A 144,179-nucleotide genomic window follows, 5' to 3' on the forward strand; every position below is an offset into this window, starting at 1 on the left:
CATAACTGTAAGTTTTAAGGGTCTGTCTCTCCATCTAGATTCTAAGTTCCTTGAGGGCCAGGATAGTGTCTACCAACTTTATTTTATTGTACTCTCCTAAGCACACAATAAGCACTCAATAAATTCCACTGATTGATTGCTGTTGTTATTTTGATGGATCCTTTCTGTGGAAATGAGTTTGCCCCATCTCTGCTTATAAACCTGTTTCTTATGAATTTCATGAATCCTTTACTGGAGGAAAGGAACCCTCCCTTGATTGACCTGTACACTTTTTTTGACCTTACACTTCACTGCATCTTTAAAACAGTTTACCCTGTTTTCCCAGTTTCTCGAGCACCTTTTAAGGTCACCATTCAGCAGCTGCCTGGATCTCTATCCCCTATCATTCCCTCTCCTCACATCCCATGGCAGAGTTATTTTGCTTTGAGCACTGCTTCAGTGATGATGAGATGATTACATTACATATCTAAATTGTTGGGAGTTTTGTTCTGCCACTGAGTATGTTTCATAGATGATACTGGTGAAACTGCTCAAGAAGTCTGGATGGAGCCAAACACATACCTTCAACCTGCCATCAAGCCTTATACTCCATTGCCACCATATTCTCTCTTATGATTTCATAAGAGCTGCCCAGACCTCTTATTCTGTTTTCTGTGTCTTTGTCCATCATCAGATAGAGTCCTAAAACTCCAATCCAGTGGCAGATGGTAACACGAAAAGGAAGCAACCAGACAATTCCTGCCCAAGACAGTCCCTCTGAACTTATCCCAAAGATGCCATGGTAAGTTCTCTGTGGGCATGAAATGTGTCTAGTAACTCTGTGGTATTGTACTTGCTAAAGTTCTTAGTGAGGTGCTCTGGGCACAGTTAGTCTTCAATGAATATCATTGATGGATTGATTGATGGATCACTCACCTTTTCAAAGAGGGCAGTATCACTAATCTCCTCAAAGATGGTTGTAGGATGGAAGTGATCTGTTAGCAAGGTGTAATTTGAGGTCGCAGAGCTCAGTTTCCTGGTGCTCATCCAAGGAACATATTTAATAATAATTAATAATTATGACACAAGTGTTTACTATGTGCCAAGCACTATTCTAAGCACTGGGGTAGATACAAGTTGATCAGGTTGGACACAGTCCCTGTCCCACATAGGGCTCACACTCTTAATCCCCATTTTACAGATGAGGTCACTGAGGCCCAGAGAAGTGAAGTAACTTGCCCAAGGTTACACAGCAGACATGTGGTAGAGCTGGGATTAGAACCCATCAAGTGCTTAGTACAGTGCTCAAGTGCTTAGTACAGTGCTCTGCGCTTAGTACAGTGCTGTGAACATACTAAGTGCTCAATAAATACGATTGAATGAATGAATGATCTTCTGACTTCCAGGCCTAGGCTCTAGCCACTACAACATGCGGTTGGTAGTGGTGGTGAAGGAACACATTTCTACCAAATGTTGCCACTTTGTGTAGTCAGGCCACGTTGTGTGTGAGCATGGTATGATGAGTTAGTACTATGGTGGAATGTGGTGAGATGGTTCTTTTGACCCTGTCCAAGGGTGGCATAGTGGCTGAAGCCAGCCCTGCTGCCTTGATAGCAGAATTTGTTGACAACATTAAGTTTTATTTAGCCCATGAACATCTTTGGTTGTATGTAGGGGTTTTTGGGTGAAGCCTGATACATGGTCTCTGTCTTCTTCAAACATTTTCAGTCTATAGTGTTCTGACAAATTTGCAACATCATTCATGGTTATTTGTATGTCTTCTTGACTCAAGAAGTTCAGTCATCTGCTTATAGCAGGTCCTGAACCACTGTTTCAAAGACTTCTGATGATGTTCATAGCCCTTTAAGATAAGAGAGTTTCCCTCTGGCTTGGACCTACAGCTCCCAAATCTTCTGTGGTATCTTAATGTCTGTCCCTCCCTCTAGACTGTAACTTCACTGTTGGCAGGGAACATGTCTACCAACTCTGTAATGTAGTTATATTGCATTTACCCAAGTGCTGAGTATAGTGCTCTGCACACAGTAAGGGCTCAATAGGATTGACTGATTGATTATCTTCAAATATGGCAGCACCAAATATGAACTGAACAGGATTAGACCATATCTCTGCCTCACCCCAATGGGGATGGGGAAAAGGTCAATCAAGACACCCTGGAATAGGTTAGAAATATCGGTGAATGTCTCTGGGGCCCCCTAACATACTCAACAATTTCCAGTGCCTGATGCATCGATGATGCCAAATGCTGTATAGAGGACAGAGCTCTTAGTGATGTTCTTTGTACATTTCCTGTAACTGTTATCTTGTAAGGACCATGTCCGCTGTGTGACATGTAAATTGGAAGCCAAATCTGGCTGAGTAGTTGACTTCCACTTAGAAGAACTCTGGTTAGAATCTTGATGCCGTTGTTAGCATAGAGATCCCCTGGTTGTTTCCACACCCAGTTTCTCCTTTCTCTTCTTAAATAAAGTAGTAATAATAGTAGTAGTGAGAATAATAATAATAGTAGAGGTAAGTAGTTATTAAACATTTATTGGTTTTCAAAGGCAGTACTAAGCACTGGGAAAGAAGATACTGGGGAAAATTAGACCCAATCATTACACCTCAAAGGGGTCCTAATCTAGGAATGAAGGAGAGAAGGGGCTGGTGATACACTTATTAGGAAAAATGAAAAAATAGAAACACTAAAACAACATAAGACAAAGTCAAGGATGAAACCCAAGTCTCAATGTTTTCCCATTTTTTTAAAAATAATCAATTAACGGTATTTATTGAGCACTTACTATAGCAGAGCACCGTGCTAAGCACTTGGGGGCATACAAAGGAGCAGAATTAGAAACCACGTTCATGCACCATAATGAGCTTTCAGTCTCAGTGACAATAGTATTCCTATGAAGTCTAATCTGACCCTATCTAATGTAGCCCCACTTTTGCCAGGACAAGAGAAATAGACCAGAAGAGAGGGCATTCAGCCAACTGTGAATTGGTCTCCTATCTGAAATTATCGCCATTTCTGGGCCTAGTATGTGGACGCAGATATTGAGACCCTGACTTCACCACAAACACTTGTAGACCTGACTTAATAATAATAATAATAATAATAATAATTATGGTATTTGTTAAGCACTTACTATGTGCCAAACAGTTCTACAAGCTGGGGTAGATACAAGAGTAGATAGAGAAGCAGCGTGGCTCCGTGGAAAGAGCACGGGCTTTGGAGTCAGAGTTCATGGGTTCGAATCCCAGCTCGGACACTTAGCTGTGTGACTTTGGGCAAGTCACTTAACTTCTCTGTGCCTCAGTTACCTCATCTGTAAAATGGGGATTAAGACTGTGAGCCCCACGTGGGACAACCTGATTCCCCTGTGTCTACCCCAGCGCTTAGAACAGTGCTTGGCACATAGTAAGCGCTTAACAAATACCAACATCATTATTATTATTATTACAAGGTAATCAGGTTGGACACAGTCCCTGTCCCACATGGGGCTCACAGTCTCAATCCCCATTTTACAGAAGAGGGAATTGAGGCCCAGAGAAGTGAAGTGACTTGCCCAAGGTCATACAGCAGACAGATTGCTGGGCATGGATTAGAACTCATGACCTCCTGACTCCCAGGCCTGTGCTCTATCCACTACAGCATGCTGCTTTAACTGAACCAGAAGTGCATCCCTACCTTCATATGCCAAGTTATCTCTCTTTTGGGGTTCCACCTCTTCTCACCTCCCCCAGACTCCCAGGGAAAGAATGAACCTTTAAGTTTGTCTCAGATCCCTTTCAACCCGAAGTACCCTTAGCTGAAGACCTTCACTTTTAGCAGCGATATGGCTAGGCTGATGCTCTTTAATCTGCGGGCTAATAGGTTCTTATCATAGAACTCTCCCCTTTATGGAGATGAGATCAAAACATCTAGCAATAGAAATACACAACAATTAAATTGATGATCATTTGAGAATGTGGTAGGGAACTTTAATTTTGCTATTTTGGAAGAGAGAATTGGTTCCAGCTACAAGCCTGGCCTTGGAATACTGATTCACCCTAAATTAAAAACAGCCATAGCTCAACTCCTACAAATAAGTCATTTTGGATTATTGGCTTGACATAATAGTGCCATCTTTGTTTAGAAGTAAAAACCAGTAAATAAAATGTTGACTAATGCTATTTAGTAGACGTCAAGATCCACGAACATCTCTGATCTAGTTGTTTTTGTTTTGAAAATGCATTTGAACACCCCAGAGCTTGACTCCACACAGACTCTGATCCCCCTCTAGACTGCAAGCTTATGGTAGGCAGGGAATGTGTCTGTTTTTTGTTGTACTGTTCTCTCCCGAGCACTAATTGCAGTGCTCTGCACATAATAAGCGGTCAAATATGATTGACTGAATGCATAAACGTTGCAGCATATCTAGACTCGATTACACTGTAAGCCAGTCAGTGGGCAGGGATCGTCTTTATCTGTTGCCGAATTGTACATTCCAAGCGCTTAGTACAGTGCTCTGCACATAGTAAGCGCTCAATAAATACTATTGAATGAATGAATGATCTTCAGTGGGCAGGGAAGGATCCCACCAACTTTACTGAACTGTATACTCTCCCAAGTGGTTAGTACAGTGCTCTGCACACCATCAGCTCCCAGTAAATGTCACTGATTGATGGGTTGATAGATCCACCATTCCTGTTGCCCATGTGGACAGGCTCAGCAAACTCTCCTTTGCCATTAATGGTCCCAGAAATCATAACTGCATGGAAATAGGTGGAAGAATATGGGGCAGTAGCACCACCTAGTGAATATTTTGGAAAGCGTGTTCTTCCTCCTGCCTGTGTGTACAACTCGTCCATCAGGAATGATTGGCCTTCCTCAACTGTAACAAGTGGCAAGCATTAGAAATTATTCCAGTCAGGACTTGACAGATACTTAGATTGCCCAACGCTTTCTGTATTGTGCTCTATTTCACATTCCTCCTCTATGGGTGTCCTTATTTTTCTTGCTTCAAGGACATGAATCAACCATTTTCTTCTGGTGTTCGCTTACCATCTTTGCATTAAGCAAGCAATCAGTCTTAGCTTTTGAGCATTTAATGAGAGGCAGCGTGACTCAGTGGGAAGAGCACGGGGTTGAGAGTCAGAGGTCGTGGGTTCTAATTCTGGCTCCACCACTTGTCAGCAGTATGACTTTGGGAAAGCAACTTAATTTCTCTGTGCCTCAGTTACCTTATCTGTAAAATGAGGATTAAGACTGTGACATGGGGACAACCAGATTACCTTGTAACTACTCCAGCACTTAGAACAGTGCTTGGCAAATAGTGAGTGCTTAACAAATACCAATATTATTATTAAGATTATTGTGTGCAGAGCACTAATAATAATGTTGGTATTTGTTAAGCGCTTACTATGTGCCGAGCACTGTTCTAAGCGCTGGGGTAGACAAAGGGGAATCAGGTTGTCCCACGTGGGGCTCACAGTCTTACAGTCTTAATCCCCATTTTACAGATGAGGGAACTGAGGCACAGAGAAGTTAAGTGACTTGCCCACAGTCACACAGCTGACAAGTGGCAGAGCTGGGATTTGAACTCATGAGCCCTGACTCCAAAGCCCGTGCTCTTTCCACTGAGCCACGCTGCTTCTCCACTATATTAAGCTCTTGGGAGTACAATACAATAGAGTTGATAGTCATATCCTCTGCCCACAAGGAGCTTCCAATCTAAAGCCGGGTTCTAATCCCGGCTCCGCCACTTTTCTGCTGTGTGACCTTGGGCAAGCCATTTAACATCTCTGTGTCTCAGTTCCCTCATCTGTAAAATGGGGATTAAGATTGTAAGCCCCACCTGATTACCTTGTATCTACCCCAGCGCTTAGAACAGTGTCTGGAACATAGTAAGCATTTAACAAATGCCATCATTATTATTAATTATTATTATAACCAACAGTCCAAAGAATCAGCAATCATTAATTCCCTGGGGAAGCAAATTGGGAAGCTGGGGAAGTAGCACAAAGTGTTTTCATTTGCATCTGAAAGTATTTCACTTACTCCCAAAGAAGTAACGTGTGCATTAAAGAATCTATTTCATTGTCATTTAAACAATCACAACTTCAATCCAACCAATGTTTTTAGTGTTCATATATTTTGCATTCAATCAAGTATAAAAAAGCAGTAATTATGTGGAACACAAGCCAGAAACATGACAGGATTGATGGTGAACTAGGATACTATTTAGCTTTCTCACTGATTTTTCAACACTCAACCTCCAGGAAACGTGTCTTTATGGAAAATAGAGGTAGTTCCCTTTCCTGAAGGTCTCAGGAAATCCTTTTTAACCCCAAGCATGAGAGCTCCTTTCTCCATTAGTAGCCCTCCCACAGGTGACAGGAGTGGATAAGTTAGGTAGAAAGGAGGAGAGTGAAGGATCCTTCTTGCTTTCCCATTGGATAAAGAGCACCTCATTCCCTGATCCTAACAGAAAACACCTGGGTGGAGACTGATCCTGAAGACATGCAGATTGGGTAGGAGGTTTTTATTCATTCAGTTATTTATTTTTATGGAATTTGTCAAGCGCTTACTGGTCTTGAAGACATGCAGATTGGGTAGGAGGTTTTTATTCATTCATTTATTTATTTTTATGGAATTTGTTGAGTGCTTTCTTTGTGTCAAACACTGTTCTACGTGTCCTGGTAGATACAAGTTAATATGGTCAGACAAAGTGTCTGTCCCACACAGGGCTCATAGTCTAAGGAGGAAATTGGCTATTTCTCACAAGATTTTGGGGCTCGGGACATGAGACAGACTTCTTGAGGGACGAGGAGGGAGAAAGAGGAAGAGGAAGAAGAGTTGGAAGAGAAAGAGGAGAAGGAGAAGAAAGAGGATAAAGATTTAGAACAGATGATTGCCTTTGTTTTCTTGGCTCTTTCTTTTTTCCTCTCCTCTCTTTTTCTTTCCAGCCTTTCCTAATTTACCCATCTTCTCAAATCTTAATCCCTTGATGATTTCAAATTCAACTCTTACCAAAAATTAGTAATAATAATGATAACACTATTGTATTAAAGTGCTTACTATTTGCCAAGTACTGTACCAAGAGCTGGGTAGATGCAAGACATTCAGGTCAAACAAAATTCCTCTCCCACCTGGGGCCCACAGACTTTGATTATATTTATATATGTGTCACAGTTCAATGCAGATGATTAATGCTCAGTCAAAAAGATTTATCAATTGTGCACTATAAGCAAAGGCCTTGGAAGAATATAGAGAATGTATAGTAACAATAATAATGGTTTTTGTTAAGTGCTGACTATGTGCCAAGCACTGTTCTAAGCACTGGAGTAGAAACGGGGTAATCAGGTTGAACATGGTCCCTCTCCCTCTACCACATTGGGTTTACAGTCTTAATCCCCATTTTACAAACGTGGTAACTGAGGCACAGAGAAGTTAAATGACTTGTCCAAGGTCATGCAGCACAACAACTGAGACAGGATTAGAACCCATGTCTTTGGATTCCCAAACCCATATTCTTGCCACATGATACTTACCTTCAAGAGTTTTACCATCAGTGAGAAGCAGTGTGGTCTAGTGGAAAGAGAATGGGCCTGGGAATCAAAACACTTGGATTTTTCCTGACTCTGTCACTTGCCTCGTGTATGACTTTTAAGAAATCACTTACCTTCTCAGTATTTCCAATTCCTCATCTGTAAAATAGGGATTCAATACTTATTCTCTTTTCTACTTAGACTTTAGGCCCCATATGGGCCAGGGACTCTGTCTGACCTGATTATCTCATATCCACCCCAGTGCTTAGTATCATACTTGGCATATTAAGCCAGTAACAGATACCACAATTATTTTATTATCACTAGAGAAAATCAATGCACTAGAATTAAATAAGATCCTCTATTTCAGACCTGTCTGAAACCAGGAACTTGGTTCTGTGGAGAATTCAGACTGTTTTAAGAGAGGGAAATTAATCTAATGTTCCCTGCTACTTGCTCTGATTCTAAAGGTGTCCCATTCAGTCTTCTCCCAAGGACCCAACATTCTGGGACCTTTGCTCCCCCTTTTTTTTTTTCACTGGCATAGACTAGCAAAGGTGGTGCCTGGAGATGGTATAATAATTCTGGTATTTATTAAGTGCTTACTGTGTGACAGGCAGTATATTAACCACTGAGATGGATACAAGCAAATAAGGTTGGATGCAGTCCCTGTCCCAAGTGGGGCTCACAGTCTCAATCCCCATTTTACAGATGAGGAAACTGAGGCACAGAGAAATGAAGTGACTTTCCCAAATTCACACAGCAGGTAAGAGGAGTGGGATTAGAACCCAAGACCTTCTAAACTCCCAGACCCGTGCTCTATCCAAGGATGAGGAGTCAGTACATCTGGGAATCATTAACGAAAATCAAATGCCAGCCAACCCCAAAGGAATCAGAGGATAACTGTTTCTCTCTTCTCTCATTCTTTCTCCCTTTCTCTCTTTTCCTTGTTCTTTCTCTCATTCTTTCTCCCTTTTTCTCCTTCTTTCTTTCTCTCTTTCCTTTTTCTTTTCTTGTAGAAACCATCTGGGAAAAGGCAAATTGGCTTCATTGCTGGATGGAGAACTTGTTCTATTTGAACTTTAAATCCCAGGGCAGTCAAAGCTCTTGTTTTGTACTGTACTAAGCACTTGGGAGAGTAAAGTTTAACAGAGTTGGTAACATTTAGAGAACAGAATGGTAATTTCAGGTAATATTACCTGCTGACAACGACTTTACAGTCTAGAAGAGGAGGCAGACATTAATATGACTAGTGTGGCCTAGTGGACAGAGCATGAGTGTGGGAATTGGAGAAACTTGGTTCTAATCCTAAGCTTGCCACATGTCCTCTGTGTGACCTTGGGCAAATCATTTAACTTGTCTGAATCTCAGTTCTCTATAAAATGGGATTAAATCCTACTCCCTCCTACTTAGCCTTTGAGCTCCATATAGGACAGGGACTGTGTCCATCCTGATTAACTTGTATCTACCCCAGTGCTTAGGACGGTGTCAGGCACATTATCATAGTAATGATAAATAAACTATGGATATGTACATAAGTGCTGTGGGGCTGAGGCAAGGGTGAAGAAAAGGTACAAATTCAAGTGCAAGGGTGACACAGAAGGGAGTAGGAGAAGAGGAAAGGAGAAGAATCCCTCATGGAGGAGATGGGCCTTCAATAAAGTGTAACAATGATTCAGTTCTCTCTGGCCAGGTTACATTGAGCTCCAAAACACGAACTCACGTTAAAACCTGCTATTCGGATCGCCTACTTTCCAAGTATGTGTGGGAAGAGAAATTCCAGCTCCTGAGGCTTATGACTTCAGTGTGGATCTGTGGGCACATTACTTTATGTGCGCTGTTAGTGTGACTCATCTGTTCTGTCTGGGAGAAAGAACGGCAGTGCTTCCCATTACCTGACAATGCTATGGGTTAGTTGTCATATGACAGGAACTGTTCTGCAATAAAAATAGAAGAATCAGCCTTAGGTCTTCTGGGGTAACAGAGCATGCTTGATGTCAGGGATTCAAGTTTGGCTATTTTCCTTTTGTCAGTTCATCAGTCCAGTAGTACTGGGGACAGTACACCACAACAGAGCCGGCAGAATCTTACAGTATAGTGGAGTATCTGGTTAGTTAAGATTAATCCCAGTTTTGCCTAATAATCATTAAGGTACCTGTGTCCTAAACGGACTGATTCTCCTAACGACAACAAGCTCTGGGGTCCAAAGAGCAGCCTCCCCCCTCTTTCTGTCCAACTGTGGAAGTGAAGCCTCTAGCAATTGTGTAGCATATCCTAGTAGGAAGAGCAAGAGTCTGGGAGTCAGAGAACCTGGGTTTTAATCCCAGTTCTATTGCTTGTTTGCTGTGTGACCTAGGGCAGCTCACTTTACTTCTCTGTGCCTCAATTTCCTCATCCAGAAAATGTTACTCCTGCCTACTTAGACTATGAGTCCCATGTGGGACAGAGACTGTGTCGAACCAATCTATCCCAGCACTTAGATTGTCAGTGCTTAAAAATGTATTACTATTATCATCTCTTAGAAGGGTGGGTAGGCTATGGCCAGAGTCTGCTTTGTCCGCTCCTCCAAGGACATGATTCTGGTCTTCCAAATCTATTTTACACTTCCAAGTGCTTAAAAAAGTACAATAAGCTCATTTTTTTAATTGATTGATAATGATCAATGACTGTGGCCTGAAGCAGTGAGGAGACTGAGAACTAACCCATCTATGCCCTGTTTTATGGTGGATTTTTCTATGTGCTCTTATTAGCAATTTGTTTTGGTAGTTGATTTATTCCTATTTCCTATGCATCTGTTCTCTCTGCCTTAAACTGTGTTTCTTTTGAGACAGAATCGTGTTTGAATTGCTTTTATTTTATATTGACCCCATAACTTAGTACAGTTATCACCACAATGTAACACTCAGTGAATACAATGACGATAATAGTGGTACAGAAATAGTTCCAATGGAATGCCGAGCAGTCTTTCAATCAATCAAATGTATTTATTGAGCACTTACTGTGTACAGAGGACTGTACTAAGTGCTTGGGGAAGAATAATATATAGATTATAATAATATAATATAAAGAATAATATCATAGGAAGACATGTTCTCTGCTTACAATGAGATTAGGGTATAGAGGGGCATACAGACATTTAGAAAAATAAATTATGGGCATGTATATAAGTGCTTTGGAGATGAGGGTGGAGTGAATAAGGCTGTAAATTCACATGCTGGGGTGATGCAGAAGAGACAGGGAGTAGAAGAAATGAGGGCATAATCGGGACAATCCTCTTGGAGGAGATATGCTTTTAATAAGGCTTTGAATGTGGAGAGAGTGATCATATGCCGGATATGAAGGGGAAGATTGTTCCAGGCCAGAGGCAGGATGTGGGCAAGAGGTCAGTGGAGAGATAGATGAGATTGAAGTAGAGAGAGTTGGTTGGCATTAGAGGAGCTAAGTGTGCAGGCTGGGTTGTAGTAGGAGAGTAGTGAAGTGAGGTAGGAGGTGAGGTACTATAGTAATGAGTTTCTGTATCAGTTGGAGATGGATGGGCAACACTGGAAGAATGGAGAAACATGGACAGAATGTTTTTGGAGAAAATAATCTGAGCGGCAGAGTGAATTATGGACTAGAGTGGGGAGAGGCAGGAGGCAGGGAGGTCAGGAAGGATTATTACCCTATTTATTTTGTTAATGAGATGTAGAACTCCTTGATTCTATTTAGTTAGATGACGTCTTGTTTTTTGTTCTGTCTGGTTTGCTGTCTCCCCCATTTAGACTGTGAGCCCGTCACTGGGCAGGGATTGTCTCTAGCTGTTGCTGAATTGTACATCCCAAGTGCTCTGCACATAGTAAGTGCTCAATAAACACTATTGAATGAATTAGTGAGACTGATACCTTAATCAAGGTGGGACAGGGTAACTCTTTCATTTACTGGAAGACTGATGACCTATCTTGACATCCTTCTCATCATCTATTCCCACTCATTCTAAAAGTACAGAGAAGTCTTAAAAGTATCCCATCTATCCACAACATCCTAATGGCTTAGTTTCATTTGAAGGCAGGCAGTTTCCTCCTTAAAAATGTCATTACTCAATCCTCTATGAGATAAATTGGGTGATCATCTGGCACCACCCAACAAAATAAAACCCACTCTGAATAATTCCTTAGCGTGTCACATATCATCAGTGGGTGGTCAGTGGGCAGCATGAGAGAAAATTTCTAATGTTGTCTGTCATCGATGTTCATCTTGTGCCAAAACAGTAATCCCCAGTTGTAGGGCAAATGAAAGGGAAGAGGGCCCACTACCCTGATATCCGGTTTCAGAAAACCCCATCCCAAGTTCTGTCCCCAAAACTTTCATGGGAGGAGCAAAGCAGACTCTGTTTTGGGGGAAACCATGTCATCGTGGTCTGAGTGAACTGAAGCAATACTGAACAGTCCACAAAGGCTTCCTCATCTCTTCTATCATAGGGAGCTACTGAAGATTGGGAAGACAATGTGAACCCCAAATTGGGCAAGGACCGTTTTGAATCTGAACATTTCTATCTACCCTAATGCTTAATGCAATGCTTAGCACATATTAAGACCCTCATAAGTACACTAATTATTACTGTGTGGGAAGATTGTGATGGTTTGATTTTTTTTTTTTTAAAAAAAGAACCCAATGTTTTCTCCTTCAGACTGTATAAGGATTCATTTAAGATGTGGTCTCCTCCCTCAGCCTCATGATTTCTTTTCTGAGAAGGGATTTTCTTTTGATTAATTTTTATTGTTGTTTGTTTTTTGGGTTTTCTTGGCTTTTGTTAAGTCTGATCATGTGTCAGGCACTGCACCAAGAGTCAGGGTAGATACAGGATGATCACGTAGGACCCAATCCCTGTCCCACATAGGGTTCACAGTCTTAATCCCTACTTTTTAGGTGAAGTAACAGAGATGAAGAAGAGAAGTTCAGTGATTTTCCCAAGGTCGCAAGCAGACAAGTGGTGGATCTGGGATTAGAACCCAGGACCTGTGACTCCCAGCCCCATGCTCTTTCCACTAGGTCACTCTGCTTCTCGTGAAAATAAAATAGGTTAAAGTGACTGGGGATTGAGATGGGAAAAATCTAACTTTGTGTCAGTTTAGACAGGAATTCGATTTATTTATTTTTCCTGAGGGGCCTTTGTGACCTTTTTCCAGTAAATTACCTAATGTATTTAGCAATCCATTGATTTTTGCTTTGCTTGAATTGATCCAAAAGGATACACCACGGACTGCCACAGTGCTTTCCTGTTGTCCCGAACTTTCTCGTGTAAGGGTGATTCAGTAAAATGCCAGTTGGAATTTATTCCTCAGGATAGTCTTTGTTTACAGATCTGAAAATGAAAACAAGCAAATTAGGCCAAACAAAAAAAACTCTGTGTCCTCATTTATCCTGGTGTCATCTTTAAATTGTACACTTTTGTGTCTTTTAGCAAAAGTTATTTTTCAGGGTCTTATGTGATGAACTTGACCTTACACAGTTCAGTTTTTGAGTACCAGCTCACGTTCAAGTAGCCACAAACTAAATATTTACATCTTATAGATTGTTTTCTGAGACAGTAGAGTCATGCACGGAGCAGAATTTGGGTCAGACCATCAACTCATATGCTTCAAGCTTACACTGTCCTCAGAACAACTGTACCAAAAAATGATTTCCAAACAAACAAAAAAAAGCTGATAGTTAAGGTCCTAGAAAACAAATACATTCTCATTATTTCTGAAGTAACATCACAAAGAGCTCTGTTGAAATTAGAAATCAAATCGCAATCCCCAATATCTGCAATGTATGGACGTTTCTCTTTATTGATTTCTAAGGGATTGCTAGGATTAAACATTTCTTTTCACATTTTTGTTCCTAGCTCTAGACTTTTCTATTTCCAATCCCTGCTCACACTTTTCACCAGCTTTGCATTCCCTCCCTTCCCAGATTTGATAGACCATTCCTCTTTCTACGTTCCTAACCTTCTTAAAATCTCACCTCCTCAAAAAAAAAAACTTTGCCAGTTTTTAATTTCACAGCTCCTCAAGCCACATAACCCCATCAAGAAACCCTATTACTTTTGATCCTCAACACTGTGGTCTCTAGGTCTAGTCAAATATACATTCAATTATTTATTTTGACTATGCTGTAAACATTTTTACATTTGTCTCCCTCATTCTCTCTCAGGATCACAACTGGAGAGTTTCCAGTATGTGGCTTAGTGGAAAGAGCTTGGGCTTGGAGTCAGAGGTCATGGGTTCTAATCCCGGCTCTGCCACTTGTCAGCTGTGTGCCTTAACTTCTCTGTGCCTTAGTTATCTCATATGTAAAATGGGGATTAAACTATGAGCCCTTCATGGGACAGCCTGATACCCTTGTATCTATCAGTGATTAGAACAGTGCTTGGCATGTATGTGCTTAACAAATATCACCATTGTCATTATTATTACTACCAGTCTTGGCTAAGAGAAGGAGAGTCAAGCAGAGGCATATCCATTCCATTCAAAGCTTAGGCAGTGGCAAGTGAGTGGAGGGTAATCTGCTTCAAGTCAAAACTCACCTGTGCTGGGCAGCAGCGGCATGGAGAGAGTCGAGGGTGGAGACTCAGGTTTACAGCGTGGAAGGAGGCACTGGTAAAACACTTCTGCATTTTTATCAAGAAAATTCTATGGATACACTACCAGAATAATTGCAGATGGAAGTGGGGCGTTCTGGGAGAGATATGTCCACAGAGTCGCTATGGGTCGGAGACAACTCGATAGTATAAGACAAGACAAGCTCCCCTATTAGAGTGTAAGCAGCATATAGGTAAGGTTTATGTCAACTCAGGTTTTCTGTCCCTAGTCTCTCTCTCTCTTTCTCCCCTCTCCATTTCCCAAATGAACCTGTCCTCGGGTGATGGGTGTGAGATAGATACAAGATAATCAGATTGAACACAGTGCATGTACCTCATGGAACTTACAGTCTTAATTGCCATTTTGCAGATGAGTTGACTGAGGCACAGAGAAGTCAAGTGACTTTCTCAAAGTCACACGGACAAGTGACAGAGCTGGGTTTAGAACCCAGGGAGTTTGAACCCAGGGAGTCCTTGACTCATAAAGGTCAGCAGAGGAGAGAAGGGGTGCTATGATATCTTCAGAGGAGTGTTGGGGGCAGTGACCGAAGAGGGGCTTAGCTCAAGAACACTTAGGACTTACCTCATCCCTGGCATAATGGGAAAACCTTGGAGATTTGGAAACTAGGACTTGTCTTGGGGACCTCAGAGGTAAATAGGCTGGAAAGTACCAGGGAATTCCAACAGAGCATCATCTCTCCCTACAATTTTTATTGTTTTCTATGGAGAAATCAGATTCATTTGACATTTGCTAACAGTCCCACTTTTCTGGGTCCTTTAATTAAACAAAGGCTATCTATGAATGTCCCACCGTCTACCCTAACGGACCTAGTCCTTATAACACTTTGAATGGCCCCAGGAGATCTAAAGCCTCAAGCTAGTAGAATGATTTGAGCTGTTGAAGTGCAATGACAGCAAGAAAGGGATAGAGCATTTCAGATGGAATCAAGTGGTTTTTGAAGATGACACCTTGGTAAATCCTGGGTGTGGCTTCCCAGAAGGTCCCACTGTGTTCCGTCCCTACTCCTAGCTTCCCCGGAAAGATAAGAGCAGTTTAAAGAAAGGAAAGGAAGAAATGGATTTAAGTGCAGGCTGTGATTCCTTTATTTCCACAAGAAACACATCACGCTGCTTAAGAATAGTAAAAATAATATCAACAAAAATAATAATAATTATGATTTGTTAAGTAATTACCTGTGCCAAGAACTGTGCTAAGTACTGGGATAAATAAAATCTAATCCAACCAAGATTAGTCCCTGTCCCATATTGGGACCATCCCTCTAGACTGTAAACTCACTGTGGGCAGGGAATGGGTCTACCAATTCTGTTTTCTTGTATTCTCCCAAACAGTTCAGTGCTTTGCACACAGTAAGTGCTCCATAAATATGATTGAGTTACTGATTGTCGGGGTCACAATCTAGGTGGGAGGCAAAATAGGTATTTAATTCCCATTCTGAAGATGAATAAACCAGAGAAGAGAGAAGTTAAGTGACTTTCCAAAGATATGCAAGTGGCAGAGCTGAGATTAGGACCCAGGCATCCTGATTACCAGGACTGTTCTCTTTCTGCTAGGTCAAACTACTCTTCAGATCCCTTTCTGCTGCCCTTCTCCAATGCTAATCCTGTTTCAAAAACCTGTTCTGATCATTCTTCCTTTGCCTCTGGGACCATTTTATATAGTCTCCTACAGTCCTGTTACTCAGAACATCTGTCCAGCTGTGAATATGTTTGGGACCGGTCTCTGAGCTTTTATCTTTCCCTTTGGAGGAGTGGGGGAGATGGTTTGAAAAAATAGTTCCATCCCCCAAGCTGCCTGTTTTAGAATTGACTGTTCAGTATGATCAAAATGAAGATTAATGCCGTAGTTATTTGGCATGAGGGAGAGATAAACAGTGAACTAGCTAAAGTAGGAAAAATCCGTTTATTCAGCTGTTACCCATTATATTTCTACCCAATCAGCTCATGGATGTCTTGAGTTTTGAATCGAGAGTTCAACTCGCTGCTAACAGAAAGCAGAATGTTTTCAGGCTGTAATTGTGATATACTTTTAGCATGTTTTAATGATGCATTGACCCAAATTGACTGAAACAGTTCTAGCATGTTGTTTATTGTTATGACAAGTGCCCTAACCACAGTATTGAAGTTAGAAATGATCTGAGGTTTTATTAACTTGCTGTAAATTTAGAAAATCACATTGTTTGTGTTCAGAATCCAGATATGCAGCAACAAAAGAAGGATAAAGAGAATAGCCAGAAGAAATATATTCATGGAAAAAACAGAGGGTTGATATTATTAAAACAGGCACTTCATAAATCTATACGTGACCATGGTGTTTCAATAGGAAGATGCGATGTAGCTGATAAAAATGTATAATGGGAAATAAACGTATCCAAGTAACAGAGAAAGTTCTGCAAATTCACCCAAAAAGCAATCGCCATGGGACTGGTGGTTTAAAAATAAGTCAAAATAGAAAGAAGTGGAGAGAAGACAAGTGAGGATACATAAGTTGTGGGAGGAGGAGAAAGAAAATAAAATGTCAGCAAATCGAATTAGAATTTCACTCGGGAAAGGGTGAAGGAAGGGTGAGGAAAGGAGAAGAGAGAGAATGGGAGAAAATGATCTGAGAGGACATCAGATCCATGTGTTGGTGAGTATGGTTCTTAGATGACAGTGATGAAGCTGTTCCAGGATCTGCATGTACCTTTTAAGTAGGACCAGGGCTCCCAACGATGCAATAGGTTGGACATCAAAATCAATCAATGCTATTTATTGAGAGCTATGTGCAGAACATTGTATCAATAATAATAATAGCATTTGTTAAGCGCTTACTATGTGCAAAGCACTGTTCTAAGTTCTGGAGAGGATACAAGGTGATCAGGTTGTCCCACGTGGGGCTTACAGTATTAAATCCCCATTTTACAGATGAGGTAACTGAGGTACAGAGAAGTTAAGTGACTTGCCCAAAGTTACACAGCTGACAAGTGGTGGTGTTGGGATTTGAACCCATGACCTCTGACTCCCAAGCCCATGCTCTTTCCACTGAGCCACGCTGCTTCTAGTAATTCAACAGAGTTAAGAGACATGTTCCCTGCTCATAACGATAACCTCATAGACCTGTAGAGCCTTAGAGACCTATATACTGAGTTATGAATAGATCTTAACAAGAGATCCAGGGAAACAACATGTCCTAGTAGAAAGAGCATGCATGGCTGTCAGAGAGCCTAACTTTCAACTTTCAATCTAAGCTTTGCCACTCTTCTGCTATATGACCTTGGGCATATCACTTAACCTCTCTGTGCCTCAGTTTCCTCATCTGTATAATGTGAATTGAGATTTCAAGACTTATGAGGGGCAGGGACTGTGTCCAACCTGATTATCTTATATAATAATGTTGGTATTTGTTAAGCGCTTACTATGTGCAGAGCACTGTTCTAAGCGCTGGGGTAGACACAGAGGAATCAGGTTGTCCCACGTGGGGCTCACAGTCTTAATCCCCATTTTACAGATGAGGGAACTGAGGCACAGAGAAGTTAAGTGACTTGCCCACAGTCACATAGCTGACAAGTGGCAGAGCTGGGATTCAAACTCATGACCTCCGACTCCAAAGCCCGTGCTCTTTCTACTGAGCCACGCCGCTTCTCTACCCCAGTGCTTAGAACAGTGCTTGGCACATAGTAAACATTTAACCAATACCAAAAAGAAGAGATCTGCACACAGAATCTCCTCGTGGAAATTACTAGAATGACTGATATAGGATTGAGCAGTTGCATAACAGCATTCAGATACTGTGCAGTAATTGTCCTCTCTCAGGATCACTTATTACTGTACATTTCCCTTTTTATTAGCAATCACATGCCATGAAGTAGTTCATGATATCATCTTGTCTTTCTAGACTAGTTTATTGTGAAACACATTTAGTAGCTCTTGAATTTCACTTCAGAAAATGTCTTCAGATAATAAAGTGTTCTCTCTTTTAAAAAAAATTAATTATAGTACTGTCAAATAACTCAGTGATGCATAATAACTAAAACCTACCACAGAAAAGCAATTAAGTTGTGGTGGGTCAAAACACGTTTGGAGTCTAAAATAGCTCTTTGAAAATATTCATCCTACAAAAAGAAAGATTGTGCGCAACAAATCATTAACAGCAAATTGTTTTATCATTATGGGGTTATTTAAATTCTCTCATTTAAATCTCTCTAGACTGTAAGCTCATTGTGAGCCAGAATGTGTCTACCAACTCCGTTTTCTTATACTCTCCCAAGTACTTAGTATATATGCAGAATAGAAAGTGCTCAAAAACTACCACTGATGGATTGATTTGCTATCCCAACAGGGCTGCTATGCTTTTTCCAGGAGTTTGGGCTGTCAGAGTTAATGTCGTTTTGAGAGAAACTTGTTGAGAGATGACATTGATACTTCAGTGATTTCAATTCTGGGAAAGGGTTGTTTTGTTACTGTTCTCACCCAGAGTTTATGAAGCCCATGTCACTCACTGGTAGAGTAGATTGAAGTGCGCAGTAGTACATGTTCTGATATGCAGAGGGCTGGCACTGCCTCTACCCTGGGAGAATATGGTAAACATGTCCAGTGAAAGTATTTTCCTTTTTCCAGAAAATCCATGGTATGAAAGGTTGATTGCTGGCTATTTGGCTCCTGGTTCAAATGAAGATCAAGTCCTTATTTGGTTCTAGTTGGACATTTTGTTGATCCCAATCGTGATCATGTTTCCTCCTGAGTATTGTAGAATTTTAAGTTTAATAAGGACAGTCTACTAATATTTACTTGGAGCAATATAAACAATTTCATGCTTAGGTGGCTGTATGAAACAATGCAACTTTTCTGTTCAACTTGGCCTTTTAAATGAACACAAACTACTTTAAAGTCAAAGCTTAATTTAAACAAATGTAATGAAGGTTTTGGTTGGTATGGGGATGATAAGAGTGTTTTTGATTTATGCATCCAACTACTCAGAATTTTTTCCAGGAAACAACATTCTTCAACGTTGCCGTTTGGGGAAATTACGTTAAGAGAGATTAACAACCCAAGCTACCTTCTCTTGATGCACAGGTTAACACACTCAGAAGTACCTTCTCCAATGAACTCAATTTCCTTACTCCCCTGTCCCTCTACTGGTCTCATATCACTAGCCCACAGCCTAGATCACCTCCACTTTACACTTCCTCTACTCCTGGATCTGAGCTATGGAGCACTTTTGGTGGAAATTCAGAAATCTCTCTGACCTTTTCCACCTTAAATTCATAATTTTCTGCTTCAAATCATCCCTCTTCTCTGCCCAATAACAATACTTCTTCTTTCTAATTCACTCTCATACACTCTACCCCCACCAGCTGTTTCAGTCCTTTAACTCCCTCCTCAAACTTCCTGTCCCCCTGCTCGTACCATCTTTTCTCCTTAATGACCTGGCCTCATACTTCATCAACAAAATTGAAACCATCAGGCATGATCTCCCTCAGATCTCCTCTGCTCCTCTTCGATTCCCCCCTCTTCCACCCTCTTTGACTCTCCCTATATTCTGTGCAGTAACTCAAGAAGATATAGCTCACCTCCCCACTAAATCTACTCCCTCCACCTGTGCTTTTGACCTCATCCCTTCATACTTTTTAAAGCCCTCTCCCCTTCCCTTCATCCCTCCTTGACTCTCATCTTCAATTATTCACTTTCCAACAGCTGCTTCCCCACAGCTTTCAAACATGGTTATGTATCCCATAACGCCCCCAAAAAACTCCCTTGACCCCATGGCTCTCTCAATTTATCACCCCATTTTCCTCCTACCATTTCTCTCCAAATTTCTTGAGAGAGTTGTTTACTCCTGATGTCTCAACTCCCTTTCCTCTAATTGTATCCTTGATCCCTTCCAATCTGATCTCCACCCTCTTCACTCCACAGAAACAGCCTTATCTAAGGTAATCAATGTCCCTTTTACCAAATTTGACATCCCCTCTTCTATCTTAAAACTTTTAGCTACCTTCAACACTGCAGATCAACTCCTTCTCCCTGAAACTTTATCTAATCTGGGCTTCACTGACACTGTCCTATCTTGGTTTTCCTATCTCTCTGACCACTCAGTTTCTTTTGCTGCAGGTCCCCTTCTATTCTCCATCTACACCCACTCCCTTGGAGAACCCATTCACTCCCATGGTTTCAACTACCATCTCTACCAACCCATTCACTACCATGATTTCCAAATCTCCATCTCGATCCCTAAAGTCCTTCCTTCCCTGCAATCTCAAATTTCCTCTGGCTTCAAGACATCTCTACCTGGATAACCTGCCAATACCTTAAACTAAACATGACTAAAAGTGAATCCAAACCCTGTTCTCCCTCCTCTTTCCCATCACTGTAAAGACTACCACCATCTTCCCTATCTCACAAGTCCGTAACTTTAACATTGTCCTTGACTCATCTCTCTCAGTCCACCCATGTATTCAATTTGTCATCAAATTATATTTGCTCAACACTCTCAACCCTGCTAAAATCCACTCTTTTCTCTCTATTCAAACTCCTACCATGCTGATCCAAGGACTTCTCCTACCCCACCTCAACTACTGAATTTGCCTCCTTGCTGACCTCCAAGCCTCCTGCCTCTCCCAACTCAAGTCCATACTTCTCCCTGTTGCATGGATCATTTTTCTAATAAAATTTTCAGCCCATGTCTCCCTATTCCTCAATAACCTCCTATCGTTGCCTATTCAACTCCACATAAACAGAAACTCCATACCACCGAATTTAAAGCCCCTCAGTCAGCTCCTAACCTACCTCCCTGATTTCCTACTACAGCTCAACCTACACTTTTTGCTCCTCTAATGCCAGCCTACTGACTGTACCCCAATCTCATTTATCTTGTTGGTGACCCATTTACCACATCTTTCTCCTTATCTGAAACCCCATCCTCCACTTCATAGGCCAAGACCTCTACTTTTCCCACCTTCAAAGCTTTATTGATAGCACATCTCCTCCAAAAGGCCTTCCCTGATTAAACCAATCAGTCAATCATTGTATTTATTAAATGTTTATTGTTTTCAAAGCACCGTACTAAGCACCTGGGGGAGTACAGTATAAGAGAGTTGATAGATACCTTCCCTGTCCACAGTGAGTTTAGAGTCCAGAGCGGGAGACAGCCCTCTCTTCCATGGCTTCCTCCCCTTCTGTGCCATCTGTGAACTTGGTATTATGATATATGATATTGATATTCACCCCACCCTCAACCCAAAGCATTTATGTGTAAAGCTTTAAATTATATATTATAAATTATTTATTTATATTAATGTGGTCTCCCCATCTTAACTGTAAGCTCATTATGGACAGGGAATGTAGCAGCTAATTCTGTTGTATTATAACTCTCCCAGGTGTTTAGTACAGTGCTCTGCACATATTAAGTGCTCAAAGAACACTATTGATTGGTTAAATTAATTTTGCTTTGGTCTCCCACTTGGGCCCTCTTCTTTCAAGATGGATGTCAATCAATCAGTGATGGCTCTTTAGCACTTGCTGAGTGCAGAGCGTTGTACTAAGTGCTTGTGAACAGACACTACAATGGAGCTAGTAAACATGTTTCCTGCCCACAAGGAACCTACAGTCTAGAGGGGGAGCAGCCATTAAAATTTCTAGACTTTGAGCCTGTTGTTGGGTAGGGATTTTCTCTATTTGTTGCCGAATTGTACTTTCCAAGAGCTTAGTACAGTACTCTGCACACAATAAGTGCTCAATAAATATGACTGAATGAATGAATTAAAATTCATTATGAATAGGTATATAAGTGGTATGGGGCTAAGGGTGATGTAGATATCAAGTTTTTAAAGGGCACAGATTCAAGTGCAATGGTGACCTGGAAAGAAGAGGGAGTTGGGGAAATGAAGGCATAGTTAGGGAAGGCCTCTTGGAGAAGATGGGATCTTAATATGGCTTTCAAGACTAGAGAGTAAGCTCTTTGTGATTAAGGACCATATTAGCTAATTCTGTTGTATTGTACTCTCTCAAGCGTTTTGTTCAATACTTCCCACATAGTAAGTATTCAGTAAATACCACTGATCAATTTAAAGGTGGGGAGTGTGATGGTCTGTTATATATGAAGGGGGAGGAAGTTCCAGGGCAGAGAGAGGATATGGTCACAGGGCCAACAGCGAGACAGACGAGGTAAGGTACAGAGGATATGTTGGTGTTAAAGGAGTGAAGTTTACAGGAAGGGTTGTAGTAAGAAGTCACCAAGTTGGAAGGGGAAAGGTGAATCTCTGCCTTAAACCTGATGGTAAGGAATTTCTGTTTGATGCAAAGATGGATGGTCAAACACTAGAGGTTCTTGAGAAGTGGGGTGATGTGGGCTGAATGTATTTTTAAAAAAATGATCTGGAGAGCAGAGGGAAGTATTGACTCAAGAGGGGAAAGATGGGAGGTCAGCAAGGAAGCTGAAGTCAAGGCAGAATGCAATAAATGTTTGGGTCACAGTAGTAGCATTTTGAATGAAGAGGAAATGGTGGATTTTTTAGCAATGTTGTGAAAGTATTAGGAACAATAATCATGGTATTTGTTAAGCGCTTACTATGTGCCAAGCACTGCTCTAAGCGCTGGGGTAGATACAAGGTAATTAGGTTGTCCCAAGTAGGGCTCACAGCCTTAATCCCTATTTTACAAATGAGGTAACTAGGCACAGAGAAGTTAAATGACTTGCCCAAAGTTACACAGCTGACGGTAGCAAAGCTGGGATTAGAATTTACGATCTCTGACTCCCAAGACTGTGCTCTTTCCAGTAACTCACGTTGCTTCTCATAGAAGCAATCAGAAGTAGAACCAACAAGACTTGGTGATGGATTGAATGAAACAGATGAGTTTAGGATAATGTTGAGTTTATGGGCTTGCAAGACAGGGAAGATAGTGGTGCAATCTGCAGGGATGGGAACGATATGGGGAGAACAGAATTTGGGTGAGAAGAAGAGTTTTGTTTTGGACATGTCAAGTTTGAGGTGTTGCCAGGAAGGTCATCCAAGTAGAGATGTTCTGAAAGCAGGAGGGAATGTGAGACTACAGAGAAAGAGAGAAATCTGGGCTGAAGATGTAGATTTGGGAATCATCCACATAGATATGGCAGTTGAAGCCATGGAAGTGCATGAGTTCCCCATGTGTGTAGATGGAGAATAGGAGACCCAGAACTGAGACTGTGGAGTGTGGGAGACAGAGGAGGAGCCTGTGAAAAAAATTCCAAAGGAATGGCTAGAAAGGTAGGAGGAGAAGCAGGAGAGGACATTGTCAGTGAAGTCAAGGTTAGGTAATATTTCTAGAAGAAGGGGGGAAGTCTATTGCATCCAAGGCAGCCAATAGGTTGAGGAGGATTAGGGTAGAGTAGAGACAATTGGTTTGGGCAAGAAGGCCAAGAACCTATAGAGAGCCATTTCTGTGGAGTGATGGGTCCAGAAATCAAACTGCAGGAGGTCAGAGGATTGTAGGAGAGGAAGTGGAGGTAGTAGGTGTAGATATCTCACTCAAGGCGTTTGGAGAGGAATTATAGGAGATAAATAACTGGAGGGAGCACAGGGAAGGTTTTTTTTTAGGATAGAGGACACACGAGCATGTTTGAAAGCATAGGAAAGGGCCATCAGAAAGTGAATGATTGAAAAAGAGAGAAGAAGGGGGGGAATAAGTTTTTTCATAACATTGGAAGGGAAAGGGTCAGCGGGGCAAGTGGAGGTGGAAGATCTCCTCTTGAGAACTGATGGAAAAGATGGGAAAGTTGAAGAGGGGACAGGTGGAGGAAGACACTAGAGAGGAACAAGGGAGATTTGAGGGAGGTTATGCCTTATGGTTTCTATTTTATCAATTAAGGAAATGGTAACAATATTAGAGTCAAGAGTTGGAGTGTGGCGAAAAGAAGTTTGAAGAGAAAATTTAAGTCTGAAACGGCTGGCATGAGCAATGGACTCAATAATGACGCAAAAGTATAGTTCTTGGGAGGAGGAGAGGACAAAGTTAAAGCATGTGAGGATGAAATTGAGAACAATGAGGTCAGCCTAGGTTCTGAAATCCACCAGTAGTGTTCCACAGCTTGTGCCGAAGAGGGGGAAGCACACTTTTGAGGTGATCCAAGGCTGTGGGCTGATGGTATGAAAATGACAGAGAGACAGGGGAGCAAGGCGTTCAGTGAGTTGAGTTCAGTGGAGAGGGTGGTGTTGCAGGTGTGCATTTGTGTATCAAGAAAAGGTAGGTTGAGTATGGAGACCCTATGGGTCATAATGACTTTGGAAAATTGGAAGGGGCCAAAAGATTGGAGGCCTCTGTGGGGAAACATTATTGGTAGGGAATGTCTGTTTACTGTTGCACTGTACTCTTCCCAAGACCTTATTACGGTGCTCTGCATATAGTAAGAGCTCAATAAATATGATTGAATGAATAAAACAGGACAGATGTATGGGGAAGGGATTGTGTGGGGAGAAAATATATGGTTGGGTTTTTTGCCAGAGTGAAATTTTGGAGTTGATGAGGTTGGAGATTGTACAGTGACTAGAGAGAGATGACCTGAAGCTTCCTGACATTTGATTAAATCAATTCTTCTCTTAAAAAGAGGTTGTGATTACCATCCTTTCATAGGCTACTTATAGTGTACAATGTCCAATGGTTTTAAAAATTGGAGTTTCTGTGGAACGCCTGATCAGATACCTCCTTCTGGTCTCTCTTCACAGTCATGGCTGAGGTAATATAACTGCAGGGTAATTATAAGTACATGATACACACTGACCACCTGTGAGGCTCCCACACAGGACATCCCCTCTAGAATTTGAGTTAATATAAGTAGAAGTCTAAGGAACACCCAGGGAGCTGGCTCATATTCTCCTTTTGAAATAAGTTCGGAATACATAGGATCCCATTCATATCCTTCAGTTACTACTGTGTGAAAAAGCAAGCCACAGAACTCAGGGATCTCCTTAACCCCACATTCCTACAGAAATACATGAAAAGAAAATGCTGCCCAGGAAATAAAAATAGCATTTTCTTCTAACGGCCTATTATCTGGGTGGTCCATACCTCCCTCTCTCCCACCCCCGCAGCCCTGGCCATAATAGGCAATAGGCCTTCCGCAGATGTTAACTACTCTGGGACCAGCTCGCTCTGACCCAGTCTGACTCATGCAGAAGCTAAACTTCCTTGCTAACCCTCCCCTGCCCCCGACTGCCATATGGACTCTGAACTTTCTGCAACACAGGGGACTGAAATAGCCAGAATCATTGAATTCCACTTCACTTTAATCCACAGTTTCATCCTCATCTACCACCGAACCTCATTCCAAGAGCAGCCAAGAGAATCTGCTTGAATTTTATTTTTCTCATTTTTCTCTTGCCCACCCTCTAACATGAGTGAGGAGGTCATTGTGGGGAGCCACAGGAGGGAGGAAGAACAAAGGGGATGGAAAATCTACCAGAGAAAACTGGCGATTAGGCCTCCTCGGGAAAATTGAAATCCATGCCAAACCATGGCAATACAGAGCTGAGATCTGTGGGAATGTCGTTAAAGTTGCATTATTCAGTAAAGGTAGAACAGCTGAAATATTAAAAAGGACACTTCTAGGCAGGCTTATTACTTTTACTCATACTAGTTTGTGAATAGTTGTAGTCATAGTAACAGCAACAACAGTCGTAATAGCAACAACAGCAGTATTACTGAGCACCCATTTGGTGCTGTGCACTATACTACGTGCTTCACAAGTACAGAATGATGAAGTTGACATGTTCCCTGCCCATAAGGAGGTTCCACTCTGAGAAAGACAAACTTAAAAACATTTACAACTACAGAATCAAAAATAAATTAACATATACACACACACATGCATGTGTATATATGTATATATATGTATATAGATGCACTATATCTACATTTCTGTATACATAAAGATGCTCAGGAGGATGCAAATAAGTTCACAGAGGATAGCGTTGGATACTATAACTCAGTCTTGTCTTATGCTGTCGAGTCATTTCCAACCCAGAGCAGTTCCATAGATGCATCTCTCCCAGAAGACCCCACCTCCACCTGCAATTGTTCTGGGAGTATATCTTTAGAGTTTTATTGGTAAAAATAAGGGAGTGGTTTACCATTGCCTTCAGTGCAAAAAACCTGAGTTTCCAACCTCGATTACCTTCCATGCCTCTGCTGCCCAGCACAAGTGGGTTTTTGACAGATTGCCTTCCACTCACTAGCCACTGCCCAAGATAGGAATGGAATGGGTAAGCCTCTGCTTGACTCTTCCTCCTGTAGCCAAGACTGGTAGAGTGCTGGAAACTCTCCAGGTGCAATCCTGGGATGGGAATATAACTCAGGGTACTGGGAAATTAATCAGGAAAAACTGGAAGATGTGGGATTTTAAGAGAGATTTGAACGTGGTCTGTGGGATATGAAGAGATAGGGAGACAGTAAAATAAATTACAGGTATGAATTAAGTGCTGTGGGGCTGAGGGTGGGATAATATCAAAGAATTAAAGGGTGCAGATCCAGTCAGTCAATCATATTTTTTTTGAGCTTTTAATGTGTGCAGAGCACTGTACTAACAATAGAGCAGGCACATTTCCTGCCTACAATGAGCTTACAGTCTAGAGGGGGAAACAGACATTAATATAAATGCTACAGATATGTACATAGTGTTCTGAGGCTCGGAGAAGGGATGAATAAAGGGAGCAAGTCAGGGTGACACAGAAGGGAGTTGAATAAAAGGAAAAGATGACATAGAAGATCTCTTGGAAGAGATGTGCCTTCAATAAGGCTTTGAAGGGAGAGAGTAATTGTTTGTCAGATATGAGGGAGGGTGTTCCAGAACAGAGGCAGGACAAGGGTGAGAGGTCAGCAGCGAGATAGACAAGATCAAAGTATAGTGAGAAGGTAGTGTTAGAGGAGCAAAGTTTGTGGACTGGGTTGTAATAGAATAGCAAGGTGAGGTAAAAGGGGGCAAGTTGATTAAGTGCCTTAAAGCCAATGGTGAGGAGTTTCTGTTTGAAGTGGAGATGGATGGGCAACCAGTGAAGGTTCTTGAGGACTGGAGAATCATAGCCTGAACGTTTTTGTTGAAAAATGATCCGGGCAGCAAAGTGAAATATGGACTAGAGTGGGGAGAGACAGAAACCAGGAAAGTCAGCAAGGAAGCTGATGCAGTAATCACAGCGAGAAAGGATATGTGCTTGTATTAAAATGGTAGCAGTTTAGATGGAGAGGAAAGGGTGGATTTTTAGTGGTTGTGAAGGTGGAACCGACAGGATTTAGTGATGAATACGTAGGTTGAATGAGAGAGAGGAATTAAGGATAATGCCAAAGTTATGGGCTTGTGAGACAGGATCGTTACTGGTACTGTCTATAGTGAGACAGTCAGGCAGAGGACATGGTTTGAGTGGGAAGATAAGAAGTTCTGTTTTGGACATGTTAAATTTGAGGTGACAGGAGGACATCCAAGTAGAGATCCTGAAGGCAGGAGGAAATGTGAGACTGCAGAGAAGGAGAGAGATCAGGGCTAGAGGTGTAGATTTGGGTATCATCCACATAGAGGTGGTAGTTGAAACCATGGGAACGAATGAGTTCTCCAAAGGAGTGGATGTAAATGAAGAACAGAAGGGGACCCAGAACTGAACCTTGTGGGACCCCACAGGAGGAGCCCATGAAAGAAATTTAGAATGATCATCCGGAGAGATAGGAGAAGCAGGAGAGGACCGTGTCAGTGAAGTTAAGGTAGATAAGGTTTCCAGGAGAAGGGGGTGGTTGAAAGTGTCGAAGGGAGCTGAGGAGTCAAGGATGATTAGGATGGAGTACAGGCCATTGGATTTGTCAAGAAGGAGATCATCCAAGTGTCTGTACTGGGGAAGCGAGTGAGCAGGGGGATGGAGGTGGGAATGAACACTGCAGTAGAGTTGGTAGATATGTTCTTTACCCACAAGGAACTCACATGTGTACTTAAATCCTGTGGGGCAGGGGTTGGGCAAATATCAAGTTCTAAATGTGAACTTATCCATGAACATTAACAACATATAAGGAAGTTTGAATAGGAGAATTAAAACCTATCCAGGAAAGGCCTCTTGGAATAGATGTGATTTTAGTACAGCATTAAAGTAGAGAGTGAATGCCATGTCAGAGAGAAGATGTGGGCAAGAGGTCAATGATAAGATCAAAGTACAATAAGTAGATTGGAGTAAGAGGAATGAATCATGCAGGTTGAGTTATAGAGGGAGATCAATGAGGTAAGGTTGGAGATGGCTAATTGATTGAATATCTTAAAGTCAGTGGTGAGAAGTTTCTGTCAGATGCAGAGGTGGATGGGCAGCCATTAGAGGTTTTTGAGGAAGGGGGGATACATAGGCAGAACGTTTTTTTCAGGAAAATGATCTAGACTGCAGCATGAAGTATGGGCTGAAAAAGGGAGAGACGAGAAGCAGGCAGGTAAGAAAAGAGATTGAAATAGTAATGAAGTGGGATAGGACCATGCTGATCAAGTTCTAATAATGTTAGTATTTGTTAAGCGCTTACTATGTGCCGAGCACTGTTCTAAGCGCTAGGGTAGACATAGGGGAATCAGGTTGTCCCACATGGGGCTCACAGTCTTAATCCCCATTTTACAGATGAGGTAACTGAGGCCCAGAGAAGTTAAGTGACTTGCCCACAGTCACACAGCTGACAAGTGGCCGAGCCGGGATTCGAACTCATGACCTCTGACTCCAAAGCCCGTGCTCTTTCCACTGAGCCACGCTGCTTCTCTAATGAATGCTTAATAAACACTATTAATTTATTGGCTGAATAAGCAAAATGTAATTAGTTGAATTCCCTGATTCCAAAATGGAAGAAATCCTCTCCCAGTGCTGAGCATTTGAATTCTAATTATAAAAAATAGTGATCAAAAATTTTGAGCAGCTGAAATGGAGTTAAGGAATCAGAGTCATAAAAACCTGAGAAAGCATTTTGCTGTTGCCTTTACAATCATTGTTGACATCATCATTGTGGTCATCATCATCTAATTCACAAAGCACACCACAGTGTAGCCAGCACTGTACTGGGAGCTGAGTAAATGCAACAAAAATTAGCAGGTTGAAGACCCACTCGAAAGGAGTGAACAATCTAAAGTGGAGAGGAAACGTCCATCCTTCAAAATAACATCATCATAACAAAAACAAATTCAGACTTCGGGATAGTTATATTAAATGTCCAAGAAACAGACTCCAACAAAAAAGTTTTGATTGAGGTAGGCAGCATTTTTTCGGTAAATAATGTATTTTGACATAGAAGTGAGTTTATGTGATACTTTTCTTCAAATACTGTCGTGTTGTTTATCAATAGGCATGAGCCCCATAGAGTTCTTTAGCCCAGTCACTAGCCATCCTTTTCATTTCATTACTTCATTTGGCCTTCTGGGAGATTGTGACTTCTTGTTGATAAGCTGTTCTAAGAGCTTAAAGATTTTACGGTCCGATTTTGATTTCTATGCCATTATTTTTGATTTAAAGACTTCATTTGAGTTCACTGCAAACCTGAGTGCCCATTTCACAGTGTTGCCCCCCAAATCATTGCTCAGCTGCAGTAATGGATGATTTCATTTCCTTTCTCTATAGATGGAGCAGTGAACTCTCCTTGGTTTACTGATGTTGAGAAAGTATGGCTGTCACTCCATGATAGAGACGCTCAATATTATTGAGTCTTGCCTGCCATATATTCAGGGAGCTGCTTTGAGATGGCCCAGCTTGTGCAATGTAAAAACTCCCATTGGATGGTCAAGTCTCATTTTCTATCATGCTACAGTCTTAAAATACTCTGACTGGAATTTTTATAGTCTTTAATGGAAATGTGGCAAGGCACGCTATTCATAACCTGTCAGGTAGGGCAAATCATATCCATCCCGCCGTGCAGACTCCAACTGCAAAACTTGCTTTTCTTTTTTCCCTTCCTGGATTTTTTATAAATGAATGTAGTGATTGAACTTCATTATTGACAGATACAAAACTAAGAGGAAATTCACTGATGAGGCAACCAGCATCATCCCAATAAAAAAACATGGTGAACTCCTCTTAGGACACCACCGTAATCTAATATAGCCTTGCATTGAGAACGAGAGCCTTTTGTAGTTTTGTTTGGAGGGTGTCAAAGTAAAGACCCACTAAACAACCAGTGTGGGCCATCCTTCCTTACCAAGGGGCAGATTATCTCTTTCTTAACATTTTTGCATGAAAGAGCATGGGGTGTCTCACTCAAGGAGTGCCAGGAATATGGTGGTCTTTTTTCTGGCTGATTTCTGAGGCCTGTGGTCCATTCTCACTGCTTATGCTGTGGAACTTTGTCAGAAATCAGGTCAGTCATTCTAGCCAACCTCACATTTGCAGTTTCTATTTCCACAGTCACCAAAAATTCCTCCTTCCTTATGATTAAAAATTATTTTTGGAAAAATATGAAACTTCTGTGAAAGAGTTCTACTTTAAAAATCCATGAAGGACCAGAGAAAGAGGAGTTTTACATGAGATAACTACTTGAAATATTGAATTCTCTGCTAGCCCAGCATGTTTAAAATGGCTGAGGAATACAGCTGGACCACTGTCAAGATAACAATGAGGTGAAACAGCAGAAACTTTGTGTTTTCACACCTCTGAACGTCGGTTATAGGAAAGCTTTCTACTATTCCTCTATCACTAAATGGTAAAAACAACTACCATCAAACAGTTAATAAGAATGTGAATAACCAGATGGCTTATATTACATATTAAACTTGTTGAAATAAGAAGTGAAACTATCTGCCAATAATTTCCATGGAAGTTTTCCACAGTCTCCTTAGATGACCTTGTTTAGTGCCTTGAATGTTTGAGGTTCAGAGAAATATAAATATTCAGTCCACAATGACTCACTCTCACTGGGTAACTTTTAGAATAATTAAAGTTAACCATCAATGAACATTTTGAGCACGGGGCTCCTAGAACTGTTCATGCTGGATAGACGAACCATTTTTCTTTATGACTCTAGTTGTTCAATATAGCATTCATTCAAACCACCCCCTAAAAAATTTTAAATGAGTTGAAGACCCTAATATTTTATTCAAATACAAAAGTGTTTGGAATTTGTCATTTTGGCAGATCAGAAAAAGTAGAAGCTCAACAGTTCCTACTATTTCCTCACCTTCTCATCTCTTATGTTGCTGTAGGCTCCATCTTATCGTGCTTCCCATGTTCTCCTTTATCATCACTTTCCACTTTCACTGTGCTCTCTCTTTATTTCCTTTATAAGCCCTTCTTCCCCTTTGTTATATCCACAAATATAAACACATTATAAGGAAGAGGTAAAAAGAAAGTTCTCAAAATAATGACTCAGAAATATGCATGCACATTGAATTGACTTGGAAATTTGCATTATGGTCAGTGTTACCTTTACCATTTGCTCCCTAGAAATGATTGTGTCTGTATTCCTACATTAATGTGCCTTTCTAGAAAGTAATTTGTCTGAGTTTGTGTGGGAATCTCTCTCATCCTATTACTTCATGCCCAAGTGTTCAGAACAGGGTCAAGCACACACTGAGTACTCAGTACTGAGAATCATTAGTTCAGTGTGGGCAGAGAATGTCTGTTTTTGCTATATTATACTCTCCCAAGTGCTTAGTACAGTACTCTGCATTCAGTGAGCACTAAGTAAATGAGATTGACTGATGATTAAGCACAGTGTGTTAAACACTAGGCTAGATACAGTGGTATGAATGGACATAGTCATTATTCCACTTGATGGTTCACATATTCCAGATAAGGAAACTGAGGCCCAATAAGTGCCTTGCTTCTGATCCCATAGTAATCAATCAATCAGTGATATTTATTGAACACATACTGTTTGCATACCACTGTACTAATCACTTGGGAGAATATAAGATAAAATAGTTGGTGATGTGATTCCTGCTTACAAGGAGCTTATATATAAACCATTAGCAGAGCTGGTCTCAAATGCACGACTCCTGGATGCCAGTACTGTGCTCTTTCCACTAGTCCAAAGAGCCTCAAACATTTGTGGCAGAAAAGGCCGGAGATACCCAAATGAAAATTCCTTCCAATCAATCAACTGTATTTATTGAGCCCTTACTGGGTGGTGAACACCCTACTACACTCTTGGGAGAATACAATATAACAGAGTTTATGGACATGTTCCCTGCCCACAATGAGCTTACAATCTAGTCTGCTTCTATAGTAGATTCCCTGATGGTGCTGAGCCAGGGAACAACGCTACCTAGAAGTAAATACTTAGGGTGAGGGTATGAACAATTAGTGTTGCAAAAGTTCCATTGCACTACTACTCGATTTCCTAAAAAGATCTAGGACTTAGCCCAAAAGGGCCAAAGTCTAATTTCATTTAATTACCTATTCCCTAGGGGAACTGGGCCTGGTCATGTTTTCACAAACTCTGCAGGAATGTTTTGTGGGGGAGGGAGGAGTATATCCATGTTGCCATGGTGATAAGGGTGTATGAAGTTAGTTTAGTTTCAAGGAATAGTTCACTAGTTATGAAAAAAAATGGATCTCCTATTCCTTAAAGCCTTAAAGTGACCTCTAGTTGAATGTACAATAGTGCACTCTTTGGCTCAAAAACAAATCACATGAAACATGCTTTGAATGTAAATCGAGCTCCACTTTTTTTGAAAATAGATTTCTTAGCAATTTTCTAAATGAAGTTTATGGGAGATTTACTACAACCAAATGAATCAGGTATGAGTATCTTCAAAAAATGTCCATCATGATGTCTTTCTGAACCCTTGGATTCAGTCATTGGTTTAAGATTTCTCCAGAATGTTGTCTGATCTCAAAGTCCAGTTGGTCAGTTACTAACCATAAGGGAGCGAGAGCAGCAAGGAGAGAAGAGAGAGATGTGCACCCACTGAGACGATCTCCTCAGACAGCCCATTCATCACAGTAGGAGACAGATGGAGTTGACTTAATTGTGTTCCATCTGTGCCTACCAACCATTTCCTTAACCAGGTTCAAGCTGCTGCTAACCTGCTGGGGCTGTTTTCTAAAGAACTGCTTGCAGAGAGACTTCTAGAGGTGGAAATACAAAAAAAAATTAAACAACCCAGAAAAATGAAAAACAACATGGTAGAGTGCATAGCACAGGCCTGTGAATCAGAGAATCAGAGACACCTGGGTTCTAATTCCAGATCCACCACTTGCCAGCTGTGTGGCCTTGGACAAGTCACTTAACTTATCTGTGCCTCAGTTTCCTTCTCTGTAAAATTGGGATTAAGTCTGTGAGCCCCAAGTAGAACACGAAATGTGTCCAACCTGATAATCCCAGTGCTTAGTACACTGACTGGCACACAGTACGCACTGAATAAATACCATTAAAAGAATCCAAGCTGGGGGGCTCTAGAGGTCCCTCAGGATTGGGAAATCTACCTAAATTCTGGCTCTTTTAATCAGGATCAACAATATCCATCAGGACCAGGCTACGCAAACCTATGCAAACAGGAAGCTGTTTAAACATGGCATGATAAGCTGTTTTTCTAAGGTTTCTTAGTAGCAGCGTGGCTCAATGGAAAAGGCCTAGGCTTTGGAGTCAGAGGTGGTGGGTTCTAATCCCAAATCCACTGCTTGCCAGCTGTGTGACTTTGGGTGAGTCACTTAACTTCTCTGTGCCTCAGGTGGGACATCCTGATCACCTTGTATCTCCCCCAGAGCTTAGAACAGTGCTTTGCACATAATAAGCACTTAACAAATACAGCCATTATTATTATTAGCAGCGTGAGTCAGTAAATTGACTCCAACACACCTGTTCTGTCATTCACTGCCTGACATATATGCCCCTGCCTTCAAGCTGCTAGCCCTCCCTAAAACCTCCATTTTCTGAGGGAAGAAACGTAAAAGAAAGCACCTCAGAAACATGCATTTGTCCTTCAGGGTGGGGTTCAAGACTAAATGTTTTAAAAGGTCAGTTTAACCCCAATATCTCTGAAATGAATGAAATTTGAAATCGTATTTACTGAGGGCTTACTGTGTGCAAAGCACTGTACTAAGCACTTGAGAGAGTATAGTATAACAACGAACGGACACATTCCCTGCCCACCATGAGTTTACAGTCTAGAAAAGTTAGTTTCATTTACAGGGAATCCCATGAAGTCTAAGGAGAGTGGGCTGTAGTTATTCATGGCCTCTGGTTCTCAGCTAGGCAGTGAGCCTGTCTAAACTAGTTTAAAGTGCTCTGCTCACATAAGTACTCAATAAATACTTCTGATTGACTGGAGAGTGATGATAAGAGCACTGTGTCAGTAGAAATTAATCTAATATGAGGCACTTTGCTGAATTTGCATACTTCTTGACCTGTAATATTAGGTAGTTGAGTCTTTCCTATTTGAGGCTACTTTATCATTTTCATTACCACTATCTGATGTTACCACCTCTATGCAGATGACTCCCAAATCTGCAGCTTCAACCACAACACCTCTTTTTCTTTGCAATCTCACATTTTCCTCTGCCTTTATTTCATCTCTACATAGATATTCATTCAATAGTATTTATTGAGCGCTTACTATGTGCAGAGCACTGTACTAAGCGCTTGGGATGAACAAGTCGGCAACAGAGACAGTCCCTGCCGTTTGACGGGCTTACAGTCTAATCGGGGGAGACGGACAGACAAGAACAATGGCAATAAACAGCGTCAAGGGGAAGAACATCTCGTAAAAACAATGGCAACTAAATAGAATCAAGGCAATGTACAATTCATTAACAAGATAAATAAATAGATATCCCACCATCAACTCAAACTCAGCATGTCCCAAACTGCACTTCTCATTTTCCTACCCCAGCCCTTTTTTCTCTCCATCTTTCTCATTTTTCTTAACACAGAGCTTTTTTAAATTTTTTTAAATTTTTTAAAAAAAAATTTTAAATTTTTTAATTTTTTTTAAATTTTTTAAATTTTTTTAAATTTTTCTTAATTATCCCTCTCCCGTGAACCCAGAGCTTTGGCATTATCCTGGACCCATTCCTCTCTTTCAGCCTGCACGTTCAATCAACCACCAAATCCTGCCTGTTCTATCCTCACAGCGTCTTCGGAATCCACCCCTTCCTCTCCATCCAAACTGTAAGCAAGCCACCAAGCATATGTAATATTCCATCTTGACTTCTGTGTCATTCTCCTCACTGATCCCCCTAGCATCTAGTCCACATTTCTCTCTGTTGCCCAGATTGTATTTCTAAGAAATCATTTTGTGCCTGACTCTCCACTCCTCAAAAGCCTCGAGTGGTTGCCCTTCCATCTTCACATCAAGCAGACAATACTACTAATAATAACAATAATGATGGTATTTGTTAAACGCTTACTATGTACCAAGCACTGTTCTAAGCATTGGAGTAGGTACAAGGTAATCAAGTTGTCCCACGTGGGGCTCACAGTCTTCATCTCCATTTTACAGATGAGGTAACTGAGGCACAGAGAAGTTAAGTGACTTGCCCAAAATCACACAATTGATAAGTGAAAGAGCCTGGATTATAATCCACAACCTCTCACTCCCAAGCCTGTGCTCTTTCCACCACTAGTACTAATTATAATAATAACAGTTATAATAATAATATTTGTTAAGCATTTACTATCTGCTAGGCACTGTACTAAATGCTCAGGTACGTTCAATACAATAAAATTAGATGTAGTCCTGTCCCATGCAGGACTCACAGTCTAAGTACAATGGAGAACAAGTATCAGATCCCCATTTTGCAGATGAAATCTGAAGCCCAGAGCAGTTAAGTGTCCTGCCCAAAATCACATAACAGGCAAGTGGCAGTGCTGGGACTAGAACCAGGTCCTCGGACTCCCAGGCTCATGATCTTTCCACTAGGTCAAACTCCTTACTATCAGCTTCAAGCTACTCAATCGACTCATTGCCCACTTCCTATTCTTCTTTCTCCCCCACTACAATCCAGCCTACACACCTCTAATACCAACCTATTCACAGTGCTGCACACTCCTCTCTCATACCATCAAACCCTTGTTAATAATAATTATGGTATTTGTTAAGCACTTACTATATGTCAAGCACTATTCTAAGTGCTGGGGTAGATACAAGCTAATCGGGTTGTCTTACATGGGACAACCCACAGTCCTAATCTTCATTTTAGAGATGAGCTGAGGCACAGGGAAGTTAAGTGGCTTGCCCATCAGACAAGTGGCCGAATCAGGATTAGAACCCACATTCTCTGACTTCAAAGACCATACTCTTGCAACTAAGCCATGTTGCCTTGCTCATGCCCTTCTTCCCATCTGGATCCCCCTCACTTCATGCTCGTCACTTTTCCCTTCTGCAAAGCCGTACTAAAATCATCTCTCTCCCAGGAAGCTTTGCCTGATTAAGTTCTCATTTCCCACTCTGTCTTCTCACTGTACTGCAATACCTATGCACTTGAGTCCATATTCACTAAGCATTTCAGTGGTCATTTCCTAATATTAAGTTGGTTCCCGTAACTTAATTTATGTGAATGTCTGTGTATCCCACTAGATTGTAAGATCTTTGAGGAAAAGGATTGTGTCTACCTACTCTCCCAAATCCCTAGTACAGTGCTCTCCAGACATTAAGAGCTCAATAAATATCATTGATGGATTGACTGATTTAAAATGAATGTTACATCTCTACTTTATCATGCTATCCAAGGATTTCCTTCCCAATCCTTCTTTCTGGGCCAGTTAAAAATATATGATTTCAAAAATATATTGTGATACTTTGCCCAAATTAAGCCTTGCTCTTAGCAATCACAGTCAAGTATCTGTTATGAACAATATGTGCTAATGCAGTTTGTGCTGTGATGGGACACTATACAGTCTAATTTAAAAAAAAAACTTCCCTGCTCTCTAGAAAGTTCTCTAGCAACATCTTCTGCTTCTCTTTAATCCCCTTTGTCCTGCCAGCCTGCCAGGCATTTATTTCAAGGCTAATTTATGTATCTAGCATAGGGAGATGGAAAAAAAAAGCTTTGTCTGGGAGGGGAAGCCATTGAATAAGAACAGTGGCTAAGAAGAGTGCTTAGAGTAGTGCTTGGCACATATTAAGAGCTTACCAAATACAGTAATGATAACGATAAGAGCCATAATAATAGCAATAATAATAATAGTAGCGTCATCAGTGGGCTCCTTTGCTTCATGTCACCACTATTCCCCACATCCGTGGATGACCACAAATTGATTCATATGCAACATGGTCTCAAATTCTTTGTTAAAGTCACTACTTGAAAATCTGCTAAACGTGCCTAGACCCATTGTTCACACATCCAATTTTAGCAGTGTCAATGTCACCAGTATATAGTTCGCATTATTCTTACTGGCCTTACTTAAAGAGGACTCATGTTTCCACTACCTCTGGGGCTCTCATAATCTTTCCTACATGCAAGTTCCAGTTCATTTCACTTTCCAAATAGACAGAATTGTCTTGGCCTCACCTCTGCCCCAAGGTGAATAATAATTTTCAGGAAAATTTCAGAACTCATCAGCTAGAGATCGTTAAAATCAATATGAGAAGGTAATTCCATTTCATGCACTGTCACTGGAAAGACTTCGCATTTTATTACTTGCTCACTGATACTTCCAAAGTCTCTTTTTAAAAAATAGAAGCTCTCCATATGCTCTGAAGGATGACTTGCCTGACTAATGCAGGAGAAGTATTTACCCAGCAGATTTATGGGGCTTTAATAGGATGGGCGGCACAGCATTTTCATATTCATCAAGAGTCTCCTCTGTGTTTCCTTTTCTGAGAAGAAGCATCAACACAGATTGTCATTTTGATGGTTCTGTAGGAGTAGTTAGACATTGGCATGTCTTTGAATAGAACTTCCTTTTTTTCCCCTTTCCTAGTTGTCTTTTTATGTTTTCCCCACATTAGCAATCAATCCATCAGTGGTATTTATTGAGCACTTACTGTGTGCAGAGCGCACCAAACATGACTGCACAACAAAGGACAGTCAGTGTGAGAGTGTGTATGCATGTGGTGTTCATAGCAGGATCATTCATTCATTCAATTAAATTTATTGAGCACTTAACCGTGTGCAGAGCACTGTACTAAGCCTTTGGAAAGTACAGTTTGGCAACAAATAGAGACAATCCTTACCCAACAATGGGCTCACAGTCTAGAATGGGGCAGACAGTTAACAGAACAAAACAAAACAAGTAGACAGGCATCAATAGCATCCATATAAATAAATAGAATTATAGATATATACATTAAGATCAAGGATCTTAGGATCGAGACTGAGTCTCATATTGGCCTTTTCCAGATAGGTCCCTATAGTTGAACTTCAGTGTCTAGTGTCACCTTTAAGTAGTAATAATCAGTTAATCACTCATATTTATTCATTCATTCAATCACATATGTGCAGAGGATTGTACTAAGCGCTTGGAAAGTACAATTCAGCAACTAAGAGGGACAATCTCTGTTCACAGTGGACTCACTGTGGGGAGGCAGATATCAAAATAAGTAAACAGGCATCAATAGCATCAATATAAATAGAACTATAGATATATACACATCAAAAAGTAAGCAGGCATTAATTATAAACAAATAGATTTATAGATATGTACATATGCAAAACGGAAAGAGAGCGAGTCCCGATGATGGGACAGGGAAGGAGAAATGGGGAGGGAAAGGAGCACTTTTGTATTGAGCACTATGTGCAATGCACTGTACTAAGTACTTTGAAGAGTACAATACAACAGAATTAGCAGACAAGTTCCCTGCCCATAATGATAAGGGAAATGACAATGTTTGTTAAGCGCTTACAATGCAACCAAGCACTGAACTAAGTGCTGGGGCTGTTACAAGATAACTTGATTGCACATGGGGCTCATAGTCTAAGTAGGAGGGGGAACACATTGAATCCCCATTTTTCAGAGGAGGGAACTGGGGCACAAAGAAGTTAAAGTGAATTTGCCCAAGGTCACCCAGCTGACAAGTGACAGAGCTGGGATTAGAACCCAGATCCTCTGACTTCCAGGCCCTTGCTCTTCCCATTAGGCCACTCTGATTCTAGTAGGAGGGATATCTATCTTTGTATGGCTGGCCATGCCACCACTGGAGGAAGCCAGGTCTGATCCTTTGCCCATCACAAAAATAAGGTGAGACATCATGTCTAGTCTTATTCATCTTCCTCAACACAGCCTTGTTCGAGAATGCAGTAGAGAAATTTATTCAATCATATTTATTGAGTACTTACTGTGTGCAGAGCACTGTACTAAGCAGTAGGCAATGTAGCCTCAGTCCCAAGCTCATATACGACGGTGCTCTGCACACTGTAAGTGCCCAATAAATACCATTGAGGATAATGATGACTAAGAGACTGGAGTTCTTAATGGCTCAATCATTACTATTTGACAAGTCACTTAACCTCCTTGCGCCTCAGTTTCTTTATGATAAGGATGATGACGATGATGATATTTGTTGAGTGCTTACTATGTGCCAAGCACTTTTCTAAGAGCTGGGGTAAATAGAAGGTAATCAGGTTGTTCCACATGAGGTTCACAGGCTTTATCCCCATTTTACAGATGAGGTAACTGAGGCACAAAGAAGTTAAGTAACTTGCCTAAGGTCACACAGCAGACAAGTGTCAGAGCCAGGATTAGAACCCACATCCTCTGACTCCCAAACCTGGGCTCTTGCCACTAAATGGGAATACAATATCTAAGCTCTCTTCAGCTCTTAGATAATAATAATTATCATTATTATTATGGCATTGTTAACAGCTTATTATGTACCAGATACAGTACTAAGCACTAGGGTGGATACAAGGAAATTGAGTTGTACACAGTCCCTGTCCCACATGGAGTAACTGAGGCACAGAGAAGTAAACTGACTTGCTCAAGATCACATAGCAGACAAATGGAGGATCCGGGGTTAGAACCCATGACCTTCTGACTCCCAGACCCCCTGCTGTGCCTGAGTTTAAAAGATCTAAGGGCAAACAAGGTGGACAAATGAATGTCACAAGGACACAATGAAACAAGGCGTATGATGATGTCACAGAGAAGTAGACAAGTGAGAGAAAAGCAGATAACTGGTTAGCCTGATGGGAAACAAGGGGAAACAGAACAACTGTTTGGGAGTAGAAGCTTTGGGAAAAATTGTGTTAGCCTGTCAATGGGCAGGGATTGTCTCTATCTGTTGCCGAATTGTACATTCCAAGTGCTTAGTACAGTAGTCTGCACATAATAAGCGCTCAATAAATACTATTAAATGAATGAATGAATGTGTTTAGCGATAGGGAGAAATGGAAATAGCACAGGGCTCTGTAGCTTTCATTCATTCATTCAATCATATTTATTGAGCACTTACTGGGTGCAAAACGCTGAACTAAGCACTTGTGAGTATGCAGTATAACATTAAACAGACACACTCCCTGCTCACAACGAGCTTACAGTCTAATAAGTGAAACAGTGCGGCAAGGGGCGATTTTTGCTCATGCACAGTGTGGGAGGGTTAATTAGCAAACACAAAGCTTAACAGCCCTGTCTGTATGCACTACTACTAGTTCAATGAGTTGATCTGTCTTTAACCCTGACTGACAGCAGATATAACTGGAACACATCATAAACCTCTACTAGTAATAGTCATAATAATAATTATATGTTTTGTTTAAAGCTTATTATGTGCCAAGCACTGTAATAAGTGAGGGGGTAGATACTACGTAGTGGGCAGGGAACGTCTCTGTTTATTATTATATTTTACTCTCCCAAACCCTTAGTAGAATGCTCTGTACACAGTAAGTGCTCAATAAATACAATTGATTGAGTAAATCGGACGCAGTCACTGTCCCACATGGGGTTCATCATCTAAGTTAAGAGAGAACGGGTGTTTAATCTTCATTTTACAGATGACAAGACTGAGAAACGGAGACATTAAGTGATTTGCCCAAGTTCACCCAGGAGACACGTGGTGAAACTAGGATTAGAATTGAAGTGACTTTACTCTCAGTCCTGTGCTCTCCACTAGGTCAAATTTTAAAATTTCTTCCCTCCAGGAGAGACTGTGCAATAAGGGAGAATTATCTCATGGGTGGACTCTTAATTTTCTCATTTCACCCATCCAAGAATACTCGTTAAATTTAGTGATGCAACTTATCCTTGGAGGGAATTGGTATGTGTTATAGATTCAGAATGATGAGACCAGAGAGAGACAGCTTCTGACTTTGTTACCCGTGACCTGCAAATTGGACTGGGGAAATCGGATCTGTCAGTCCAGAGAGGAAAGTACGAACTCCTCCATCCCTCCACTCAGCAGTGCCGTCACATTTTCCCGTCGGGGCTGTTGCCATTCTAACAAATGCTGCTAGCCAATGTTCAAGATACTCTGCTCCTAAAGAACTAGTCAAGGTTCAGGCTCATTTTCACTTCAAATGTATCAGACCCTCAACTAAGGGCTTCTGTTTAACAATCAGTTGGCACAATATGAAATAATTCAATAATTCAGCAATAGTGCTATTTAAGTGCTTACAAGAACTGTATTTAGCTCCAGAGTAGAAACAAGATAATTGAGTCAAATGCAGTCCCTGTCCCACATGGGGCTCACAGTTCAAGTAGGAAGAACAAGTACATTATATACATTTTACAATGAAGGAAACTGAGGCTGAGAAAAGTCAATTGCCCAAAGTCACACAGCAGGCAAGTCCTAGAGCTGGGATTAGAACCCACATCCTCTGACTCCTAGACCCATACCTTTTCCTCTAGGCCATGCTATTGCTCTATTAAAGCCCAGTAAGACTCAGTTGTGCAAAATTTGCATATTACTTTATTACGAGCCTGCATGATGAGGGGGCATCTTCACTGGAGAAGGAGCGTGGCTCAGTGGAAAGAGCACGGGCTTTGGAGTCAGGGCTCATGAGTTCGAATCCCAGCTCTGCCACTTGTCGGCTGTGTGACTGTGGGCAAGTCACTTAACTTCTCTGTGCCTCAGTTCCCTCATCTGTAAAATGGGGATTAAGACTGTGAGCCCCACGTGGGACAACCTGATTCCCCTATGTCTACCTCAGCGCTTAGAACAGTGCTCGGCACATAGTAAGCGCTTAACAAAATACCAACATTATTATTCACTGACAGAATCCCCTCCCTATTTTTATTGCTTCTCCCCATTCCTACTCACCTTTCTCCCGATCACAGAATCTCGATGTTTGCACTCTGAGAGTTTTCTTCTCCAGTCAGAGAACCTAACTGCCAAGATACGGAGCTTTCTTCAAATTAAATTTACAATTATGTACAGTCGAATTAGATGTGTGTTTGCTCTGTGAATCGAAACTTTATTTTTGGCAGCAGGAATAAGAGAAGTGACTGGTGGAAAGTAAAAATAAATTCTTCACTCCCTTGTTTTGTCCCAGCTCCTTCCTTCCTCCTTCCCATGGCAAAGATCCTTCTTCAGTCTCCTTCACCTTCTAAGGGAACACATGGATGGAGATGTATGACTTGATGCTATGATCTTGAGCAAGTCACTTAACTTCTCTGTACCTCTCAGCTTCTTCATCTGTAAAATGGAAATTCAATATCTGTTCTTCCCACATGAGCTCCATGTGAAACAAACACTGTGCCTGATTTGATTATGTTGAATATACTCCTGTGATCAGTACAGTGTTCAGTACCTATAAGCATTTAACAAATAGCATAATTATTATGTAAGTGGGTTTAGGTTTGAGTTTCAGGGACACTGTCTGGGCTCTCTTGCACTTGCCCATGACAAATGGGTAGTTTTTGCTTGAAAACCTGAGCCTCTTTCAGAGTCTTCCCCAAACTGAAGAAAGATAGAACGGTGGTGACTCCTTGCCCCAAGTCTTGAAATATTGGCATTTTTTTCAGCATAGAAAAAAACCCTAGACACAAGAAGGGAGTGTGGGAAGAAAGCCACCAAACCTGGAAATGGAACTGATGTGGTTCAGAGGAGACTGTAATAATAATAATAATAATGATATTTGTTAAGCACTTATTATGTGCCAAGCACTGTTCTAGGCTCTGGGGTGGATACAAGGTCATCAGGTTGTTCCACGTGGGGCTCACAGTCTTTATCTCCATTTTACAGATGAGGTAACTGAGTCCCAGTGAAATGACTTCCCCAAAGACCCAGTTGATGTGGAGGATCTGGGATTAGAACCCATGACTTCTAACTCTGAAGCCCAGGCTTTTTCCACTAAGCAAAGCTGTTTCCCTTGTACTGTACCCACTCAGTGCTGGAATGCTACTACAACTACTACTACTACTAATAATAATATTTGTAAAGTGTTTATTCGTGGCAAGCACTGAACTAGGTATGGAATAGATACAAGATACTATGTTATCACTGAAGTGTTTAATCTCATATCATAATTGGTTGACCTAGTTTCATCATGGCCCCAGATCTACTTGTTGAAACCCTTTGGAGAGTGTTCCACTGTCAAAGGTAGTTGTACAATGCAGTAGGAAGTGCAGGCAGGAATTTTAAAATTCCGCTTCTTCGGTGGCCTATTCCCAGCAAGCCTGGGGTATTCTGCCCCTGATGCAGAATCCCAGTAACACAAAGGAAGCATTGGCCACATTTCAGCTTCAAATGGATTTTTATAGTCGTGTTTTCATTCTTTAAAAAAAGAGCTTCTTTGGACATGCCGATAAGCCTAACCTTCAGTAATGCTGATGGGGAGAAGTAAGACTTGCCTCAGTCTCTGGGTGCCACTGACCCAGTGATTCTTGTGCTGCAAGTAAAAAGAAAGATCCAAGAACTCCTTCCTTTGCTGACAAGGGGAATGGGGTGGCCCATTTGTGAATAAAAGGTTAAAACTCAGAACTAGTAGGTGCTACCATGAGCAGAAGTAGCCAGATGTTTGAGAACCTTTATGGGTCCAGATTAATCCCAAGGGCCATAATTTGCTTATGTCCAAGCCCTAAAGCCTGTTGAAAAAAATAATAATAATGTTGGCATTTGTTAAGCGCTTACTAGGTGCCGAGCACTGTTCTAAGCACTGGGGGAGATACAGGGTAGCCAGGTTGTCCCACGTGGGGCTCACACACTTTTAATCCCCATTTTACAGATGAGGGAACTGAGGCACAGAGAAGTTAAATGACTTGCCCACAGTCACACAGCTGACAAGTGGCAGAGCCGGGAGTCGAACTCATCACCTCTGACTCCAAAGCCCAGGCTCTTTCCTCTGAGCCACGCTGAAAATGTGACCCCTTATGGCTTACTGAATACAGCACAGGCCTGAGAGTTAGAAGGACCTGTGTTCTAATTCTTGCTCCACCACTTGACAGGACTGTGACTGTGGGCAAGTCACTTCACTTCTCTGGGCCTCAGTTGCCTCATCTGTAAAAAGGGGGTTAAGGACAATGAGCACTATGTGGGACTGTAAATTCTAGATTGCAAGATCTTTGTGGGCAGAGAATGTTTCTGTTTATTGTTATATTGTACTCCTCAAGCACTTAGTACAGTGCTTTGCACACGGAGCTCAATAAATGCAACTGAATGAATGAATAAATGACAGGGACTTTGTCCAACCTGATTACCTTGTATCTAGCCCATCTTGTAGAACAGTGTTAAGCACATAGTAAGCCCTTTACAAATACTAAAATTATCATTATTATTATATCAATGCCATAGATGTAGTCTTTTAGCCTAAGCTTGGGAAAGAGTTCATATCATTTCCCAATTGCCTCATCTTCAGCAATGATGGAAACTATTCTTTGAAATGATTTCTATTTACTTGAGTCAGGGAGAAGTTTACATCAACAACTTAGACTGTAAGCTCTTCCAGAATGAAAGCTCATTATGGGCAGGAAATCTGTCTGCCTACTCTGTTGTGTTGAATTCTACCCAGCTCCTAGTACAGTATACTGCTGTTCACCTAGTATGTGCTCAATCAATACCACTGATTGATTGATTGATAGTCACAATACTGTGAGGTAGAAATTTGTGTTTGTTATTCAAAGCCTCCTTTAATCACCAACCTGGACAAGAAGCTGTCTTATTTCTGGAAGAAATGTAATCCTTCCTGCTTAAGCACTGAAAGAAGTAGACTGTAAGAATCACCTCTGCCCTAATTTTATTCATTTTAATATTCTGGATTGTCAATTTTGGTCCATGGAATGCTGTAGTGTTGAAACTGTAAATAACGGTATACTTTTTTCTTTTAGTTTAGTTTTGGATGTGACCATTGGCTGAGCAGATGTACCCTGTCATATGTACTGAAATACATTCTTGGTTAATAGAGGGATGAAATATTGAACTAGATGCTTGAAATTTGTCACTTGAGTCTCCAGTTCTGCTACTGACTTAACTGGTTATCTTGAAGATGGGGTGTCTCAGCATTCATTTTCAAAGTACAGGTGTTTCCTATAGGTAAACTTCACCATTAGTAACATTATCTTCTAATTTGAAAAATGACTACAGACAGAAATGTCATCTCTACCTAGTGTCCTAATTAAAATCTTAAGTACTCTCTCACTCCTTCTCATGCTCTGTCTCTCTCTGTCTCTCTCTCTAAATATATATAGATATATATATGGATTGATAGTTAAGACAGTCTTTAGTGAAATAATATTTCATAGAGCTTATAGCTATGAGTCATAGAGATGAGAAAAATGTTGCTATTCAATATTGTTGAATAGCAGCCTTGAGAAAAATACTCTAGGGAGGTGAATAAAGAAGCAGAACAGCTGAAGAGGCCTAGGGACAATCCTGGAGTATGGGCAGGAATGGCTTGATCAGATGGGGTGTGGTTAGAAGTTGAGATCATGGAGTAGAAATATTTAGGAGACCACACAGTGAGCAGTGGAAGGCATTTAAGGGGTAAACAACTCACTTTTCCCACTTGTTTTTAATCTCCCAGGAATGAGAGATGTGTATAATTTAGGATGGTTTGAAAGGGCGATGACCAAGGCAACAGATAAGTTCCTAGGATAAGCAAAGATAACCGGGGGCTTCATGGAGAATTTCCCATCAGAAGTCATGTATTCAATTCCTTTCCTATCAAGCAATGAAGAGTTAGCCCTGCCCCGACGCTGTATCGGCCTGCCTCCTCTCACCCTCCCTGGTCTCTGCTTGAGCCAAAGTTTTGTGGTATCTTTCCTCATTCAAGTGTATATGGAAGGGCTGGAGCAGAGTCCAGTCATGAGCAACCTTCCAAAGCACTATATTTTCTGTTACTGAGTTGATTGTCCACCAAGGACTTGTTTACATTTAGAGTCTGGATGCCACTGTGTGCTCTGTCTGGCTCCTGGGCTTACTGATGCCAAAGAACACTTCCATAAACTTCACACTACTGAAGAAATATTGGTTTTGTACTGCTCCTTTGTTTCTCTGCATATAAACAGCATGGCCTAGTGGATAGACCCCAGGCCTGGGAGTCCAAAGCAATTGAGTTCTAATCCCAGCTCCACCACTTGTCTGATTTGTGATCTTGGGCTAGTCACTTCACTCATCTGTTCCTCAATTACCTCATCTGTAAAATGGGGATTAAGACTAGGAGCCCTATGTGGGACAGGAACTGTGTCCAGCCAGATTTACTTGTATCCACCCTAACACTTAGTACAGCACCTGGCAAATAGTAAGTGCTTCACAAAGAGGTCTGGCCATCTATTTTGTAGACAGTGCTCAAAGCAGGGGCGGGTGGAATGCAAGGCCCAAAGCCAGGCAGGTCCCTAAAGCACAGAACGCAAACCCGAGTGTTCTATGAATGCACAATGGAGCTTTTCTCTTTTCAGTAAAGAAATGACTCTCAAGATAGTTTGGTGGCTTCTTTGAATTTTGTCATAATTGGTAAGTCATGAATTCCATTTGTGTGGGAAATTTGGAAAGAACAGCAAAAAATACCTGAATACCTGAGCCCCTCTGAAATGGGTGAGCACCTTTATGATGGGTGAGAAAAACAGCAACGGGTGAAGAACCCAGCAGTGGTTGATAGCTCGGCAATGTGAGAAAATCCCTGGGATGCAAAAGAAGCCCTGCAATGGGTGAGAGGCCCTGAGGTGCCAGGCTTGTTCAGCGACATTTGATCTTTCAGTCACCCATGTGCAAGATGAACGTCTAAGTGCCCTGGATCCATTTTCTTGACAAATCACCCGACCTTGCACCTGAAGGCAAGATAAGGATTTTCCTTTCCATTATCAGGAGACCGTGACCAATCCTTAGGCAAAATAGGAAGGGAACTATGGGGCAGAGTTTAAATTTTCCCTCCTGGAGGAGACTGGCTCTTGCCTTTGTTTAATGAGATGGGCTGAGGGAGGTGGGTTTCACACTGGTGGTTTCTGCTTCCATCTTTAAGTCTGGATATCGCCATTTATCCAGACCTCACTGTCACCTCAGACCCACTTTCATTTCAATCATTTCATTTCAATCATTCAAACAATCAATCATATTATTGAGCATTTACTGTGTGCAGAGCACTGTACTAAGTGCTTGAGAGAGTACTTGGATGAAGCCCTAAATATCTGTGGCTAAGATTAATTGGGTGATCTTCAGGCTGAGCAGGGAAATCCCAATATTCCTTAAAAGTTTCATTCCAACAGCAGCAACTCTCCCTCAAGTGTTTACTATGAAACCATTTGGATTTCAGATTTTTCCTTTCTCAGAAAGCAAGAACAGAATACCCAGCTGCAGAATAATATTGGCAAGCACAGGGCTGAATTTCCACTGAAAACCCCAAACATTGAATGTGTTGTGTTTTTTGAAGAAATCCCCTTTTGTGTGAGATATGTAATGCCCTTTTGTACCCAAATGGTTTTGCATAATAATAGTCCTCTTCAGCTACCCAATGTCACGTGAAAGAGTCACTGAACAAACTAGACAGTAACAACAAAAAAAAGAAAGAGGCTCGTTTTCCCCAAAATGGTTCTTTTTTGTTCAGCAGTTTTGTCTTTTTAAATGTAAATACTTGTAAGGGCTGAAAAAAAGATATCCAGTTATTAACATTTCAGGTATAATTGTTACTTTTCCTAAGCTGTACCTTCTTGACTGAACATTTCTTCTTAACAAGAAGTATTATTACCTTCTATTTATGTCTGCCCTCAAACACCACGAAATAAATGTCTCGGGGAGGAACTCTCCGATTATAAAGCCTTAATAATAAATGTGACTAAAATAAGGTGTGAAATAGCTTAGAGTGGCACTGCACACTGGACCTGTTGATGAAGGCTGATGAAGCTACAGACTATTTGTTTGAAAAGGGACTCTTTCCAAGGTCTTTTAATAGATTCGATTTTGCTGTTAATAAGAAACAACACATGTGCCGTTTGTCTTGGGGATGTGATATCAGGATCCCAGCGATAATAATGACCATCGACAATAATGGTAACTGCGATAGTTCAGCTGTGATGATGAGGGAGATGCATGACACTTTGGTTCTTGGTTCAAGCTGAAGGAAAATGTTTTTGATAGGAGACAGTCAGATCCTCAGGCTCTGGACCCAGAGAATGTGTGTAATCTTCTGGATTTGGGACCGAATCTCCCTAAAATCTTTGTAGGACTGTGGGAAGGCTGAAATGGTTGTTCCCATCTCCCACTGGGAATCCTATTTCCACAACGGAGACCATTGCTCACATTTTTGCAGCACAGCACACTGACCCAGCACCACCGATGTGGAGAGAAAGAAATGAGCTGGCTGCCAAACCTTCTAGTGGCCTTGGGCTAGGCTACTTTGGAAAGCTCACCCAGACAGGGCTGCTAGCTCATTTAGGTTTCCAACGGATATAAAGATTTTTACTGTGCTATCAATAAAGAATATGAGATCATTCTTGTCAAGATAAATCAACTCAGATTTCCAAACCCCCTTTCTTCCTTTGACCCGGCCTTAGATTTTTCAGTTCTGCCCATCTCCCTTACCCTCAGTGTTTCCCTTTTACCCTATGATTTTCCATTTATTTTCCCTTATAGCTTGTTCTTTAATTGCTCCCTAGCACTAATGCTGCTGCCACTGCCATTCATTCATTCAATCATATTTATTGAGTGTTTACTGTGTGCAAAGCACTATACTAAGCACTTGGAATGTACCATTAGACAATCCCTGCCCACACCAGGCTTACAGTCTAGGAAGGGGGAGACAGGTTGCCTATCAACTTCTGTATAAAAAAAAAAACTTGTCACTACTAGCTTCAGAGCTCTCCATCACCTGAGTTCATTCATTTAATCATATTTATTGAGTGCTTACTGTGTGCAGAGCACTGTACTAAGAGCTTTCTCCTTCTTACCTCACCTCCCTTCTCTCCTTCTACATTCCAGCCCACACACTCTGTTTCTCTGGTGCTAACCTTCTCACTGTGCCTCATCCTGCCTGTCCCGCTGTCGACCCCTGACCCATGTCCTACCTCTGGCCTGGAATATCCTCCCTCCTCAAGTCCACTAAACGATCACTCTTCCCTCCTTCAAAGCCCTACTCAAGGCTCACCTCCTCAAAGAGGCCTTCCCAGACTAAACCCCCCTTTTCCTCAACTCCCCCTTCCTTCTGTGTCACCTCGACTCTCTCCCTTTGCTTTTCCCCCCTCTCCCTGACCCCACTGCACTTATGTATATATGAATATATCTATAATTCTATTTATTTCTATTGATGCCTGTTTACTTGTTTTGACTGGCACCACCACCACCATCCTCAGATGAACACCACTGCTGTTACCTTCTCTGAGGTTAAGCTCCCACCATATGGGGCTACAAAGCCAGGAGTATAAGGCTGGACCAATGTTGTGTGGAGGAGGGTAGATGGCTATAGCAGTGGCAGGGTGGGAACTCTGATGCTGGAATATGACTTAAAAAAAAATTTGCAGTGGTTTACCCCTTACTGTGTGTCAGGCACTGTACTAAGCTTTGGGGTCGATGCGCATTAAGCAGGTTGGACACAGTCTCTGTCCCACACAGGGCTCCCCATTTTAATCCCCATTTTAGAGATGAAATAACTGGGGCCCAAAGAAGTGAAGTGATTTGCCCAAGGACAGACAGCAGACAAGTGGCGGAGCTGGGATAAGGACCCAGTTGCTTCTGACTTGCAGGGTTTACCCACAGGCCATGCTGCTTCTCCCTCTCAGGATTCCTCTGCCTCTGCCTCCTCTGCCTTCTCCTCCATCGTTAAGTAGCTGCTTCCTTTCTGACCATCACAAGACATGTGTCCCATTACCCTCTAGGAGTTTTCAGAACTGAATGCAGGCTCAATAGGCTGCAATGGTCACACACTTCAAATTTATCCTTTCCTGCCTTAACTCTGCCCTCTCCTCCGCCAGGCAAAGCTTCTTCTCCTCCCTCATCGACACCCACGCCCGTCACCCCCGCCGATTGTTCCGGACCTTTAACTCTCTCCTTAGGCCCCCTGTTCCTCCCCCTCCCCCATCTCTCACCCCTAATGATCTGGCCACCTATTTCCTCACGAAAATCAACACGATCAGGTCTGAGCTCCCCAAAGTCACCCCTCCGCCTCTCCCCTCCCCCCCAACAACCCCCTCCCCTACTTTCCCATCCTTCCCTGCAGTATCCTCAGAGGAGATCTCCTCCCTCCTCGCAAGTGCCACCCCCTCCACCTGCGCCTCGGACCCCATTCCCTCTCACCTTCTTAAAACCATCGCCCCTGCCCTCCTCCCTTCCTTAACTTCTATTTTTAACCACTCAATCTCCAAGGGCTCCTTCCCCTCTGCCTTCAAACACGCCCACGTCTCCCCCATCCTAAAAAAACCCGCTCTTGACCCCACTTCCCCCTCCAGTTATCGTCCTATCTCCCTACTACCCTTCCTTTCCAAAATCTTAGAACGAGTCGTCTACAATCGATGCCTAGAATTCCTTAACTCCCATTCTCTCCTAGACCCCCTCCAATCTGGCTTCCGTCCCCTCCACTCTACCGAGACTGCTCTCTCTAAGGTCACCCGTGACCTCCTTCTTGCCAAATCCAATGGCTCCTACTCCATTCTGATCCTCCTTGACCTCTCTGCTGCCTTTGACACTGTCGACCATCCCCTCCTCCTCCATACCTTATCTCACCTTGGCTTCACGGACTCTGTCCTCTCCTGGTTCTCCTCTTACCTCTCTGGCCGATCATTCTCGGTCTCCTACGCTGGAGCCTCCTCCCCCTCCCATCCTTTAACTGTTGGAGTTCCTCAAGGGTCAGTTCTTGGCCCTCTTCTGTTCTCCATTTACACTCACTCCCTCGGTGAACTCATCCGCTCTCACGGCTTTGACTACCATCTCTACGCAGATGACACGCAGATCTACATCTCCGCCCCTGTCCTCTCCCCCTCCCTTCGGGCTCGCATCTCCTCCTGCCTCCGGGACGTCTCCACCTGGATGTCGGCCCGCCACCTAAAACTCAACATGAGCAAGACTGAGCTCCTCATCTTCCCTCCCAAACCCGGTCCGCTCCCAGACTTCTCCGTCACCGTGGATGGCACGACCATCCTTCCCGTCCCGCAGGCCCGCAATCTCGGTGTCATCCTTGACTCGTCCCTCTCGTTCACCCCACACAACCTATCCGTTACCAAGACCTGCCGGTTTCACCTCTACAATATTGCCAAGATCCGCCCTTTCCTCTCCACCCAAACGGCTACCCTACTATTACGGGCTCTCGTTATATCCCAGCTAGACTACTGTGTCAGCCTTCTCTCTGACCTCCCTTCCTCCTCTCTCGCCCCGCTCCGGTCTATTCTTCACTCCGCTGCCCGGCTCATCTTCCTGCAGAAACGATCTGGGCATGTCACTCCCCTTCTTAAACAACTCCAGTGGTTGCCTATCGACCTCCGCTCCAAACAAAAACTCCTCACTCTAGGCTTCAAGGCTCTCCATCACCTTGCCCCTTCCTACCTCTCCTCCCTTCTCTCTTTCTACCGCCCACCCCGCACGCTCCGCTCCTCTGCCGCCCACCTCCTCGCCGTCCCTCGGTCTCGCCTATCCCGCCGTCGACCCCTGGGTCACGTCCTCCCGCGGTCCTGGAACGCCCTCCCTCCTCACATCCGCCAAACTGATTCTCTTTCCCTCTTCAAAACCTTACTTAAAAATCACCTCCTCCAAGAGGCCTTCCCAGACTGAGCTCCTCTTCCCCCTCTACTCCCTCTGCCATCCCCCCTTTACCTCTCCGCAGCTAAAGCCTCATTTTCCCCTTTTCCCTCTGCTCCTCCACCTCTCCCTTCCCATCCCCACAGCACTGTACCCGTCCGCTCAACTGTATATATTTTCGTTACCCTATTTATTTTGTTAATGAATTGTACATCGCCTTGATTCTGTTTAGTTGTCATTGTTTTTATGAGATGTTCTTCCCCTTGACGCTGTTTAGTGCCATTGTTCTTGTCTGTCCGTCTCCCCCGATTAGACTGTAAGCCCGTCAAACGGCAGGGACTGTCTCTATCTGTTGCCGACTTGTTCATCCCAAGCGCTTAGTACAGTGCTCTGCACGTAGTAAGCGCTCAATAAATACTATTGAATGAATGAATGAATGAATAATCCAAGATATGTGGCTTAGTGACTTTGTTTTACATTATTAATTTACACCATTGATTTTGCAATTTACCATTGTTTCATATTTCACTTGATCTTGTTCTATATATCTGTTTATCCTCATTTTGACTGTGAGCCCCATAGGGGACAAGGAGGGGGATTTATTTGAATAATGACCCCATTGCTTAGCAGGGTAATAATAATAATGCTGGTATTTGTTAAGCGCTTACTATGTGCAGAGCACTGTTCTAAGCGCTGGGGTAAACACAGGGGAATCAGGTTGTCCCATGTGGGGCTCACAGTCTTAATCCCCATTTTACAGATGAGGGAACTGAGGCACAGAGAAGTTAAGTGACTTGCCCACAGTCACACAGCTGACAAGTGGCAGAGCTGGGATTCGAACTCATGAGCCCTGACTGGAAAGCCCATGCTCTTTCCACTGCGCCACGCTGCTTTTCTGAGGGTACTTCTCACATAGTCAATTCTTAATAATAGCACTTCAATAGCAGCTCATTTTAGTGTAAAAAGAGCAGGCCTGGGAGTCAGAAGACACGGTTCCAACTTCAGCTCTGCCCCTTAACTTCTCTGGTCCTCAGTTTTCTCATCTGTAACCTCCTTCTTACTTAAGCTGTGAGCCCCATATGGGACAGGGTTTGTGTCCAATTTCATTCATTCATTCAATAGTATTTATTGAGCGCTTACTATGTGCAGAGCAGTGTACTAAGCGCTTGGAATGTACAAATCAGTAACAGATAGAGACAGTCCCTGCCTTTTGACGGGCTTACAGTCTAATCGGGGGAGACAGACAAAAACAATAGCAATAAATAAAATCAAGGGGATGAACATCTCATTAAAACAATAGCAAGTAAATAGAATCAAGATGATGTACATCTCATTAGCAAAATAATAGAGTAATGAAAATATACACATTTGAGCGGGCGAGTACAGTGCTGAGGGGAGGGGAAGGGAGAGGGGGAGGAGCAGAAGGAAAGGGGGAAAGAGAGGGCTTAGCTGAGGAGAAGTGAAGGGGGGTTGAGGGGGAGCAGAGGGAGCAGAGGGAAAAGGGGAGCTCAGTCTGATTTAATTATCTTGTATCTATTCCAGAATTCAGTACAGTGCTTGGCACATAGCAAGCACTTAGTCATAATCATAATAATGCTAATAATAATTGTGGTATTTATTTACCACTTACTATGTACCAAGCACTCTACTAAGTACTGAGGTAGATACAAGATAATCAAGTCCCACATAGGGTTTACTATGGTCTCTCCCACTTCAAAGCCTTACTGAAGGCATCACATATGTACTTATCTGTAATTCATTTATTTGTACTGATGTCTCTCTCCCCCCTCCAGACTGTAAGCTGATTGTGGGCAGGCAATGTGTCTGTTTATTAGTAAATCGGTTCCTCCCAAGTGCTTAGTACAGTGCTCTGCACACAGTAAATACAATTGAATTTATTGAGAATTGAGAAGCAATTGAGAAGCAGCATGGCTCAGTGGAAAGAGCCCGGGCTTTGGAGTCAGAGGTCATGGGTTCAAATCCCGGCTCCACCACTTGTCAGCTGTGTGACTTTGGGCAAGTCACTCAACTTCTCGGTGCCTCAGTTACCTCATCTGTAAAATGTGGATTAAGACTGTGAGCCCCACGTGGGACAACCTGATTCCCCTTTGTCTACCCCAGTGCTTAGAACAGTGCTTGGCACATAGTAAGCGCTTAACAAATACCAACATTATTAATTGAATGAATTGAATGAATGAATGGAGAAGAAATTAGAAGGGATGGATGCTTAAGGAGGATGATCTTTGCAGTAACATATAGTGTAGACTGGAGGAGGAATAGATGATAGACCTGGGAGACCAGAAATAAGATAAAGATAATCATCTAGCCACAGTGAGACCAGGTAATATTCATTTGCTGTGACATGGCAGGACCAAATCAGTGGGAGGTTGTGTAGGAAAAACTTTAGCAGGGAAACTGAGTCTTTTCTTACCCTTTAGATAAAGGTGATTTCCTCCTTTCCTCTAGCCCGTAAAGTCACTGTGGGCCAGGGACGTGTCTACCAACTCTGTTACACTGCACTCACCCATGCACTTAATACAGTGCTCTTGATAATAATGATTATAATTATGGTATTTGTTAAGCACCTACTATATGCCAAGCACTGTTCTAAGCACTGGGGTAGATATAAGGTTATCAGGTTGTCCCACTTGGGGCTCACAGTCTTCATCCCCATTTTACAGATGAGTTAATTGAGGCACAGAGAAATTAAGTGGCTTGTCCAAGGTCACACAGCAGACAAGTGGAGGAGCCAGGATTGGAACCCATGACCTCTGACTCCCAAGCCCGTACTCTTTCCACTAAGCCACGGCGAACACAGTAAATGCTCAATAAATACAATTGATTGACAGATTCCAACCTGGGTCAGGAAGAATTTACCCTGAAATGGGAAATAATTCTATTTTTCCACTGAAGCTTCCTGAACTGGCCAGTATAGAAGACAGGTTTTTCTACTGCATGGGCCATTTACATTTGCTGACCGTCTAGGTCCTGGGATTCTTCTAATGGACTTAGAAGATATAATGAACAGTTTTCAAGTTCAAGAAACCCTCTTTGGGTCAGCAAAGGAACAGTTAGATATCTACAAATGGGTTAGCCAGATTTAGTCCATCTGAAAATTTCTCCAAACATGAAAAATGATCTCTCACTAGAAAAGAGATGAAAGGAAAATCTGGGACCATATTTCCTTACAGTTCAAAGTTTCATGATTTAATAGTCTCTTGTGCTAACTGGATTTTACAAAGGGAGGGACGCAGCAAGCATTTCACTGACTGTTCAAGCAAATAAGGGAAAACTGTTATGATGAAACTCCAGACTTTATTGTGTTTTACACAGACATTTGAAACATATGTAACTTGTTATGCACAGAGCGGGCCAAAATTCATATCCCAAAATACATAGTGTGAAGACATAGCATTCATTACATTGAATGTACCCGATGGATGCAGTTCAACGCAGAGTGACATATTCCCTGGAGATGGTTATTTTTAGTCCAAGAGGCTAAAGAGCATAGTAGTTAAAGAGCATGAAGATACTTGGGTGCTTTGCCCTTCCTCTTCCCCTGCTTTTTCTCCAGGCCAATCCTTGAGGGATTAGTGGCTCCTTCCTAGGCAAAATTAAATCATCATACCACTTTATTTGAGTAATATAAGTCCTACTCCTCCCTTTCTGATGGGGATGAGAAGAGACTATCAGAAAAAAGGTTGAGATGAATGGGAGGGAGAATTTATGGATGTCAATCAATGAATGGTATTTATCGAGTGGTTCTTGTATGCAGAGCACTTGAACTAAGCACTTACGAGAGTGCCAAACTAAGACTTGGTAGACAAGATTTTTTTTCGTATCCTTATATTTATGGACATGCCCTAATATTCTGTTCCCTTCCCCCACCTGCAATTTATTTCAATGTCTGTCTCCCCCAGTAGATTGAGAGCTCATTGAGGACAGGGATAGTGTCTACCAACTTTATAGTACTGTACCCTCTAAAGTGCTTAATACAGTGCTCTGCACATAGTAAGCGGTCAAAAAATACAGTCGATTGATGGATAGAGCAAGTTCCTATTCTGGACCCGATGTTCTGCACTGGGCAGAGACATCACACTTAATCACTTAATCAATTATATTTATTGAGTGCTTACTGTGTGCAGGGCACTGTACTAAGTGCCTGGGAGCATAAAATATATCAAAGTTGGTAAACACATTCCCTGCCCAGAAGGAGCTTACAGTGTAGAGAGGAAGTCAGACATGCGTATGAAATAAATAAATTACAGAACTATACATAAGTGCTGTGGGGCTGAGGGGGGAATGAATGAAAGGAGTAAATCAGGGAAAAACAGAAGGGAGTGGGAGAAGAGGAAATGAGGGCTTAGTCAGGGAAGGCATCTTGGAGGAGATGTGCTTTCCATAGGGCTTTGCAGGTGGGGAGAGTAATTGTCTGATGGATATGAAGAAGGATGGCAGAGGCAGGAAGTGGGTGAGAGGTCAGCGCCGAGATAGATGAGAGCGAAGTACAGTGATTAGGTTGACATTAGAGGAGTGAAGTGTGCAGGCTGGGTTGTTTTAAGATAGTAGTGAGGTGAGATAATAATAATGTTGGTATTTATTAAGCGCTTACTATGTGCAGAGCACTGTTCTAAGTGCTGGGGTAGATATAGGGTAATCAGGTTGTCCCACATGAGGCTCACAGTCTTAATCCCCATTTGACAGATGAGGTAACTGAGGCACAGAGAAGTTAAGTGACTTGCCCACAGTCACACAGCTGCCAAGTGGCAGAGGCGGGATTCGAACCCATGACCTCTGACTCCCAAGCCCGTGCTCCTTCCATTGAGCCACGCTGCTTCTCTAGGAGATAGGAGGGGGTATGGTGATTGAGTGCTTAAAGCAGATGGTAAGGAATTTCTGTTTGATGTGGAGGTGGATGGGCAACCACTGGAAGTAATAATAATTATAATAATAATGTTGGTATTTGTTAAGTGCTTACTATGTGCAGAGCACTGTTCTAAGCGCTGGGGTAGACACAAGGGAATCAGGTTGTCCCACGTGGGGCTCACAGTCTTAATCCCCATTTTACAGATGAGGTAACTGAGGCACAGAGAAGTTTAGTGACTTGCCCAAAGTCACACAGCTGACAAGTGGCAGAGCTGGGATTCAAACCCATGATCTCTGACTCCAAAGCCCATGCTCTTTCCACTGAGCCAAGCTGCTTCTCAAGAAGGATTCACCCGAACAGGGACTTGAACCCTGCACCCTCAGATTAAAAGTCTGATGCTCTACCAACTGAGCAATCCAGGCAAGTACTTGAGTGGAGAAACATGGACTGAACGTCTCTGTAGAAAAATGATCCCAGCAGCAGAGTGGAGAATGGACTGGAGAGGGGACAGACAGGAGGCAGAGAAGTCAGCAAGGAGGCTGATAGATTAATCAAGTCAGGATAGGATTGTTGCTTGGATTGATGTGGCAGCAGTTTGGATGGAGAGGAAAGGGCAGATTTTAGCAATGTTGCAAAGATTGAACTGACAGGATTTGGTGATAGATTGAATATGTGGGTTGAATGAGAGAGAGGAGTCAAGGTTAAAGCAAAGAGAGCAGGCTTGTGAGACAAGGTGGATGGTGTTGCTATCTCTAGTGATGAGAAAATCAGGTGGAGGACAGGGTTTGGGTGGGAAGATAAGGAGTTCTGTTTTGGACGTGCTAAGTTCGGGATGTCGGCAGGACAACCAAGCGGTACTGAAGCGATACTCCTGAGTACCTCTTGGATGTCTCCTATCCAAGTCACCTGAAAGAGAGAAATAAAGGATGGCAATTGGTGAGATCCAGCTTTCCTCTGCAGCTGCCAAGGCCGTAGTCACCCAGCAACTCAAACAAAAATAATGATAATAATAACAGTAATTCATTCATTCAATTGTGCTTACTGTGTGCAGATCACTGTACTAAGCACATGGAAACTACAATACAACAATAGAGACAATCCCTGCCCACAACGGGCTTACAGTCTAAAGGTGTGCGGGGGAATTGTAGTATGTGTTAAGTTCTTACTTTGTGTCAAGGATTCTTCTAAGCACTGGGGTAGATAAAAGATAATGAGGTCCCATGTGGGGCTCACAGTCTAATTAGGGGGGAGAACAGGTATTGAATCTCGTTTCGCAGATAAGGGACCTGAGACACGGAGAAGTTAACTGACTTGCCCAAGGTCACATAGAAGGCAAGTGGAGAAGCAGAGTTGCCTAATGGATGGGCCTGGGAGTCAGAAGGACCTGGGTTCTAAATTAGGCTCCACTACTTGTCTGCTGTAAGACCTTGGACAAGTCGCTTCACTTACCTCAGTTACTTCATCTGCAAAATGGGATTAAGACTGCGAACCCCTTGTGGAACAGGAACTGTGCCCAACCTGATTAGCTTGGACCATAGTAAGCCCATAACAAATACTATTAAAATAAAAAAGTGGCAGATTTAGGATTAGAACCCGGATCCTATGACTCAAACAAGAGAAGGCAGAAGCAGGACTAATGTTAGGACCCATGTTAATATTGTTGGTATTTGTTAAGTGCTTACTATGTGCAGATCATTGTTCTAAGCGCTGGGGGAGATACAGGGTCATCAGGTTGTCCCACGTGAGGCTCACAGTTAATCCCCATTTTACAGATGAGGTAAATGAGGCACAGAGAAGTTAAGTGACTTGCCCACAGTCACACAGCTGACAAGTGGCAGAACCGGGAGTCGAACCCATGACCTCTGACTCCGAAGCCCAAGCTCTTTCCACTTTTATGTCATGGAGTTGAACATCCCCATTACCTCCCTCTGATATATCGACTGCACCAAATTGTACATGCTGAGGAGGCAGGGACCACATCTGTTCACGTCACAGGTTTTAAAGTATAGGCCTTGATAATAAGGAATCTAATCCCAGCTCTGACACTTGTCTGCTATGTGACCTTGTGCAAGTCACTTAACTTCTCTGTGCCTCATTTATTTCATCTGTAAAATGGAGATTAAGACTGTGAGCCCCACGCGGGATAACCTGATTACCTTGTCTCTACTCCAGCGCTTAGAACAGTGTTTGGCACATAGTAACCACTTAACAAATACCATCTTTATTATTATTAAAAAATAGCTTCCTTCCTAAATTGAAGGAGGCCTAAAGAAGGCATGATTTGGCCAAACTTCATTTAGGTTCAGAGCAGGGCTTCTGTCCTATAACCAGAGATCTCACATAAGAGTAGCAGCCCACAGGAATCCAGATTCCCACTGCTTTCAGCCCTCGCCCCAGCTCCACGAAGATTAGATGGATTGCAATCTCACCCTTTGGGTTTTTGGCTCTGAGTCCATAGGCCTGGAGTGGCTTAGGGGTTATGGACTAACCTGGACACTATGGATCAATGGTGACTACTCTTGGACAGAATTGGACCTTTCTTTAGGACCAGGTAGGACCTCAGGCAAGCTGGGACTCAGTGATGGTGGCAACAACAGGTTCCATTTATTCATTCGTTCATTCATTCAACCATGTTTATTGAGCGCTTACTGGGAGTCACATTCCCTGCCCATAATGAGATTACAGTCTAGAGGGGGATCCAGACATTAATATGAATAAATAAATTACAGATGGGTACATATCTGTACATATCCAAAGGGAATTTCCGGCTGTGAAGCTCAAGGGATTCAAAATCGAGCCAGGCCAAGCTCTGTCTGAATTGCCACGAGGAAGAGGGCGAGATGACAACTTCGCTGGAACCTTGTTTCCAGAAATCTCAGCAAAGCATTTAGGGCCCCTTGAGGACTAATTTATGTTTCAAATCATATATTATATATATTGTAGTGTGAAACAAATTTATGGTTTCCCAGGAAAGTCCTCAAGTTGTCTTCTGAGAAAGAGCATTAGTTTCAACTCAGATGCTATTTCCAATCCCCTAGGCTGTGAGCTCCTTGTGGGCAGGGATCATGCCTGCAAACTCTATTACAGTGTACTCTTGCAAGTGCTTAGAACAGTGCTTTGCACACAGGGCTCAATAAATACCAGAGATTGATATTTTGATAACTGAAAGCAAATGACCCCTAGTATGGATTTGCTTTAATAGCTATGTGAAACATTAGCTGTGTCTTTTTATTATGTTGTGTATTACTCACTAAAACTTAATTCTTGTGGTGGCTATGTCAATGTCAAACTGGTCACAGTTTTGTCTACATGTATTTTGTTGGCCCTTTCTATTGGCACTGTAACATATTTTCTGGCAAAGAGTGCACTTTAAAAGCAGCATGGTCTAGTGGAAAGAGCAAGGATCAGGGAGTCAGGATGATCTGAGTTCTAATTCCAACTCCACCACTTCCCTGCTGTGTGACCACAGGCAGGTCACTTAACTTCTCTGTGTCTCTGCTAATTCATCTGTAAAATGGAGAGTAAATCATTCCTTCTCCAGTTTAGACTGCAGGAGAGAGATTATGTCCAACTTGCTTATAATAATTATTGTATTTGTTGAGTGCAGGAGAGGGATTATGTCCAACTTGCTTATAATAACTATTGTATTCACTGAGTGCTTACTGTGTGCAAGGCACTGTACTAAGTGCTTGTGTGGATATAAGCAAATTGTGTTGGACACAGTCCCTGTCCCATTTGGGCTCACAGTCTTAATGCTTATCTTGTACCTACCCCAGCACTTGGAACAGTGTTTGATACAGAATAAGCCCTCAACAAACACCATTTAAAAAAATGATTTATGACTCTTAAGCTCCTGTTAAGCTATGAGAAACTCCAGGGCAAGGATCGAGCCAACTATCTGTATTGAACTTTCCTAAGAAAGTACAGTGTTCAGTCATGATCATCATCAGTTTATATATTGAGCACTTACTGTGTGCAGAGTGGAATGCTAAGTGATTGGGAGATGCATTCCCTACACTCAGTAAGTGTTATTGATTGATTTATGGTTTACTCCTGAAAAAATTAACTCTCAGGAGTATAATTAAGCCCGTCTCAGGATCGCACCTGGAGAGTTTCCAGTACTCTATCAGTCTCGGTACAGGAGGGAGAGTCAAGCAGAGGCCTACCCTTTCCATTCCTAGCTTGGGCAGTGGCTAGCAAATGGAAGGCAATCTGCTACAAGTCAAAACTCACCCATGCTGGGCAGCAGTGGCAGGGGAAAGTGAAGGGCAGAGACTCAGGTTTACTGCATAGAAGGAGGCAATGGTAAACCACTTCCAGATTTTCATCAAGGAAACTCTGTGGTTACACTATCAGAACAAATGCAGATGGAGAGCAGGGTGTTCTGGGAGAGATGTATCTATGATGTCGCTATGACTCGGCAGCATAAGAGAAGAGAAGTATAATAAAGTGCTTACTATGTGCTGAACACATGACAAGATACTTGGGAATGTATCATAAAAGTAAGAGGAATTGACCCTGCCACTGAAGAGCCTATAATCTATCACATTTGACTGGAAAAAATAAAGTATGTCCTTCAGTGAGAGCAAGAGGAAACATACAGATACAGTTGTAAAAGCAAAGGGTACACAGAGATGACCTATTACTAAATAAGTATTCCAAAAATCTCCAGTTCTATCTGTAGAAAAATCTATAGTCTCATTTTCCATAGAAAGGAATTGAAATTTTTATAGATGACATTACATCATAGTATCACAAGCCTCTTGGTTGAGAATGAGGAAATGTATCTGCTGAAAAGACTGACCACAATCTGAGTTTAGAGAAAAGATCAAGTGGAGAGAGCCAGCTTTTTGCTCCAAAGTGTTTTTTTGCCCAGTTTGGGCAAGAAAATGGAATCAACTATTCTTCACTGACTTATCATCCAACTGTACAGTGGAAACTAAACATCAGCCTCCTCTTCTTACAGAACAGATCTTCCTTCAAGTCTCAAGAGGAAAGTGATTTCACAATTTCCTTCAAACTCCTTAGTTGCAAAAATACTTCCAATAGCTGACAACATGTTACATTCGTGATCTAGTCATAAGAATACAGGACTGGAAGTAACTAAGCCCAGGTTGGCCTCAGAGTTCCTCCACTTGCTTGTTGTTTGACCTTGGGCAAGTCATTTAACTACAAACTGTGCCTCAGTTTCTTCATCTATCAAATGCAGATGAAACACCTCTTCTGCCTCCTTCTTAGACTGTGAGCCCCATATGGGAAAAGGACTTACTTTTCAAGAGAGCTTGGGCCTGGGAGTCAGTGACCTTGGGTTCTCATTACTGCTCCTCTACTTGCCTGCTGTGTGACCTTGGACTAATCACTTAGATTATCTGTGCCTCAGCATCCTCATCCGTACAATGGGGTTTCAAGTCAATACTCGATCTCCCTCTTATTTAGATGGGGAGCCATAATGTGGGACAGTGACTGAGTCCAACCTATTTAACTTGTATCTACCCCAGTGTTTAGAGCAAGGTGTGACACAAAGTAAGTGCTATGAATTACCATTATTACTATTATTAGTAGTAATATGATTATTATCACTATTATGAACCACAATGCTCTTCTATGGTGAAGTTCTCCAAAATGATTAGATAAGTTGCTGCAGTATCCCACTGTCTCATCCACCAAGTGATTTAAACTACATTACTTAGACTGTGATTCCTGTTTGGGACAGAGATTGTGTCTGATTAAGGGCAGGGAAAATGTCTATGAACTCTGTTATATTGTACTATTTCAAGTGCTTAGTACAGTGGTCTGCACACAGTTAGCAATCAATAAATATGATTGATTGATTCATTGAGTAGCTGCCAGCCTAAAAACAAAGGGATGGGCCGGGGTAAGAGGGAGGTGGGCCATTCCAGTGAGCCCAGCCTCCACACCTTCTAGAGTCACCTCTATGTCTGCCTCCACTGACATCACCCCTCTTTGAGCCTCCGAAGGCAACCTCCAGAATTTCCCCACTTGGGCGTGACCCCACCCAAGGAGCTGGAACAGAAATGGTTGTGTTTCTCCAATGTCTCCTCTCCATCAGAAGTAATGGCAGAGGTGACTCCTACCCCACCTCCTGAAATTCCAAGATGCAGGGTGAAGAGGCTTATGGGGACTGGGGTGAAAGACAGACACAACCACCCCCACACAAGACCCAGGCTGTGGCACTGTAAGACTTACATCGTGACACCCTGACCCCCCCCCCCCCGCCAAGATATAACTCAGAGGAAACACCTGGAGGGATGTTATAAAGCTCGTTTGGGTCTGTTTACATTTGCATTTGATGTCTGACAAACAGCAGTGAGAGAGAAAAGTTTTATGTGAGTGGCAGATGTTCCAATCAATCAGATCCTGTCTACAGGAACCAGTCAGAGGGACATGGCTCTTTAAAGAAGCAGCATGGAATAGTGGCTAGAGTATAGGCCTGGGAGCCAGAAAGTCATGGGTACTAATCCCAGCTCCACCACTTATCTTCTGTGTGACCTTGGGCAATCCCTACACTTCTTTATGCCTCAGTGACCTCATCTGTAAAATGGGGAATGAGACTGTGAGCCCCACCTGGGACAGGGACCTTGTCCAACCCAATTTGCTTAGTTTCTCCGCCCACCATCCGTGCTTAGTACAGTGCCTGGCACATAGTAAGTGCTTAACAAATATCATTATTATTATTATTAATAACAAATGCCACAATTATGACATGGTGCACAGTTCGCAGCATCTCCCATGAAGTGGGGCAGTTGGCATGATATCAGTTCAAAAAACTTGTGCTTTTGGAGTCCTACCCTGAGGGTAAGCCTATAAAGCCCACTGGCAGATATAGGGAATATACTGGCCTCATGTCTTTCAGAAGTGTGAGTACTTACCAGCTCTCTCTTTTCTCACAGCTCCATTATCTCTCTCTTTAATGGAGCAAGGCTTCCAGGCACTTAGTACACAAGTGCTTCTAGCCAATCTGTGCCTGTCCTGTTGCTTACTCCCCATGAGGGACTGAAGATGAGTCCAAGACAGTTGGCCATAAGCGGTATGGTGAGGAGCATACTCTAATGGGGGGGAAGAATGATTAGTAAATATTTACAAGTAAAATAATCAAAGTAGGTAATTGAATCTACAGTTTGATAACATGTATTCACAAGTACCCAGGATGTATATAAGTCAGTGCATACATGCTGGAGTTTGCTGGTGGCTTATTTAACTAGGAGGGGCCTGTAACCCTGATCAGAGGTGGTAGAATTTTACGTGGGCATTGAAGATCTTTTGGGTTTAGGGAAGGAGGGGGTTGTAGGTCATGGGACAGTGTGGGTGAGGCAGGTGAGAGCTAGGTACAATTAGAAGAAGCTCCTCTAGGAGAGAAGTGAAGATCAGGGGAATAGAGCAGATAATAATAATAATGTTGGTATTTGTTAAGCACTTACTATGTGCAGAGCACTGTTCTAAGCGCTGGGGTAGATACAGGGTAATCAAGTTGTCCTACGTGAGGCTCACAGTCTTAATCCCCATTTGACAGATGAGTTAACTGAAGCACAGAGAAGTTAAGTGACTTGCCCACAGTCACACAGCTGACAAGTGGCAGAGCTGACACTCGAACCCATGACCTCTGACTCCCAAGCCCGGGCTCTTTCCACTGAGATACATCCAATAGGATGAATTGGGTGAGGAAATTGAAGCCAAAGGTGAGGAGTTTGGGGAATTTTTGTTTGTTGAGTGAGAACATGGGAAAATAGTGGAGAGTTTTGAGATTGGAGAGATGTGAAGATGATCTGAGCACCAGTGCACTCTCTTGTTTAGTGGGAGAAGAGGCTAGAGACAGGGAAACCAATGAAAAGACAGATGTGAGAATCTAACTAGAAAGTAGTCCTAGGTGGAGAGGAGGGGGTGAGGATGGGGTGAACATGGGAGGTATTATGTAGGAAGACCTGGCTGGATTTGGCAAGTGCTTGACTAAGAGCATGGGCTTTGGAGTCAGAGGTCATGGGTTCAAACCCCGGCTCTACCACTTGTCCGCTGTGTGACTTTGGGCAAGTCACTTAACTTCTCGGTGCCTCAGTTACCTCATCTGTAAAATGGGGATTAAGGCTGTGAACCCCACGTGGGACAACCTGATTCCCTTGTGTCTACCCCAGCGCTTAGAACAGTGCTCGGCACATAGTAAGTACTTAACAAATACCAACATTATTATTATTATTAGTCAACCCAACAACTACTCATAGCTCTTTACCTAGTTTATTTTAATAGTGATCTCCCCCTTTATACTGAAGTGTACTCCCCCAAACTTAGTACAATCCTTTTTATAGAGTAAGCACTCAATAAATACCACTGAATGATTGATGTTCAGTCACTATTATAAAATATATTTTCAATCCACAGTTTGGGCAGACCAAGATTGCGGAACTAGAGAACTTTCTTCTGTTAATGTAGGTCTGGATAACACATGGTGCCGTGTCAAAAGAAAGCATTTTGCTTATGTTTCCACTGTCAGTAAAGGTGTATGTACTTAGCACAGATTTTCTGTAGCACGGGGTTCTTGAAAGCTATGTCCAACACCGACCAATTGCATTTATACCTATACTCAACCCTGGTTTACAGTTGTACTGTTTTATAGATCTGTGGTATATTTTGATCTCCATATGCATCTTATTTGCATTTATTCAACAATTTCATCTTTCCATATTTCTGCTACTACCCACTGTGTCCTCATTCTTCCTCCCGCTCCTATAATGAATCTGCTGACTTCCCTCATTTGATTATCTCCTGAGGATATGGAGCATGTCTTTCATTTTTGTTATACTCTCCCAAGTGCTTACTAAAGTGCTCTACATGTAGTAGGTACTCTGTTTATTGTGGGCAGGAAGAGAATGTGTATGTTTATTGTTGTATTGTAATGTTGGCATTTGTTAAGCACCTACTATGTGCAGAGCACTCTTTTAAGTGCTGGGGGAGATACAGAGTAATCAGGTTGTCCCACGTGAGGCTTACAGCCTTAATCCCCACTTTACAGATGAGGTAACTGAGGCACAGAGAAGTTAAGTGACTTGCCCAGAGTCACACAGCTGACAAGCGGTGGAGCCGGGATTCAAACCCATGATCTCTGATTCCCAAGCCCTTGCTCCTTCCACTGAGCCACGCTGCTTCTCTAACTCAAGTGCTTAGTACAGTGCTCTGCACACAGTAAGCATTCAATAAATGCCACCAATATATCCACACGTACACACATACAAACATTAAACTATTCTTGATTTCAAAGGTGGCGCTGTTGACCCTGAGCTCTTAGCCACGTGTATCATTGTGGTTGAAACTCTGTTCTACCTTGTGTGCAGGAACCACTAGCTCCCTGTTCCCTTAATGCATTTGTTGCTCTCAGGTCATGTGTCTCACTTTGAGTTGTCCTCTTTATCATCCACTCTCCCCATAGCCTGTGGGTTCTCAATAATAGGGGTGAAGAGTGGGTGCTCGATAATAGGGATAAAGAGCACATTACTTCTTGGAGAGCCAAGAGGGAGAGGGATGATAGTTCCGCTGAGAGTTTGAAGGTCAAATTATTATTTTTCTAGATTCATCATTACAATATCCAAGGATATCAGCATGGCATAGTAAGCCTGACTCTCAAACCTAATAATCGAAAGCCCATCCTTCTTTTTGTCTGAATATGGAAATAATGATAATAATGTTGGTATTTGTTAATGTGCAGAGCACTGTTCTAAGCGCTGGGGTAGCTACAGAGTAATCAGGTTGTCCCACGTGAGGCTCACAGTTAATCCCCATTTTAGAGATGAGGTAACTGATGCACAGAGAAGTTAAGTGACTTGCCCATAGTCACACAGCTGACAAGTGGCAGAGCCAGAATTCGAACCCATGACCTCTGACTCCCAAGCCCGGGCTCTTGTCACTGAGCCACGCTGCTTATCAATGGTAATGGAAGACCTCAGTGAATCCGCTAAGATAAATTTTAAATTTGTCAGGGCGGGACATGGTTATGTTCAACAAGCTGCATTGAAAGGAGTTTTATTCCAGCATTGGCTTTGCAGCACTGAGGATGCAGAGAAGCAGCTCAGCATAAGTGCTCAATAAATACCACTGTTGATTGATTTATTGACTGATTGAATCAATGTGGTCTAGTGGAAAGGTCACAGACCCTACTCTGCACACAAGGGTCAACCAGTACAATACTAGGATCACAACAGGTGCCCAGCACAGTGGTGTAAAAGAAGAAAGTGTTCAGTATAGTGCTCAACACAGAAAGCCCAACTCTGCTACTTGCCTGTGGTGTGACTTAACTTCTCTATACCCTAGTTTCCTCATCTGTAAAATGGGGAAATTAAGAGACTTGCCCAATGTCACACAGCAGAGAAGTGGCAGAGCCATGAGGTCCTTTTGACTCTCAGATTCATGCTCTAACCACTATGCCATGCTCCTTCTCTAGTTGACACAGAATAAATGTTTAACATAGCTAAAATTATTACAAGGAAGTTCAATCTGTACTACCCAACACCTTGTATTACCTTCCTCCACCTATTTCATTTTTTAATGCTAATTTAGCAATCACCTAAATATTATAGGTCAGCCCAAGGCCTGAGTCTTCAGTTTCCTTGTGTTCCTCACTGCTAATAGTACGTTAAGTTCTAGCATGCTTCTTACATGACTCTCCGCAGTCTTGCTTGTTTCCCTATGTAAGAACATTAGAAAACGTTTCCAAGGCTGGCAGTGAGGAATGCTGTGATATGGCATTGGTGACATGCCAATTGACAAGCTACCCAGGTTGAAGCTGGCTGGAAAAGGCCTTGCATTAAAACCTTAAGTGACAACAATATGTCAGGGCGTGTCATCACATGTTGGCCTTTTCAGCCACATCTGCATAGATGGGAAGATCTTAGTAGCACTATCTTTGAAAATGAAGGGCATATTCATGTTTTGGAGAGACGTAGGTAAAAGGTCATACCGATGTATAGAAGATATGTAGGTACATTGGCGATGTCTAGATAGAAGACAATTATTGTATGTTTCTACTAAGCATGTTATCAGCAGCATCATTTGCAGGAATAGCAGTCTCTATTGAATGCTTCTGTGTAAAGAACACTTGTACCAAGAACCTGTTGGGTACAAAACTCTGTCCTGGGGCACTTTCTGTGAAGCAGCGTGGCTTAGAGGAGAGAGCACAGGCTTGGGAGTCAGAGGTCGTAGGCTCTAATACTGAATGTATCACTTACCAGCTGTGTGACTTTTGGCAAGTCACTTAACTACTCTGTGTCTCAGTTACCTCATCTGTAAAATGGGGATTGAGAATGTGAGCTCCACATGGGACAACCTGTTTGCCTTGTATCCACCCCAGCATGAAGAACAATGCTTGGCACATAGTAAGTGCTTAACAAATACCATCATTACTATTATTATTATATTGAGCACCTACTTTGTTTAGAGCACTGTGCTGGGCACCTATTGTGATCAGAGTATTGTACTGGTTGCTGCTTGTGTGCAGATCTCTGTACTGAAATCTTGAGAGCCAACAATGAAATTAGAATATCAAGTGCTGCCTTCAAGAGGCTTAAAATCTGATGGGGAAGAGCATTATATGCATAAGCGATACCTACAGTGGGAATCAAGGGAAAGCATAGATTCAACTAATAAACACAAAGTAAGAAAAATGAATCAGTAAGTTAACTGATACATGAGATCAAAAAATAGATATGTGCATGCATGCTAAGGTGGCTGATAATATGACATGATCAGCGAAGCAAGAATTACTCTGGGAATGCCAAAAGTGCTTGAAGAGATTTGTCTTGGAATCTTAATAGACTTAATCAGAAAAAATGGAGCACAGTTTTCCAAGGGATGTAAATACTCTATGGAGAATCCACACCAAGTGAAAAATCTGCACAATTCCTAAAAAAAGCTGCAAGTTTTCCTTCATGGGTAAAAGTAGAATTGCCACATGAGTGATTTCCTTGGAGCCTGGATTAATAATTGTAATCCCTGTTCTCCCTCCTACTTAAACTGTGAGCCCCATGTGGGACAGGGACTGTGTCTGATCTGATTAACTTGTAGCTACACCAGCCCTTAGAACAGTGTTTAACATAATAAAAGTTTAGCAAATACTGTTATAAGCTAATTAATTAGATGTTCAGCATTTATTATGTGATGAGCACCATACTAAGCAACTGGAGTAGATAATATTCAATCAGATCAAACAGTCCCTGCTGCATACAAGGCTCACAATTTGGGGGTGAAGTGGTGCAAAAGAGGGTGAAGAAACTGATGCACTAAGCTAAGTGGCTTGCCCAAGGTCACCCAGCAGGCAAGTGGCAGAGCCAGGATTAGAACCTAGGTCTCCTGACTCTCGGGCCTGTGCGTTAACCACTAGGCCACGATGCTTGTATGGATGTATGAGTTCGTGTTTATGTATGTGTATGGTTGTAATAGGTACATGTGCATCATATGTGTGCATGGTGCTGATGTGTGTATGTATGTACGTGCATGTATGGGTGTGGGAGAGACTGGGAGGATGAATAGGACATAGGAAAAAGGAGAACTTCCTAGCTAAGGGGAGGACAATGCAGACTCCTGGCCAGATAATGGAAAATGAATTGCAAGTAGAAGGATGCAACTTGCTGTGAAGGTATAGCAGCAGATATCAAGATATAGCAGAGAAGCAGGATGGCTTAGTGGAAAGTGATATCCTTGACTCGTCTCTCTCGTTCACCCCACGCATCCTATCCGTTACCAAGACCTGCCGGTTTCACCTTTACAGTATCGCCAAGATCCGCCCTTTCCTCTCCACCCAAACGGCTACCTTACTGCTACGGGCTCTCGTTATATCCCGGCTAGACTACTGTGTCAGCCTTCTCTCTGATCTCCCTTCCTCCTCTCTCGCCCCTCTCCAGTCTATTCTTCACTCCGCTGCCCGGGTCATCTTCCTGCAGAAACGCTCTGGACATGTCACTCCCCTTCTTAAACACCTCCAGTGGTTGCCTATCAACCTCCGCTCCAAACAAAAACTCCTCACTCTAGGCTTCGAGGCTCTACATCACCTTGCCCCTTCCTACCTCTCCTCCCTTCTCTCTTTCTACCGCCCACCCCTCACGCTCCGCTCCTCCGCCGCCCACCTCCTCACTGTCCCTCGGTCTCGCTTATCCTGCCGTCGATCCCCGGGCCACGTCCTCCCGCGGTCCTGGAACGCCCTCCCTCCTCACCTCCGCCAAACTGATTCTCTTTCCCTCTTCAAAACCCTACTTAAAACTCACCTCCTCCAAGAGGCCTTCCCAGACTGAGCTCCCCTTCTCCCTCTACTCCCTCTACCACCCCCCCTTCATCTCTCCGCAGCTTAACCCTCTTTTCCCCCATTTCCCTCTGCTCCTCCTCCTCTCCCTTCCCATCCCCTCAGCACTGTACTCGTCTGCTCAACTGTATATGTTTATTACCCTATTTATTTTGTTAACGGAATGTACATCGCCTTGATTCTATTTAGTTGCCATTGTTTTTACGAGATGTTCTTCCCCTTGACTCTATTTATTGCTATCGTTCTTGTCTGTCCGTCTCCCCCGATTAGACTGTAAGCCTGTCAAATGGCAGGGACTGTCTCTATCTGTTGCCGACTTGTTCATTCCAAGTGCTTAGTACAGTTCTCTGCACATAGTAAGCGCTCAATAAATACTATTGAATGAATGAATGAATGAAAGAGCATGGGCTTGGGAATCAGAGGATGTGGGTTCCAATCCCAACTCCACCACTTGTTTTCTGTGTAACCTTGGGCAAGCCACTTCACTTTTCTGTGCCTCAGTGACCTCATCTGTAAACTGGGGATTAAGATTAAGAGCCCCACTTGGGGGCAAACTGATTACCTTGTATTTACCCCAGTGCTTGGAACAGTGCTTGGCACAGAGTAAGCGCTTAGCAAATATCATTATTATTATTATATGTATGGGAATATTTCCAGCACCTTTCATTCATTCATTCAATCATATTTATTGACCACCTACTATGTACAAAGCACTGTACTAAGCACTTTGGAGGGTACAATATAGCAGCAAACAGACACATTCCCTGTCCACAGAGAGTTAGTAGAATTTCTCTATAACTGATGAATACCACCATCCCCTCTTACCCTCACCCCAAGATGTTGGATAATTTTAGTTTTCAGCCATGTTATACCCTCTGTATGTAAGTACTTTCATATGTATTTGCATGTATACGTATATGTAGATTTGTCTTTCACATTTGAAGAAGCCTCCATTGAAAGTTAAGTTCATCTCCAATTGCATGAGTGGCTGATGCAGGGAACGTGTCTACCAACTCTGTTCTACTGTATTCTCCCAATTGCTTAGTACAGTGCTCTGCACACAGTAAGTGCTCAGTAAATGTCAATGATATGATTGATTGATAAGGCTAATGTGGAATCCACAAACCCAGCCACAGTGTGCACACCAAAAAGTTGTCCCTTGTTATGTTTTTCTCTTTTATATCTGGTGTCTCGCTCTTTCACTTTTTTTCTCTTGGCCACTCATTTCGTCACAAAGATTTTGCTGAAACTGAGACACTTGGTTTGTGATATCCCCCCACTCTTCTTTTCTCAGCAACTGACTCCCAGTTTTCAGCTACATGCATCGTTGTGTAAAGCTTTGTTTCATTGCATCCTTAAAAGTTTTCAGACGTGGAATATATCAAGGTCCTCGGTGAAGTGTAGAGCCTTTCCTGGAGGGATTTGTCTTTCTGGTCTAATAATGAGCATTTGAAAGCACTTACATTTTGGCCTATTAATACATTTCAGGGGTGAATGATCCAAGTTGCATTTTCTTTTTGCTTTTTTGTGGGGGTGGTGTTTTGTTATGCACTTACTGTGTGACCAGCACTGTTCTAAGCGTGGTTGTCTCTAATGGAGAAATCCTCTCCTATCTTCCCTTGCCATTTTACAGCTGCTTTGTGAGATCTCTGTGTAGCTTTTACATTTACAATGACTCCCATTAGCCTTTCCACTTGTGACAGCCCTATTTGCTACTAATTGACCAAATTAATCAGTACAGCGGGAAATAATGGCTCACAGGCTGTCAGACAAACCTTGTCACTTTGTGACTTTCAAGTGCTCAGAACAATCCAAGTCAATTAGTCCCACTGCTTTGAATGCAAGGCTATGAACTCAAATGAGAATCTACTTCCATTGTTTTGTTTCCAGGAGGAAAAAAAAAATCATATTGAAGAACTTCAGATGTGGACACAGTAGAACACGCTTGTATAAATGCAGATTTAGGAGATCCAGGTCCATCTGCATCCAAATCAGTGATTTCTAAAGCTCTCTTTCCTTTGCATCATTCCTGATGGGTGTTCTGACAACTGAGAGCTGGTTTTTTTGGGGGCTATCTTCGAAAATTGCTTTTTAATTTGAGTTTTCCATATTCCGTTCACTGCTTTATAAGGGAAGCAATGCGTCTTTTTGGAAAAGAGCATGGGACCGAGCCAGGAGCCTGGCATCTAACTCCAGCTTTGCCACTTGCTTTTTTGCCACTTGGGCAAGTCATTTGACTTCTCTGTACTTCAGTTTCCTCATCTCCAAAAATGGAGATAAGATTCATGTTCTCCCTTCCCCTTAGACGGTGAGCCCCATGTTGGACAGAGACTGTGACCAGTCTGCTTCTACTGCATCTACTCCAGGGCTTGATACATAGTAGGTACTCAGTAAATAGCCTACTTAGGGGTTGTGGGCTAAACTGGATTCCATGGTGCCGTGGTTCCATCTCCTGGGCAGGAAACCAGAATCAGACCTCTCTTTAGGACCAGGTAGGGCCCTATGCACACTGGGGCTCATTCTTTAAAGCACTTAATCACCTGACTCCTTCCTACCTCACCTTGCAACTTTCCTCTATGTCCCAGCCTGCACTGTCAGCTCCTCTAAGGTGAACCTTCTCACTGTACCTTGATCTCTTCTATCTCACTGCCGACCTCTCACCCCCATTTTGCCTCTGGCCAGGCACACCCTCCATCCTCTTAAATTGCTACAGTCAATTACTCCTCCCCACTTCAAATCCTTACTGAAAGCACATCTCCTCCAAGAGGCCTTCTGTCACGAAGCCCTCCGTTCCTCTTCTTCCACTCTGATCTTCGATTCTGCATCGCCCTGACTCGCTCCCTTCATTCATTCCCCCGTCTCAGCCCCACAGCACTTCCAGTGTAATGCTCTTAGAAATGGGAAAGAATGAGAGGGACTTTCCTTCTGCAAAGTGAAACTTATGGTAAGGGCACTTTCTAGACACTGCTGACATTTCAAAGCTTCTCCTTTGTGGGCTAGGTAGATGGTTTGGGAATAGGCCTGGAAGCAGAGGCAGAGGAGGGGGGACAGGGGCAAGAAAGGATTTGTTTAGGGTGGGCTTATAGATCTCCAGTCAGAATGCCAGCATGGGACAAGAGGACAAATATACTTCCAATAGGAGGACCCCCAATCTCACCGCACTTGTGTAAATATCCTTATTCTATAATAATTAATAATAATGTTGGCATTTGTTAAACGCTTACTATGTGTAGAGCACTGTTCTAAGTGCTGGGGTAGATACAGGGTAATCAGGTTGCCCCACGTGAGGCTCACAGTCTTAATCCCCATTTTACAGATGAGGTAACTGAGGCACAGAGAAGTTAAGTGATTTGCCCACAGTCACACAGCTGACAAGTGGTAGAGCCGGGAATCGAACCCATGACCTCTGACTCCCAAGCCCGTGCTCTTTCCACTGAGCCACGCTGCTTCTCTATACTATTTCCTCTAACTGTTACTCATTTTAATGTCCGTATCTGCCTGCAGACTGTAAGCTCCTTGTGGGCAGGGATCGAGTCTAACAATTTTATTGCATTGCATTTTCCCAAGAGCTTGCTATAAGTCCTTAAAAAATACTATTTATTGATGGAGGAAATACCATCCATTCTGTTGCAGAATCAACAGTTTCAAGTGGCAGTTAAATAGGAGAGAGAGGCATGTCCTCAGTGGCCACCTCTCATTAACCCACCCATCTTCCTGAGAAGTCTAGCTGCAGCCAGAAAAGTCTTGGGGCTCCTGCCAGCCCCTGTCTCATTCCAGTCCCTCCCTCCGGCCCTAGACCCCAAACTGCCCCATGCTTCATCCACTACAAAATATGCCAACATCCTGGAGGGATACAGAACTAATCAATTCTACCCACACACAGACAGAAGCATCGACACAAACACTTCACCACCCACACCCATAAAAGCATTCAGATACAGATTGACCCAAAGACATAGACACCATCACACAGCCTCACAACCACTCCTTTGCACACACTTAGACATCACATAATAATGATAGTATTTGTTAAATGCTTACTATGGGCCAAGCACTTTAAGTGTTGGGTTAGATAAAAGGTTATCAGGTTGTCCCACATGGAGCTCACAGTCTTAATCCCCATTTTACAGATAAGGTAACTGAGGCACAGAGAAGTTAAGTGACTTGCCCAAAGTCACACAGCTGACAAGTGGCAGAGCTGGGATTAGAACCCACAACCTCTGACTCCCAAGCTGGTGCTCTTTCCACTAAGGCATGCTGCTTCCCTGGGGCTATAGATGGCTATACACATGGCTCACATACACACACACACACATGCCGCACACAGTTAGGCTCAGACGCCTAAACACACACTCACCCATTAGAACAAAAGGGATCTCCCTCTCTAGACTGCAAGGTTATTATGGGGAGGGAACACGTCTGCTAATTCTGTCGTATTGTGCTCTACTAAGTGCTGAGTATGGTGCTGTCCACATAATAAGCACTCAATAAATACTATTGATTGACGGATCGGTTTTTACCCATTCAGGTGTCCTGGAGAGGAAGTGGACCAGAGACGCAGAAAGTGACGGGAGAAGACCGATGAAAGAACAGCAGGAGCAGCTGTGGGAGACAAGTCAGTAGCAACAATGAAGGCAGAGACGGAGTGAGGCCATTGGGGAATGGCATAGCGGTGAGTACCTACCATTCATTCATTCATTCAATAGTATTTATTGAGCGCTTACTATGTGCAGAGCACTGTACTAAGCGCTTGGGATGAACAAGTCGGCAACAGATAGAGACAGTCCCTGCCGTTTGACGGGCTTACAGTCTAATCGGGGGAGACGGACAGACAAGAACAATGGCACTAAACAGCGTCAAGGGGAAGAACATCTCGTAAAAACCGATGGCAACTAAATAGAATCAAGGCGATGTACAATTCATTAACAAAATAAATAGGGTAACGAAAATATATACAGTTGAGCGGACGGGTACAGTGCTGTGGGGATGGGAAGGGAGAGGTGGAGGAGCAGAGGGAAAAGGGGAAAATGAGGCTTTAGCTGCGGAGAGGTAAAGGGGGGATGGCAGAGGGAGTAGAGGGGGAAGAGGAGCTCAGTCTGGGAAGGCCTCTTGGAGGAGGTGATTTTTAAGTAAGGTTTTGAAGAGGGAAAGAGAATCAGTTTGGCGGAGGTGAGGAGGGAGGGCGTTCCAGGACCGCGGGAGGACGTGACCCAGGGGTCGACGGCGGGATAGGCGAGACCGAGGGACGGCGAGGAGGTGGGCGGCAGAGGAGCGGAGCGTGCGGGGTGGGCGGTAGAAAGAGAGAAGGGAGGAGAGGTAGGAAGGGGCAAGGTGATGGAGAGCCTTGAAGCCTAGAGTGAGGAGTTTTTGTTTGGAGCGGAGGTCGATAGGCAACCACTGGAGTTGTTTAAGAAGGGGAGTGACATGCCCAGATCGTTTCTGCAGGAAGATGAGCCGGGCAGCGGAGTGAAGAATAGACCGGAGCGGGGCGAGAGAGGAGGAAGGGAGGTCAGAGAGAAGGCTGACACAGTAGTCTAGCCGGGATATAACGAGAGCCCGTAATAGTAAGGTAGCCGTTTGGGTGGAGAGGAAAGGGCGGATCTTGGCGATATTGTAGAGGTGAAACCGGCAGGTCTTGGTAACGGATAGGATGTGTGGGGTGAACGAGAGGGACGAGTCAAGGATGACACCGAGATTGCGGGCCTGCGGGACGGGAAGGATGGTCGTGCCATCCACGGTGATGGAGAAGTCTGGGAGCGGACCGGGCTTGGGAGGGAAGATGAGGAGCTCAGTCTTGCTCATGTTGAGTTTTAGGTGGCGGGCAGACATCCAGGTGGAGACGTCCCGGAGGCAGGAGGAGATGCGAGCCTGAAGGGAGGGGGAGAGGACAGGGGCAGAGATGTAGATCTGCGTGTCATCTGCGTAGAGATGGTAGTCAAAGCCGTGAGAGCGAATGAGTTCACCGAGGGAGTGAGTGTAAATGGAGAACAGAAGAGGGCCAAGAACTGACCCTTGAGGAACTCCAACAGTTAAAGGATGGGAGGGGGAGGAGGCTCCAGCGTAGGAGACCGAGAATGATCGGCCAGAGAGGTAAGAGGAGAACCAGGAGAGGACAGAGTCCGTGAAGCCAAGGTGAGATAAGGTACGGAGGAGGAGGGGATGGTCGACAGTGTCAAAGGCAGCAGAGAGGTCAAGGAGGATCAGAATGGAGTAGGAGCCATTGGATTTGGCAAGAAGGAGGTCATGGGTGACCTTAGAAAGAGCAGTCTCGGTAGAGTGGAGGGGACGGAAGCCAGATTGGAGGGGGTCTAGGAGAGAATGGGAGTTAAGGAATTCTAGGCATCTGGGTACCATCTACCGCGCAAGCTTCTTCCCGATCCACACTAGGCATTCCAGCCAACCAGGGCTACAGCAGTCGTGACAGTGGGCCTAACCTCTGTTCTTCCACTTGCCTTTTCCTCTCACTAAATATTTCCATGTTTCCCTGGCTTCAGAGTACTTGCCCTTAAGGAGTAAATGGGACTGGACAGTTTGGTAAGTGACTTCATTTGCCATGAGTGCATGTCACTGGAGCTAACGCTTCAGGGCTTTGCTGCCTCATCACTAACCGCAGCCAAGTCAGGAAACCCAGGTGGACTGGGAAACCTAAGGTGCACTATTTTCATAGGATGCGATCTTTCTCTTCAGGTCTGCCTCCCTTTCTGATCCCTTTCTCATTGCTTCATGATTCTCCAGGCAAGGAATGTGACTTGCTCAGCAACATCAACTCATTTATGTAAAGGAAGAAAAACACATTGCACATAAGTGATTGGAAACACCTCTCCCCTTTCCATTCGGTAAGATCAACTCTGCTTCATTTCCCTGTGGGCCTGGGATTTGCAATCAGTCCTAACATTAAACAGACTCCTCGTGGGTCCTTAGCTTTCAAATTTGGATTTAAGGAATACCAGACCGAATAAAAGCCGGTTTCCTTTGGACAGTAAACTGCCGAAGAGAAGGAAATCCTTTGCTTTGAATTACTGTTACGGGTCATGCACATTTTAGCAGGAGTTACTGCCATCCAGAGGCAGAAAGCCATAAACTGTCAGATTACATTACGGTTTTAACCATTGAAAGGGAAGCCAGAATGAATGAGTGGATCGATCCCGTTTTTCTCATTAAGTCATCAAAGAACTGGAAATCCCACACAGAGCTGTCTGTCATAACGCTCGGTGCGTTTAGTGTTCCGTCATCGGAACGACATGGATGGGGCCCCATTTTGGGGCTGAGCTAGAAGCATCTAAAGCTTTCTGTGGACCCGGTTGGGGTTGTATGGGAGGAAGTTTCCAAATGTAAGAAACGCAGAGCAGAGAGCATTCGACTGCTTCTTCTTCCACTAAACCATGCTGCCTCTTTGGAAACCTTCTTCATTTGGCATCTCATGCTGACTAAAGACAGCATGGGATGACCCAGAGTTTGGGCTATTTGACACAAAATCTTGTATCTTGTAACTACCCCAGTACTTTACACATAGTAAATGCATAACATGCCACAGTTATTTGGATTGTTATTGCTATTATTATTATTATTACACAGTGATGTACCTATTTCCTCTTCCTTCTTTCTCCTATTTGTAATTTATTTTATTGTCTCAGCTGCTAGATAGTAAACTCCTTGAGAGGAAGGATCATATTTTCTAATCTATTGTGGTATTAATCAATCAATGGTCTTTATTGGGCACTTACTATGTGCAGAGCACTGTACAAGCACTTGGGAGAGTAAAATAAAGCAGAGTCAGAAGACCCATTTCCTGCCCACAACAAGTTTACAGTCTAGAGGGGGTGTGCTACAAAACATAATCGGGTGAAACCCTACAAGATGATTCCATAATAGAGCACTCTCTGGTGTCTACATAGTCTATATTATGAAGTTGCCAAACTTACTCAGGGGGAGGATCCACGGCAGTGGGAGGTGGGACTTTTCTCTGGAGTTGAACCACGGTGGCTCTCAGGATTCTGGGAGGGGAGGGAGCCACTGCCACTGCCACAAGCCACTGCAGCCCTGAACTCCTGCTTCAAGAGAAGCAACGTGGCTTAGTGACAAGAACATGGGCCTGGAGTCCGAAGGTTGTGGGCTCTAATCCCGGATCCGCCACGTGTCTGCTGTCTGACCTTGAGCAGTTCAGTTCTCTGTGTCTCAGTTACCTCAACTGTAAAATGTGTACTGAGACTGTGAACCCCATGTGGGACAGCCTCATTGCCTCCTATCTACCCCAGTGCTTAGAACAGTGCTTGACCCCCTAGTAAGCGCTTAACAAATACCATAACTATTATTATCATCGAGCGGGACAACTGTTATTCTCAGGCCTGTGCAAGGGGATGGGTTCCCCAAGCCACTGCAACTTTGGACTCACACCTGACCACTGCCTGTCTTGGGACTGTGGGAGAGGAGGGGGTTCTACAAGTCACTGGAGCCGTGGGCTCACGCAGGACCATTGTCGCTCTCGGTCCTGTGAGAGGAGTTCCATAAGTCGCTGGAGCCATGGATTCAAGTCAGACCACTACCGCTCTCAGGCCTGTGAAAGGGGAGGGGTCCACACGCCACTGCAGCCATGGACTCACCCTGAACCACTGCTGCTCTCGGGGCTTTGGGAGAGGGATGGGTTCCAGAAGCAGCCGCAGACTCTCACAGGGAGGGCAGGGAGCCGGAGAGCTGCTGTCAGCCCTGTGCTTGTACCCGCACCATGAGCGGGCTGCATCGTACTGCATCATATGGATTAGGGGCCGGGAGAGGAGGGTGAGACGGAGCCTGGTCCGATTGGAGTTGAACCTTCTTTGCCTCTGAATTTGTCGAATCGATAGGCCATCCAGATAGCCTCCTAGTCAATCCCAACCCCTTAAGCAAATAGAACCAGCATCACCTCTCTGGTCCCTCTTTGTTTCTCACCTGCTTCCTAATAGTATCCCTTGTGCGATACGTGGCCGAAGAGAAAAATCAGAAAACCCATCCGCACGTCAGCTGAGTTGAAGTTGGGGGATTTCTAGTGCAAATATATAGGCTCTCTCACATTTACCAAAGATCCTCTCGTCCTTTTCACCTGATCCTACCAGCTCCTTTAAACCCAAGCAAACCTCTTGCACATCAGTATCTTCTATTGATGCTATTCTCTCCTGTGTTTGCAAAAGCAGGGTTGTCAGTGCCCTCTACTGGCTTTCAGGCTACAGTGAGAAGAGTCACTGTGACCAGAGAGAGAACAGAATGGCTCCAGTCCCAGGTTTGAAGTAGCTGCTGGCTATTGGATTAAAATGAGTGGTTTTCATTACTCTGTGGAGGAAATTATTGCTTTGGCAAGTCCCCGTTACGCCTTTGGTAAAGTTAAATGGCTATGGAGAAGCAGCGTGGCTCAGTGGAAAGAGCCCGGGCTTGGGAGTCGGAGGTCATGGGTTCGAATGCCGGCTCTGCCACTTCACAGCTGGGTGACTGTGGCCAAGTCACTTCACTTCTCTGGGCCTCAGTTCCCTCATCTGTAAAATGGGGATTAACTGTTAGCCTCACGTGGGACAACCTGATTACCCTGTATCTACCCCAGGGCTTAGAACAGTGCTCTGCACATAGTAAGCGCTTAAATGCCAACATTATCATTATTATTATTATTATGGTTACTATTCTCATTCATGATTAGACTGCAAGCCCGTGATTAGACTGTAAGCCCGTCAGAGGGCAGGGACTATCTCTGTTACCGATTTGTACATTCCCAAGCACTTAGTACAGTGCTCTGCACATAGTAAGCGCTCAATAAATACTATTGAATGAATGTTGACTCTACTGAGAGCAGAGAGCAAATGACCCAGGATTCGGGAGGTCCATTGGCTCTTCCCAAGGGGTCCCTGATTGACCTAAAACCTGCCTGGTCTGGCAATCCCCAGCCACTTACCTCCTCTGTGCACAGAGGAAGTCATCTTTACTACCGATGAATACCCATTCTCAGAGTTTTTGTTTGCCCCTTTATTCAGTTCAATCGGCCAATCAATCAATCGTGCTTATCGAACACTTAATGTGTGCAGAGTAGTGTACTGTGCTCTTCAGTGAGCATAGCTGAGTTGGGAGACACAGTCCCTGCTCAAAATGAGCTTATGGTTTAGAGGGAATTATACAGAGAAGCTGCATGGCTTAGTGGAAAGAGCACAGGCTTCGGAGTCAGAGGTCATGGGTTCTAATCTTGGCTCTGCCACATTGTCAGCTGTGTGACCTTGGGGAGGTCACTTAACATCTCTGTGCCTTGGTTACCTATCTGGCAAATGGGGATTAGGACTGTGAGCCTCATGTGGGACAACCTGATTACCTTGTATCTAGTATCTACTCCAGTGCTTAGCACAAAGTAAGTGCTTAACAAATACCATTATTTTTATCATTAATAATAATTGTTCATTCTATTATTTATCTTGACTCCTCGATTTGTAAGTAATTTTATACATCTCTCCCGCATTAGAGGGTAACATCTTTTTGGCCAGGGAAGTGTCACTTTTATGTTTTGTACTTCTAGAGCACTTAGTACAGCACCTCACACCAAGTGGGTGTTTATTAACTATTAATACTAATGCTTCCAGTATCTGTTTCACACTCTGGAAGAAGCACCAAGTACCCTGAAAGTGAATGAGCCTTAGAAAAAGAAGCCTTAGACAAGGAAAAAGAAAAAGGAAAAAAGATTTTCCCTCTAATCTAGAGTGTCTGAAGTGCTTGGATGAAAGATGTAGGATGAGACCCCAGTTGCATGATCAGTCAATCGGTGTTTTTTATTGAGCACTTACTATGTGCAGAGGAATGTATTAAGCACTTTGGATAGTACAGTATAAGAGAGGTGGTAGACATGTTCAATCTGTATCTTTCTGCTGTTCATTCCCACTCCTATCTTCAGGCCATTTTTAGTGTCTAATGAGACTCTTTGAAACACCTTCAGTAGGGGAGAGGTCAATCAATAAATCCATCAGTCAATACTATTACTATGTGAAGAGCACTGCACTAAATTCATTCATTCATTTATTCAAACATATTTATTAAGCGCTTACTGTGTGCAGAGCACTGTACTAAGTGCTTGGGAAAAGACAATACAACAATAAACAGTGACAATCCCTGCCTGCAACAAGTTCACAGGCTAGAGGGGAGGAGACAGACATCAATACAAATAAATAAAATTATGTTTAAACCAGGGAGGACCACTTGAGGTTGTTCCTATCTACAGTTGGTTTTGTTTTTAGTTAGATTGACAGTGTTTGAAAGGCACCTTTAGACACCAAAAACTGTTCTTACCATAATAATTGCTCTTGTCTTGTATTATGCTGTCAAGTAGTCTCTGACTCAAAGCAACACCATGGACACATCTCTCCCAGAAAGCCCCACTTCCATCTGCAATCATTCTGATAGTGTATCCATAGCGTTTTCTTGGTAAAAATATCGAAGTGGTTTACCACTGCCTCCTTCTGCGCAGTAAATTTGAGTCTACGCCCTCGACTCTCTCCCACGCTGCTGCTGCCCAGCACAGGGGAGTGTTGACTTATAGCAGATTATCTTCCACTCGGTAACCACTGGCCAAGCTAGAAATGGAAGGGGTATGCCTCTGTTTGACTCTCCCTCCCATAGAAGCGGCGTGGCTCAGTGGAAAGAGCCCAGGCTTGGGAGTCAGAGGTCATGGGTTCAAATCCCGGATCTGCCACTTGTCAGCTGTGTGACTGTGGGCAAGTCACTTCACTTCTCTGGGCCTCAGTTACCTCATCTGTAAAAGGGGGATGAAGACTGTGAGCCTCACGTGGGACAACCTGACTACCATGTAAATCTCCCCAGTGCTTAGAACAGTGCTCTGTACATAGTAAGCGCTTAACAAATACCAACATTAGTTGAGACTGGTAGAGTCCTGTAAACTCTCCAGGTGTGACTCTGAGAGGGCATAATTGTCCTTACAATTTATTAAATTCCAATCAAGATCCTTTAGAGGAACATCAACCTTCTTTATAAACCCTTGTTATTAGAACGATTACTACAACAACTATTATTATTACTAGGACAAGCTCACATGTCCTCTTGCCTGCAGGACCTCTCTACATGAGTGTACATCTCTACATGGATGTCCTGCCAGTAACTCAAGCTCAAAGTATCTTAAACACAACTCCAACTATTACTCCACCTAACTTCTCTATCATAGTTTGCCAAACTATCATCTTTCCTGTCGATTAAGAATGTACCTTTGGCATTATTCTTGATTCCTCCCTCTCTTTCAACTTTCACACTCGGTCTGTCACTAAATCTCACAGAGTTTTCCTTCACTTTTCACGGTCCACCCAAAACAACCATCCTAACTATCCCTATTCTGGTCCAAGCACTCTCAAATGTTCACTCGATTAATGCATCAGCCTCTTCAAAGAGCTGTCTCTCTGCCACTAGTCTCTTCCCTCTCCTATCCTTATTTCATTTTGCATATTTTACTTTTCTAAAATGTCATTCTGTACACTTCTCTCCACTCCTAAAATGAACTCAATGAAGACTTCAAAAAGTCTTCCACTCATTCTTCCTTGCATGAAGCAAAAATTCCTGATGATTGGCTTGTCATTCATTCATTCAATAGTATTTATTGAGCACTTACTGTGTGCAGAGCACTTACTAAGCAATTGGAATGTACAATTCAGCAACAAAGACAATCCCTGCCCAATAACGGGCACACAGTCAATCACCTCTCTTCTGAGGCTTTCCCTAAACCCTCCTTTCCTCTTCTCCCACTCTATTCTTCATCACCCTGACTTTCTCCCTTTATTCATCCCCCTTCCCAGCACCTCAGCACTTATGTATATATCTGCCATTAATTTATATTAAAGTCTCTCTCCCCCTCTAGACTGTCATCTTATTGTGGGTGGGGAATGTCTTTTTATTGTTCTATTATACTCCCCCAAGCCCTTAGTTCAGTGCTCTAAACAGAGAAAGCAGCTCAGTAAATATGATTGGATGACTGAATGACTGACTGACCTCCTCGTTTATCCACTCACTGCTCTCATTACACTCCAGCTTAAAGTCTTCTTCCCTCTCAAGCCAACTTCTCACTGTACCTTGCTCTCTTCTCACCTCCAGTCCCTTGCCCATGTTGCCCTTTCTCATATCTGGAACTTCCCCAGAAATGAAATCTCTTTCAAATCTCTTTTGAAATTCCATCTCACCCCAGAGGCCTTCCCCAAATAACTTCTCCTGTCCCTCCGTTTTATCCCTCTAGCTACTACCTTACCACTTTGCACTAACCATCTGTGGGAGTTTTAGACAAGCAGTATTACTTAAGCATTCAAACACCTTTATATTAACTTTCCATTTTTTATGTAATGTGTTACATGCTTACTATGTTTCCAGTGCCATTCTAAGCACTTGGGTAGATACAAGTGAATTAGGTTGGATACAGTCCCTGTCCCCATGGGACTCATTATCTAAGTAGGAAGGAGAACAGGAGAACTGAGGCATTGAGATGTCCAGTGACTTGCGCAAGGTCACACAGCAAGCATTCAGCAGAGATGGGATTATAATTCAGGTCCTTCTGACTCTCAGGCCTGTCTTCTTTCCATTAGGCCATGCTGCTTTTCCTTCCTAATCTGTAAAAGCACGAATCAGAAGAGAGTCTCGAAAAAAGTGTGTGCGGTGTGGAGACTTGCTGGAGAATATCCATGAAAAGTAACTAACAGAGTACTGGAAAGGGAGTGGAAGGATGAGCAATGTATCAGCAAGAACATTGTAGGAGAGAGGAGGATTAACTTTCTGGCACTCAATTAGAAAGAGATAGAAGAGTTAACTTGGAGGGTCCCAAGACTGAAACATTGATCCTTTCTCTTTTGGGTAGCAGCTGCCCACTCTCAGTGACTGGTGCTTGTCACTGGAGATTGTGGTGTGATGCATCTGCTATTCATGACCCTCCTCACTAGGACCTCTGTGGAACCTACTACTGAAGCAGCGGCCCCTGGGATAGCAGCTATGAGAGCCAGGGTTTGGCAGTGGGGTAAGGTCATGAGGACTGTTTCTCCCCTCCCTTCTCCTCTGCTCCGCTGCTCTCCACCAACTAGGCTCCCCCTCCTGTGTCAGCAACGCCACCCCACTTCCCAGCCTAAAATGGAGACTCTGCGGATCCCACTAGCATCCTCGGATTTGAGAGTGAGGCTTTAACCCTTGATAGTCTTGGGGAAAAGTCTCAAAAGATACGAGACATCTCCCTTCTTCCCACCTCCTAGGGTTTGTCCTCCACCACTCCCTCTCACCCATGCAGCCCCAAGAGTCGACTCACTGTTGCTGATCCACAAGAGAAGCTTGTCTGCTAGGCCAGCCCACCCCATGAACTGCCTGGACACAGAATCTAAGTTTTTAAGACAGATCCATTTCTATTCCTGAAATTGTTCCAGTAGGCCATAATCTCCTGAGCATGCTGCTAGTGCCCTGGAAGACCAGGGTTTCCAGATTAGGCTTTATTCATGGGGAGGAAAGACTGGGTTTCTATCTGTTTACTTGTCTTTTGCCCGTTTGCCATTTTCCTGGGTGTAGAAGCAGCACAAAAAAAGCCAGTTAGAATCATTCTCGAGAGCCCTTTTTCCAACCAGTGTCTTGAATTTGAAGGAATGAATTGGAACCCACATAGTCATTCTACTGCTCCCATAGAAGTCTTTTGGGTGTGCAGAAAAGTGACCCCGGCACATAATTTATATCTCCCTCAGTAAGAAGTCAAGCAGAATACCTTATTGATCTCAATAAACTACCCACCACAAAGAAATTTAATGAAGTTGAGAGTCAGGACTGGGCCTTCAATTTCACCACTGCACCAAATGCCTTCAGTGTAGCATTGTGTCATCGTGACCTCCATCAGGAGATGATCTATTTCGATAGCATGTGAGAAACAATTGATCTTGTGGGTAATAGATAACTCCAGAGCAATAAACCCCTAAAAAAGCGGTGCAGAAACCACTTTGGAATGCCCAGTCCTACTCCAGCAGTTGAAAAAGAGGCTGTGAGAGGCATCTACATCCAATAGGGATGTGTGACATTTTATGTAGTCAACGATCAGTGAAAAAGATGAAAAGTGGCATAACAGCAAAAGTGGCACCGTTGCTATGGGTGTTAATACGGGTTTGAGCAGTGGCCCTGGAGAACCACAGGCAATTTTTCCACCACATTTGACCGGCCAAATACCCAGTTTATGGTGAGCTGTGGCAGGAATGAGAGTTATTTTGTTAGACTGACAGATGAGGGAGGAAATCCACAAAACAGACGAAATCCCTGCAGTGAAGTGTGTTTGTATGTTTTGGGACAATCATAACAATACTTTGAAGTCCATTTATGGGAATGATTTCATGCCTGTTTCCTATATTACTTATTCCTTGATCTGCTCTGGTCTAGCTTCCTGGCTGGCTAAGATCCCATACAACTCTCTGAGCATGAGCACTGGCAGTAGAAATCTCGGCAGACTTCTTCTCAACCCGGGGCACATTCCACCCTGCCCGCTAGCTAGGAAAACAAACTGATGTGTCAATCGCTTACTCAGGAAGTGAAAATTTTAATTGTGTCTTTTAAGTTAGATTCAGCTATTGGCTTTGGTAGAGAAACAAGATCTGGACTGAAATGGAGTTAGGTAATGCAACCAAAGTGGCAAAGACGGAGAAAAGTCAACAACTTCAAGAAGAATTTGTACCTACTGTGTGCAGTGCTCTTCAGGGGATCTGCATGCAAAGAAGAAAGCCCTCAAGGGGCTTACAATTTAAAGGATCAATTCATGTTAGTGCCTGAAGGTGAGGGGAAGCTGAGTTTGGAATGTGTAAAGCCTTGAATGTTAATCAATCGATCAATGGAATTTATTGATTACTTACTGAGTGCTGAACACTGTACTAAGTGCTTGGGAGAGTACAACAGAGTCGGTAGATGTATTCCTTCTCTACAAGGAACTTACAGTATACTGGAGGAGACAGAGGTTAATATAAATAAATAAACTGAAGATATGTACATAGTACTGTGGGGCTGAAGTTTGGGTGAATAACAACCTGTCAATTAATCAGTTGTATTTATTGAGAACTTACTGTGTGCAGAGTACTGTACTCAGCACTTGGGAGAGTACAATATACAGGCTGGTAGACATATTCCTTTCCCACAGTGAGCTTACAGTATAGATGGGGAGACAGACATTAATATAAACAAATAAATTATGGTTATGTACATAAGTGCTGTGGGGCTGAGGAAGGGATGAATAAAGGGTGAAGTACTTAAAGGGTATGGAAAATAGCGTGGTTTAGTGGATAAAGAATGACCCTGGGAGTCAGAAAGTAATGGGTTCTAATCCCAGCTCTGTCACTTTTCTGAGTCACTTGGGTAAATCACTTAACTTCTCTGTGCCTCAGTTACCTCATCTGTAAAATGGGGATCTATATTATGAACACCACATGGGACAGGGACTCTGTCCTACCCCATTAGTTTGTATCCACCCCAAGGTTTAGTACAGTGCCTGGCACACAATAGTGTTTAATAAATACCATTATTATTATCATTAGATCCAAGTGCATTGACAGTATAGAAGGGAGAAAGAGTCTGGAAAAAAAATACATTTAATCAGAGAAGGCCTCTTGAAGGAGGTTTTGACCTTAATAAGGCTTTGAAAGTGAGTACAGTGTGGTCTGGCATGTATGAAGGGGGAGGAAGTTCCAGGCCAGAGGGAGGATGTGGGAAAAGGGTTGGCAGCAAAATAGATGAAATCAAGACAAAGTGAGCAAGTTCGCATTAAGGAGATGAAATGATCAGTGAGGTAAGATAGAAGAGGGCAAGCTGATTCAGTGCTTTAAGATCAAAGGTGAGGAGTTTCAGTAGATTCAGAGGAGGATGGGCATCTACTGTAGGTTCTTGAAGAGTGGGGAGATGTGAGAAAAATGATCTGGACAGCAGAATAAAGTAACGACTGCAGTGGGGAGAGACAGGAAGCAGGGAGATCATCAAGAAGGATGGGTAGGAAAAGTAATTGGATCAACATGCTTACAGTTTGGGTGGAGAGGAAAGTGGATTTTAGCAGTGTTGTGAAAGTGAAATAACAGGATTTGGTGACAGAAAGAATATATGGGTGATATGAGAGAGGTGATTTGAGGAAAAGACCAAGGTTACAGAATTTTGAGATGGAGAGTGGAATTGTCTATAATGACAGGAAAGGCAAAGAGAGGACTGGGTTTAGATGGAAAGATAATGAGTTCTCTTTTGGACAAGTTTAGCTTGAGGTGTAGCCAGGACATCCATGTAGAGATGTCTTGAAGGAAGAAAGAAATGTGAGACTGCAGAGAAGGAGAGAGGTCAGGGCTGGAAAGGTAAATTTGGGAATCATCTCCATGGTAGTTGAAGCCAAGGGAATAAATGAGTTAACCAAGGGAGTGGGTGTAGATGGAGAATAGAAGGGGACACAGAATTCAGCCTTGGGTACCAACCCCCTCCCACCACTGTCAGAGAGTGAGAGGCAGGGTAGGAGAATGTGAAAGAGACTGACAATAAGTGACTGGAGAGAGAGGAGGAGAATCAGGAGAGGACAGTGTCACTGAAGGCAAGGTCGAATGATGTTTCAAGGAGAAGGGAGTGGTTCACAGTGTTGAAGGCAGCTGAGTAGTCTAGGAATGGATAAAGATGGAGATGTGAGATTTGGCATGAAGATCATTGGTGCCTTTAGGAGGAAGTTTCCATGGAATGATGGGACATAAACCAGACTGGAGGGGATCGAGGAGAAAACTAGAGAAGAAGAAGTGGAAACAGCAGTTGTAAACAACCACCTTAAGGAATTTTGAGAGGAATGGTAGAAGGGAGATGGGGAGATAACTGGAGGGAGCCATGGGATCAAGGGAGGACTTTTTTAGGTTAGAGGATACATAGGCATATTTGAAAACAATGGGGAAGAAGCCATTGGAAAGTGAATGACTAAAGATGGCATTCCCACCAAAGGACATGGTTTGGGAAAGAGGATAAGGAGTTCTGTTTCGGGCATGTTAAGTTTCAGGTTATGGGAAGACATCCAGGTAGAGGTGTTCTGTAGGCAGGAGGAAATGTGAGACTGCAGAGAGGGAGTGAGATCAGGGCTGGAAATGTAGATTTGGGTATCATCCACATAGAGGTGGTAGTTGAAGCCATGGGAGTGAATAAGTTCTCTAAGAGGGTGGGTGAAGATGGAGAATAGAGGGGGACCCAGAACTGAACCTTGAAGGACACCCACAGTTGGTGGGGTGTGAGGCAGAGGAAAAAGTAAATAGCCCTACTTCGGTGGCTTCATTTTTTGAAATTTTCTTTTAAAAGTATTAGAGCAGCTTCTTCCAGTCCTACTTTTTCCCTATCCAGTCACACTGGGGCCATCAGCCTCCACAACAAGCATTGTTTTTTTTTTTACTAAGCACTGCCTCCCTCACAGCCTACCATCACCTGCTCTCCATCCCTTTTCTGACCACTTCCCCACCCAACGAAACCTAGAGGTGGCACAGGGATGGCCTGAGGCAGGATGGAAGGTAGAGGGGGAGTTCTTCTCTCAGCCTTCCTTCATTACTAATGCCACCCACTGGCTTCTCTTCCCATCTCATGCCAGCCCTTGCAATTTGGGCAGGGTGAGGAGGGGGCATCTACAAATTGGGGAGATGGGTACAGGGGAGGAGAGGTGGCCATAGTAGCCACCAAGTTAAAAATCAGAGTTTCAAGAATGAAAAACCTGGACCATTTTTTCAAGAGCTGGGCTGGCTCTGCTGGTTGGTGAGGGAAAGGTGGGATTGGTACATGGTGGTGGAAGTGGTCCTGCTGTGTACAAAACTGTAAGCCATGGAAAAAAAACCTTCAGGGGAAAATGAGCATGCAGAAAGAACTGTTGAGGGACTGAGAAAACAGGAAAGTAATGAGTGTGGGGTGTAAGGAAGTGGGGCAGGGAATCTGAGCAAGAAATAGGTACACAGAACAAAACCGGGGTGGAGGGAGAGGAAGAGGGAATGTGTCTGTTTACTGTTATATCGTACTCTCCGAAGTGCTTACTACAAGGCTCTGCACACAGTAAGTGCTCAATGAATATGACTGAACGAATGAATGAGCAGGCAGGGATTTACCTCTCAATCCACAAATGTGGATTCCTTCAGAGGAGGTCATTTTCCCTGCGACGTTTTAAAGCCCATCAGATCTGCTGAGTTTAGCCAAATTTGAATTTGGTTTTGCTTCCTTTGTACCTCCTCCCTGAATCCATATTAAAAAAAGACTTAAATCTGAAAACACTGGGAAAATGTGCTTTTAAAATGCTGTTAAGCCTTGCTTAACCATGATTGCCAAAGGGAGTCAAATCACTCTTATGAATCCACTCAATTCTACCATAATTGACTTTGTTGAATTCTTTTTTTATGGTATTTGTTAAGCACTTACAATTTGCCAGGCACTGTACACTGAGGTAGATACAAGGAAATCAGGTTGGTCACAGTCCCTGTCCCACATGGGGCTAACAGTCTTAATCCCTAATTTACAAATGAGAGAACTGAGGCACAGATAAATTAAGTGACTTGCCCTAGGTCATACAGCAGACAAAGGGTGGAGTTGGCATTAGAACCCAGGTCCTTCTGACTCCCAGGCCCATGGCCTACTCCATCCAGTAGGTTATGCTGCTTTGGCACTATTTTTACTGACCTCAGTAGAATCAACATGCATTTGGAAATGGGATAGCTGAATGGCTTAATGATCACCTTTCTTTGCAGCAGCAATAGTATTGATTAAGCACCTACTTTGTGCCAAGCTCTGAACAAAGTAAGCACTTGGGAACATTCACTTTTAAATGAATCACTGTTTGTGTTTTCCCTAGGGAGAGTAGAGTCAGACTCCCAGATGTAGTTTATGCTTTTCTCCGGTGTGCCTGTCATCATTCTCCTCCCTCTCACCCTCATCTCAAAGCTAAGATGCAGAAAGGCAGAACAAGGCTGAGTGTGCCAACGGGTAGCTCTGCTGTTAAGGATGTGTTCATTTATTTTTATCTTTTAAGAAAGCCAGAAGGGAGGGTTATCCCTGAAGAAGTGCTGGTCATCACAGTTTATGCCTGTGAATCATACAAAGAAAAGTCTAAAATGAACCACAAATATTCCAATTAAAACCTCAATATTTACTAGATTTAAAAAATAAACCTTATAATTATAACTCTCTCTATGTAGATACGTGTGCGTATGTAAGTGTATACACACACACACATATGTAATATGTACACACGTGGCTCAGTGAAAAGAGCCCGGGCTTGGGAGTCAGAGGTCATAGGTACGAATGCCGGCTCCGCCACTTGTCAGCTGTGTGACTGTGGGCAAGTCACTTAATTTCTCTGGGCCTCAGTTACCTCATCTGGAAAATGGGGATGAAGACTGTGAGCCTCACGTGAGACAACCTGATTACCCTGTAGCTACCCCAGCACTTAGAACAGTGCTCTGCACATAGTAAGTGCTTAATAAATGCCACCATTATTATTTTTATTACACTTTAAAAATTAATTCCCTGATCATAAGCCAACACCCAAACCACCCACCAATTGTTACTACTAAGGAGAAATTTTATTAGTCAATCAGATTTAGACTTTGAGCCTGTTATTGGGCAGGGATTGTCTCTATCTGTTGCTGAATTGTACATTCCAAGCGCTTAGTACAGTGCTCTGCACATAGCAGTCAATAAATACTATTGAATGAATGAATGAATGTGGCCATAGTCCCCCCTCAACTCCAAGGAAATTAGGGGGCAATCACTTCCTGGAACTGGCCACCACCTTATCCCCCATCCATGGCCTTTGGGTCAGGATGAACAGCTGTAGTTATCCTATGCTTCCTTGGAACCAAGTGATGATCAGAAGTGGAACTGACAGAATGGCAATCACACTTCTGTTCCCATCGCCTTAGTGCCAAGGCCCAGCCTGGGCTAGCGGCTTACTCTTTTTTATCACTTATCTCAGTGGTGTTTGTTAAGTGCTTACTATGTTTTAAGCACTGTTCTAAAACCTGGGGGAGATACACATTTGTCAGTTCGGACACAGTCTCTGTCCCATGTGGGACTCACAATTTACTCTTGCCCCCACCAAGCTCCAAGGTCAGGTTGAAGCTATCTCTTAACCTTACTGTGCCTGGATTTAGCTGCCAAGATTTCTCTATGCTGTCAGATCTAGGGTCAGATGAAAACTTTTCACATTCCCATAGGGCTCCTTGGCCACTGAGAACTTACATTTCCTCACAGTATTCCTTCTTTCCACTTCTCTATATCTCTCTAAGCCCCCATCTCTCTCTCTCCCCTCTGCCTCTCCTCTGCCTCCCTTTCTCTCTTTCTCTCCCTCCTTGCTTGCCCCTATCTTACCTTTCTATCTCTTTGGATTTCTGGATTTCCCCGACTCTCTCTCTGTTTATTTAATGGTATTTGTTCAGTACTTACTATAGAGAAGCAGTGTGACTCAGTGGAAAGAGCCCGGGCTTGGGAGTCAGATGTCATGGGTTCGAATCCTGGCTCCGCCACTTGTCAGCTGTGTGACTGTGGGCAAGTCACTTAACTTCTCTGGGCTTCAGTTCCTTCATCTGTAAAATGGGGATGAAGACTGTGAGCCTCACGTGGGACAACCTGATTACCCTGTATCTACCCCAGCGCTTAGAACAGTGCTCTGCACATAGTAAGCGCTTAACAAATACCAACATTATTATTATTATTGTTAAACTAGGCACTGTTCTAGTAACTGGGGTAGATACAAGCTAATCAGGATAGACACAGTTCCTGTCCCACATGAGGCTCATAGTATTAATCCCCAAGTTTCAGATGAGATAACTGAGGCACAGGGAAGTGAAGTGACTTCCCCAAGGTCACACAGGTAGACAAGTGGTAGAGCTGGGATTAGAACCAAAGTTACTTTTACTCCAGTCTGTGCTCTAACCATTATGCCATCCCTCTCCACAGTTTGCTCTCATGGTCAGTATGGAAAATTGTCATTTTTGAATGTGGCCATTAAGGTTTCAGCCTGATGCTGGAAGAATTATCCCTTCTGCATGGTGTGACTGTAAAGCTCTGCTGTCACATGTATTTATATTGTTTACATTAATTTCTGTCTTCCCCTCTATACTGTAAGCTTGTTGTGGGCAGGGAATATGTATTATATTGTTACATTGTACTTTCCCAAGCGCTTAGTACAGAGCGATGCACACAGAAAGCACTCAATAAATATGATTAACTGAGTAACTGAATGAAATTTACTCCCCTTACAATCCCCACGTGCCCCCCCATACACACTCACTACACACACAAACACACACACACACTCACACACATACACTATATCTTCTATGGTAAGGAGTGACTTGTTAATAGAACATTTATCTTATGATTCTGACAAGTTGGGCTAAAACTAGTGTTTTTGGCAACAATCAGTGTGTTTTGAGACTTCCAGTGTAGAAGTGAATGACCACTGTGACCAATAAATTCTGAAGCTAAGAAGTGTTTGGGAAAACCAGAAAGGAATTGGATTCAAACCCAAAACGCCTTCTTTGATGCAATAATCCCTGAACTAGACAGGAATGTTCTGTCTAAATGCACTGTCAGGAAAGAAGAAAGATTTCACTTGTTTTTGGTCTGGCACTTCCTGACTCCTTTCACTGAAAACATATCCATTTTCCGGAGTCCACTGTGTGACAGCCTGGCTCTCCCCTCCCAGTTTAGGCTAGAGGAGACTATCCCTACTAGCTGTGTGGAGTCTGAAGCCCTTGCTCCAGGAGGAGAAGTTACAATGACCAGTTTCCTGGAAGACTCCCGATTCTGCCCTTCAAACAGACAAACCCTCTCCAAACCCATGGTTGAGTCAGGATGGGCCCTGTCTTGTGCTTCCTTAGAGCCTCACTTGCAATTTTGAAAGGTCCAAGAATCTCAGAGCAAAGTGGAACCCATTCGGGACCTTCCACTGACTCTCAGGAAGTTCTGGAGACAATGCTTCAGTGGAGGAAAGCTATAGGTAGCAACTGTGACCTCTTCACAGCTAATCAAACGAGCTTCCAAGATAGGCTGCCGGGTGGAGTGGCAATAGGCCTATATTTCAAAGGATTATCACTTCTTTCTCCTTTCCACTGTCTCTCTATTTTGCTTTCTCGCTCATCCCCCAGTTCTCATCCTTGCTCTTCATCATTTATCTAGAAACTGATGTAAATAAGAAAAATTCCAAATTGGAACTGCCAGACAGGTTCAAAGAAAAGCCTCCTATGAGCACAGTGAAGTGAGAGGAAGTGCTTAATAATTGCCTTAGGGCTCCCCCTCCCCCTGTCCTGAGCTGCACAAATTCCCCTTGGGATAGTGGAAATAAAGCCCTAGAGAGCAAAGGGATAAATGGGAAGAAATGCTGGACAGTCAAGTCAGGCAATCGTATTTATTGAGTGCTTATTGTGCACAGAGCACTGTAGCGTGGCTCTGTGCAAAGAGCATGGGTTTGGGAGTCAGAGGTCTTGGGTTCGAATTCTGGATCTGCCACTTGTCAGCTGTGTGACTGTGGGCAAGTCACTTCATTTCTCTGTGCCTCAGTGACCCCCATCTGTAAAATGGGGATTAAAACTGTGAGCCCCACGTGGGACAACCTGATGACCCTGTATCTTCCTCAGTGCTTAGAACAGTGCTGTGCACATAGTAAGCGCTTAACAAATACCATCATTATTAACATTATTACTAAGTAATAATAATAATTAAGGTACTTGTTAAGCACTTACCATGTGCCAAGCACTGTTCTAAGCACTGAGGTAATACAAGTTAATCAGGTTGAACACAGTCCTTATCCCACATTGGGCTCACAGTCTAAATGCCCATTTTTTACAGATGAGGTAACTGAGGCCCAGAGAAGTGAAAGGACTTGTCCAAGTTCACACAATAGTCATGTGGCAGAGCCAGGATTAGAAACCATGACCTTCTGAGTCCCAGGCCCGTGCTCTATCCACTACGCCATGCTTGAGAGAGTACAATATAACAATATAACAAATCCATTCACTGCCCACAATGAGCTTAGAGTCCAGAGTCTAGAAATTCTAGTAAAGTGTCTGTTTCTCACTGCTCCTCAGACCTTCTAGGGCCTCCCAGAGGGTTAAGGGGAAGGATTCCAGGCTGGGCCAGAATTCATCCCTATTCCCTACAGGAACAAACAACCCAGTGCCAATCTGGCCTCCAGGGTGAGGCATAGAGAAGCAGCGTAGCTCAGTGGAAAGAGCACGAGCTTGGGAGTCAGAGGTCATGGGTTCTAATCCTGGCTCCGCCACTTCTCTGCTGTGTGACCTTGGGTAAGTCACTTAACTTCTCAGTGCCTCAGTTCCCTCATCTGTAAAATGGCAACTAAAACTGTGAACCCCATGTGAATCAACCTGTTTACCCTGTATCTACCCAGCACTTAGAACAGTGCTTGGCACATAGTAAGGGCTTAAATACCAAAATTATTATTATTGTTCTGCCACTCCAGAGATTGGAGTGAGACATTGAATGCTCAGCAGCATAAGTACCTACCCTGTCCAACTCTCACCCCTTCATCCTGGCACTCCGAGCTACCCAGAACATTAGAGCCTTGGCATATACTTCTTTGGGTTGTCCACATTCAATTCTGCAATTCAGCCAGCACCACTAGTTGGGGCTTGGATAAATGACAGCACTGAAGGCCTTCCAGCCTGTTTAGCACGTAAATAAAAAGGAATATGCCACATAAGCATTTTCCTGTCAATTTGGGGGCATTCTCACTATAATTTTCTTATAAAATGAAATTGCATATTCAGATCAGGGGGCATTTTAAGCTAGATAGGGCATTCTTAATTGAATGATTTAGAATAGCTAAATTTACTATTAAATCCACACAAACCACATAATAGCTGATTCATTTCTTGGAAAATCGAATTGAAAACGGACCAGCAGTTTCTATGGAGGGCCAAAGAGTTAATAGAATACGTGTGGCTGAGTCAGCTTGCAGTGGTCCATGACACCTCTGTTTACAATGCCACCATCCAGAAACCCCAATGCGAGGGAGAAAGCCCGCGGACACAGCTGTCAAACAACCTCTTACCTTTTCCGACATTTCTGAGTATTTGACCCTCAAGTGAGGAATTTAGCACTTCAGTCCTCCCCAGGAAGATTTATAGAAAGAAGAGAAATCCCGAGGTCAGGGTATTGAGTTCTGAATGTGTGACTCTCTCCGAGACTACAGGGGGGATCGCTGGGGCCTAGAAAAGCAAGTTCTAGGGAAGGAGCGCCGAGGCTGCTTTAGGGAACGGCCCGTTCAATACTTTGAGCTGTCTTCTGGGGTGTCAGCCGGAGCTGCAGCTCTGGACGGGGAAGAGCAATTGGAAAGGGAATTGATAGTGCTGGACCATTTGCGGAGCATCAAAAGTTAGAACAAGAAATTGGACTCACACCAGACAAGTCAGCCATGTGTGCAGCCTCTTCACTCTTACTTAACTGAATGGAATGAGGATAGTCAGGGAGGGAGTTAGGGAATTTCCAAGAATCACTGGAGGAAAAAAAAAAAAGGTTTCTCCAGACAACCTCCTGCCTCATTTTCAGAGTGACCAATATTACCACCATTGAATGATCAGCAGCTTTTCAACCCAATCTCCCAGAAGTTATTAAACAGATTTCCTAATTCAACCAGGAATTCTTTTTAAGTATTAAAAATTGAGCAAAATGCAATTTTTACTGGACCATGGTTTCCTTAGAGACCCAGGGAATGAAACAAATGACATTGATGTTGTTTTTGAATTTTCAGAAGCAGCAGCATGGCCTAGTAGAAAGAGCACAGGCCTGAGAGTCTGTGGACTTGGGTTCTAATTCTGGCTCTGCTAATTGCTTCCTGTGTGACCTTGGGTAAGTCACTTAACTGCTCCATACCTCAGTTTTCTCCATTGTAAAATGGGTATTAAATATTGTTCTTCTTACTGAGACTGTGCAACCTAATTTGTAGCTGTCCCAGCACTTAGAACACTGTTTGACTCATAGAAAGCATTTACCAAATACCATTAAAAGAAACGCCCAAAAAAAACTACTCATCCTCCTGGGGGCTGTGTGGACTCAGGTATGAGTCAGAGTATTCTAGACTAGTATAAAAAGGAAAAGCCGTGTTCACCTACCTCTTCAGGCAGTTCTGAAGCAAACCATTCCAAACCAAACCAAATCAATCCAAGCCAAAGGAGCACCAAACTAGCTTTCAAATATTTCTGAAAGAGGATTACACAGCCTTTCTTAACAACCCCTTCAGTGGCTGAGCGAGCTAAAAGTTTAGTGTCAGGAAGCTTTCATTCATTCTTTGATCCATTCATTCAAATGTATTTATTGAGTGCTTACTGTGTGCAGAGCCCTCTACAAAGAGCTTGTGAGAAGCAGCGTGGCTCAGTGGAAAAAGCCCAGGCTTGGGAGTCAGAGGTCGTGGGTTCTAATCCCAGCTCTACCACTTGTCAGCTGTGTGACTTTGGGCAAGTGACTTCACTTTTCTGTGCCTCAGTGACATCATCTGCAAAATGGGGATTAAGACTGTGCGCCCCATGTGGGACAACCTGATTACCTTGTGTCTCCCCCAGCGCTTAGAACAATTCTTGACACATAGTAAGCACTTAACAAATACTATCATTATTATTATCATTATCATTATTACAATACAACAATAAGCAGTGACATTCCCTGACCTTTCCCTTATATTTAGCCAAAATCTGATGAGTTTGAATTTTTAGCCCGATGAAATGTAAAAGGTTCCATGAGAGTTGAGAGATAGTTTTTGCTGACAGTTTTCTTGAAACGTGATACACCAAGACAATCAACCATCTATAATAGTCAACAAATCACTTACTTTATAATTGCCAAGCAATTCTCCAGCCAAATGTCTCATTCATTCTAACAGTTTCCTGAAGTAGGTAGATGGAGCCTGTTTAAGTTTATATAAAGGTTTTCCGATCTCATAGAAAGAACTCGTCTAATGTTTGCATTTCTTTCACATTCTCCATATTCCTGTCCTATTTATTGACAACCACAACAGAAAAAACTAGGTGTACCCAGTCACTAAATCAATCAAATGCCCCTCACTTGGCAATTTTAATAGTTTCTTTCTAGTGTCTATTGGTACTCAGAACTCTCTGCTAAATTCAGCCCTAACTCATTTTGACACAGTATTTTTAGCCATTTGAAATGTCACTTATGCCATTTTCCAGGCCAGTTTCAAATTGAAAACAGGCTCAATCTTTGCACACAATTTTGCCACATGCCATGCTACTTGGGGAGCTTCTGGTGAGTTAAATCAATATTTATACAGCAGTGTTTGTGGGCAAAATTAATGGTATGCACTTCTACTAATTTCACAGCCTAATGGAAAATAAAGAAGCAGCATACCAGAGAGGCAGCATGGGCTAGTGCAAAAAGCCACAGGCCTGGAAGCCAGAGAAACTAGGTTCTAATCCTGCTTTGCCACTTGTCTGCTGCGTGACCTGGGGCAAGTCATTGTTCTCTGTGACTCAATTTCCTCATCTGTAAAATGGGGATAGTAATAATAGCAATAGTAATTGTGGCATTTGTTAAGCACTTACGATGTGCCAGGTACTGTACTAAGAGCTGGGGTAAATACAAGATAATTGGGTTGTATTTCTCTTTCCCACATAGGGCTCCCAGTCATAATCCCCAGGATTCACTGCCTGTTGTCCCTCCTATTAGACTGTAAGCTCCATACGGGACAGAAACTGTGTCAACCCTGATTAACTCATATCTACCCCAGCACTTAGAACAGGGCTTGACACATAGAAAACACGCAACACATTCCATTGTAAAATAATGGTAAATAGATTTCCTTGATCAGTTGGTGATTTTTAGATATTGACTTGGAAGAAATTCAATTAATTAAATTTCAAATGTTCATGGCTGAATGTCAGATCATCGTGATTCTGGAATTTTTAAACGTTATCCAACTCATTTTGACAATATCCACCAGGAGAATCAGGATTGACTAATAAGTAGTACTGTCTCCATTTTATAGATGAGACAAAATACTTAAATAACTTTCCCAAAGATGTACAATGAATCAATGATTTAGTCCGGAATCTATCTGTAATGTCTGCTGACCTAGTTAAATCCTACTTCTACCAGTGGTGAATCAGGTAGTTAAATGTGCTCCATCTAAACCATCTAAATTGTGGAGGGAAGCAGGAATGGGAAGAGGGACAGGACACTCCACCGAGAATATGAGTCCTTCTCATTACATTAGCTCCTTTTTTTAAAACATTGAATTTGTTCAAGCGCTTACTAAGTGCTGGGCTAGATACAATATAATCAGATTGGACACAGTTCCTGTCCCGCATAGGGCTCACAGCCTTACTCTTAATCCCCATTTTATAGATGGGGCACTGAGGCATAGAGAAATAAAGTTGTTTGCCCAAGATCGCACCGCAGATAAATGGTGGAGCTGGGATCAGAACCCTGGTCCTCTGATTCCTAAGCCTGTGCTCTTTCCATTAGGCCACACACTGCTTCCTTCCTGTACATTTCAAACATTGGTCCACTGGAAATGGGTTGTGTGGGGAGTGCAGGCTCCTGGGGAAAAGACACCTACAGGGGCAGATAGAGCCACACTTGACCTTCTCAACGAGGATCCATGTGTCTTCCCAAGAGTTTCCTCCTGCTCCCTCTATTTAGAAATCATTTTTTGTCTGTCTCCTCCTTTAGACTGTAAGCCACTTAAGGGCAGTGAATTTTTGTCTGTCTTTTGTTATACTCTCCCAAGCACATAGTTCAGTATTTAGCACTAGGTAGGTGCTCAATGAGAAGCAGTGTTGCCTAGTGGAAAGAGCACAGAGGGTATCAGAGGACTTGGATTCTAATCCAGACTCTGCCACTTGCCTTTTGAATGAGTTTGGGTAAATCACTTACTTCCTCTGTGTCTCAGTTTCTTCATTGGTAAAATCTGGATTCAATGTCTGTTCTCCGTCCTAGACTGAGAATCTCATGTGGGACAAGGACTGTGTTTGAGTTCATTATCTTAATTCTACCCCAGTGCTTGTCAAATAGTCAGTGCTTATCAAATACCAAAATTGTTATTATTATTCTTATAAATACCACTGATTGATTGATTGTCCTTACCTGTTGGGACTAGGATTTAAGTTTGAGAGCCATTATGGGTGGTATTTGGTTTAAACTTTAAGCAGTTTTTAAGTGATGTTAGTAAGTCAGTAGTTCATGATCAAAATTAAACTAAAAAAAATGAGTTTATTCAAGGCAAATCAATCAATTATATTTATTGAGCACTTACTATTTGCGGAGCACAGTCCTAAGCGTGTGGGAGAGTACAATATAACAGAATTAGCAGATATTTTTCCTGCCCATAACAAGTTTACAGTCTAGAGGAAGATAGATCTACTATAAATTCAACCGAATAGAAGGCAAATCAGTGGATAAAGAGATTTGAATAGCTCTAACATTTGGGGTTTTTAGTAGACCATTTGTTATGTGGTCTTGTGAAATCTTCCAAAAAAACACTCTAGATTGACTTGGAGGGGCAGATTGTCAGAAAGGGAGAACTGGCTGACAAACTACAAGTAGAAGAAATGAATAAACAGCTCATAGTGTCTAGAGAGACTGACCACAAATTGGGAATCTGCCTGGTTTTAGTTATTGTCTGGATTAATTCTTTGGAAAAGGGAATGAACAGTTTCTAGATGATTGGCTCCAACTTGGGAGAAGCTACCAAACTGATGAATGCATGAAAATGACACTCAGGGGTCTGGAAAGTTTAGAAATACAGTGGATTTGGGAGAAGCACAGACTGAAGAATAATTTTAAGCACAGGAACCAAAAATGGCAATTTTCACTGGAGGGAATCACTACAGAGAAGGAACCAAGGAAGAGTCCTCAAGCTATTATTATGTTTATTATTGTCATTACTATTATTATTATGTGGTTACTATGTGTTACACACTGTTCTAAATGCTGGGGTAAATACAAGTCAATCAGGTCGGACACATTTCCTGACCCTCATGGGGCTCACAGTTTTAGGAGGAGGGAGAACAGTCATTGAATCCCCATTTTATAAATGAGGAATCTGAGGAATAGAGAAGTAAAGTGACTTGTCCAAGGTCACACAGCAGGCAGTTGGAAGATCTAGGATTAGAACTCAGGTCCTCAGACTCCTGGGCCTATGTTCTGTGCATGAGGTCAGGCTGCTCCACCGTGATGGCTAGTATCAGTGGGTAATGTTCATCATCCTTGTGCCATGGCTATCATCATTATTGACATCGATATAAGCACTGTTTCATGGGTTCATTTTGTTCTTATTTTCTAGAGGTAATAAATGAGAGTCTTTAGGAGATTGACTGAAGGGCGGGTGCCAGGGTGAGAACATAGTCTCGAAAGAAAATAAACAACTAGCTAAGGAAACTCTTGGTCTTTTGACCAAATCTCCAGACAGGCAATAAAATAAATACTTTTTCAAGTACTCCCTGACCCATCATAATAATGCAGCATGGCATAGTGGATAGAGCATGGGCCTGGCAGTCAGAAGGTCATGGGTTCTAATCCCAGCTCTGACACTTATCTGCTGGGTGACCTTGGGCAAATCACTTCTCTTCTCTGGGCCTCAGTTACCTTATCTGTAAAAAAGGAAATAAGACTGTGAGCCCTATGTGTCACTCAATTTGCTTGTATCTACCCCAGCACTTTATGCCTGGCATAAAGTAAGTGATTAACAAATACCACAGATATTATTTTTATGCCTATTATCTCTATATGCATTCTTACTGGAAGCAATGTTCATTTGTCACACAACATAGCAACTGAAAGAACACTATACAGTACTCCTCATTCATTAAATTTATGGAAGAAACCTTAAGAATGGAATGATTGTATTTTTGGTTGCCCTTTTGTAATAATTTACCCCAAAAAGCTATGTAGGCCATGTAATTATTCTGAATGCTGTAGAACAATTTTTAGATAGAATATGAGTATTGTGCTCCCTAAATAATGGGAATCATGTTTGGAAGATGTTTTGGGTGTTCCTGTTCCACACGAATGATTCCTTGACTGGAATGAGGAGGGTTCCCTGGTTACAGTTCAGTGTGCAGCAGCAGTGTGAATGGGACGTAGTGATTAGTTGAAGTCCTTAGTTTGGTAGTGATCAATATATCCCTGGATCTCATCATCTTTCACAGACAGTTCACATGTGTTTCTTAGCTTACTTTATATGTCCTACTGTGTTTTTTGTAAGTCTCTATTTTGCCTAATCATGAGGAGCTGCGAGAGCCAAACAATGTTTCCGTGATTCTATTTTTGTCCTGCTTCAAGTTTTATTTTGTTTTTAAATATACGGGGCTCAAGCACCTATGACTAAATTACCAAAATAAGAGATTTTAATACTATTTATTTACTTATTATTCTTCAAAAAAATAAGGAAGACTCTCTTTTTCATTAGTACAGTGCTCTGTACACTGTAAGCACTCAATAAATACAATTAAATGAATGAATTAAAAAAATCCATCAATTAATTCATAGTATTGACTGCTTACTGAATGCTAAGCACTGTCCAAAGTCATTTAGTAGACAAGATTCCTGCCCTCTGGGTGCTTACAATCTAGCAGGGGAGGCAATCATTAAAATTAGTTATAGATAGGGGAGGAAAAGAGTATGAGGATATGTTTGGGGGATAAATATCATTCATTTTTTACTTAAATCCTGGGAAAGTGGGATGAAGTGAGTATCAAAGGGCCTATGGCACAGAACTTAAATGCTCAGGTGATACCAAAAGGAGGAAGACTAGGATCGGGAAATAAGAGGATAATCAGGCAAAGCTAACAAAGGAGATGTGATTTTAGCAGGTTTTGAAAATTGGGAGAGTAGTGATCTGTCTGCTGTGAAGGAGGAGAAGTTCTGGGCAGGAAGAAGAGTGGGAGCAAAAGATCAATAATGGAAGAGATAAGAGCAAGGCACGGTGAGTGGGTTGTTAAGTATGCCATGCTGGGTTATAATGAAAGAGGAGTTTTGATAGGACTTCAAGCATTTAGTACAGTGCTCTGCACACAGTAAGTGTTCAAGAAATACAACTGATTGATTGACTGGTAGGAGACAGAATGAGAGAGAGCTGATCAAGAGCTTAAAGCCAACAGTGAAGTTTTCCAGCTTGATACAAAGATGGGTGGACAACAATTGGAGGTTTGTAAAGGGTGGGGAGAAATGCACAGGATGATTAAGTAAAATGATCTGGCCGGCAAAATGAAGTGACCAGAGGCAGGGAGGTCTAGGAGGGGGCTAAGGCATTAGTTAACAGGATATGACAAGTGTTTGGACCAATATGATGCAGTTTGGATCTAGAAGAAGGCATAGATTCTGGAAAATTGGGAAACAATACAGCCCATTGGGAACAGCACGACCCTGGGAGTCAGAGCTTCCCGGTTCTAATTCTGGCTCTGTCACATGCCTAGCTTGGGACCTTGGGAAAGTCACTTAACTTCTCTTTGCCTCAGTTTCTTCATCTGTTAAATGATGAGTATTCAATACCTGTTCTCCTTCCTACTTAGACAGTGAGTCCCATCTGATATAAGGACTGTGTCCAAATGGGTTATTTGCTTAGCAGAAGGCTTGGCACATGATAAATGTTTAACGAATACCATAAGTGTTATCATTAATAATCATAAATTGATTAGCCCGAGGTCCCCCAGCAGACAAGTGGCAGAGCCTGAATTAGAACCCAGGTTTTCTGCGTTCCAGTGCTTTTTCCACCAGGGCATGTTGCCTCAGCATCTTCACTCTCAGGACAGAAGATAATTAGGAGCAGGCTATTTGTGAATTACCGAGGCAGCAGGGAATCAATTTCTGATAATTAAAGCTGTTTTATCCTAAATTTCTCAACTCCTTTAAAGGCATATTGCTAAATCTTGGTATAAACGCTGGAAGGAACAGGAGCTCTGTCACAATAGACACCTATAGAATATTAGGAGTCATACCTATTTTCCCTTCATAAATGCTTAGTTTCCTTCATACTCAAAGAAGATGGCACCAAGAGTCAGATTCATATTGGAAAGAGCACAGAGCCGCATGGTTGGTATAGTGCTCTGCACACATTAAGGATTTAAGAAATACCAATTATTTATTGTTTGAATGACGGAGTCAGAAGACACAGGTTTTAGTTCCACCTCTGCCATTGTCCTGCTGCAAGTTCGTAAACTCTCTGCTCCTTACTTTCTTCATCCATAAAATGAGAATAAGATAGATTGGGAGTCCTGGGTGGGACAGTCACTATGTCCAGTTTGATAACCTTGTGTTTACCTCAGCATATAGTAAGGACTAAACAAGTATAATAAGAACAGCAATAGTAATAAGAATGATAATGTCAACCCGTCCTTTAGACTGTAAGCTCATCGTGGGCCGGTAGTGTGTCTGTTATATTCTTGTATTGTACTCTCACAAGTGGTTAGTACGGTGCTCAATTGCTTAGTACAGTGCTTTGCACACAGTAAGCACTCAATAAATACAATTGAATGAATGAATAAATGTCTGCAAACAGTAAGTGCTCAATAAATACGATTAATTGATGTATTGAACCAGCCAAAGCAAATAATAATAATAATGGTATTTGTTAAGCGCTTACTGTGTTAAGCGCTTACTATGTGTTAAGCACTGTTCCAAGCTCTGGTAGATACAAGGTAATCAGGTTGTCCTTTGTGGGGCTGACAGTCTTAATCCCCATTTTACAGATGAGGTAACTGAGACCCAGAGAAGTTAAGTGACTTGTCCAAAATCACACAGCTGACAAGTGGCAGAGCCGGGATTAGAACCCCCGACCTCTGATTCCCAAGCCTGGGCTCTTGCCACTAAGACACGCTGCTTCTTCTAATCCATGGTTCTCAGATTCAAATGTTCTCGCATTGTGCCATCATGTTTTCATTTGCAGTATCTGCAGTCTGTGCAGAGTCTAATTCTCATGGCTGAAGAAAAGTTCTACAGAGCTACAGCTTTGTAGCCAAGTGCCTTTTATACTGATATATTGTATCAACGCCTATATACTTTATAGAAGTCTTTTATACTTTTATACTGATACCTGCTAGAACTCTAGATGATGAGAGTGGTAGTCTCACACTCAGGTTTAAGTGTGTTTTTTTGGAATGATAAAGAACTTCTTTCTCTAGATGTTTCCATAATGGATTGGCAGATTTTGCATTGTGAAACGTTAATGAGGCAAACTCTTTCAAGATGATATGACAAACCAGTGGTTTATAATGGCTACTGATCAATGATCTCATGGTTTAATTCACTCGGTCTCCCAATCTTCCAAGTAGGGGATGGTGTCAGGGAAGTGGTAGGTAGGACTTTCTGTGAAGCTTTGTAGAAGAAAGGGACTCTTGAGCAGAGATGGGACTTTCCACCAGGACCATGCGCTTACATGCGGTGTCTTCAAAAACTAAAGCATGTGTGGGCAAAGAGGGATGTGCATGCTCGTGGTTTCTCCCAGAGCAGGGCTGGAGTGGGAAAGGCAGAAAAGTTCCGTAGGAAGGAGGTACTTGTGTGTGGTGAGCAGGGCTACACACTGAAATGGTAACACGTGTGGGTGCAAAGGGAACACAGCTCCTCCCAACACCCCTAGAAGCTCTGCTCAGGTCAGGGGCACTGCCCGGGCTATTTCTGTCATCATGAGACCATCACACTGAGTCATGTTCATTCAATTGTATTTATTGAGTGCTTACTGTGAGGAGACCCCTGTACTAAATGCTTGAAAAGTACAATTCAGCAACAGATAGAGACAATCCCTACCCAACAACAGGCTCAGAGGCTAGAGGCGGGACAGGCAGAGGGAGATGGTGCCATGCTTGGTCGTAGTTCAATTCCATGGCTTTGGAGGTAGGAAAACCATGAGAATGCACAGATGAAATTTTAAGTCAGTCATTCACCTCTTATACAAATCACACCCCTTTCATGGAGCCAACTGAATATGCTGCACATGCCCTATTGATTTACTGAGTTCCCTTCCCAGATTTCCCTCCTCCCCCACACCCAGTAATAATGTTGGTATTTGTTAAGCACTTACTATGTGCAGAGCACTGTTCTAAGCACTGGGGTAGACAGGGGAATCAGGTTGTCCCACGTGGGGCTCACAGTCTTAATCCCCATTTTACAGATGAGGGAACTGAGGCACAGAGAAGTTAAGTGACTTGCCCACAGTCACACAGCTGACAAGTGGCAGAGCTGGGATTCGAACTCATGACCCCTGACTCCAAAGCCCGGGCTCTTTCCACTTAACCATGCTGCTTCTCAGTAGACTGTAAACTCCTTGTGGGTAGGGATTATCTCTACATATTCTATCACGTGCTCTCAAACATTTAATGCAGTACTCAGTGCAGTACCTTTGACTGACTGCTGGATTGATTCGCAGTAGATGAACTCCAAGGTTTCATTTTAGAGAGAGTGTTATCAAAGTTTCAGTAAATGATGATATAAATGGGATATGTTTTAAAGGAAACATCGTTCTAATAAAGAACGGCCCCTATTTTTAACAATCTGGGGATTTTTCTGGAATAGTTTACTTTTGGTAAAATGATACCAGATTTGAAAAGTCTCTGAATATACTTGGCATTTTTTTTTTCAGACAAATGACAGAAAGGGCATGGCCTAAATCCTGCTGTTCATCTCCATCTGGAATAACATTGAACAATAACAATTAGCAGTGAACAATTGGCAGGAACCCACAGAGGCTGTCCACATCCCCAAAACACATTTTTCTTACCCAGACCAACAATTTCTAATAAGGTCTCCTGCCAAACACTCTAAACTCTGAACTTATTGCTCAGGATTCTTCTCAATAAAAACACCTCATTCTGTTCATTTCGGGTGTTTCTTGCCAAGAGGATGGTTAAATTGGAATGGGAAGAGAAAAGAGTCTTATGAAAATGCATTTGGGGAAGATTTCAGGGCAGGACCATGTGCAAGAAGTCAGCCACATGATTTCCATTAACATCTACAGCACGGACTTAGCCAGGTGACCTCACTACAGTCTTGACAGCTTGTCCTTTACTGTTTTTTGAGTCCTTTACTTTTCCTTCAATGCAAGTACTCCAGATGATGATGATGCTGCTGCTGATGATACCGATAACATGTTCTCAATAGTATCACATATCGACATGTCTGTTTTGTGTCTTAAAGAGGACCGGGGATAGATTATTTTCACTCTATGTCTCTCTCTTTCTGGAAATCCACCTCTCAGTTCTCACTTCTTCCACAGAGCCCTCCAAAACCGATGGCCCAGTGAGCCTCTTGCATTACATCTGTTAACCAGCATTTCTGCCTTGTCTATTGTTCAGAAAACATCTGACCTCGATTGCATCTTGTTTAACCTATGGTTCACTTCCTTTTTTATTATTTTTGGTCTCAGAGGGTTGCCTGTTAGTTTCAAAATTCTTGAAAGTGATTGAGACCCACACTGCACTCTCTGTCCCCTCCTATCTTACCTCACTGATTTCTTACTACAACCCAGACCTCATGTTTCACTCATCCAATGCCAACCTACTCACTGTACTTTGATCTTGTCTATCTTGCCGCCAACCCCTTGCCATGTCCTTTCTCTGACCTGGAACTCCCTCCCACTTTGCATATGACAGACCACGACTCTCCCCACCTTCAAAGCCTTATTAAAATCACATCTCCTCCAAGACCCTTTCTGGAACAAAGCCCTCATTTCTCCTACTCCCTCTCCCTTCTGTCACCTATGCACTTGGATCTCTTACCCTTTAAACATTTGATATTCGTCTCACCTTCAGTCCCCTGTTACTTATGTTCATATCTGGTACTTATGTGCATATTCATTTTAATGCTTGTCTCCCCCTTTAAACTTTAAGCTCTTTGTGGTAAGGGAACACATCTATCAACTCTGTTGTACTGTACTAAACCAAGCTCTGCACACAGTAAACTTTCAATAAATACCAGTGATTGATTGATTGATTGATTGTCTTCCTTGAGGAGAATCTCTCTTACTTCAAGGTCATTCTTATGAATCAATAGTTTTTACTGGGCACTTAAACTATTCAGAGCACTGTATTAAGCACTTGGAAGAGAATGATTGAGCTAGTTAGATCTGAATTCTGCTCTCACGAATTTACAGTCTAACAGGGGAGGTAGACACTAAGTTACAGGTAGGATGCAGCAACTGAATATAGCATGGAATGTCTGTTCATTGTTATATTATACTCTCCCAAGCGCTTAGTACAGTGCTATGCACACAGTAAGTGCTCAGTAAATGCAATGGAATGAATGAATATATGTATATAAGTGAATAATGTTGGTATTAAGCGCTTACTACGTGCAGAGCACTGTTCTAAGCGCTGGGGTAGATACAGGGGAATGAGGTGGTCCCACGTGAGGCTCACAGTCTTCCCCATTTTACAGATGAGGGAATTGAGGCACAGAGAAGTGAAGTGACTTGCCCACAGTCACACAGCTGACAATACCCAAGTGTATGGGTGATGGGAAGCCCTGAAGTAGAATTTGAGGGGGATTTAGAGAGGGAAGATGGGAGATCAATTAGAAAAGGCCTGGATGAGATGAGGAGAAGGGAGGGTGTAAGTAAGGGGCCAGTGGTGAGCAGGATGAGAACAAGGCACCTTGAGCACGTTGACTTGAGAAGAACAAAAGTGACCTCAGATGGAATAGGAGAGGAACAAGGATAATGCTGTGTGTAGAGATGATTAAGTGCCTAAAGCCACTGGTCAGGAGTTTCTGCTTGATGTGGACAGTAAATGGACTGCTAATGGAGGTTTTGGAGATGTGAGTCTTTGAAAAATGATTCGGGCATCAGAGTGAACTGTGCTGTAGAGCAAGGAAAGACTGGAGGCATGGACACTAATTCGAAGGCTGATGCAGTAGTCAAGTCAAGAGGATATTCCAAATGCCTAGATGAGCACAGTGGCAGTTCATATGGAGAGTAAAGGGTAGATTCTGAAAATGATGTGAAGGAAAAACCAACACAGCATGGGCCTACGAGTTAGGGGTCTGAGATTTTAATGAACTGCGATTTTAATCTGGGATCACTCACTTTGCTGTGTGACTTTGGACAAACCACTTAACTTTTCTGTAGCTCAGTTTCCTCATTCATAAAATGGGGGTTCACTGCCTGTTCTCCCTTCTTCTTAGACCATGAGTGCTGTGTGAGATAGGAACTGTGTTGAATCTTGTTACTTTGTTTCTACTCCAGGACTTAGTATAGTGCTTGCCACATAGTAAATGCTTAAGTCTCATAATTATCATTATCATCATCACTACTAATAAGCCCTGGGGAAAGTAAAGCCCAGATACTTATCTCAATGCTGGTGAGACAGTAACCCCAAGGATTTGCTGCCTTTGAAGTAATATTCTACTTCCTTGTCTATTCGCCTTTCATTAGAGAAGCAGCATGACCTAGTGGAAAGGGCACAGGCCTTGGAGTCAGATGGAACTGGGTTCTAATTCCGGCCCTGCCTCTTGTCTGCTGTATAACCTTGAGCAGTTCACTTCTCTGTGCCTCAATTATCTCATCTGTAAAACAGAGATGATGATGATGATGATGATGATGATGGCATCTTACTATGTGCCAAGCACTCTTCTAACCGCTTGGGTAGATACAAGGTGATCAGGTTGTCCCATATGGGGCTCAAAGTCTTAATCCCCATTTTACAGATGAGGTAACTGAGGCACAGAGAACTTAAGTGATTTGCCCAAAGTCACACAGCTGCTAAGTAATAATAAAAATAATAATGGTGGTATTTGTTAAGCACTTACTATATGCAAAGCACTGTTTGGATACAAGGTGATCAGGTTGTCCCATGTGGGGCTCACAGTTTTAATCCCCATTTTACAGATGAGGTAACTGAGGCACAGAGAAGTTAAAGTGACTTGCCGAAAGTCACACAGCTGACAAGTGGTGGAGCCAGGATTTGAACCCATGACCTCTGACTCCCAAGCCCGGGCTCTTTCCACTGAGCCACACTGCTTCTCTTAAGACTCTAAGCTCCACGAGGTAAATGGATTGTGTCCAACCTTCTATTACCTCAGTGCTTACTATAGTACTTGGCACAGAGTAAGTGCTTAACAAATATTTAAAAAAAAAAAAATGGCCAATGTGCTGCCCAAGTAACAAAATTTTAGGAGAGCCCCACATATTCATTCAATAGTATTTTCATTCAATAGTATTTATTGAGTGCTTACTATGTGCAGAGCACTGTACTAAGTGCTTGGAATGAACAAGTCGGTAACAGATAGAGACAGTCCCTGCCGTTTGACGGGCTTACAGTCTAATCAGGGGAGACAGACAGACAAGAACAATGGCAATAAATAGAGTCAAGGGGAAGAACATCTCGTAAAAACAATGGCAACTAAATAGAATCAAGGTGATGTACATCTCATTAACAAAATAAAGGGTAAAGAAAATATATACAGTTGAGCAGACGAGTACAGTGCTGAGGGGAGGGAAAGGAAGAGGGGGAGGAGCAGAAGGAAAGGGGGGAAAAGAGGGCTTAGCTGAGGAGAGGTGAAGGGGAAGTAGACGGGGAGCAGAGAGAGCAGAGGGAAAAGGGGAGCTCAGTCTGGGAGGGCCTCTTGGAGGAGTTGAGCTTTAAGTAGGGTTTTGAAGAGGGGAAGAGAATTAGTTTGTCGAAGGTGAGGAGGGAGGACGTTCCAGGACTGTGGGAGGAGGTGGCCCAGGGGTTGACGGTGGGATAGGCGAGAACGGGGGATGGTGAGGAGGTGGGCAGCAGAGGAGTGGAGCGTGCGGGGTGGGCAGTGGAAAGAGAGAAGGGAGGGGAGGTAGGAGGGGACAAGGTGATGGAAAGCCTAGAGTGAGAAGTTTTTGTTTCGTGTGGAGGTTGATAGGGGAGTGACATGCCCAAAGCGTTTCTGCAGGAAGATGAGCTGGGCAGCGGAGTGAAGAATAGACTGGAGCGGGGAGAGACAGGAGGAAGGGAATCAGAGAGAAGGCTGACCCAATAATCCAGCCGGCATGTTATGAGAGCCTGTAACTGTAAAATAGCCGTTTGGGTGGAGAGGAAAGGGCGGATCTTGGCGATATTATAAAGGTGAGACCGGCGGGTTTTGGTGACAGATTGGATGTGTGGGGTGAACGAGAGAGCCGAGTCAAAGATGACACCGAGGTTGCGGGCCTGAGAGACGGGAAGGATGGTCGTACCATCCAGAATGATAGGGAAGTCAGGAAGAGGACAGGGCTTGGGAGGGAAGATGAGGAGCTCAGCTTTGGACATGTTGAGTTTTAGGTGGCAGGCAGACATCCAGGTAGAGACGTTGTGGAGGCAGGGGGAGATACGAGCCTGAAGGGAGGGGGAGAGGACAGGGGCAGAGATGTAGATCTGTGTGTCGTCTGCATAGAGATGATAGTTGAAGCCGTGAAAGCGGATGAGTTCACCGAGGGAGTGAGTGTATATGGAGAACAGAAGAGGGCCAAGAACTGACCCTTGAGGAACCCCAACAGTTAGAGGAAGGGGGTGGGAGGAGGAGCCTGCGAAGGAGACAGAGAATGAACAGCCAGAGAGATAAGAGGAGAATGGAACAGTCTTTATTTGTTCTGGTAAAACACAATCCACAAGCCAGCACCAGTAGGACTAAGTGGTTGTTTGAATCTTGTAGCACTGGTTAAGGAATGAGGTTGCTATGCTTTCCATAGGAAAGAGTAGGATGATTCTTCTTCAAAAATATTCAGTCTGTGTTTCCACACCCCTCAAGAACTGCCAGTGGTTTTCCATCCATCTCTGCATCAAAAAGAAACTCCTTATCACTGGCTTTAAAACACTCAATCATCTTATCCCCCGAGTTCCTACTACAGCCCAGCCCAAATACTTCATTCCTCTAATGCCAACCTACTCCCTGTACCTTGCTTTCATCTATCTCTCTGCCAACCTTTCACCCGTGTTCTGCCTCTGGCCTGGAACACCCTTCCTCTTCACTTCTGACAGACTATCACTCTCCCCCTCTTCAAGGCCTTATAGAGCACACAGATCCTCCAAGAGGCCTTCCCCAGTTAGGAGCTCACTTCTCAATAATAATTATAATTGTGGTATTTGTTAAGCACTTACTTTGTGCCTGGCACTGTGTTGAGAGCTGGGGTAGATACACGCAAATCAGATTGGACACAGTCCCTGTCCCTTCATTCCCATTTTAGAGATGAGGTAACTGAGCCCCAGAGAAGTGAAATAACTTGTCCAAGGTCATACAGCAGATAAGTGGTAGAGATGGGATTAGAACTCATGTTCTTCTGAGTCCCAGGCTGAGACTTTATCCTCTAGGCAACACTTCTCTTCTTCTCCCACTCCCTTCTATGTTGCCCTTATACTTGGATTCGCACCCTTTTATTCATCCGTCCCTCAGCCCCAGAGCACTTATGTACATTCTCTTCTTCAAATGCCGTCGAGTCGTTTCTGACCCATAGCCACTCCATGGACACACCCTCTTCAGAGCATCCCATCTTCTATCATAAAGTCATTCTGGTATGCGTCTTCATAGAGTTTTCTTAGTGAAGATATGTAAGTGATTTACCATTACCTTCTTCTGCACAGTAGAAACTTGAGTCTCTGTCGTTTTCTTTGATCAACCTTTTGATCACTTGATCATCTGCCTCTGACTCTTTCCCATGTCGCTGCTGCCCAGCATAGGTGATTCGACTTTTAACGCTTTGGCTTAGACCTTTCTATTATGGTAATCTAATATGTCATAGCTCTAAGTTTAATCAGCATAAGCAAGCGCTCCTGCCATAAAAAGGTGTCAATTCATGGGAGAGCTTGTGTACATATCCAATCTATCTCCTCCTCCGGACTAAGCTCACTGTGGGCAGGTAATGTGTCTACTAATTCTCTTATATTGTACTCTATACAGTGCTCAATACAGTGCTCTCTATGCAGTAATTGTTCAATAAATACAATAGATTGATTAATTTCCAACCTCTGGCTTTACCTTATTGCACTGTACTGTACTATACTTTGTATTTATTTGTGCTTTTGCAACCTCAGAGTACTTAAAACAGCATAAATCCATGAATGGAAAGGGTATAAAGCATCAGTTATCAGAGGACGTAATAATATTATGACAATTTGTAGCAGAAAATGTCAACCACGGTCACATTTATGAATCATCTGCCACTTTATTCCCAGAGAGTCAGTGATTATTACAGTGCAATTTTCCTTCATTTTTTATGGTATTTGTTAAGTTCTAACTATGTGCCAGACACTTAAGTAAAGCACTAGGGTAGATACAAGATAATTGGATTGGACACAGTCCCTGTTCTACTTAAGGGTCACATTCTTGATCCCCATTTTACATTTGAGGTAGCAGAAGCACAAATAAGTTAAGTGACTTGCCCAAGGTCATACAGCAGAAAAGTAGCAGAGCCAGTGTTAGAACTCAGGTCCTCTAAGTCCCAAGCCTGTGGGTCTAGATGCTTCTAATTATAGGACACCTCCTTGTGTAGATTTTTGGTTGCCTATGTCTTCTCTGATACAGGCTGATAAATTAGCTGGGTACTCTTTAGACTTGTCACCACTCTGTAATGCCTGGCTGATTCAGTAAAGCAGTTTAAAATCATTGCCTGTTTCTTGATCTGCCTTGTAGACCTTAAATTTGTTATGCATCTTGGTGCACCTTTACCACCAGATTCTATCTTGAAAAAAACGTGCAGATCACTTTAATTCCATTTTCTACTTTATCGGTACATCATTGGCTAGCATATTGCCTAGCTAGCTGATTTCAGTAACAGCATGAAGTTCCGTCAAACAGTGATACATATTGAGCACTTCACTGTGTTGTGAGCACTGTGGTAGATGCTTGGGAGTGTACTGTAAGCTCATCTCTAGATTGCAAGCTCCTTGTAGGCAGGGAATGTGCCTGTTCCTTGTTACATTGCACTCTCCCAAGGGCTCAGTACAGTGCTCTGCGAACAGTAAACACCAGTAAATGCAATTGAATGAATTGAATGAATAAATGACAGTACATTAGAGTTCCTACACATGTTCTCTCTCCACAGCCTAGAGGGAGAAACAGTTATTAAAATAAATCACGGGGAAGAGAATGGAATGTACAAGGATTCATTCATTCATTCAACCGTATTTATTGAGCGCTTACTGTGTGCAGAGCACTGTACTAAGTGCTTTTCATTCATTCATTCAATAGTATTTATTGAGAACTTACTATGTGCAGAGCACTGTACTAAGCGCTTGGAATGAACAAGTCGGCAACAGATAGAGACAGTCCCTGCCGTTTGACGGGCTTACGGTCTAATCGGGGGAGACAGACAGACAAGAACAATGGCAATAAATAGAGTCAAGGGGAAGAACCTCTCGTAAAAGCAATGGCAACTAAATAGAATCAAGGCAATGTACATTTCATTAACAAAATAAATAGGGTAATGAAAATATATACAGTCGAGCAGACGAGTACAGTGCTGAGGGGATGGGAAGGGAGAGGGGGAGGAGCAGAGGGAAATGGGGGGAAAAGAGGGTTAAGCTGCGGAGAGGTGAAGGGGGGGCGGTAGAGGGAGTAGAGGGAGAAGGGGAGCTCAGTCTGGGAAGGCCTCTTGGAGGAGGTGAGTTTTAAGTAGGGTTTTGAAGAGGGGAAGAGAATTAGTTTGGCGGAGGTGAGGAGGAAGGGCGTTCCAGGACCGCGGGAGGACGTGGCCCAGAGGTCGACGGCGGGATAGGCGAGACCGAGGGACGGTGAGGAGGTGGGCGGCAGAGGAGCGGAGCGAGCGGGGTGGGCAGTAGAAAGAGAGAAGGGAGGAGAGGTAGGAAGGGGCAAGGTGATGTGGGGGCCTTGAAGCCTAGAGTGAGTGCTTGGAAAGTACAATTCGACAACAGATAGAGACAATCCCTACCCAACAACAGATTCACAGTCTAGAAGGGGGAGACAGACAACAAAACAAAACAAGTAGACAGGAATTAATAGCATCAAAATAGATAAATGGAATTATAAATGTAAACACATCATTAATAAAATTAATAGAATAATAAATATGTACAAATATACACAAGTGCTGTGGGGTGGGAAAGGGGGTAGAGAAGAGGAAAGGAGTGGGGTGATGGGGAGGGGAGGAGGAGCAGAGGAAAAAGGGGCTCAGTCTGGGAAGGCCTCTTGGAGGAGGTGAGCTCTCAGTAGGGTTTAAAGTGGGGAAGAGAGTTAGTTTGGAGGATGTGAGAAGGGAGGGCAATCCAGGCCAGAAGTAGTACATGGCCAGGGGTCAACGGCAGGACAGACGAGAATGAGGCACAGTGAGGAGGTTAGCGGCAGAGGAGTGGAATGTGCGGGCTGGGCCATAGAAGGAGAGAAGGGAAGTGAGGTAGGAGGGGGCAAGGTGATGAAGAGCAAATGCTGTGAGCTAGGGGTGGAGTGAATATCAAGTACTTAAGGGATACAGTCTCAAGTGCATAGACAATGTGGAAGGAAAGGCAAATAGGAGAAATAAGGGCCTTGGCAGGAGAGGCCTCATAGTGGAGATGTGGATATTAATAATAATAATAATGTTGGTATTTGTTAAGTGCTTACTATATGCAGAGCACTGTTCTAAGCGCTGGGGTAGACACAGGGGAATCAGTTTGTCCCATGTGGGGCTCGCAGTCTTAATCCCCATTTTACAGATGAGGTAACTGAGGCCCAGAGAAGTGAAGTGACTTGCCCACAGTCATACAGCTGACAAGTGGCAGAGCTGGGATTCAAACTCATGACCTCTGACTCCAAAGCCCGTGCTCTTTCCACCGAGCCATGCTGCTTCTCTATTAATATCTGTCTCCCCTTCTAAATAGTGAGCTCTTTGTGGACAGGGAACATGTATGACAACTCTGTTGTATTACACTCTCCTAAGGCTTAGGACAGTGATCTCTGCACACAGTAAATGCTCAATCAATGCCACTGATTGATTGAGTGATAGTACGGCTTTGAAGGAGGGGAAAGAAGTGGTCTGCCTGAGATGAGAGAGGCTGAGTTTCAGGCCAGAAGGAAGAGATGGGCAAAGTGTCAGTGGTGGGATAATGAGACAGAGGCACAATGAGTTAAATAGCATTAGAGGAGCAAATCGATGGCCTAGTGGTGGATAGAGCATGGGCCTGGGAGTCAAAAAGACCTGGATTCTAATCCCAGCTCTGCCACTTATCTGCTGTGTGAACTTGGACAAGTCACTGAACTTTTCTGTACCTCAGTTCTCTCATCTGTTAAATAGGGATTAAGATTGGGAGCCCCATGTGGGACTTGGACTGTATCCAACCTGATTATCTTGGATCTACCCCAGTGCTTAGTACAGTGCCTGGCACATAGTAATTGCTTAACAAATGCGATAAAAACAAAAAATTGGAGGTTAGCTTGTAGTAGATCAGCAAAACAAGGAAGAGGAAAGAGCTGAGTGCCTTAAAACAAATGGTAAGGGGTTTCTCTTTGATACAGAGGCGAATGAGCAACCATTAAGGTTCTTGAGGATGAGGGGATATAGAATGACTTTTTCTTAGGGTGATGTCACAGAGAGCAGAGTGAATTATGGCCCAGAGCGTAGAGAGACAGGAATCAGGGATGTCAGTGAGGGGGCTGATACTATAGTAAAAGTGGGAAAGGAGTAATCTCTTGGATCAGAGTGGTAGTAGTTTTGAAGAGGAAGGGACAAAATCTAGAGATGTGAAGTAGAAACCACAGTTTTTGGTGACAGATTGAATATGCGGGTTGAATTAAAGAGATGCTCTGTGTGTGTGTGTGTGTTTGCATGTTCATAAAAAATAAAATTACAGCATACTAAATTTTCCTATGATGCTGTGGTTACCTTCTTACAGAAAAATCACATTGTAGCATTTACTGTCTCCAATTCAACATAATAATAATAATAATGTTGGCATTTGTTAAGCACTTACTATGTGCAAGGCACTGTTCTAAGATCTGGGGGCGGGGGGGGGGGGACACAAGGTGATCAGGTTGTCCCACATGGGGCTCACAGTCTTAATCCCCATTTTGCAGATGAGGTAACTGAGGCACAGAGAAGTTAAGTGACTTGCCCAAAGTCACACAGCTGGCAAGCGGCGGAGCTGGAATTTGAACCCATGATCTCTGACTCCCCAGCTCGTGCTCTGTCCACTGAGCCACTCTGCTTCTCTACATACTTGTGTACGGTCTCTCATCACACACTAATCCAGCCTTTTATGTACCAACCCAAACTCATATTGATTTCCATAAAGACCTCTTTCCACAGAAGGCACATGATCGGTCAAAAAATCAGTGATACTTATTGAGAGATTACTATGTGCAGAGAACTGTTCAAAGTGTTTGGGAGAGTATAATGCAACAGAGTTAGCAGATGTTGTTCCCTACCCCCAGCAGCTTAACACTCATTGACTGGCTGATATGATGGTGATGATGATGATGATAATGACTGATGATGATGATGATGATGATGAAGTCCCCATCATCAAAAACAGACAAGCCTCGATCCCAAGACTTCAGCCCTGAGACCTATGTGAAGAAATATATAGTATATAGCTATATACTGTTTAATTATTTTTAGTATTCCTTCAATCGCATTTGTGGAGCACTTACTGTGTACAGAGCATTGTCCTAAGCACTTGGGAAAGTACAATACAACAATAAACAGTGACATTCCCTGCCCACAACATGCTCACAGTCTAGAGCTAGAACTAGATTCCAGTCGTTTGCTCAAACTGACAATTTTACTGTATCCTCGCTATTAATTAATGTAAACAAGATTGGTGTCTCCTGCCATCTTTAATGTGAACCAACTGTTCTAGAAATCCTTGTTTATTTTAAAATCATGATATTTTCCAGGGGAGACCATGCAAACTTTGAACTTTTAACTTCTGGACCATTTTTTCTCCTACTTTCGTTGGAGAGCTCTTGATGTGTCTAATTAAAAATGGCTTGCTTAAACCTTTGCAGTTGGTAGCTGAATTCATTTTTGTCGTATTTTTAGTACAAAGGCAATGTTATGCTTTTGTTGGCGTCAATGCTGGTTCATATGCCAACTGCATAATTGTGTTCTCTGCAGTGTGTCACTATTTGAGTGCCGAGGGCTCAACAGGTGGTGCTAGATAAAATTCTGGCAAATCAAAAAGGTAACGAACTTATTCCTTTTGTCAAATTATAATTAAAACCAGAATCTGAGGGAAACGAAACTCAGATTTTCCTGATCCAAAATAGGGCTTAAAATCAAATACAAATGATTTTCCATGACAAAGACTCATTACAACACGGGCAAGGCTGTAAATAAATGTGCAACACCTTTGCTTTGATCTACCACCGCATTGTTCTCTAGAAATAGAAGCATTAACACAGAAGGAAGTGACTCTTTCCCCTCTTATTCCTCAGAGTTAGATCAGGAAAATTGTGCCAAAGTATTTCCCAAGATCCTTCAGTGATTTAAATCCAGTTTTGCTCAGTGTAAACAACCACTGGCATAATATAAATCAACTTGAAATGTTTCATCCATTTCTTTCCATTCAAAGAAAAGTCAACTACTGAGAATGGAACTAACTCGCTATGTGCCATGTTTTCCATCAACTGAAATAGTGTGAAGTAATATCAAGTCATTAACAATTTTCTTGCCTCTTCAATAAGAATATGGGAAAGGATGACAATTTAAAATCAATCACAGACATTCCCCTCAAAAGTTCACTGCTCCATGACTTTTTTCTTCTCCCCTTAAAAACCAATTCAAGGTTTGTCTTCAAAACTGCTAGCACATACTCAAGATTATTCAATAGTATTTATTGAGCACTTACTATGTGCAGAGCACTGTACTAAGCGCTTGGAATGAACAAGTCGGCAACAGACAGAGACGGTCCCTGCCGTTAGACGGGCTTACAGTCTAATCGGGGGAGACGGACAGACAAGAACAATGGCAATAAATAGAGTCAAGGGGAAGAACATCTCGTAAAAGCAATGGCAAATAAATAGAATCGAGGCGATGTACATTTCATTAACAAAATAAATAGGGTAATGTAAATATATACAGTTGAGCAGACGAGTACAGTGCTGAGGGGATGGGAAGGGAGAGGGGGAGGAGCAGAGGGAAAGGGGGGGAAAAGAGGGTTAAGCTGCGGAGAGGTGAAGGGGGGGGCGGTAGAGGGAATAGAGGGAGAAGGGGAGCAAAGTCTGGGAAGGCCTCTTGGAGGAGGTGAGTTTTAAGTAGGGTTTTGAAGAGGGGAAGAGAATTAGCCTGGCGGAGGTGAGGAGGGAGGGCGTTCCAGGACCGCGGGAGGACGTGACCCAGGGGTCAACGGCAGGATAGGCGAGACCGAGGGATGGTGAGGAGGTGGGCGGCGGAGGAGTGGAGCGTGCAAGGTGGGCAGTAGAAAGAGAGAAAGGAGGAGAGGTAGGAAGGGTCAAGGGGATGGAGAGCCTTGAAGCCTAGAGTGAGGAGTTTTTGTTTGGAGCGGAGGTTGATAGGCAACCACTGGAGGTGTTTAAGAAGGGGAGTGACGTGCCCAGATCGTTTCTGCAGGAAGATGAGCCGGGCAGCGGAGTGAAGAATAGACAGGAGTGGGGCGAGAGAGGAGGAAGGGAGATCAGAGAGAAGGCTGACACAGTAGTCTAGCCGTGATATAACAAGAGCCCGTAGCAGTAAGGTAGCCGTTTGGGTAGAGAGGAAAGGGTGGATTTTGGTGATATTGTAAAGGTGAAACCAGCAGGTCTCGGTAACGGATAGGATGTTCATTCATTCATTCATTCAATAGTATTTATTGAGCGCTTACTATGTGTAGAGCACTGTACTAAGCGCTTGGGATGAACAAGTCGGCAACAGATAGAGACAGTCCCTGCCGTTTGACGGGCTTACAGTCTAATCGGGGGAGACGGACAGACGAGAACAATGGCAATAAACAGCGTCGAGGGGAAGAACATCTCGTAAAACAATGGCAACTAAATAGAATCGAGGCGATGTACAATTCATTAACAAAATAAATAGGGTAACGAAAATATATACAGTTGAGCGGACGAGTACAGTGCTGTGGGGATGGGAAGGGAGAGGTGGAGGAGCAGAGGGAAAAGGGGAAAATGAGGCTTTAGCTGCGGAGAGGTAAAGGGGGGATGGCAGAGGGAGTAGAGGGGGAAGAGGAGCTCAGTCTGGGAAGGCCTCTTGGAGGAGGTGATTTTTAAGTAGGGTTTTGAAGAGGGAAAGAGAATCAGTTTGGCGGAGGTGAGGAGGGAGGGCGTTCCAGGACCGCGGGAGGACGTGACCCAGGGGTCGACGGCGGGATAGGCGAGACCGAGGGACGGCGAGGAGGTGGGCGGCGGAGGAGTGGAGCGTGCGGGGTGGGCGGTAGAAAGAGAGAAGGGAGGAGAGGTAGGAAGGGGCAAGGTGATGGAGAGCCTTGAAGCCTAGAGTGAGGAGTTTTTGTTTGGAGCGGAGGTCGATAGGCAACCACTGGAGTTGTTTAAGAAGGGGAGTGACATGCCCAGATCGTTTCTGCAGGAAGATGAGCCGGGCAGCGGAGTGAAGAATAGACCGGAGCGGGGCGAGAGAGGAGGAAGGGAGGTCAGAGAGAAGGCTGACACAGTAGTCTAGCCGGGATATAACGAGAGCCCGTAATAGTAAGGTAGTCGTTTGGGTGGAGAGGAAAGGGCGGATCTTGGCGATACTGTAGAGGTGAAACCGGCAGGTCTTGGTAACGGATAGGATGCGTGGGGTGAACGAGAGGGACGAGTCAAGGATGACACCGAGATTGCGGGCCCGAGAGACGGGAAGGATGGTCGTGCCATCCACGGTGATAGAGAAGTCTGGGAGAGGACCGGGTTTGGGAGGGAAGATGAGGAGCTCAGTCTTGCTCATGTTGAGTTTTAGGTGGCGGGCCGACATCCAGGTGGAGACGTCCCGGAGGCAGGAGGAGATGCGAGCCCGAAGGGAGGGGGAGAGGACAGGGGCGGAGATGTAGATCTGCGTGTCATCTGCGTAGAGATGGTAGTCAAAGCCGTGAGAGCGAATGAGTTCACCGAGGGAGTGAGTGTAAATGGAGAACAGAAGAGGGCCAAGAACTGACCCTTGAGGAACTCCAACAGTTAAAGGATGGGAGGGGGAGAAGGCGCCCGCGAAGGAGACCGAGAATGACCGGCCAGAGAGATAAAAGGAGAGAACCGGGAGAGGACGGAGTCCGTGAAGCCAAGGTGAGATAAGGTCTGGAGGAGGAGGGGATGGTCGACAGTGTCAAAGGCAGCAGAGAGGTAAAGGAGGATTAGAATGGAGTAGGAGCCATTGGATTTGGCAAGAAGGAGGTCACGGGTGACCTTAGAGAGCAGTCTCGGTAGAGTGGAGGGGACGGAAGCCAGATTGGAGGGGGTCCAGGAGAGAGAATGGGAGTTAAGGAATTCTAAGCAGCGATTGTAGACGACTCGTTCTAGGATTACAGTGCTCTAGATTGTAAACTCCTTGTGTTCAGGGAAAGTGTCTGCTGATTCTGTTGTATCATACTCTCCCAATCACTTGGTATGTTACTCTGCACTCATTAAGTGTTCCACAAATATGATTGATTATTATATAATCAGTGATAGCATTTTGTTGTTTTTGGGGTGTTTTTTTTGCGGGCAGGAATTTTGGATAGAACTGTACCCCATTGGGACTATTTTCTCAGTAACTAGAATATTGAAATTAAAAGAAAAAAATCACCACCTCTCTCCCCTGAGGGCTCATAGCTTTCCCTCTGATTGTGATTGATAGAGATCTTTTATAATCCCTTCTATTCTGATGCTGTTTGGGAGAATATAGGTTAAGTATTTTGGAAAGAATCTGGCTACCAAATTCATCAACCAGTTAATGGAACTAATGAGCATCTACTGTTTACAGAGAACTGTACTAAGCGCTATACACTGAATGATATTCATTCATTCGTTCATTCAATCCTAGGTTTTGAGTACTTATTGGGTGCAAAGCACTGTACTAAGCACTTGGGAGAGTACAATATAACAATAAACAGACACATTCCCTGCCCACAACAAGCTCAGATTATGTGTTCATTCAGTAAAACATGACTCAGTGACTCGGCAACAATCAAGAGATCTGGAAATCATCACCAATGATTGAGCCCCATTTTCCCCCATAAATATATATATTGTGTAGAGATTCATCACAAATATGTGATATATTCATCACAAATATAAACACCTCTTTCTGATTTCGGGTTGTCAGCATTCAGATTGCCCTTTGAACTGACTAATCAGTTGAACTCAAATACAAATTATTTGATTCATTGTTTTTTCTCCAAATTTTTTGGTTGAGGAGTAAATGAAGTTTTTAAAAATGAAGTCACAGATTATTTTTACATCAGTCAGTGCCTCAATGGTCTTTATTGAATAACTGTATATGTCTTTAAGAAATAAAACCTCCTACTTAATTTTATTGAGTTTTGACCACTCAAATTTAATTTAATAGATATCAGAGTCTGATTGCTTGTCAGATTTCTTTGGGAAGCCTCATTAGAACCTCCTTACAAACTTTCCCTCTGTTGATACATAAATTAAAGTCCTCATCAATCAGTCTGTGATACTTACTAAGCACTTATGTGCAGAGCACTGACTGTTTGGTAAAGTTCAGTATACCAGAGTTGGTAGGCACGATCCCTGATCACAAGAAGTTTACAGTGTACTCAATCTCATTTTTGCTTTTTCTACTGAGAAGAAGCATGGATAGGACATAAGCCTGAGGGTCAGAGAGACATGGGTTCTAATCCCAGCTCTGCCACCTTTCTTCTCTGTGACCTTGGGTAAGTCACGTAACTTCTCTGGGCCTCAGTTCCCTCATCTGTAAAATGGGGATTAAGACTGTGAGCCCCATGTGGAACAACCTGATTATCTGATTATCTGACTCTGCTTGGTCGGTTCCCCACTATGTATTTCATTCATTCATTCAATTTAGTGAGCGCTTACTGTGCGCAAAGCACTGTACTAAGCACTTTGGGAGAGTACAATACAACAACAAATGGACACATTCCCTGCCCACAGCGAGTGAAGGGGAAGTTTTGGAGGTGCGTTCTGTTGAGAACAAGAATGAGGATGGAAGTACAAATACATTCAGTTCCCCTAAAACACGGGGACTCGTAACTAACCTCATGTTAAGGAAAGTCGATACTGAAGTCCTCTAGACTGTAAGCTCGTGATGGACAGGGAATGTGTCCGTTAATTGTTACACTGTACTCTCCCAAGTGCTTAGTACAGTGCTTTGCAGAGAATAAGCCTTGATAAATATGATTGACTGACTGAATTAAGTATTCACCTCACATCGACATTAAGCATATATGCATGTGCACAAACTATTTCTTCTGACATTGTGATGTGCCATATCCTTTCAAGTTCTGGGAGTCATACTAAAGCCCCCTAATTTCCATACAATGTTCTAACCATGCTGTGAATTCATACATCAGGATGGAACGGAGTGCATTTTAATTTCAGGTTGAGTCCTGAGGGGGTGAGTCTGTCAAGAGAATCAACTCTGCTGTATTGCATTTTCCCAAGCATTTAGTACAGTGTAAGGCATGCAGTAAGTACTCAAAACATATGATTGATTGATTGATTGATTGTCAACCCCTTTCAACCAGAGCCAGCTGAAATGTGATTCTTGCGACTCTACTTATTATTCAAATGTTAGTATAAGAGAAATTGAGTTTTATTTAGGGACTTTTGTTGACTTGCCATGTGCAGAGATTGAAATGTCACTGTCTGTGGCTGACAGAACCAAGTAATTATGATCTCTGTTAAGCACTCATGACATGGCAAGCACTGTAATAAGTGCTGAGGTAAGTGAAAGCATATTTTATTCAATTATCACTCTGGAATATCTGACACCCCAAAAGGTGATTAAAAATGAGATAAGAATCTGTGAACGATTAGACTGTAATCCCGTCGATTAGACTGTAAGCCCGTCAATGGGCAGGGACTGTATCTGTTGCCGATTTGTACATTCCAAGCACTTAGTCCAGTGCTCTGCACATAATAAGTGCTCAATAAATACTATTGAATGAATGAATTTTCAAATGCCATCTGCCCAATGGAATGCTCTCAGAGCCCATGCTTGACATAGTCAGATAATAACAATACTGATAATTAATGTATTTGTTAAGTGCTTACTATGTGCCAGACACTGTACTAAGCGCTGGGGTGGATAGAAGCAAAATGGGTTAGACACAGTCCCTATCCCACATGGGGCTCACAGTCTCAATCCTCATTTTACAGATGAGATAATTGAGGCACAGAGAAGTGAAGAGAAACACCTCTCAGAGCTGGGGTTATGCAATATGACGGGAGCCTCCGATCCCCCACTTCCTTCTGTGAAATCATATCGTCAACTTTCAAATCGGCACAGATTTGAAAAACACGCTGAGATTCCAACTTTTAAGAATGACTTGGAATTCATGTCAAATGCATGCGGTGAAATGTACGGCATGCATGCAAAGTTCTTCTGACCTTTCTTCGGAACCATCTGTCTAGCTGCTTCGCTCTTCGGCCCCATGGGAGTGGGTGAAGAGTTCATTTCCAAAGCTTGAACTCCCCTCCCCCCAGCTGTCAAAACTATTGTAGTTTGCCTCCAGCGTACGTATCCCTGAAATGAAAGTACTGCTGACAAGCATAGGGAAAAGTATAGAGAGAAGGTTTTACATGACTTTCAAAAAAACACTACAGATAATTGTCATTAGGAACAAATCCAGGGTTTCAGATAGAATGAATCTAAATCTCAAGGTTACTGTTTTAAGATTCAAGAGCCAAACAGAATGTTTTTTATTGTTTTTCAATTTTTTTTTAATTAGGGTGGTCTAATTTTTGGTTCCTTGGAGAGAAAGGTTAGGATTTCTCTAACCCTAGCAAGTGTTCTGACAAGTTGGCAGCAGATGTTTGTTCTAATGGTCAGTGAGAAAAGGGTAAGTGTATTTTTTTCCCTCTGCATCAATAAAATATAATTATGAAGGATTATATACCATATCGGCAACAGTCATTGCTCGAATAACTAGAACTGTGTAAGATTGCAAAAATTAAAATTTCTTTTTTAATATAACTTGAATGCACCGTAATGTTATTTGTTTCAGTTAAACTGTGGAAATTAGAGAAGCAACATGTCTTAGTGGAAAGAGCACGGACTTGGAAGTCAGAGATCGTGGGTTCTAATCCCGGCCCCATCACTTATCAACTGTGTGTGACTTTGGGCAAGTCACTGAACTTCTCTGTGCCTCAGCCACATCCATAAAATGGAGATTAAGACTGTGAGCCCCACATGGGACAACCTGATCACCTTATATCACCTTAGAAGCAGCGTGGCTCAGTGGAAAGAGCCCAGGCTTTGGAGTCAGAGGTCATGAGTTTGAATCCCAACTCTGCCACTTGTCGGCTGTGTGACTGTGGGCGAGTCACTTCACTTCTCTGAGCCTCAGTTACCTCATCTGTAAAATGGGGATTAAGACTGTGAGCCCCACGTGGGACAACCTGATTCCCCTGTGTCTCCCCCAGCGCTTAGAACAGTGCTCGGCACATAGTAGAGCGCTTAACAAATACCAACATTATTATTATATCTGCCCCAGCGCTTAGATCAGTGCTTGGGACATAATAAGCACTTAAATACCATCGTTATTATTATTATTCACTTCCTCCCATCATACCTGTAGCACCTATGTACTCATTACTCATTCCATTACTCTTCTCAAACACAGGCTGGGTCTAACTATTCTTTTGACAGGGGAGAGGAAAACCTTTGAAATGACAACAGTCCCCGACATTAGAACGAAAGCTAGACTACAGTGTTCTGCACGTAGTAAGCACTCAATAAATACAATTGAATGAATGAACTTTTGCGGGGTAAAGGTGACTTGGAGAGCCACCCTAACCTTAGCACCAACCAAATAGGTACAATCTTTGCCATCAACATCACTGAAGAAGAACAGCCACTTCCACTACACATCCAGGCTGGAATTCAAGGGTGAACAGCTCTAGTGCCTTCTTTTGTAGAAAAAGGTCATGCTTAAATCGAGCTATCAATCAGTACTGAGAAGCAGCCTGGCTTAGTGGAAATAGTATGGACCTGGGAATCAGGGACCTACTTTTGTAGAAAAAGACACTGCTTCAATCAAGCAATCAGTCAATACTGAGAAATAACGTGGCCTAGGATTTGGGTTCTAATCTTGGTTCTGCCACTTAATAGTAATGATAATGATTGGGGTACCAGGTAAGCACTTTGTACTAAGCGCTGGGGTAGATACAAGAAATCGGGTTCATCCATTCATTTCATTGAATTTATTGAGCGCTTACTGTGTGCAGAGAACTGAACCAGGGGTTTGGAAAGTACAATTCGGCAACAGAGATAATCCCCACCCAACAACGGGCTCGGACACAGTCCCTGTCCCACGTAATAATAATAACGTTGTATTTGCTAAGCACTTACTATGTGCAGAGCACTGTTCCAAGTGCTGGAGGAGATACAGGGTAATCGGGTTGTCCCACGTGAGGCTCACAGTTTTAATCCCCATTTTACAGATAAGGTCACTGAGGCACAGAGAAGTGAAGTGACTTGCCCACAGTCACACAGCTGACAAGTGGCAGAGCCAGAATTTGAACCCATGACCTCTCAATGGACACCTACAATGTGCAGAACACTGTACTGGATGCCTACTGTGTGTTGCACACTGAACTGTGTCTTCTGGGTACTGAGCACTGAACTGTCAAAGGACCTGGACTCTAATCCTAACTCTGCCGCTTGCCTGCTGTGTGTCACCTCGGGTAAGTCACTTAACTGCCCTGTGTCTCAGTTTCCTCATCTGTAAAATGGGGTTTAAATCCCTGCTCTGCCTCCGACTTGGCCTGTGACCCCTTGATGACTGTGTCTGACCTGATTATCTTGTGTCTAACCTAGTGCTTAGTACAATGCTTGGCAAGGAGTAAGCAATCCATTAATCAATCAATCTTTATCGTTGAGCTCTATGTGCAGAGCACTGTATTACGTACTTGGGGGAGAACATTACATCTTCTGCCCACAACAAGCTTGCAATCTAGAGGGGGAAACAGACATTAATATCATAAATAAATTATGAATATAACTAATTAGTAAATTACAGTTATGATAAATTATGGATAAGTACTTAATGAGTATCACAAATATTCATCGGCATCACTTAGAGGCCACGATCAACATCAAACCGCAGCACGGCATCACGAACATTGATGTCCTCCAACACAGCTGGTCTCATGGCATTGAAGAGCTGCTAATCTCAAGACAAAGCTTCTCTGGTGCAGACATGAGCTGAGACTGCTTGACACCAGGCTACTGAAACAGCTGCTGGACAGGGGATTCTAAAAATAAGGGGTCAGAACAAATGTCTTAAGGAAACAGTAAAGCAAAACTCCAGTTCAGCTGAAAACCTGGAGACAAGTGTGGTAGACATCTCAGCATGGTGGACTACAACCTATGTAATTAGCTGTTTTCTTTTTTTGAAGCTGAAGCTACTGACAGTGAGAACTGATCCTTGCCTCGTAAGGTGACTAAAAAGATGGATAAGACTCATACTCCTTCCCACATTGTCTGTTTTTGTACAAAAAGAGATATCCTTGCAGTGCTAGTATTTGCCTGCTTCCAATCTCGCCTTGTAGTAACCATAAAATTGGTATTTATCAAGTTCTTGCTATATTGCCAAAGCTCTTGAATAGATATAAGATATAGAGAAGCACCGTGGCTCAGTGGAAAAGAGCCCGGGCTGGGGAGTCAGAGATCATGGGTTCAAATCCCAGCTCCGCCGCTTGTCAGCTGTGTGACTTTGGGCAAGTCACTTGACTTCTCTGGGCCTCAGTTCTCTCATCTGTAAAATGGGGATTAAGACTGTGAGCCCCACATGGGACAACTTGATCACCTTGTATCCTCTCCAGTGCTTAGAACAGTGCTTTGCACATAGTAAGCGCTTAACCAATACCAACATTATTATTATACAAAATAATCAGATCTGACCCCATCCCTGTCGTAAATGGGGATCACAGTCATAGAGGGAGAGAGAACAGATATTTTAATCCCCATCTTTGAGATAGGGAAACTGAGGTCCAGAGTAGTTGAGGAACTTGCCCAAGGTCACACAGTGGAGAAGGGCAGAGCCCAGGCTAGATCCAGCGCTCCCGAAACCCAATTCTATGCTCGTCCTACTGGGTCGCAGATAGAGATAACCCCATCCCTCCCCGCCACCCAGCACCCCCTACCTGCCCCTCCCTGTCTTATCTGTGACTGTTGTCTCCCAGCAGTAATCTGTTGCTGTATCTGCCACTTGCCTGCTGTGTATCATCTTGGGTAAGTCACTTAACTGCCCTGTGCCACAGTGTCAGGCTGTGACTTTGAAATCATTTACTTTGCTTTCTGTTCTTGCATATGTCCCTTTTCAGTTCACTAAGCAGCTACTTAGTGATAATAATTGCAGTGAGAATGATAATTAGGGTTTTTTTAAGCATTTATGTGTCAAGCACAGTACTAAGCACTGGGGTAGATACAAGATTATTAGGTCAGACACAGTCTCTGTCCCAATTAAGGCTCACAATCCAAAGAGGAGAGACAACAGGTATTTAATACCCATTTTACAGATGAGGAAACTGAGGTACAGAGAAGTGACTTGCGCAAGCTCACACAGAATATTGTCAGCCATTCCCTTCCCATGTCCCATCCAACAGAACTATGTTGCTGTAAGCATTGCCTCAATGCTGATGAGTAAATGGTGCTCCAGGATTTCATTTTCAGTATTATCAATCAGTCAATCAATGGTATTTATTGAGCACTTCCTTTGCACAGAGCACTGTACTAAGTGCATTGGAGAGTACAATATAACAGAGTAGGTAGACCCATTCTCTGCCTGCAACAAGTTTACAGTCTAGAGGGGGAGACAGACATAACTTGCCATTTAATCCCATCCATCTCACCTCCAACCTCTCGCCCACATCCTGCCTCTGGCCTGGAATGCCCTCCCTCTTCACATTGGACAGAAAATTACTCTTCCCCACCTTCAAAGCCTTATAGAAGGCACATGTCTTCTCTTCCCAGTCCTACATTTATGCGATTTATGCAATATATATGTAATTTATTCATTTGTAGTAATGTCTGTTTCCCCAGCTAGATTGTATGCTGCTTGTGGGCAGGTAACATGCCTACCAACTCTGTTATATTGTGCTCTCCCTAGCATTTAGTACAGTGATCTGCACACAGTAAGCACTTAATATCTGCCATTGATTGATTTAGTGATTGCTTGATTAACATTTAGCAGGATATGAGGGCACTTAAATAAATTGAAGATTGGGGGAAGTAACAAAATGTAATGATGAGTACATAGGTGCTACAAGTATGAAGGGAGGAAATGAATAATAATAATAATAATAATGGCATTTACCAAACACTATACTAAGCACTGAGGTAGATACAAGGTAATCAGGTCCCACATGGGGTTGGTAGACACATTCTCTGCCCACATGAATCAGCCCATACACTCCGCTCCTCCAATGTCAATCTACTCACTGTAACTCGATCTCAATTTATCTCACCGCCAACCTTTTGTCCCAAATTCTGCCTCCGGCCTGGAGCTCCCTCCTCTTCATTTCCAACAGCTGATCTCTCTTCCCACATTCAAGAACTTTTTAAAGCACATCTCCTCTAAGAGGCCTTCCCTGACTAAGCCCTCATTTTCTCTACCTCAACTCCCTTCTGCATCACCCTTGCACTAAAAAAAAATGTGGTATTTATTAAGCACTTACTATATGTCAGGCATTGTACTACGCATCGGGATGGGTACAAGCAAATCAGGTTGGACACAGTCCCTGTCCCACCTGGGACTCACAGTCTTAATCCCCATTTTACAGATGAGGGAACTGAAGCACAGAGAAGGTAAGTGACTTTCCCAAGGTCACCCAGCAGACAAGTGGCAGAGACAGGATTAGAACCCAGGTCTTTCTGACTCCCAGGCCAGTGTTCTATCCAGTAGGGATGACACGCAAATTCGTGAAGCGTTCCATATATTTACGAGATGTTCTTCCCCTTGACTCTATTTATTGCCATTGTTCTTGTCTGTCTACCTCCCCCGATTAGACTGTAAGCCCGTCAAACGGCAGGGACTGTCTCTATCTGTTGCCGACTTGTTCATTCCAAGCGCTTAGTACAGTGCTCTGCACATAGTAAGGGCTCAATAAATACTATTGAATAATGAATAATGCTGTACTAGCATTTGCATCCTTTATTCACCCCTCCCTCAACCCCATAGCATTTATGCACATATCCATAATTCATTTTTTTATGTGTATCAATGTCTGTCTCCTGCTAGAGACTAGTCTAGACAAGACTGTTAGCTTACTGTGGGCACCGAATGTATCGGCTGTTACATTGTACTCTCCCAAGTGCTTAGAACAGTGCTCTGCATCTATTAAGCACTCAATAAATATTGATTGATTGATTGATCTGGGAAAGACTCAGATGTGTACAACCTTTCACCAGCTGATTTCAACAAGCTAGTGGAAGTGCCCAAGACATGTCTATATGTGCATGCACTCATTCGTCTTCTGACCCCATTTTTGTGAGTGAAGATTTCTAAAACGATTTCATTGAAAACATGACTACTTGACATTCTGCCAATGACTTCACATTTGAAATTTTAAAACTATAAATGAAATTGAACTCCGATAGAGCAAAACTTTTCAAGGTGCATTGTCTTGAAACAACCTATTTTGGGTCACACTTCAGTTGAAGAAATGTCCATTTCCTACATTACCTGCACAAGGAAGTTTTAATGAAAGAGATTATAGAGGGATTATTTTCTGCCACAGATTATTTATGTGCTCATCATTATTTGTTGAATATGTGTTTAATATTAGACTAAAATCTGTAAGCTCTTTGTGGGCAGATATCAGGTCCACCAACTCTCTTGTATTGTACTTTCCTAAGTGTTTAATACAGTGTTCCGCACCCAATAAGCACTCAGTAAATACCACTCATTGATTGATTGAAAAACAATGCAAAAAATCCTAAAAGGAGGCAATGTGGATTTACCATTGCAAAAATGGAAGGGAACCCAGAAAACTTCTTTCCTTACTGCCTTACCTTCTCTCTCCTCATTTACCTCAACAGTTCTGTGAAAACTTTAACTTGCATGCTCCATTTATTCTTTTATTTCTTCCTTGAGTCAATATCACCACTAAAGGATCCAACTTTGGTTGAATAAATGGAAAGTTCCACTAAGAAATGTTTCATTTATTAACCAAACAGAGCATATCTAACGGGACTAGCCTCAGACATTCTAATATATCTGTTAAATTGTGAGAATCCTCAACTGTATTCTTCGATTTGCATGGTTAAAAAATACTCCAGGTTGGGGGGGGGTGAGGGGGCGAGCTTCTGAAGCCTAGTTTCTGTAATGAGGGGCTGCTGACAATCGATCAAACTCAGATATCAAAGACAGCCAGAAGTCGAAAGGCGGCATCTGGATGATGCAATTCAGGGCTAATGCACTGTCTATGAATTAGTGGAGAAAATTAAGGCGATTTTGGTAAATGGGTCAATTTACTGTCAAATTTTCCATGGAACTTCATCGCAAATAAACTTTAATTGGGTTCTTACTTTATTTGGTCAAATATAATTGAAATATCTTTGAAGTTTCGAATATCATCGACTCATATCCTGAGGAAAAAAATGACTGAAGAGTAACCTTTTTAAAATAGCTCATGAATACAAATGGAATTTAATGGGGGCCTATTATCGCCTCAGTGCGTGCATGCAATTGCTATTAATATTAATGCGAGTTAGACGAGCACATTTATGAGTGATGAATAGACTCTTATTGTGTCTCCTACAAGATTGTTTTGTTCCTGTCTAGAAATGTCCCTCCGTACACAGGTTCTAAACACCGATAGATGTAACTGGTAAAGTTGTATTCTCGTATTTTACCTTTCTTTCTCTCGCTGGAGGATATTTCGCTTCCTACAGGAGGTAGGGATTTAATATGAATGACACAACATGAATCTGTTGGGTTTGTCATAATTTAGCTCCACATAACATACACACAGGCCCGATAAATGAATAATGAGGTCGGGATGAATATGTAGCAGGCTGATTCCATCCCTCTAAGGGTTAAGCTCCGTTTCTGCAAATTGGTCTGGGCCCCCTATCTTTTCCTGGGTCTCAGCTCAGCTAGACGTTTTCTTGGCATTTTGGACTCTTTTGTGGTTTCCTCAGCTCTTGGGAGACGTGCTCGTAATTGACCTGTTTGGATTGCCCATGAAGGGCAGCTGTTAAAAGATAATGTAGGCCTGCATTGCACCATTCGGGACTGGTCACGTTGTTAACTTGTGGCCAAACCGGAATAAGCACTCGTGAGACATCATTTTCCCTTCGACAACTTCATTTGGTTCTTACGGTAATCTCCATTAGAAACGAAGCACTTTGGTTCAGACTCGGAGAATTGTGATCTTTACAGCCTGTCAGCCAGGTTCATTCAGTAATGACGCTCCTGAGTTATTCACTGCTTACATTCCTCTCTTCCCTCCCTCCCACAAAAGCTACTTTCACCGGGGGTCAGTCTGTTGGAGAAGTCAGATCATTTAACCTCTGCCATTAATTTAGCCCCCGGAGACTTCAGTCACCAATAACGTGGCATCGGAACGCACTCCCAGAAAGGTTTTTTTTTGGGGAAAAGGGGATTAGCAAAGAAATATAGGCTCCTTGCTACTGCTCATCTCCTACTGGCCCTGACTGCCCTGCCTTCCAGAAGAGTGTGTGTCTGCACACTGTTTGTTTTTACACTTATCACACCGACCAATGTCAACTTGAATATCAGAGCAGATAGGAGCTAGAATTTGCATCAAGGAGCCAGAGGTTAACAAGTAAACATAGACAAATCTCTGGGAGAAAAAACTGAAGAGAAAATACTGCTGATCTTTGCAGGTAAGAATGACAACCCAAACGTGATCCTGGGAGACTGGCAATAATCTAGAGGCTAATTAACTCCACATAAGGAAAGAAAACTCACTTATTTAGAGATGAAATAAATTCAGCACAGGACCCCATGGACCAATAAGCATTTTTAGACAGACTGACTAAAATTCACCCTCCAACAGTATGAGCTGGCTTCAGGGAGAAGGCATTTGATGCGATTTTTGTGGTATGGAGTGAAGTGGGAGTTAGGAAGAAGACTGATTATTATGATAGCGGGGCATACCAACTAGGCAAAAGGCTCAAATAAAGCAAATCTTTCTACTAAACTTAAAATGAAAAGCTCAAATGGGACAGTATGAAGGGAAAGGATTGTAACCTCGCATACCCTTCTCGAGTGTCTTTCAAAAAGTCTTTTAAATATATAAAATAAAACTTTTTCCCATGAACATCATGCTTTAAAACACTTTAAAAACACATTTAAAAAGGGCAGTTGACTACAACATGTGGTAGTAATATTGCTTGCATGTCTGGTTACAGGGCACTATTATTTTAGAATAATTTGTGGAGCGTTAGTAAGTAATGCAAACGATGTGAAGAAAATGAAAGGGGTAACCTCTTGACACGATTAACAAGCTCTTATTTTCCGATGTCAGGTAGCATGTTAGCAGCTGTATTTCAAATAAACATACAGTGTGGGTTTGGACAGATCTTATTCTCTTTTCCCAAGGCAAAGTCTTCAACTGATGTTTTCTGCAGAAAAGGAAACTCCAGCTTCTGATTCCCTGGTGCACTTTTTAATTCCCTTTCCTAATCAATCAGTCAATCAATCAGTGGTATTTATTGAGTGCTTAATATGTATTGTGTATGGGAGAGTACAACAGAATTGGTAGACATGATCCCTGACCACAACGAGCTTACCATCTACAGTCCTAACCCGTTCCTCAGAACTGCACATGTGAAAGACGTATGGGATTGAGAATGGAGTGTGAATAGGAATATTTTGTAAATCTAAAACCTATTAGGATAGCATCAAGTCCCTGAAACAGAGCATTGTCAATAACTCAGATGAATGTAGCTCATGAATGTGAAATAGGAAAATGAAACTGCCATTCATTCGTTCAATCGTATTTCTTGAGTGCTTACTGTATGCAGACCATTGTACTAAGCGCTTGGAAAGTACAATTCAGCAACAGACACAATCCCTACCCACAATGGGCTCACAGTCTAGAATAACATTCTAATCAGTTTAATAATGGTAATAGCTATATTTATGTAAGTGCTTACTGTATTCAGAGCACTGCAAGAGAAGCAGCATGGCTTAGTGAATAGAGCATGAGCCTAGGAGTCAGAAGGGCCTGGGTTCTAATCCTAGTTTCTCCACATGTCTACTGTGTGACCCTGGGCAAGTCACTTCCTTTTCTGGGCCTCAGTTACCTCGTCCGTAAAATGGGGATTAAGAATGTGAGCCCCATGTGGGACAGGGACTTTGTAAAGCCTGATTAACTTGAATCTAACCCAATGCTTAGAACACTTCTTGGTACATAGTACAATAATTAATTAGCCCTGTACTAAGTGTTGGGAGAGAATACACAGGTGAGAATTAGGCATGATCCCTGCCTCTCTGGGGGCTCAGCATCTCAGTGGATGTGGGGAGAAGGGACTGGAGTCAGACACGTCAGGAATGATGAAACGTTACAATTGAAAACAGACAAATCCCCCAAATAAAAAGAAAATCAGTAGGCTGCTGTGGCTAAAGGAACAAAATTTCAGACTGAGGGAGACTAAGCCACCCAGTGACAGCCACAGGGTCCGCTACAGCAGCCATCAGTCTTAATAATAATAACAATGTTAATAATTGTGTTATTTGCTAAGAATGTCATTAAGGAGAGCTGGTGCCAGGTTGGCAGCATGGATGGCTTTCCGGTGAGGGAGATATGAAGGGTGTGAGACAGAAGCTTTTATTCCCGTCCCAGTCTGCTCAGAGCATTCTGGGCATAGGGGTCCTCACTGGCTGAAGGGAAAGCAACAATTACTGTGGCTGCTGTTCTCAACAGAAGGGGAGGGGGTCAGAGAATCAGGTTTTTATTACCACAAGGACTGGCCCCAGGCATGAGCAAGACGGGTCAGGTTATTAGACGGATGTACACAGCATTAACACAAAAAACCTCGTCTGTATGGATATATTTATGGATAAAAGCCTGGAACGCTCTCCCTCCTCAAATCTGACAGACAATTACTCTCGCTCTTTCAAAGCCTCGTGAAGGCACATCTCCTCCAAGAGGCCTACCCTGACTAACCCTTGAATGGGGAGAGAGTAACTGTTGGATTTGAGGGAGGAAGGGATGAATGACGTTAAGTCAGAATGACATGTCAGAGGAAAGGAAGGCTTAGTGAAGGCATATTTCCTCCAAGAGGCCTTTCCTGACTAAGTCCTTTTTCCCTTTTCTCCCTCTCCCTTCTGCATCACCCTAATTTTCTCCCTTCATTCATTGCCCTCTCCCAGCCCCAGTGCACTTATGTACACATCTGTCATTTATTTATTTATATTAATGTCTATCTGTCATTTATTTATATTAATGTCTGTCCCCCCCTCTAGACTATAAGCTTGTTGTGGGCAGGAAATGTGCCTGTTTATTGTAACATTGTACTCTCCCCAGTGCTTAGTACAGTGCTTTGCAAACAGGAAGCATTCAATAAATACAATTGAATGAATGATTTGACCATTTTCTTGTTTAGGTATCTGGTTCAGCCATGATTGAGACCTACACAGATCTCGCAATTAGATCCTGGATGGCGCTCCTAATTCTCTATCTTTCTTGAGTAGTCCAACATATAGAATGTCTGATTTTGGTCCTAATCTTAGTGGATAGAGCACGGGCTTGGAAGTCAGAAGGACCTGGCTTCTAATCCCATTCATTTCCACCACTTGATGCTGTGTGACCTTAGGTGAGTCACTTCACTTCTCTATGCCTCAGTTACCTCATCCGTAAAATGGGGATTAAGACTGTGAGACCCATGTGGGACATAGACTGTGCCCAAACTAATTACCTTGTATCTACTCCAGCACTTAGAACAGCACTAATCCCAGTTTTGCCACTTGTCTGCTGTGTGACCTTGTCACTTTACTTCTCCATGCCTCAGTTACCTCATTTGTAAAATGGGGATTGAGACTGGAACTCCATGTGGGACAGGGACAAAGTCCAATCAACTTGCTTGTATCCACCCCAGTGCTTAGTACAGTGCCGGGCACATAGTGAACCCTTAACAAAAACTATAATTATTATCAGTGCATGGTAGATAGTATTCCCTTAACAAATACTGTATAAAAAAAATCTGGAGCTGTATAGGTAAGCAGCCCCAATTTCAGAGGCAAAAGACTTGTCAGAGTCTAAAGTCCTTTTCCCTTCTAATTCCAGGTATTGGTTGACAATAACTAGACCTTAAAGAAAAGAGGAGAGAATTCTTTCACTATGCTCCTGCTGTACTTGAGAAACTGCTCTTTTTAATTGAGAAATGTGTGTCAGAACTTATACTGTTTGGATATACTGAATATACTGAGAATACTGAAACAATTGCATTCAGTTCTTGGTTATATGTCATCCTGAAGTGACATATCTTCTTTGTAGTCAAAAGAAGAGGTTTTGAACTTTCTCTAGCTGGGACCATTCTTCACCCCACTGTGGTCCTTCACACTGTCTCTACCAAGGCTCCAGTGAGCCAGGACCTTCCCTTGTTGTTACTGTTGTTGTGTGTCAATCAATTAATCAATGGTATTTATTTATTGAGTGCTTATTATGTCCACAGCACTGTACTAAATGTTTAGGAGAGTACAATATAACAGAACTAGCAGGCTTATTCCCTGTCTATAATGAGTTTTCAGTCTAGAAGGGGAGACAGACATCAATATAAATAAATAATACATAATTTAAAGATTTGTACATAAGTGCTGTGGGATTGGGGATGGGGTGAATATCAAATGTCCAAAGGTCAGAGATCCAAATGCTCAGACAAAGTAGAAGGAAGAGCAAGCTGGGGAAAAGAGGGTTTAACTAGGAAGGCCTTTTGGAGGGGGGAACCTCTTAGATATGTCAAGCCCTGTTTTAAGCACTGGGGTAGGTACAAGATAATCAGGCTGACCAGAGTCCCCATCCCATATGAGGCTCCCAGTATAAGTAGGAGGGAGAACGGGGATTTGACAGTGCCTTTCTGTTGTGTTTTAGCCTGCCTCTCTTCCTCTTCTCTCCTCCATTAGCGTGGCCAGTGAAGAGTTAACTGTTGAGATGCAAAACTCTAAATTCCAATCCCCCCATGACCTTCTAAGCAGAAATATTATGGGCTAAAACTCCTGCCGTGTTGTACGTTTCCTAACATGGAACCATTCTATCAGCACCAATGGGTGAGCCAAGGATACAGGCTGTGGTATGGCCCGACGTTGCAGAATATAATAAATCAATGGATGGGGAGAAAGCACAGCTTATACATCTTCATTAAAACTAGCTCAATAGTGCTGAAGTCATTTTGGAAAAGACAGACTGTGATTCATGAATAAGTGAATGATTTTACCAAAAGGAGTAGGTGCCTTCATCAAGGGCTTTCGTTAATGAGATCTGAAGAGGTCCAAGATGAAAAAGGAATGTTACGGGCTTTGGTCTGTCACCGTTCCAATGATTCCCTTCCAGTGTATGTTTCCTGAGTGAGACCTTTGGCTCCAGTTGGAGAGTGGCAGAGTCGGCCTGTCTGGCGGACCAGGGCTCAGGCAAAATGAATGAAAGAGAGAAAGAGGATCCACAGGGAAATCTGGGGAGCAATTTGACCAATTTCCCTTTACTCTCAAGGGCCTTCCTCTTTGTTTCTGCTCCTAGTCACCTTCCTCTATACTAGAACACCCCTCCCAACTAAGCCTTGCTCTTTGCTGTACGGAGTTCTTCTGTAGTCTGGACTGTCCACCTTGCTGATCGAAAAAAGACCCTCATGTCTCAAATCCTCTCCCAGAAGACCTGCAGTGGAATCCCCACCCCCTGGTAAGGACCCTAAGATCATCCATCTTCCAGACCCAAAGATGGAGACTGAGCTTCCTCATGGCTGGTGGAGTCTTCCCCTTACCTCCTTCCCCAAATTGCCCCATAAATGTGGTCCACCAGGTAAGTGATTGACATCTATGGAAATAGGCTTTTCCTTTGGGAGGGGTTATTGACCTTGGGCAAGTCAATGACCTTGGGCAAGTTATTTCACTTCTCAGTGCCTCAATTTCCTCATCTGCAAAATGGGGATTAAGAAGGTGATCTCCGTGTGGGACAGAGACTGTGTCCATCTTGATTTGCTTGTCTACCCTAGTGCTTAGTACAATGCCTGGCACATAGCACTTAAGAAATACCACTATTATTAATGTCATTACTATTATTATTATTAAGTTATAAGGTGTTTCCTGCTCTAGAATCCTCTGGGCTTTTCTCCCTAACTCTAGTTGAGGGGTTAATTAACTTGACCATCACTCCGTGTGGACATCTTGGTTATTGAGGCCCCTTCTCCCCAGTTGCTACTGAATCTTCTTTGCCCTTTCTAGGGGTAAATCTTAACTCGATTTTGCATCTTTACATTTCCTTCCAGCTTACAGAAAGATTAAATGCTGACAGACTATGGAAGAAAGATCCTTAGATGCTCTCTCTCTCTCTCTGTCTGCCTCTCTCTCCCTCTCCCCCTCTCTCTCTTACTTAGTTTTACTTGGCAAATGTCTAGGTCAGCCCTTTGTTTAACTCAATGGATTCTCTTTATTTCATGCCATTATGCTTTCCCAACAGACTCCACAAATGAATTTTTTTCTCCACTTAAAGAGTTTCTAACCAACAGCCCTTACACTTCTTGCCAGAGCCATATCTCTGCAGAGATCAACACATACAAGAGAGAGGCTCAGAAATCTCAAAGGAATTTATTCACCCAGGGGACTGAAGAATCTTGTGGTTTGAAAACATTTGCCTAACTTCATTGGCTATGACATTCCAGCTTCCATTTGGCTTCAGAAAATGCAAGTCTGCAGATCAATTTCAAACAACCATTTAATAAATGTCACAGGAGAGACGAAGCAACCGAGATGAAAGGGGGAGTCAAGAAGCTGCTCTGTTGCTAAATTACCTTAATTGTTAATTAGACAGCTCTCACATAAGCGGGCTGCAGAGCTCTTCATCACAACCCTAGTACCAACAAGAGCCCTGTTCCTTGACTTTTACAGCAGTTGGTAGAAAGGATGGGGTAACATTCTATTAATAATAATAATTATGGTATTTGGTAAGCACTTACTATGTGCTGAGCCCTGTTCTAAGTGCTGGGGTAGTTACAAGTTAATCAGGTTGACACCACGTGGGGCACAATCTTATTCACCATTTCATAAATGAGGTGACTAAGGCACAGAGAAGTTAACTGGCTTGCCCACGGTCACACAGGAGAGAAGCCAGGGTGCCAGGATTAGAACCCATGTCCTCTGACACCCAAGCCCATCAGCTGCTCTGCTTTCACTCTTTGGCCAGTTGATACCCCTTGCCTGCTCTTTCTTATGGTATTTGTTAAGCACTTACTATGTGCCAGCTACTGTACTAAGTGCTGGGGTAGATGCAAGCTAATCAGGTTGGGCACAGTCCATGTCCCACATTTCATAGTCTTTATCTCCATTTTACAGATGAGGTAACTGAGGCCCAGAGAAGTTAAGCTACTTGCCCAAGGTCACACCACAGACAAGTGGTGGAGTCGAGATAAGGACTTCTGACTCCTACGCCCATGCTCTATCCACTAGGCCTAGCTGCTACTGCTGTGCCTCACCCCTTACCAACCTGCATGAACAAGGGAATCATGGACTTCCTTAATTGCATTCGTGGATCAAGATTGGAACAGGACACAACAGAATGGAAGAGGTATTTTAATGGCATTCATTAAGCTCTTACTATTTGTCAAGCACGGGTCTAAGCACTGCGGTAGATACAAGTTAATCAGGTCAAGTGCTTAGTACAGTGCTCTGCACATAGTAAGCACTCATTAAATACCACTGATGATGATAATGATAATTGTGGCTTTTGTTAAGCACTTACTTTGCGATGTTCTAAGAGCTGGGGCGGCTACAAGAAAATCAGTCACACAGCAGACAACTGGCAGAGCCAGGATTAGAATCCATGGCCTTCTGACTCCCGGGCCCATGCTCTATCCACTACACCATGCTACTTCTTTGAGGTAGGACACGGTCCCTGTCCCACATAGGTCTCACAGTCTAAGCTGGAGGAAGAACAAGTACTGAATCCCCATTCTGCAGTTGAGGAAACTGAGGCACAGAGAAGTTAAGCGACTTGCCCAAGATCGCAAAGCAGGCAAGTGGTGGAACAGGAATTAGAACCCAGGTCCTCTAGCATCCAGGCCCGTGCATTATCTACTAGGCGATGGCGTTTTCCTGATGTTTGCATTGTATTTCAATGAAAGGCTATAACCTGGGAAGTCAAAGAAAGAGGACCTGGGATTGCCTCTGAAAATATGGGTCTGGCCCAGAGTCCTCTGGGACAGAGTAATGTGCTGTCCAGAGAAGACTCTAGAAATCTCAGGTCCCAAAAGGGGATTACATACCTAACAAAAGATAAGTAAACATCTGGAATATAAATCTAACACATATCTTGACAATTACAAGAGCCGAGAGCTTTAACACTAAGTCCCAGTTTTTATGGCACTGGCAGTAATCCAGCATGGGGCTTAACATTAACCTAGCGTGACTTTTGTTCTACCAATACGCCGTAATACATCTGCCCACAGAGTTTACCGTTTGTTTGGTATTTACGGGAAAATATGTTACTGGATCCTGTAAAAATCTTTTAAAAGATGATTTGGTCAAAGCTGAAAGGTGACATATTCACATAGCCTCAGGGTCTGATTTTCTAGGCCACGGAGGGCAGAGAGGGGGTGGACCGGAGTGCTGAATCATGGTAAAAAAGTAGAAAGGCACTAAAGCCTAGAGGGACCCTTCGAAGTTTGTTAGTTCTTTGACTGATATGACAGCTTCAGATTTAGATTGTAATCCCCCACCAGACGCTGGATTTGAATGAGCTAGAACAACTAGTGCATTGTTAGCTCTCAGTAAATGTTAAATTTAAATAGGTAACCCGCCGACTGGGGAAACATGGACGTGAACAATTTTCGGATCAGTTTTAGGAAGAGGTAGAGCTCAGACTTGTTCCTTGTCCATCCTAAACTCTGGTTACTACCTTCAGTGTTCATTTGATGAATGAGGTGCATTTTGGGGTTCCTCTCTGAAGATTTTAGCGTATACCTAGGGGATGAATTATCTTTCTGTTGAGACCTCAGGCATAAATGTGTTCAGTTGATGAAGGATTTTCATTTCTGTATGAAAAAGGATTATTAGAGTGATGCCTGCAGTGGTAATGGGGGTAAAGAATTACTCTCCCACCCTTCAAAACCTTTTGGTAGGTACATCTCCTCCAGGGTGCCTTCCCAGACTAAGCCCCATTTTTCTTTATCTCCCACTCCCTTCTGCATGACCCTGGCTTGCTCCCTTTGCTCTTCCCCCCATTCTGGCCCCACAGCACTTATGTATATATCTGTAATTTTATTTAATTATATTGATGTCTATCTCCCCTAGACTGTGAGCTCATTGTGGGCAGGGAATGTCACTGTTTATTGTTGTATTGTACTTTCCCAAGGGCTTAATAACTACAATTGAATGAATTAACAGACCTGGAAAGAGTAGAGGGACTATCCACGTTTTGCTGTGGAAGACACATAAACATCATTTACAGAAGAGAGTTTGTACCCCACAACTTTACTGTTTGGATTTAGAATATCATGTGACAGGATCCACTTTTTGTACCAAGCTATTCCCCAAACCGAGCACAAGAAGAGCACTAATTTCATCACTTAATTTCAGTTTTCTCCATCAGTGTATTCAGGTACTGCTGAAATGACTTCCAAAAGTACCGTATAACAGTTCGACCAGTCATGCTGGGAGTTGATCATTTCAAGAACTACCTGAGAACTGGGCAGTAGGTAAAGTTATACAATAATAGTAATTAACAATAATACTTATGGTATTTGTTAAGCACTTACTATGTGCCAAGAATTGTTCTAAGCGCTGAGGTAGATACAAGGTAATCAGGTTGTCCCACGTGGGCTTTACATTCTTAATCCCCATTTTCCAGATGAGATAGATACAGAGAAGTTAAGCAGCTTGCCCAAAGTCACACAGCAAAGTGGCAGAGCTGGGATTAGAACCCACATCCTCTAACTCCCAAACCTGTGCTCTTTCTACTAATGCAGGACTCTAGGGGGTTCATTTTCTACTCCCTTAACTACACTTCTGTCATGTCTTAAATCCATTAAACCTGGGTATTTGCTAACCTCTAGAACTTTGGAAATGGGACACATTGCAAATCCATGGGAACTTTAGTGTCTATATATAATTGCTCTTTGCTCACTGTGCCTCGATCCCATCTATCTCTCCACTGACCCCTTTCCCACATCCTCCTTCTGGTCTGAAACTCCCTCCCCCTCTATATATGTTGGACCACCACTCTCCCCAGCTTCAAAGCTTTGTTAAGGTCACATCTCCTCCAAGAGGCCTTCCTTGATTAAGGCCTCTTTATTCTGACTTCCTCTCCCTTCTACATCATCTCCGCACTTGCATCTGTACCCTTTGAGCACTTGGTATTCACCTCACCCTCAGTCCCACAGCACTTAAGTACATATCTGTAATATATTTATATTAATGTCTGTTTACCGCTTTAGCCTGTTAGCTCCTTGTGGGAAGGTAACACATCTACCAATTTTGTGGTATTGTACTTTCCCAAGCGCTTAGTACAGTGTTCTGCACATGGTAAGTGCTCAGTATTGATTGATTAATGATTAATTCTTTGCACTCAGAGAAATTGCCACTGATGGTGAATGACATTCACCTATGGATGCGAATGTGATTGAAAAGATCAATGTGGGATGTACAATCTTGTTTACGTTTCGCACACGAAAAGGCTGCCTTTTCTTGTACTCTCGTGTTTGACGTGTATAGCAGCTAGTGCCATTCCACTTTTGCTTCCTTGTCTCTGTAAGAATCTTCTGTGGTGGTCTGTCAGATGATATTCTGCTGCCTTCACAAATGACACTGATGCCCTGGAAGCCCAAATGAAAGTTTTCAACTACCTCTATTTCTTAAGATTTGGCTCAAAAGCAAACCTCAGCATGCACACAGAGAAGCTTGATTTTCAATCATTTTCACGCTTTATCTTCACCAGCCCAGTGCCATAGCCAGGTGATCTCCCTTCCTCCTGTCTCTCCCCGCTCCAGTCTGTTCTTCATTCCACTGCCCGGCTCATCTTCCTGCAGAAACGCTCTGGGCCTGTCACTCCCCTTCTTAAAAACCTCCAGTGGTTGCCTATCGACCTCCGCACGAAACAAGAACTTCTCACTCTAGCCTTCAAGGCTCTCCACACCTTGCCCCCTCCTACCTCTCCTCCCTTCTCTCTTTCTACTGCCCATCCCGCACTCTCCGCTCCTCTGCCACCCACCTCCTCACCATCCCCCATTCTCGCCTATCCCACAGTCGACCCCTGGGCCACGTCCTCCCGCTGACCTGGAATGCCCTCCCTCCTCACCTCCACCAAACTAACTCTCTTCCCCTCTCCAAAGCCCTACTGAGAGCTCGCCTCCTCCAAGAGGTTTTCCCAGACTGAGCTTCCCCTTTTCCCTCTGCTCCCTCTCTGCCCCCCACTTCACCTCCCCTCAGCTAAGCCCTCTTTCGGTGCCTTTCCCTCTGCTCCTCCCCCTCTTCCTTCCCCTCAGCACTGTTCTCATCTGCTCATTTGCATATATTTTTATTACCCTATTTATTTTGTTAATGAGATGTCATCCCCTTGATTCTATTTATTGCTATTGTTTTTGTCCGCCTGTCTCACCCGATTAGACTGTAAACTCGTCAATGGGCAGGGATTGTCTCTATCTGTTGCTGAATTGAACATTCCAAGCACTTAGTACAGTGCTTTGCACATCGTAAGTGCTCAATAAATACTATTGAATGAATGAATGGTCTTAGGACCTAAAAGACTGTAAGCCCGTCAAAGGGCAGGGATTGTCTCTATCTGTTACCGATTTGTACATTCCAAGCGCTTAGTACAGTGCTCTGCACATAGTAGGCACTCAATAAATACTATTGAATGAATGAATGAATGAAGTAAAGCATTAGGCACTAGCAGCAAGGGCTGGGTTTTTGCCCATCTGAAAGGCAAAGCCTGTGAAAACCACTTTGAAATTATCTGGTTAAAACTGACTCGAGTGGTTCATCCCTCCATTTATGAAAGGATGTAATTCACAGCCTCTGCCATTCCACCTTCAGAACAAGGGGCCTTCTCTGAATGAACAAACCCTCTTTTCCTTGGCTCACTCTCTCTTCTGCATAGTCTTTGCACTTCAGTCTGTGTCCTTTGGACATTTGATATTCACCCTATCTCCAATCCCACAGAATTTACGTACATATCTTTAAATTCTATATCATAAATTATGTATTTACTCATATTAATGTCTGCTCTCCCTCTAGACTGTAAGCTTTTTATGGGCAGGGGACATATCTGCTAATTCTGTTGTACTGTACCCTCTGAAGTAATTAGTAATGCTCTGTACATGGTAAGCACTCAATCTATACGATTGATGGATTGATTTGATTGAGTCTTCAGAACTGGTCTCTGATAGTAATTCCTTCTACATTGTGAGCCTATTGTCAGGTAGGGATTGTCTCTATTTGTTGCTGAATTGTACTTTCCTAGCGCTTAGTACAGTGCTCTGCACACAGTAAGCACTCAATAAACATGATTGAATGAATGAATTCCTGCAACCAGGTTCTAATCCTGGCTGTGCAAATTGACAAGCAGAGTGGACTAGTGGAAAGAGCCGAGGCCTGGGAGGCAGAGGTCCTGGGATCTAATTCCAGCTCTGCTAGTGCCTACCAGGTGACATTGGGCAAGTTACTTAACTTCTCTATACCTCAGTTTCCTTGTTATAAAATGAGGGTTCGGTACCTGTTCTCCTTCCTACTCGGACTGTGAGCCTGATGTATAGCAGAGACTGTGTCTGACCTGATTATCATGGAGAAGCAGCATGGCTTAGTGGAAAAAG

The 144,179-nt window shown here is 43.0% G+C and overlaps 2 long non-coding RNA genes and 3 other non-coding genes across 5 annotated transcripts; 2 read left to right on the top strand and 3 right to left on the bottom strand.

The window, feature by feature from the left end:
- Positions 1-6,427: 6,427 nt before the first annotated feature.
- On the top strand, positions 6,428-77,121 carry LOC103169008. Its single transcript, XR_485592.3, has 3 exons — positions 6,428-6,495; positions 74,727-74,870; positions 76,886-77,121. It is a non-coding gene; the product is annotated as an uncharacterized LOC103169008 (long non-coding RNA).
- LOC114811902 lies at positions 26,284-26,421 on the bottom strand. Its single transcript, XR_003759598.1, has one exon. It is a non-coding gene; the product is annotated as a small nucleolar RNA SNORA7 (small nucleolar RNA).
- Positions 57,254-57,326, bottom strand: TRNAK-UUU. Its single transcript has one exon. It is a non-coding gene; the product is annotated as a tRNA-Lys (tRNA).
- Positions 60,991-61,127, top strand: LOC114811647. The gene has a single exon (XR_003759343.1). It is a non-coding gene; the product is annotated as a small nucleolar RNA SNORA7 (small nucleolar RNA).
- Positions 63,800-76,791, bottom strand: LOC114811296. Its single transcript, XR_003758963.1, has 3 exons — positions 76,550-76,791; positions 74,719-74,800; positions 63,800-63,971 (listed from the first exon to the last, which is right to left on the bottom strand). It is a non-coding gene; the product is annotated as an uncharacterized LOC114811296 (long non-coding RNA).
- Positions 77,122-144,179: the final 67,058 nt, after the last annotated feature.

This window comes from Ornithorhynchus anatinus, chromosome 4 (genome assembly GCF_004115215.2).
Source record: "Ornithorhynchus anatinus isolate Pmale09 chromosome 4, mOrnAna1.pri.v4, whole genome shotgun sequence".
NCBI classification, from domain to species: Eukaryota; Metazoa; Chordata; class Mammalia; order Monotremata; family Ornithorhynchidae; genus Ornithorhynchus; species Ornithorhynchus anatinus.